We start from the raw sequence: 144,179 nt of genomic DNA, 5'->3' as shown, positions 1-144,179 counted from the left end.
GATATGTTAAACAGAAAAGGGGCCCTTCCCAGCTAACATCCCTCTCAGTCTTGTACACCCCTGGGCTGCGATCAGGATGCTTAGGTTGTGCCACGTTGTTAATTTTCTTTGGCTCTGTGGTTACATTTCTGTCTCAGACCACAGGCAGCACGCTCCACTCTTTCCACACAAATGCTACTGGGTTGGTGGTTAGCAAGAGGCGGCCAGAGGGAGCAGGTTAATTTGGGGGCATCCCAAATGCAAACCTACTCAGAGTAGTATCCATTCGAAGAGTAATCCCTGTCAGTGGCTGGTAAAGAGCTATGGTTCCAACAAGCAGCAGGTGTCGAGAGCTGTGTCCTGGGCAGGGGAGTCAGTGCTACTGCGAAAACAACCTATATTATCATAGTAATAGCTAACATTTACTAATGAAATACTAAGTCAGAGCCCTTTTCAAGCGTTATCTCACTTATAACAACCCTATGAAGTAAGTACTATGAGGACTATCCCCATTTTACAGTTAAGGAAACTGAAACAGGATGCTAATAAGTTGCCCCCAAGGTACCACAGCTCAGAAATGCTGGATACAGGATTGACCCAGCCAGTGTGTGCCCAAAGACACACAATTAATCATTTGGCCACATGGCCTCCTGGCACTGCCCCTTCATCCAGCTCTGTCAGTAACCCAAAGACATTGGTCAAATCACTGTCCTTAAATAGCACGGGAGGTGGGGGTAGGGGACGAGATTGTCTTTGTGGTCCCTTATGGTTCTGACATTCTACAGTCCAATGAACTGCTTTATCTGCAGGGCTGGAACAGACCAATGCTTTGGGTTGGAGGAGAACTCAGTCGTAGTCGTGGCTACGGCCGTGACTGCTAAGGAACAAAATGCACCCTCTCTCTCAACAGAATAAGACCTGGTGAACCCGTGCTTTGGAATGCCAGTTTGGGATGGAGGTGGTGGGAGACAGCATGGAGAAAGCAAGCTTTAAAGGCTGAGATTCCATTCCTGAAGTAGCAAAGGGAGACCCGTCTCCCATACTCCAGCGGCCACAAGACTTTGCTTCCCACCATTCAACACAGACATGTCCTTAAGTGTTGGAAAGTTTGAGAAGTTTCAGGGTTATGGAAGTTATGAGGGTTATGTCACCATTTTGCCAAAGTGGAAATTGAGGCAGCAAGTGATTAACCTGACTAGTCAGACAAGAGTGGCAGAACAGAAAGTGGATGCCAGACCCCTTGGCTCCTCCAACCTGAGTCTTCTTCGACCCAAAGCCCTGCCTTCCATGGGGCCAGATTTTCGTTTAAACAAGGCACCAGGGATCTTTGGAAATTAAAAACAAAACTGTTCTTTTTAGTGAAGGTAAACAGGAAGCAACCTCAATGTTCAATAAAAAGAGATTACTTAATGGGGCGTCTGACTGGCTCAGTCCGTAAAGCATGTGATTCTTGCCCTCAGGGTTGTGAGTTTGAGCCCCGTGTGGGGTGTAGAGATTACTTAAAAATAAAATTTTAAGAGAGAGAGAAAGAGTTTACTTAAGTAAGTGTATCATGTGTCTACACCATATATTATACAAAGTACTACCAAAAAAGATGTCATAGAAAACCATGTAATGACGTGAAGAAATGCTCTCAATATGAAGTTGCTAAAAAAAATTACAGGTTACAAAATAATATGTAGAACCTTGTTTTGAAAAACTAATTTGCAGAATGCTGGAGATATGTTAATAGTAATGATCTCTTGACGATAAGATTATGAGTATTGTGTATCTTTGTAATCTTTCTTTTATATTTTCTACAAAGGAGGACCTACTTTTTGGTCACAATAAAAAGTTATGTGAATTAACTGGTAACAGAATTTTTCCTATCACATCTACAAACATATTTGCTGATAATTCTCATAAATCTTAAATTTCAAATTTTCCTTTTTAACCAATGAAATAAAAATAAAACATCTTAGGTCACATTCAGCCATGGCCTTAGCCCGTGCTTCAAGCGCAGAGTCTGCCCTCAACTCACTCAAGCTGTCTTTGCTGTCCTCCCCTCTGGGCTTCACCACCTCCTAACACCTTCAAGCCACACTGGGTACTCAGCACACCCACAATAAAATCAGAGACAGACTCCCTACCCTTCCCCACCCAAGGGGTCCCTCAATCTGTGAGGTCCTCGCCAAGCTGGTAATAGTCTTGTTCAACTAAAGCCACGTGCTAAAGACACCAGAGGTTGGGAGGGGGTGGGGGACGTGATGGAATAAAGTGAAAATCACTCCTGTCCAAGGAAAGAGTGACTCATTCAAGTTCTCCTGGGCCTAAAACATGGTTCCTTTCAGGTGGGGCCTCCTCTCTTTGTGGCTCTGGGCCTGTGGCCCTGGCTGATATTCAGAGACTGACTTAGTGGAAATATTTGTCTCAAGGTCTGGCAGTTTGGGTAGTAGCAAGCGCAGAGACCCTCATCCCAGGGCCAGTGTCTGCTAACAGGGGTGGTATGGTGAGGGCATGTGTTGACAGCCGGGAGAGCTGAGGGGGACAACAGCAGAGGCTTTTTCTTTGGTCACTAGGCCGTAAATTTCAAGATGGCAGGGAACCAGTCTTGCACTCCACTGTATCCACAGCACGTAACACATGTCTGGTCTACAGTAGGAAGTCAACAAATAATTATTGCTGATGAATAAAAGAAACTAGGGGTTAAAGATGGTGACCTAATCTTAAGCAATATTAGTATAAGCTTTTAGACACTATTCCTTTTCCCCGGTAAAAGTGATTGACTTTGGATGTCTGTCATCAAAAATAAAAAATAAAAAACAAAAATTCCTAACCTGTTAAAATTGAAAGGATGGTTTATATTTCCAATCTTCTTCCTCCTTTATACTTTTAAAATTTTATCTCCTGCAGATCACTTCTGCTTTGAGGCATTTCGTTTGAAACGAGCCAACTTTTATTCAACATTCATACATGTGATCTCCAAGCACTTTTGGCTATTTGCTAGGTTTCCCTTTCCTCCTAAAATATTTTCCCCTAGTTAAATATGAGAAACCAACTTGTAGTGCTGAGAAACTCCTAGGTTTGGAGAAAGTGAGCCCAGACAGATCTATATGTGCACTCTAAAGAGACAGAAAAAGGGCACCTGGGTGGCTCAGTTGCTTAAGCATCCAACTTTGGCTCAGTTCATGATCTCACATTCGTGGGTTTGATCCCTGCATTGGGTTCTGTGCTGGCAGCTCAGAGCCTGGAGCCTGCTTCCCATTCTGTGTCTCCCTCTCTCTCTGCCCCTCCCCCACTCATGCTCTGTCTCTGTCTCTCTCAAAAAATAAACATTAAAAAGAATAGAAAAAAAAGACTTCAAACAAAGTAAAGAGTATAGGCTGATAACTGATACTGCTGATAACAGTTACTGCTTCTGGGCCCAATTTCTATAGAAAGATGTGTGTGTGTGTGTGTGTGTGTGTGTGTGTGTGTGTGTGTGTACACACATATAAAGTAGAAAGGACATAGCAGGGGGTCCAGCCAAGAGAGACTACTTTTTTTTTTTTATTTCATTTAGATAATAGCCTCTTGGGGTTGCCTGCACTTTCAGGTTCTAAAATAAAGTCATCGATCACCCACAGCTCTGCCTGCCTTTATTTGAGGGAATATCTCCAAGATAAGCCTCTTAGTTACTAAAATTTGAACCTGAATGCAGATGATACAGTCTGAATTTTCTCACTCTCTTTAATAAAAATAAATCTGGTTGGTGAATAAAAAGCAACTGCTGATGAATTCCTCTTAAGGATAACCAACTTTAGTGTGGACCACGTCTTTCATAAGCCCACTTGGGGCAGAAGCTGAAATCAGAAAACTGGGTCTGGACCCAGAAGAAGGAAGAGGGAAGTAAGACTGCAAGTAACAGTAAGAGCAACTCAAACTGGCTTAAAAATAAAGATCAGTCATTGGCAGAGTGTCCAGTGAGCTTTAGGTGAGGCTTATCCAACAATTCAGTGATATCACCAAAGAAATGGTCTGAATCATCCTATGTCTGGTCTCCCTCATGGTCACAATATGGCTGCCGGTTGCTTTCAGGCTGCCATACTTTCCTATTGACATCCAACACAAGGGAGAGCCTCTTCAGGTACCATCCACAGAAGAGCTAAGAAGTTTCTTTCCTAGAGTCTGCTGCCAACATCTCTCTCATCTCATTGCCTGGAAGTGGACTATGCCCCATCCTGGAACCAACCAGTGCCACCAGGATACGCTGATTGGCTTAAGTCCACCTTTGGAAGGAGAGGAGTTCTGCTTTCCTCCAGGAAGAGGAGCTGCCAGGGGAGGGGTGGATGCCTGAATAATTGCCATACTCTTAGCAAAAAGGAAGAGAAATGGATGCTAAAAGACCAAAATCAGCAAGAAGCTACTGACTTGTAAAAGGTGGGGAGGGGAGATCTAGAAGAAAAAAAGTGTGAGGGGGTAGGGAGATGGTAGGATGTTGTGCATTATGACTGAGACCCACATCCCATAGTGCTCGCAGACACTGATCTTTAGGAAAGACCGCAGAAATCATGAAGTGCTTGATGTGGTTGAATTTCTTGTAGAAACTGGTGAAGACACTGAGTTTTGCATCGTGGGTTGATGCAGGTGAAACCAAGACAGCTCATGAGAAGCCTAGGGGCAAGACCAAAGGGATTTAGAAACTGTCAAGCCTAGGGGAGTAAGTAGCCACACCAGGAGGACTCTGAACTTTCCCAGGGTGTGAAAATCAGGAATTTAAAGGGCAGAAAGGCAGCCAGCTGACAAAGGGGCTAGAGTCACATAAGTTGAGTGTGTACTTAGCTGTATTATGTCCTTTAATAAAGGGGAGAGATCTTCTGGAGAGGAAGACTTGACTGGAATTGGTACTCTCCAGGGGAGTTATTTAAGAGAATATTGGGATCGCTTTAATCTGGCTGCGCAGTTTGTCCCCCAGCTGTGTGTGCATGTACATTTGTGTGTGTGTTGGGGGGGTGGGGGAGAGTGTATGTGTGTGGTGTTTTGTGGGAGTTAACAGCCAGCACCTACCTTCAGGGAATTGTGGGAGGGTCAGTTCTGAACTTTTGAGCCATGAAAGGCTACAGGCAAGCCTTGGGAGAATGGCCAAGGGGGAACTGAAGGAGCTGGTGAGCAGGCACCACACATCTTGGGGCACAAGGGGCACTGTGGGGACTCGGATTGCCTGCTTTTGGTAGCAACAGGACATGACAGCACCATCTAAAAATGGGCCCTTTGGGGCGCCTGGGTGGCTCAGTCGGTTGAGCGTCCGACTTCAGCTCAGGTCACGATCTCACGGTTCGTGAGTTCGAGCCCCACGTCGGGCTCTGGGCTGATGGCTCAGAGCCTGGAGCCTGCTTCCGATTCTATGTCTCCCTCTCTCTCTGCCCCTCCCCCATTCATGCTCTGTCTCTCTCTGTCTCAAAAATAAATAAACATTAAAAAAAATTTTTTTTTAATAAATAAATAAATAAAATAAAAATGGGCCCTTTACTGACCTTCCAGTGACCAAGACCACAAATGACCTCTTTGGACTAAGAACAAATCTCTCTGTAGAGAGATGTCCCATTTTCCCAGACTGTAGGAAGAGGTACAGCCCATATATGAACACTAAAGGAGATAGAAATAGCAAAAAGTAAAAATGAAAAGAAAAATTAACAAGAAATATACAAGTTTTATTTGAAGTTCAGTGGCTCAGAGCAGAGATTCTGGCTTGACGATGTCTGTGACCGTGGTCAAGAAACTCAAATACCAGGGGTGGTAAAAGAAACATGATGTCAGGTCTGGCTCAGCCTTAATTCTTCCCCAGTGTCCTCTAAGGCTTGGTTCAGGAGTGTTTGAAGATGGACAAATCATCACAGGGTAGTTGGTAGGAGTGATTCATTCCAGAATAACTGTGAAGAGAAATTCCAGAATGATGGATGCCAATAGACCTAGTGAATTGGCCATCCTAGAGGAATGTCTCCAAAGGAAAAAATAAAACTAGGAGGTAAGGTAATGTTAGAACATAATGAAAGCATTACAGTGCTGATGGACAATTTGGGGATAAATTTATGGAAGTTGCTTGGAAAATCAAGTGAACAAATAAAAAGAGAGTGAGAATTATTAACTCTAAGAGAGAGAAAACCATAGTACACCATAGCTCAATTCTAAATAATATATGCATTTTCAAAATAATATTATCACTAAGTATTGATTTCATTAAAAATTATGCTATAACTTTATTGGGAGGATGAGGGGAGGAAAAGGTGAGATGAGGTTTCCAACAAAATCCACATCTTCCAAAGTAAGAAATCAATAGATTATATCTAAAACAAAAAATAATCAAGAAATGGCAATCTATGCAGGGTAATTACAAATTCAGAGGCAAACATCAGAAACAACAGCTAAAACCAAGGTTGTCATTACAGAGTGGAGATGGGGGACAACAAACAATTATTTTTTATATAAATCTTATAGAATTATTTCCCTTTTTAATCTTTCTCAATAGATACAAACATATATACATACATGATTTTGATTGTAAAAAGCATTAAATAAAAAATTTTAAGCATGTTTATTAAAAAAAAAAAAAAAAAAAAAAAAGCATTGATCCTCTACCTCTGAGAGTGGAACAGTTCACAAAAACTAGGAGCATGGTATTTTCTCACCTAAGGAGAGTTGTCATTTTTAAAACATTTAATAAAACTCAATCACAAGTTAAAATAAAAATTTCAAACAAAATTTCTAAACATTTAAACCTGATTTTATGGCTTTTTAACTCACAATAAAAATGTCATGTCAGTACATTCTTTTTGAAGATACTTGACCATTGCTCTCTAGTCAAATTTTTTCTCTTGGAGACATCCACTGAACAGTGTAGCACCTAGAACAGCACCTGCCAGATGGCAGGCACTCCATAATGTTTGTTAAGTGATAAATGAATGCATAAGAAATACTAATTTGTTACACACCTGTGAACATCTAGTATCCTAGCTCGAACTCTGAATGAGTGGGAGAGAGTGTCTTGAGAGCAGAGGCTGTGTCAGATTTACCACTGGGTTCTGATCTGAGACAAATAACATGAGCCACCAAATGCCAAGGACACACTTTATCATAAGCAGGGATTTTATAACAAACATGGCACTTTTTGAGCTATCTAGCATATCACATGCTCACGAAGTCTTGACTTCTGAATGTCTTTCTCCTAACTTATAAGTGAAATGACAGAGAACCTTTACTCATTCATTCATTTAATAAATATGTAATGAATGCCTTCCACGTGTCAGGCACTATTCTAGGCTCAGCTTAAGAAAAAGACCAAGAAGCCAAGATGGCAGAACAGCATGAAAGTTTTTTTGCATCGCACGTTCATGAAATACAGCCAGATCAACACTAAACCATCCTGCACACCTAGAAAATTGATTTGAGGATTAACACGACAATCTTCACAACCTGAACCACAGAACTCAGCAGGTACGTGGCACAGATAGGTGAACTCGAGGAGAGAAGCCGCTGAGGGCAGGGAGCTGTTTTGGCTTGTGGAGAAAGGATGGAGACAAGAGGAGAGTACGGGAAAAGCACCCCCCCAAAAAGCAGTTGGAGAGAAAGTGGAAAAGTAGAAACAGCCACAGGGACTGAACTAAAAAGGGAGAAAGGAGAAAGGAGAGGGTTTAAATTCCATTAAGACTCTATAAACAGGGGAAGCACAGAGTCTGAAACTCCACAGCTTGATACCTGGCGGTGCTCTGGTGGAGAGGGTGAATCCCCAGGAGCAGATTGAGGTCTGGGGGATCCTCAGGCCACCAAAGGAGAGGCTGTTCCCCTGCTGGGAAGACATTTGGTAGAGAGTGTGCAGCCACCCCAGAGCCAGGCAAAGGTCCCAGCAGACCCCAGAGAACAACCACATTCGCTGGTGCTGGTACAAGGATGTTACAGGGGAAGACTGGCACCAGATGTGTGTTGTGGTTTTCCATAATCCCTGAAACACTGCTGCTACACGATTGCGTGAACGTTTTCTGGGGCGGGCTGGCACCCAGCTGCAGTCCCTGGGCATTGGCAGCAGCGCGGTCTCCTGAATGTTCCTGGGTGCGGCCAGCACCCAGCCATTGCTCAGTGAGACCCTCCCCCAGAAGGTCTGAGCGGGTCAAAGCCACAGTCCCTCAGAAGCGAGGGGTTGGGAAACACAGCCGCATCTGAGATAAAACTCTGGCAACCTGATGGCTTGGTCACAGACAGTGTAAAAGCAGGAAGTGGATGGAAGCCAGAGACAAAGGACAGTGTGCTATTGCTGCTTGGGGAGAATAGAGTTCCAATACTAGAGACTGGGTAGCTGGGTGATGCCATTTTCACCCCTGCTGCGCATGTGCATACACACCTACAGGCACCACAACAATCCACCCCAGCAAGCTAAGCAAAGCCATCTAGTGGAGAATGGAGCTGTTACATGAAGCCCCGCCCAGCAGGGCCAACCTCACTCTTCAGGAACACCCTGGGGCATCTCCACCTGCTTAGTTTATGGACTTTAAAGTGTTTCGTAGTTTGACTTCTCGGGGAAAACGATGTAATTTCAATCATATTTCAGTCTGTTCACTGGTCCATCTATTCAATTTTCTTTTCTTTTCATTTCCTTTCTTTTTCTTGAATATAGAAAGAGAAAACATGTATTATCAATTTTTATTAAAAATAATTTTCTTTAATTTTTTCTACTATATTTTTTACTTTTTTGTAAGTTTTTCAAATTCTTCTTTACTTCCATAATTTCATTTTATTCTATTTCATTGTATTCATCTTTTCAAATTTTCAAATGTTTCCCCCTTTTCCCCCCTTTTTTCTCTAATCTATCAAGCTCCTTTCAACAACTAAACCAAAACACACCTAAGATCTAGCATCATTTGATTTTGTGTGTGTGTGTGTGTTATTTTTAATTTTTTAATTTTTTTTACCTTATTAATAATTCCTTTTCTTCCTCAAAATACCAAAATGAAGGAATTCACCCCAAAAGAAAGAGCAGGAAGAACCAACAGCCAGGGACTTAATCAACACAGATACAAGCAAGATGTCTGAACCAGAATTTAGAATCACAGTAATAAGAATACTAGCTGGGGTTGAAAATGAATTAGAACCCCTTTCTGTGGAAATAAAAGAAGTAAAAGCTAGTCAGGATGAGATAAAAAATGTTATAACTGAGCTGAAATCTCAAATGAGTGCCACAGCGGCAAGGATGAATGAGGCAGAGCAGCAAATCAGTCATATAGAGGACAAACTTATGGAGTATAATGAAGCAGAAAAAAAGGGGGAGACTAAGACAAAAGAGCACGATTTAAGAATTAGAGAAATCAGTCACTCATTAAAAAGGAATGACATCAGAATCATAGGGGTCCCAGAAGATGAAGAGAGAGAAAAAGGGGTAGAAGGGTAATGTGAGCAAATCATAGCGAAAACCTTCTTAACCTGGGGAAAGACACAGACATCAAAATCCAGGAAGCACAGAGGACTCCCATTAGATTCAACAAAACCAACCATCGACCAAGCCACAGAAACTTGGCAGGCCAGAAAGGAGTGGCAGGGTATATTCAATGTGCTGAATCAGAAAAATATGCAGCCAAGAATTCTTTATCCAGCAAGGCTGTCATTCAAAATAGAGGGAGAGATTAAAAATTTCCCAGACAAACAAAAATTAAAGGAGTTTGTGACCACTAACCAGCCCTGCAAGAAATTTTAAGGGGGAATCTCTAAGGGGAGAAAAGACAGAAGAAAAAAAAAAAAAGCCAAAAGCAACAAAGACTAGAAAGGACCAGAGAACACCACCAGAAACTCCAACTCTACAAGAAACATAATGGCAATAAATTCATATCTTTCAGTACTCACTCTAAATGTCAACGGACTAAATGCTCCAAACAAAAGACACAGGGTAACAGAATGGATAGAAAACAAGATCTGTCTACATGCTATTTACAAGAGACCCACTTTAGACCTAAAGACACCTTCAGATTGAAAGTAAGGGGATGGAGAACCATATATCATGCTAATGGTCAACAAAAGAAAGTAGCCATACTTATATCAGACAATCTAAATTTTAAAATGAAGACTGTAACAAGAGATGAAGAAGGGCCTTATATCATAATTAAGGGGTCTATACACCAAGAAGACCTAACAATTGTAAACATTTGTGCACCAAATGTGGCAGCAGCCAAATATATAAATCAATTAATCACAAACATAAAGAAACTCATTGAAAATAATACCATAATAGTAGGGGACTTCAACACCCCACTTACATCAAGGGGCAGATCATCTAAACAGAAAATCAGAAAGGACACAATGGCTTTGAATGACACACTGGACCAGATGGACTTAACAGATATATTCAGAACATTTCATCCTAAAGCAGCAGACTATACATTCTTCTCCAGTGCACATGAAACATTCTCCAGAATAGATCACACACTGGGACACAAATCAGCCCTCAACAAGTACAAAAGGATTGAGACCGTACCGTGCATATTTTCAGACCACAATGCTATGAAACTCTAAATCAACCTCAAGAAAAAATTTGGAAAGATAACAAACACTTGGAGACTGAAGAACATCCTACTAAAGAATGAATGGGCTAACCAAGAAGTTAAAGAGGAAATTAAAAAGTTCATGGAAGCCAATGAAAATAATAACACCACAACCCAAAACTTCTGGGATGCAGCAAAGGCAGTCATAAGAGGGAAGTATATAGCAATCCAGGCCTTCCTAAAGAAGGAAGAAAGGTCTCAGATACAGAACCTAACCTTACACCTTAAAGAACTGGAAAAAGAACAGCAAATAAAATCCCAAACCAGCAGAAGACAGGAAATAATAAAGATTAGGGCAGAAATCAATGCTATCAACCCCCCCCCCCCCCGCAAACAAACAAACAAACAAACAGTAGAACATATCAATGAAACCAGAAGCTGGTTCTTTGAACAAATTAACAAAATTGATAAACCACTAGCCAGTTTGATCAAAAAATAAAAAGGAAAGGATGCAAATTTAAAAAAATCAAGAATAAAAAAGGAGACATCACAACCAACACACCAGAAAGAAAAACAATAATAAGAGAATATTAAGAGCAATTATATACCAATAAAATGGGTAATCTGGAAGAAATGGACAAATTCCTAGAAACATATAAACTACCCACATTGAAACAGGAAGAAATAGAAAATTTGAACGGACCCACACCCAGTAAAAAAGTCGAATTAGTAATCAAAAATCTCCCAAAAAACAAGAGTCCAGGGCCAGATAACTTTCCAGGAGAATTCTATCAAACATTTAAGGAAGAGTTAACACCTATTCTCTTGAAGCTTTTCCAAGGGATACGGATGTGTTTTTTTGAAGGGGCACATGCACCCCAATGTTTATAGCAGCACTATCAACAAAAACCAAAGTATGGAAAGAGCCCAAATGTGTCCATCAATGGATGAATGGATAAAGAAGAGGTATATATATATATGTGTGTGTGTGTGTGTGTGTGTGTGTGTGTGTGTATATATGTGTGTGTGTGTGTGTATATATATACACACACACACACACACACACACACACACACAAAATAAGAGTATTACTCGGCAATCAAAAAGAATGAAATCTTGCCATTTGCAACTATGTGGATGGAACTAGAAGGTATTATGCTAAACAAAATTAGTCAAAGAAAGACAAATATCATATGACTTCACTCATATGAGGACTTTAAGATACAAAACAGATGAATATAAGGGAAGGGAAGCAAAAATAATATGAAAACAGGGAGGGGGACAAAACAGAAGAGACTCTTAAATATGGAGAACAAACAGAGGGTTACTGGAGGGATTGTGGGAGGGTGGATGAGCTAAATGGGAAAGGGGCAGTAAGGAATCTACTCCTGAAGTCATTGTTGCACTATATGCTAACTAACTTGTATGTAAATTTTTTAAAAAATAATTAAATTAAATTTTTAAAAAAAAGAAAAAGACCAAAATGTCTACCCTCAAGGAGCTTACTCTCTATGGTAGAGAGACAGACAATATGCAAGATAAATAAGTAAAATAGGTCCATGTAAATGGCGATGAGTGCTAAGAAGAAACATTTGAGCAAGGAAGGGGGATAGAGAGTGACAGGGTTATGGTGAGAAGGAAGGGAATTGTGGCTAAAAGGAAAGGAGCAAGAAGAGTCTGCTGGAGGTGAAGATGTGTTAAGACCTGAAAGCAGTGAGGGAGGCAGAGCCCAGTGAGACTCAACTCCTCTACACAATGCATAGTGGAAAGACAGTGAGCAGGGGTATCAGCTCTGGGGGACCTTCACCCACTGTATGATGGTAGACTAGCCTGACGTGGGGGCTCCATCTCACAAACTATGAGATCATGAACTGAGCAGAAATTAAGAGTCAGCCGCTTAACCAACAGAGCCACCCAAGAACCTCCCAGATGTTAGCTTTTAAAATGACATAGGGGCATCTGGGTGGCTCAGTTGGATGAGCCTCCAGCTTCTGCTCAGGTCATGATCTCATGGTTCATGAGTTTGAGCGCCATATTGGGCTCTCTGCTATCAGCATGGAGCCTGCTTCAGATCCTCTGTCCCTGCGCCCCCCCCCCCCACCGCCCCTCCCTTGCTGGTGCTCTCTCTCTCAAAAATAAAACATCTAAAAAATAAATAAAATGACATAGATAGCTTACAATATTAAAAAAAAACATTTTATAGCATCTAGTTTTCAGAGGTCCTGGGTGGGACAGAGCTAACACCCAGAGCCTGATCTGAGTAATTCTATAAATTCTTCCTCCTCCACACATCTCTGTTTGCATCCACTAATGTACATAGCGACATAGGACTCTTCTAGGGGGTGAGGGGTGGTAGGAAGGCTTTCCCTTCTTTTCAGTTTCATTAATTTAGGCTCTTAATTATTTCCTTTCTTCTGCTTGTTTTGGGTTTCATTGCTTTTCTTTTTCTAGTTTCTTAGAGTAGAAGCTTAGATTATTGATTGGAGACATTGCTTCTTACCCAATGTAAACATTTTAGTGCTATGCACTTTCCTCTCAGCATTACTTTAGTTGAAACCCAGAGATGAGATATAATGAATTGTCATTTTTATTTTGTTGAAAGTATTTTTTTAAAGAGAGGAAGTGCACACACTCGTGAGCAGGGGGGAAGGGTAGAGGGAGAGAGAGAAAGAATCCCAAGCAGGCTCTATCTCAGCTGGATGTGAGGCTTGAACTCATGAACTGTGAGATCATGACCTGAGCCGAATTAAGAGTCAGACACTTAACCAACTGAGCCACCTAGGCACTCCCAAAGTATTTTTAAATTTGTCTTGAGGCTTATTTTCTTTGTCCATGAATGACATAAAAGTATATTGTTTAATTTCTGATTATTTGGGGATTTTCCAGATATCTTACACTTACTTATTTCTAGTTTAATTCCATTGTGCTCCAAGAACATCTTTTTGAGAGTTTCTTTCTGCCTTCTTTCCTCCCTCCCCTCTTCCTTCTTTTCTTCCTTCCTTTTTTTCCTTCCTTCTTTCCTTCCTTCCTCCCTCCCTTCCTTCCTTCCTTCCATCTTCCTGCCTGCCCTTTGCTCCTGGGCCCAGCAGGAGCGCTCCACATGCTCTCTGGCCGACCCCATGACTCTTGCCCACAGGCTGCACCTCCAGGAGCCAAGAAGAGATTTCCATTTTTAAAAGTTTGTTAAGGTTTTCTTTATGGGTCAGTATATGGTCTATCTTGTGCCTGTCCTGTGTGCAACTGAAAAGAATATGTACTGTGCCGTTGTTGAGTACAGTATTCTATAAGTGCCACTGAGGTCACGTTGGTTAATGATATTATTCAGATCCTCTATGTCTTCTTTGCCTCCTTTTTCTATGCATCACTGAAGTCTCCATCTCTAAGTAGATTTGCCTTTTTCTCCTTTGAGTTCTAGCAGTTGTTGCTGTGTGTGTTTTTTTAAGCACTGTTGTTAGCTATGTACACATTTAGGATTATTAAGTCTTTTTGGAGGATTAATTTCTTTATCACTATATAATACCACTATTTATCCTTGAAAATATTCCTTATTTTGAAGTTTACCTTTTCAAATATTAATACAATACAGCTACTCCAGCTTTCTTTAGTGATTGGATGGCGTCTATTTTTTCATCCTTTTACCCATAATGAGGCTATGTTTTCATATTTAAGGTGAGACAATATCAAGTGGTCTAACATATATGCATTTGGAATACCAGAGGGAGAAGAGAGAGAGAATGAGGCAGAAGAAATATGGGAAGAACTAATGGCTGAGAATTTCTCAAAATTCATGACAGACAACAAACCACAAATCCAGGAAGCTCAGAAACATCAAGCAGAAAACACAAAAGCAAACAAAAACATCACGCCTAGGCATATAATTTTTAACCTGCTGAAAATAAAATATAAAAAGGAAGTCTTGAAGGCAGTCAGGGGAAAAAGGCAGATTATATTCCCTAAGGCAGGAGACTCAAGGGTAGTCAGAAACACCATGGTAGTGCCTTTAAGAAGATCTTCAATGCAAAATCTGAAAGAAAGAAAGAAAGAAAGAAAGAAAGAAAGAAAGAAAGAAAGAAAGAAAGAAAGAAAGAAAGAAAGGAAAGAAAGAAGAAAGAAAGAGAAAGAAAGAAAGAAAGAAAGAAAGAAAGAAAGAAAGAAAGAAAGAAAGAAAGGAAGGAAAAGAAAGAAATCTGGAGTTCACTTCTCCAAAGTTATGGCAACCTATTTTGCAGCAACCTTAAAACTTTCAATAGCATGCCCTTTGACCACCAGATATTCCAAAGTACAGAGAAGTGCCTTATTCAAAGCAAACCAGGAAAACAACTCCCTCTACACCAGTACTCACTGACTCCTTCATCAACCCGCCTGCTCTGCCTGCACACCCTGCTAGTGACGTCTGTGCTGTTGTCCCCACAGGCCCTGAAGAGGGTGACTGCAGAAGAGAGTACACTCGTAGGCACACTCGACATTGGGAAAGAAGGAGACTGAACATATTACCAGGTGTGGATGACCCAGCTAAACTTCCTAAAACAGCCTGGGAGTGAGAAGGGGTGAGAAGGGGACTTAACCACATTCTGCTTTCACAGACATTAGGGAGACCACTGATATGGAGATTGGCAGGGATAATACCGGGCTGCTGGCGATGTCCTCTCGGCCAGTTTTGGCACCTGTACCCTGGTTTCCTGCCCCTGAGGGAGAGAAAAAGAAACCCAAAGCAACGACAACAGCAAAAATCAAAAAAGACAGAGAAAATCACAACAAGAGCAAACCAAATAGGGGAAACTATCAAGGACACAGCACGAGAATGAAATGAGTATGTATTTACTCCAGAAAAACTAGAGGTAGGATGGCAGACAGAGGAAAATTGAAAACTAAAATATAAACCATGACACAGAATAATTAAATGATGGGAAACAGATGTGAGTGTGTGTGAGGAGAAGAGGAAATGAAGAGACAGAAAGAAAACCCAAGTTGGCTATGAGAGGGCGAGCGGCTCTCGCGGCACGGGGTTGACTCACGGATGCGGGATGGGACATGTGTCCTAGACAGAGGGTGCTAAGGAAGGAAGGCAGAAGAAAGGGTGCTGGTGCCCAAGGCCACAGGTGAGCAAATGAAGTAGGCTTGTACTGGCAGTCTTCTTCCCCTAAATGCACTGAGAAAAAATTGTTAACGGGCTCACAACGCATCAAGCAGCTGATGATTAAAATGATTTGCAGGGTGCTGATTAGCAACCCCAAGCCTCAAACGTCCTTAGAGGTGAGCAGAAGGGTGTTAAGCCCCCAGTTGCTCCTGTAGCTCTCAGCTGGATCAAGGCTTCCTCACTCTGCTACCTTTATTTTTAAGGACAGAATCTAATTCGTTTTCCAAACAACTACCTCCAAAGCACCAAATTGCACTGGCAGTCACAGCAGGGGGACTCCCTCCCTGCAGTCAATTCTCCATACCATATGCTCACATGCCAAATTTCACACCTTCAACACTATATATTTTGGAGAGACTAAGAAATCATATCCCTAACGTAGTGATTCAAAGGATCTCACTTTGGCAAAAAGGACCATCTGAAATTAGGCTCGTTGGGGTAGGGGTGGGGATGGGTCCAAAAATCTGTCCTAACACAGCAGGTCATGATGCCCCCACCTACCAAGTTAGTGTTGTTGGAGCCTGAACACTCTCCCATGGGGGAGATCACATGTGGGAGATCACATGTGCTATTAGCCTCTTTTCACACTGGACTTAGCAGCTACTGGAAAGATGATGGTTCTCTGGAAATGACAGAATGATTGACTGGAGTCTCTCTTCTCCATGGATCAGTGGAGGGAATGGGATTTTTCTTACTTGCTTGCATGATTTCCTATTACCAAATGGAATATTAAAATCTTATAACAATGATAAGGTGACCACAATCTGAGTCTGAAACTCCCGTGACTGTGCTCCCATAGAAAGAAATAGGCACGGGTATTATTTTGAATCCTCAGATTTCAATTGTGTGTGACAGAACATTAGAGTTTTATTGTCCGAGTAAGGGGATACAGTGTGGGAAGGCAGGGTTTTATGAGACCCAAATTACTACGAACATTTACCACACGTGTTATTAAATTTTTACCTCAAATCCTCCAAATGTCTGCCCTTGTTTTTCTTTCCTGGACCAATTCCCAGCTCCCCATTGAACTCGGGTGTCACGTGGGTTGCACAAATCGACTGCATGCTCTGCATGCAGTTCTGTTCCCACCTGCTGAAGAGAAGGACCCCTCCCTGAGGCTCACCGTGGAGAGGAAAGCACTTCTTCTGCCGGGAACTCAGCTGGCCTCTCAGACCAAGCTTTGGCATCCAACAGAACGGCAAGCTCTCCCATGAAGTCAGCACTTCCTAGGTTCTAGGAGCTTCCTGACCAAAACTCCAGCCTGACAGCCAAGCTTTTGTCTATTGAGGTGTTGATGGGATCCCTCAAAGAGTCATCTCTCAGGTACCAATGAACTGCACCTTCCCTCATCAGGGTTTCCATGGTGTGTGGGTTAAATTATGTCCCTCCCACCAAAAAAGATAGGCTGAAATCCTAACCCCTAGTTCCTCAGAACCTTACCGTACTTGAGATAGGGTCTTTACAGAGGTCATTAGGGTGGGCTCTAATATAGCTGGGGTCCTTATTTTAAAAAGAAATTTGGGGCTTCTGTGTGGCTCAGTTGGTTAAGCATCTGACATTGGCTCAGGTCATGATCTCACAGTTCGTGAGTTTGAGCTGTCTGTGTGGACAGCTCTGAGCCTGGAGCCTGCTTCGGATTCTATGGCTCCCTTTCTCTCTGCCCTCCCCCACTCACACTCTGTCTCTCTGTTTCTCTCTCAAAAATAAACATTAATTTTTTTTTTAAATAAAAAGAAATAAAGAGAAATTTGGACACAGAGACAGACATACATAGAGGGAAAACAAAATGTGAGAGACACAGGAAGAGATGCCATCTACAAACCAAGGAGAGATCCTGGAACAGACCCTTCCCTCACAGTCCTCAGAAAGAAATAACCTGCTGACACCTTGGTTCCGGAAACCTAGCCTCCAGAGCTGGGAGACAATGCATTTCTGCTGCTTAAGCCAATCAATTTGTGGTACATTGTTGCAGCAGTCCCAGGAAACTGACATTCTTGGCTTCCTGTCCTCGGCACCAAGCCGGTCAGGACCAAGGGAGAGCTTGTCTATATCTGAGCCAGTTTAATTTTGGATGGCATTCCACAGTGGAACGAGGGAACTGAGTGCCACAGGGCCAAGGAGTGTTATTAAGAATATTATAAGAGCTTTGCTCCCTTACAAGACATGGAGTCCCTTGACCCAAAATCTAAATGTAACGGACACATAGACCGTGTGTGTGTGTGTGTGTGTGTGTGTGTGTGTGTGTGTCCCATAAGATAGTGGGTATGAAATGGTTATCCAGAAGTAAGGTCCCCAAGGAGGCTCCCCCAGGGCCTTGCCCAGGGTGCTGTACAGGTGGTATCATGACTTTCATATATATATATATATCTAGATATATATATATCTATATCTATATATATATCTAGATATATATATATATGGCTTTCATATTCTGCCCCACCGAACCGCTCCCATTCAGCTTGGATTCCGGTCAGAAAACAAACCTGTCGGCCAAAATAACAACACAGCTTTGTCCATAAAAATAAATTAACATAAAAACATTAAGCTCCTCGAAAGGAAAGGTTCCATAGACCTAAAGGGCAGCAGTTCTAGCTGAAGGAATGCCATGATTAGAAGGATAAATTGTTTCTTTTTAAAATCTATTAAGAAAGGGGATGGCTTGGGGCGGGGGGAGGGGTGCGGGGGGGGGTGGAGTTACAGACAAGGTTGTACTTGCGTTTAACTGAAACACAACGGAGAGACGTCGGATATATTGTTTTCACTGGCTGGAATAGTAGTTGTATCCCCCCCTACTCTAAGGAGAGGCCCTGAAAGCTCACTCGGCCACCTCTGAGGCGTGAACATGGGTAGCCGTCCCCCGCCCCCAGGGTGGCCCGGCACGGGCGGGGGGAGGGAGGGTAGGCCCCGCAGGAGGCGGGGCGCCAGCTCGCAGCCGCTGAGAGGCCAAAAGTGGAAGCGGCGGAGCTTCCTTTGGCTCCAGGGGTCCGAGGAGAAGCAGCTCTGTGCTGGGAGCGGGCACAGGGGACGTGGTCGGTAAAACCGCGGACGCCCGACTCCGCCCTGGGTTCTGGAGGGCCTGGGGCCCGGCCCGCGGCCGAGGAGTGCCGGCGGAGCTGGGCGATGGGGGTGCCTGCAGCAGCGCTCCAGCCACCCCTCTGGGGCCGCGGGCTCCAGGAAGGGGCACCGGATGTCCCCGGCCCTGCCCGCCGGCCTGACCCCCCCCCACGGCCACCTCACGCCCCCTGGCGGCCACAGCTGGCTCGCCTGCTCCCGCGGCCGTCCCAACGCGGGCACTGAGCACCTGCACTTGGGGGAGATGGTGGGGGCAAGGTTTCGGGGACTCTAGTGCCTCCTAGGGGCAGGGAAGAAGAAAGTGGCCGTTTCCACCGAAGGGACCTCTTTCAGTGTCTTCACGACTAGGAAATGACAGCTGAGCGTCCTCCAAAGCATCTACCCACCTGGTCACCCAGTTCTGGTGGCAGAACTGAGCCCGCATTTGCATGTCCCCCAGGGAGGATCCTTATTCCTCCTGAGGGCGCCTTTGCTCGCCTCTTCTGCAGATATTAGGTAGCTTAATGCTTTGCCGACCCCACCGGTTAGATCCCCTTGACTATCTATGTGTGATCCGGATATCCCGTCTTGTCAAATATAAGACTTGCCAAGCCTGCCAGCCTACCCTGGAGATTTGGAACTCGCCAGTCTCCACAATCATGTGAGCCAACTCCTTAAAGTAAATCTAGACAGATACAGATATAGGTTTATTAATCAGGCGATAGCTGTAGGCTTGCGAATAAAGTGTATAGCTATAGGTGCATTCTCTTGGTTGTGTGTCTGGAGAACCCTGACTCCTGCGGGATCCCCAACACAGCTCAGACCCATCCCTCACCCACTTCAGAACCTGGTCCAGCAATACCCCTCTTATGTCTTATCAGTTTTTCCTCTCCAGAGATGACTTCCTTCTGCATAAAACATACTGCTGTTTCATCTTTTTAAAAGTCTTGACTTGGAAATCTTTCTTGGAAGTTCTCTTCCAGCTGCTATTCCATTTCTTTGGTCCTCTTGCAACAACATTCCTCTAAAGAGTTGTCTGTGTTCTTTGTCCCCAGTTTCTCTCCTCCCGGTGCTCTTTGTTTGCCTTTTTATTGTGAAATTGACAAACATAAAAAAGGTGGAGTGGGGGGTAAAAACAAAAGCACAAAGCTTAATGATTTATCCAAAACAAATACCCTTGCTACCACCATCCAGGTCAAGAAATAGCACATTAGCAAGAACAGAAGTCTTCCTCATACCCCCTCCCACTTCCTACCCATTTCCACCCCCAAAGGTAAACATCATCCTGACTTTTATGAAAATGACTTCCTTCACTGATTTGATTGCTTTGCCATCTAAGCATGCATCCGTAAACTTTGTACTTTAGTTTTACCTATTTCTTGAATTTTAAGTAATGGGATAATTAAAAATGTCTTCTGTAGGGCTGGGTGGCCCAGTGGGTTAAGCCTCTGACTTTGGTTCAGGTCATGATCTTACTGCTTGCTCGTGGGTTCAAGCCCCTCATCGGGCTCTGCGCTGACAACTCAGAGCCTGGAGCCTGCTTTGGATTCTGTGTCTCCCTCTCTTTCTGCTCTTCCCCTGCTTGTGCTTTGTCTCTCTCTGAAAAATAAATAACAACAAAAAAAATTTTAATGTCTTCTGTAATTGCCTTCTTTCACTCAATATTGTGTTGGTAAAATTTACCATGTTGACATATATAACTGCATTTCATTTGTTTTCATTAACTTATATTATTCCTTTGCATTAGTTATCTATTGCTGTGTAACAAATTACCCCAGAATTTAGCAGCTGAAAACCAACATTTATCATATCACCCATGTTCTGAGAGTCCAGAATCATTTGTGGTTTAGCTGGGTGTTCTGGTTTATAGTCTCTCAGGTAGTTGTAGTCAAGCTATCAGGCCTTCAGGCCTTCAGCCCTGATGACTTAACTAGGGCTGGAGGATCCACTTCCAAATTCACTCACATGGCTGTTAACAAGAGATTAGGTCCTTGCCATGTGGGCCTCTCCATAGGACTGCTCATGACATAGATTCCCCAGAGGAAATAGTCCAAGAGAAAATATGGGAATGAGAGCTCCCACCATAGAAGCTACAATGTTTTTTATAACCTAATCTCAGAAGTGACACAGCATCGTTGCTGTTGTGTGCTATTGATCACACAGAGACCAAGCTGGTCCATTGTGGGAGGGGACCAGCCACGGATGTGAGCACCAGGAGGCAGGGATCACTGGGGACCATCTTGCAGGCTACCTATCATAACCTTTGTATAAACATAGAAAAATGTATTTATCCATTCCATTATCAGTCGACATTTGGGCTGTTTCTGGTTTGGGACTCTTATGAATAGAGCCTCTATGAACATTCTTTTATTTAAAAAAAAAAAATTTTTTTAACGTTTATTTATTTTTGAGACAGAGAGACAGAGCATGAACGGGGGAGGGTCAGAGAGAGGGAGACACAGAATCTGAAACAGGCTCCAGGCTCTGAGCTGTCCGCACAGAGCCCGACGCGGGGCTCGAACTCATGGGCCGCAAGATCATGACCTGAGCCGAAGTCGGCTGCCCAACCGACTGAGCCACCCAGGCGCCCCTGAACATTCTTAATACATGTCTATCAACACATATGTGCATGCATTTCTATTGGCTAAATACCTGAAAGTTTAATTACTATGTCCCTGCCTATAAATAAGCTCAACTTTAGTAACTAATGGACAACTGTTTCACAAAGTGATCTACAAATTTATATTTTTACCAGGAGCAGATGAGATTTCAACATACTATGTGTCCACCACTTGGTATTGCCAATCTCTTTCACTTCTGCCATTCTGGTGAACATGTAGTGATGATATCTCAATGTTCATCTCCCTGATGGATAAAGAACTTGCACAGCTGTTCACGTATTTGTATTGCTCTTAGGACATAGTGTTTTGTGAAGTGTAGCACACATGGAGACATGGCACTCAGATCCTCCTTCAAGGAATGACATGCTGCCTACTGGCAGGGAGTATGGTCAGGAGACAGCAGCCAACAGTTTCTTCAAGGTTGGCCTTGAACCTTGTCAAGGTCCTGCTCTTCCTGGGGAGCTCATGCTCTGACTGAGCAAGGCAGAGCTATAAAGGCACAGCCATTCCAGCCTGAAACGGGACATACTAATGAGTGACATTTACTCCTGAGCACCTCCCGGTTGGCCCAGGCTTTGCTAGACCCACATCAAAGTTCAGCTCCTTTTTCGCCCCATCCTGCTTCATCCCTGTTTTATTCACAATAAACATCTTGATTTTTTTTTTTTTTTTTTTTTTGAGAGAGAGAGAGACAGCGCATGTGTGCACACACGCACCCATGCAATTAGGAGAAGAGCAGAGGGAGAGGGAGAGAGAGTATCAAGCAGGCTCCAAGCCCAGTGCAGAGCCTGACACAGGGCTCGATCTCACGACCCTGAGATGATGACCTGAGCCAAAATCAAGAGTCGGACTCTACACTGACTGAGCCACCCAGGTGCCCCGACATCTTGTTTCTTAATAAACATCTGGTACCACAAACTCCTCAGTGTCTGTTTCTGAAGGACTCGATCTGTGGCACAAACTGTCTTTTCAAGCCTATTGCTGATTTTCCTATTGAGTTGTCTTTTTTTCTTCTTACTAATTTGTAGGAGTCTTTTGTTTAGTATGGATTCAAGTCCTTTGTCAATGACGTGTGTGGCAAATATCTTTTCCCACTCTAGGGCTTTCGTTTTTCACTTCTTTATTGTGTCTTTGAAGAACAAAAGTCCTTCATTTGGATGTAATTCGATTTCTCAAATTTTTTTCCTTTTTAGACATGCCCTTTGTATCCTACCCTGAGGTCATAAAAATCTCTTATATTCTAAAAGCTTTCATTGTTTTGCCTTTCAAATTTAGATTTACAAGCCACCTGGAATTAATCGTTTCATAAGGGATGAGACAGAGGCCATGTGTCAGTTCCTCCCCTCCCCCCCCCCCCCCCCTGAATGGGTATCCTATTGTCCCAGCTCCACATTTTGAAAACACTTTCCTTTCCTTCACTGTTCTGCAATGCCAACTTGTCACGTATACCAGGTGTGTGAGTCTGTCCACATGTGCAGGGCTGTTTCTGGATTTCCCTTCTGTATCACTGGCCTTTTTGCTTTTGTCCCAATACCACCCTGTCCTCGATCCCATTCCTGTTCAAGCCCCCTTGGAACAGGGTTTTGCCTCCAGCTGTTCCACTGCAATTGCTCTTAGGAAAATCTCAGGTCAATTCTCAGCTGTCATTTTACTTTCTTTCTGAGCAGTAGGTGACACCAATGGCACCCCTTCTCCTGCCACAGTGTCCTCCTGGTCACTGCACTCTTGGTTTTCCTGCTCTCCTTCTCTGCCTCCAGGACCACTGCCTTCCCCCCTCCCCGCCTCCAACCCTGTAATGTCAACCCCCCTCAGGGCCCAGACCTCTACTCATATTTCTTTAGGGATCCCATCCAGCATGTAAATGCCATTTAACCCTAAATTTGTATTTCTAACTGGACTTTGTTCTCAAACCCGACTCCTACATCCAGCCGCCTCCCTAAGATTTTCATATGAAGAATCTCAATCTAACATATCAAAACAGGACTTCTAATTTTTCCTCCCAGATCTGTTCCACCTCTTGCCTTTACCTTCTCAGCTGATGGCAACTCCCTCCTTCCACTTGTTCAGGCACATCCTTAGCAGCATCCTTACTCCCTTCTTTCTCTCATAGCAGCACATCCGACTCATTGGGCGAGCCTGCTGGCTTTACCTTCAAATATGCACAGCCCAAATCCAAACACTGCCCCCTACCTCCACGGCTGCCACACCGTCCACGTCTGCCACACCATCGGAGCCTCCGTATGGGCTGAGGCACAGCTATACTACAGCACCTATTGCCTTGTAATGTATGTAAAAACCTCAGGGAGGTTTCTGCAGTAACCTCACTGGGTCTTCCTGCTTCAAGCCCCCTCTCTTTAGTCTGTTTCTGTTTGTGTGTTTTAAACACAACAGCCAGAGGATCCTTTTAAGACACAAGCAGATCCCGTCCCTCCCTTGCTCAAAAACTTGCAGTGGCTCCCACTTCACCCAGAGTAGAAGCTGATGTCCTTACAAGGGCCTACAGGGCCCAGCCTGCTGTGACTTTGCTCTCTCTCCCCTGATTCACTCTGATCCACTCCCTGGCCTCTTGAGTGCTCTGCATACAGGCCAGGCCGCTAGTGTCTTGGAGCCTGTGTGTTTGCTTTGCCCTCTGTCCAGAACACTCTGCCCCCAAATCTGTATGGCTAACTTCTTCATTCCTTCTTCATTCCTTCAAGCCTTGACCCAGACGTCAGCCTTGAGATGAGGCCCGTCTTGACCATGAAAACTGAAACTGTCCTCCCTGCCTTCTTTTCCTTTCTCTACTCCTTTTTCCATTACACTTAGCAAGTTCAGATATACTATTTACATTACTTATCTGTTATGTTTATTGTTCATTCTTTACCCCCTGGTAGAATGCATGGCAGGGATCTTTTCCTGCTTTTTCTGTTCTGTTCTCTTTGTGTCCCAAGCACCTGGAACAGCAAACAATAGCCTACTATTAGCTTTGTCCTCTGCCCCTCCCTACACCCTCAGGCCCCTGGCCCTGGAGCCCGAGAGGAACCTCCTTTGGGGAGGAGGGTGCTTCCTGTGGTGGCTCTGCTGTGGGAGGCTGTGTGGCACAGGTAGACACATGGGTTGTGGACTGTGTGCAGCAGCCTGTATGGAAAGGTGCCTGCATCCCTGCTCCAGTTTTGTCACCAGCTGTGACAAGTCACTTCTCTTCTCTGGGTCTTCCTTTCTAGGTCTCTCCCTCACATCAACACCTGGCCCTCTGTGGGTAAAACCGGGAGTGCAATTTACTTCAAACTAGAGCTGAAGAGAAGTCATTAACTTCCCACAACAGTGCCACGCCACGGAGGTAGCTCCCAAGACCAAAAGCCAGGGATTTTGGGGGCGCCTGGATGGCTCAGTCAGTTGAGCATCTGACTTCAACTCAGGTCATGATCTCAGGGTTTGTGAATTCAAGCCCTGCTGTCAACCCAGAGCCCGCTTCAGATCCTCTGTCCCCTTGCCCTCTGCCCCTTCCCCATTCGCGTTCTCGGTCTCAAAAATAAACATATAAAAATAAAAAAAATTTTAAAAACCCAAAAACAAAATCCAGGGATTTTGTTTCTAGTCCACATTACAGACAGTTTATGTGGACAGTTAGGGAGGATTATAAATACCTTAGTACCAAATGCAAAGTAAACTTTGCAAATCATACTGAGATGGAGGAAGGCTTCCTTTTTAAAAAAAATTTTTTTTCTCACTCTAAATTTTTTTCTCTTTAACACACATTCAAGAATCTACTCAAAACTCAGTTTTAGTATTACCAAACCCAAACTCCCATCTGAAATGTGCTCTTCCTGAAGTGTCACTTCTGACATTTAGTGAGCTACCCTGTCATGAAGTCAGCAGACTTGAAAGACGTGGGGGTTTTCAGTGTATAAAGAAAGAATGCTGTGAATCATAACACTATAGTTTCATCTCCAATTCTCAAAAGCACTTCGCTGAAAATCGCATTAATCCTTGTAATTTCCATGATAAAAGGCCTGGATCAGGGTTTTGTGAGGAAGGGGCGGGGTAAGTGGGGCCAGAGCTCCTGGGGATTGTGGGAAAGACTAAGTGCAGAGTTCTGACCCAGGAGTTGGTTGTGGGCAGAGCTACAACTTCAGGACACTTGGGAGGGATGCCTTGCTTCCCTTTGGCGGGGGCACCCCTCCTGGTGCTACCTTTCCGCTCTGTTTCAGTGTGTGTGTGCTATCGCGTCAAGGAGACCAACTGTAGGCTTTTGGAGAAACTTGGAAAGAGAAGTTCAGCACAGCCAGTGACTGAAGTCCCAAGGACGTGGCAGAAAATCAAGAAATAAAAAAGCTGGAGAGACACTAAGAGAACACTGGATGTTAATTATACTGGCATTTCTTTTTTAAAGGCTGGAGAAACTTTGGATGCGATTATAAAGTAAGTAGACTAATTTTACAAAGATATAGATGCAGACTAATGCATAGAAATGAGGGAGACTATAGTTATCCTGGTAATATTATTGGATGTCTCAAATGCAGCTCAATGATCATGATTTTTAAAGTCTCTCATTAAATTTTAGTCACATGCCTCATTCTTGATCAAAATGTCTATCAGCAAATTTGATTCCCCTCCCCATTCATCTGCATAATCTCTAACTTTGACTTTTCACAGTCAAAACCAAAAATAAATCTTCCTTCAAAGGACGATCCCAGGTGCCAGCACGACTCTTGAGACTATTTCAGAGCTTCCTCAATTTCAACCAAAGTCCAAAGATTCGCTGTAAACAGAGGTACTTATGTATTTTGAATTCTTTTGACAATTTTCCACGGGAATCTCATGTTTCTGCACACCTTGTGAGAGGAGGCACAGAGCTTTCTCGTTCCAGACTATCTTTTTATGTAGGAAACAACCTTGGAAGAGAGAGTTTTCCCCTCTTGGACAGCCTTGCTTGCATGCCCTTTAAAAGACTAGGCTTCCTGAGCTGGAAATTCCTCAGCTGTGACAGCCTCTACCTGGGCTACTCAGCGTCGCCCCCATGAACTTGGAAGACCAGAGGAGCAGATGAGGAACAGGAAGCTCACGCAGCCAGAGAGCCTTCTAACCTGGGACTCTCCTTCCGGTCTTTGGCCAACGTCCATGACACTGTGGCAGGTTAACTTGTTAGCTTGCACACAGGGTCTGACCCTTCATAGCTGTTGACACCAGTCACCCCCGAAACTTAAATCTCATAGAATAAAAGGATTTCTTTGTCCTACCTGATTTTCCACCTCTCTCAGGCAAACGATCTAATACAATTCCAGTGCAATGAATACGTATGGATTGTCTTCTGGAGTTTGTTGTAAATGCACTTAATATTTCCAGCCAGAAAAATGAGAAGTTAATATAATGTATTAAAAGACATATGTAACAGAGACAATGGTTAGATAGGACTAAAAGAGGTTAAAGGGGAAGAAGGTAATCCTAGAAGGTGGAAATACAATAAATCGCAAAGCACATATTTAATTTTGGTTTAGTCCCACAAGAGAAACCCTTCTTTGCTTAATTGAAAATTGTGGCCCTATCGCCCTCTACCGGAACCAGGCTGGAAACTACAGGGAAATTGTTTGAAGTTGCTCTTCATGGAATCTGCTCACATCTGTTATGCATTGCTACCACTTTTCAGATTTTAAAGTATAAACCTCAGGTGTTCAGAAAGATAAAGGAACACAGCTCCCTTTGCATCTGCAGCCTGACAGGTTAATGCTGAACCACCTCATGCTGAAAAGAGTGGGCAGTCCTTCCCAATACTCACCTTTAATTTGTAGCAGCCAGATTACAGGACCACTAACAGAACCACTAACAGTAGCCTTTGCTGGACATCCCAACAGGTCGTCCCTAGCACTTCTGCCTCCACCTACCTCACTTCTATTCCATGGACATCTGCTTAGAACCCTTCCCTCATCTATTAACCCCATCACCAAATCTATTCAGTTCCATCTCAGAAAGTATCACTTTGCTCCTGGGCCCTACAGGACTAGACGGAATGCCAACTCTTCCAGCAGAGTAACATCACACTGTGAACTCAAACGGTGAGTGCCAAAAGTCCAAAACTTCATTTTAGTTTAAATGTTACCCTATCTAGGGGCGCCTGGGTGGCTCAGTTGGTTGAGCAGCTGACTTCAGCTCATGATCTCACAGCTCGTGAGTTCGAGCCCCGTGTCAGGCTCGGATTCTGTGTCTCCCTCTTGCTCTGCCCCTAACCCACTCACATTCTGTCTCCGTCTCTCTCAAAAATAAACATTAAAAAAACAAAATAAATGTCACCCTAACTGTACCTAAAAGCAGCATGCCTAAATGTTTTGATCATGCACTGAAATCAGAAAAAAATATATAATGCACCAATAAATGTATTATTTATTTACAAATTATATAAGTGTACAATTGTACAATATATTATGTACATTATAAAACACACAAAAATAGAAATTTAAAAGGATGAGAGTAAATACAAATAACCATTTTACCTTTTCCCCACGGACTGATTATCTGCATACCCCAGGGATATATAACACACCCACCTGAAACCACAGCCCTAAAGCATGCCAAGGATTGCTGTATTTGGATTTTTAGCTCAAGTTACAGAAAAATGTGCAAGATCATAGCTTTTACAGTTTTGCAAAATAGCCCTAATATCTAGTTTAAATGTGTGAAGGTGTTTGACACTAACTTAAGACACATTAGGACCAATCACCACACAGCCAATGAAATGGTACTTTATGGTTCAATGTTAGCCGTTTCATCTTAAGGCAAACTTAAATGGGGGTTTCATAGAGTTAAGTAAGAATATTTGGGGACAAAAATGCTTTCAAGAAATACTTAAAGGATGACGATTTGCCTGTTTAAGAAAAGCAAAAAACAAAAAACAGCTAGTACCTAAAAAAGTAATTCCTCTGCCTACAGTGGAAAAGACTTTAAAAGCGGTGGGGGGGGGGGGGGGGGGGCATCCCAAACAATGACCGTTAGCTAATGCAAATGGTTTAGAATGGATTGCCACACATCTGCCTGTCCTAATACCAGTGAGTCCTTAAGAACATGAATTCTTTGATTTCTATAGCCCCAGTATCCAATCATTGCCCTGGAAACATAGAAACGCAGTGAATATATGACATATGATGAACAACCCCTCAAATACATAGACTGCGGAGTTACATTTGAAATAACTGTTGCGAAAGAACACTTCAGCATCTGGCTTTGATTTGTTGAAGCAAAGAACTAGATAGACCTCATGGTCAGCAATACACTCAGAGAGTTTCATTACATTCCTCAACATCCTCCCACATCTTTTCCCCATCAGTCAGTCCTTTGGCATCCCACAACCCACATTGCTTCCACCCAAGGTCTGAGCTTCCCGCCATGCAGCAGAGTAAAACAGCAAGCCAAGCTTGTCCTTCTCCACCCCTCAGTGCAAGCTGGGAGAAATGTAAGGGTATTACCCCACACAAAGTGCTCCTTAATTTTAAAAAGTTATTCATGAAAACTTAAAAACTTTGTAGAAAGGACATGAACATCTGACTTTTGAGATTGGGATATACACATGACAAACACCATGGGGCCTCAATCAAGTTTTATAACACTAAACTTTACAACTGCTAGACTTTCAAGTGTGGTCTCCTCATGGAAGAGTTATCTTCTAATAGGTACTTCGCCGATTTAGAGAAATAAAAATACTACACAACTTAAATAAATTTCATAAATAACGTTTCACTTTGTGTACACGTTTTCATCTGTATGCTCGATTATTCTGTTGACAAAATAGTTTCTTGATGAAAACAAAACTGAAACTACACTAAGAGTTTCCATTAGATTAATGCAAACCAGGGTCAGTTATCAAATCTTGATCAGGAGAAGACAGGATATGGAGTTTAGAGATTTGCTGAAGAGACAAGAACCATAAACCGAAGGCTCAGTTCTTTCACTATTGCAATATGGAGGTTTTTTTTTTTTTTACCTAAAGTACTTATTAGAGGATAATGTACTTACTTGGTTGGGAAGTACATATAGATCACCTAGAGAGCAAAGGAAAACAGACTAGTGGCATTTTCTAAGGTCAAGGTGATGCTGTTTTGTTAAGTACTATGGTGAGTTACTAGGTTGTGAAATCATCCTCTCTAAACACAGAAAGCCTCTGTAAGACAAAATGGCTACTAGAATAGAAATACCTTCTTGAAAATTATCTTTTAAGAAAACCAGGACATGTGTACATTACACACTGGTTCGTTCATACGTTTTCTTGAACAACTCCTTTTGCTTGATGCTACGGGCAGGGCTCACTGCCTTCTACCACACTTAAGTGACCAGCAGCTGTCTCACCCGACAGTCTCACCTTCCCAGCAAAACCTAACTCAAAAATTAAACCCTCTACTTGCGAAGAGAAACAACTCCTCAGTGGCACTTCTGCCTGCCAAGGAAGGGTCTAACACCTTTAAAGAGAAAAACAGGTGATGGAGTTTCCAATGGAGAAATCGCTTTGAACATACTGAGAAAATATTACATCCTAAATTTAGAACCAGGAAAACCATTCATGTTTTTGGTAATTTTCACATTTTATTTCCAACTACTGCAGTAACAAAACACCAGTGGTAATTCTGAATGGAAAGTGGCAACCTTTTAAATCAGTAAGGTCACAAATCAGTATTCCAACCGTACTTTGGCCTATGGAGATTTTGATAGGAGAGGGATTATTACAATCAGTCCTGTAATATCACAGACATACGCTTCCTCAGTAACTAGTAATAAAAATATTCATCTTACCTCAGTGATTCATCATGTATACATTTCTACTCTCTATAAGCACTATCCTTCGGGGTTGCAGTGTGTGAGGGGGAAACTCCTCCCACTCATACGGTTTTCTATGCCATACAGACACAGTGGCCACTCGAGCAGTAATGGACATTATTAAATTTTAGTTGAAAAATAAAAGAATGAATTATCCTATTATATGCTTTCTCTGGGAGTAAAAAGACACACCGTTACAAATGTAAAATGAGCCAAACTTCTATTTTATTGACAGGAGTCCAAAATGAATACAAAAAAATGCCTCCACTGCATGTTATCTATTTTTTTCCTTAAAAGGCTTCTGAGTCAGGTAGATTAAAAGCTAAGAATGTATTTTAGCTTTTATAGTGAACCTTTTAAAAAAGACTTAATAACATGAGTCACCAACATCAGAGAACATATGGTCCCACACTCATTTTTAGACCTATAGTTTATAAAAAGAATTAGATCCTGCACTGATCTGCTAAAATAGAGGCTTAAAAATGTTTTAAGCCATTAAAAGCCATTTTTATAACCTAATAACTCTGGGCAATTAAGAAAAGGAAAATCCCCAAATGTAGCCCTCTGTATTATGTGGAATGTGACAGAATGCCAACTTATGACCAAGATAGATAAAAATAAAAAGTTTAAAGCTATGAATAGAGCTGTTATAAATAGTCTTGTATCACTGCAAAATGTCAATAAAATGAATGATAGAGCTTATCAAAAGATTAAAACTTGAGCAGATGTTACTTAAAACGTATGTGTGGTGTTTATCATCCTCTAATGTTTGCTACAAACTAAAGCTAAACAAAGAAAAGTTGCTCACTTATAGATTGGTTTTCATGTACCTTTACTTTTACTGGGACCATAAAATGATCAGATAATACATAGCCCACACTTCTGGACAGTTATAACAAAGGGTTTATTATCGTTTGCAGATGAAACAAATGCACCATCCCATTCATACGTGAAAGGCTCTAACAAGCCTTAAGCGTTTTGGACTGCACCAAGGCACCACCATTGCCCAGTTGTATTATGCACCCATTTCGAGTAAAGAACTAATACCTCCCTCAACAGCAGTTCTGCACTGTTTCTGGTTTATTATACACTTCCGAAACAGCAAAAATTTGCAAGTATGTGCAAATATTGTGGTCCAGTCATAGTACTGCTTAGTCATCATCTTCCTCCTCTTCTTCCTCTTCCTCAAAGCTATCTTCAAAGCCCTCGCTGTCTTCCTGGTCTTCATCCCCCTCTATTGCTGTATCCCACTGTGGGTGATTTTCCGGTACAGGCTTAGCCTCGTGAACTTCCAACTATAAAGAAGAATTAAATGCAGACATGAGAAATTTGGGAGGAATAGTGAAGAAATATATGATAAAAGATTTTCTTTGACTGCAACAATTATAAAGAAATAGATTTTATGGTTCTAGCTCTAAATTTAACATATTTGCTTATAACAGACATTCATCCCAGAAATAAAAAGGCAATCTACTAACATGCTAATGTCATTAAATTTCTAATACAATTTGACATTTTAATTTTACAGAAACTATACTATTTACTCTGTAGCATGGAAGATTAATAATTGTGACTCTTGAGCAACAACAAGGTATGTCTCAAGAAGTCTGCTGAGGGAAGAAAACCTCAAGTGTGACTTTTGCAGCCTCCAGCTTCCTGAAATAAAATTCTGTAGACAATGGAAAGAAATAGGATATCCTCATGGGAGAAAAACAGGCATGCCTTTACCAGCTCCCTATACTTTGGGACTCCCAGCACACAGAACAGTAATACTTTAATACAGCTTTTACACAAAACAATGCCTTTTATAAAAACCTCAAGGGAAACCTCAAGGGAAACTGGTAAACACTGACAGGAATGTGCTTCAAATGATACTTACACAAAGTATAAACTCTGATAAAAAACAAATTAGTTTTAGAAATTAATAAACACTCCAAAAGAACCTGTGGGAAAATACATGTGCTTTTCTTAAAAAAAAAAAAAAAAAAAAAAAAAAGAACCCAGCTGGTGAGGCCCTATAAAGTTATAGCATATAAAAGCATATTAAGAGTATCTCTTAAGTAATTTATAGTTAACATTCTAAATCCTTCTAATAATTCATTTTCAAGGTTCTAAAGTATTATACTCCTTTAACTCAACAACTTAATTATGGAAAGAGCAGGCCATCAAGAATATCATATATAAAGTATAAGATGACATCTTTTTCCCTCTGTTACTCTACATTTCAAAACTAGAAATGCTTCCCTAGTATATTAAGCACTTATTCAAACAGGAAACTATATTTATTGAAGAGTCACTATTATTACCTTCAGGGGTTTAATCTGATCCAAACCCATATAGGAGTCTGATCTTAGAAACACTGTATACTGATAATTTCCAGGCTTGCCTGGTGCAGGAAACTTCAGTTCTACCTAGAAAAAAAAAAAAACAAACAGCACTTAAAATCCGTATTTGAGAAACGAAAGAAACAACTCATTCTTAAAGTTCCTAGGTAAGAGCATTTAACTGGTAGGTTTATTTACTCAGATGACATAGGGAGCCCTAACAAACATTACAAAAGTTGGAACCCCAACAAATACATATATATATTTATGTCATTTATTATATATACTATGTAAAAAGGAAACCAAATTAGGCAGGACTGATGAGGTTAACTTGTATCTTTGCAATTCAAGAAAACATTTAAAGCAACCAAGTTCTGTATTAACCATCACACCTTGACAACTTGAAGAAATGAAGTAGGGAATAAAGGAAAATAAATGAAATGTAAAAATAACATAGGCTTCACCAAATAGGCAATTCTTGTGAGATTTTCTTATTTCTAAGATAAATGCTATGAGATAATAGAAAATACATGTATTCGTCTCTACCCCCAGTTCCTGGCACAGAGCGAAATCCCTATAATTTCCTACATGATAAGAGCACTAGGAACATCTTTTGTTCTAGTATTTGGTCTGTGACCCTGGTTTCTGACACTGAGCTTGTAACACCTGAAGAATTACCTGGGTAATAGTAATGTGTTTTGTTCAAATGAGGTGACCCTTGATGAGCACCTAGATGAGGTCTGGTCACCAGAAAGACCAAGCCATGATTAGAAGTCTGGAGCCCTCAGCCACGGCCACCCATTCTCCAGAGAGGGCCTAGAAACTGAGTTAATGATCCATCATCCCTATGTTGATGAAGCCTCCATAAAAATCCTCAAAGTAAGGGGGTGTTCAGGGAGCTGCCAAGTTGGTGAGGACATGGAAGTGCTGGGAGAACGGTGTGCTCAAAAGAGCATGGAAACTCCATGCTCCTTACCACATACCATGTCCTATGTTATCTCTTCCATTTGAATAGTCCTCTGTATTCTTTATTACATTATTTTATAATAAACTAGCAAGTATGTTCCCCTGAGTTCTATGAGCCATTCTAGCAAACTGTCAAACCCAAGGAGAGGTTCATGAGAACCCCAATTTAAAGCCAGTTGGTCAGAAGTACAGGTGACAACTTGAGACTTGCAAGTGGCATCTGAAGCACGTACAGGGAGAGGGGCAGTCTTATAGAACTGAGCCCTTACCATGCAATATCTGATCCCAACTCCAGATAAAGAGAGTCAGTGTTGAATTAAATTGCAGGACACTCAGCGGTGTCACAGAAAATTACTTGGTGTGGGGAAAAAACCCCATACCTGGTGTCAAAAGTGCTGTGAGTGTGATAATAGTGTGAGTTACTAAGAAACACACAGGGGAAGTGAGTTTTTCCTTTACAAATGCCCAATGATGAAAATACCATATGCTTTTACTCATATGTGGAATCTAAAAAACAAATTAATAAACAAAAACCAGAATCTAACCTATAAATACAGAGAAGAAACTGATGGTTGCCAGAGGGAACTGACGGGCAAGGGAAGAGGGGATGGGCAAAATGGGTGAAGGGGAGTAGGAGAGGTTTCCAGTTATGGAATGAGTAAGTTACATAAACAGAAGGTACAGCCTAGAAAATATAGTAAATAATACTGTAATAGCACTGTATGGTCTGTAGACAGTAGCTACACACATTGTGAGCATAGTATAACAAACAGAGAAGGTGAATCACTATGTTAAACACCTGAAACTAATATAACATTGTATGTCAACTATACCCAAATTAAAAAAAAATTTTAAACATGCCCAATGCTTTAAAAAGTCAAGAAGATATTTATCTCCTATCAAATCATAAACTTCACATACAAAGAGTTACAAACTTAAGAGTTTCAATTCCAGGGGAAGGAAGATGCCGAGGAAGTAGGAGGACCCTATGCTCTCATCATCCCACAAATATAACTAGATAACTATCAAATCATTCTAAATACCCTAGAAATTGACTTGAAGACTAGCAGAACAAACTCCACAACTAAGGGTAGAAAAGAGGCCACATCAAAGAAGAAAGGAAGTGCGGAGATGTGGTTTGGGCAAGAAATGGATTATGACCACTGTGATGGGGACGGAGCCAGGGTCGTGAAGAAGGGCAAGAGACAGAGACAAATTAGCCACAGAGGAGTGCATGGGGAAAAGGAATCCCCGTAGTAACTGGCTTGGAGAGCACAAGGGCCTGAATTTCTTGAGTTCTTGCAACCAGCAGGGTTTTTAGCCTGGAGTTTTAAAGGTCAGCATACTGGCTCTGGGAGCACTGGGAGGACATCGGGGCTGCTCTTAGAGAAAAGGCAGGGCAAACAGTCCATAGACATACAGTGTGGAAACAGTGACCTGAAGAGTGCATGGGGTACACAGTGGGGAGTGTATTTGCTCATCTCACAGGGCATTGCTGAGAAACAGCATTCATGGAGAAATCCCTGGCCAGTGCCATTTCCCTCCCCTCCTCTTCAGCATAAGCACAGGGCCACCTGCGGGAAGCAGCACCAATACTACCTAACTTGCTTACACTAAGCCCCCACCCTCTGCACTCCAGTACAACTGCCCCTCCCAGTCACACTTGCTTCAGTCCCAGCACAGCGGAGCCCCAAGTTTCGCAGGGCCTTGGCTCCCTTGGCGGTGGCAAAAGGACTCATTTCACAAGCAGACCAGAACACACCTAGTTAAAACTCAGTCACGTTCAGGCTAGGGACCAAACACTGCCTACCAACAAAGAGACCCTCTGCAGACAACTGGCTTGCAAAAAAGCAAAGCACACACAGCACACATTGGAGACACCCCCTGAAGCACCAGACCCTGGGGGAACAAGGGACACTACACTGCAAGGCACTACAGGACCTCTTCTAAATAAAGCCATTACCCTCAAGAACAGGAGACACAGCTGACTTTCCTAACACAGAGAGACAGGCACAGGGACTTAGACAAAATGAGAAGACAGAGGAATCTCTCCCAGATGAAAGAAGAGGACAAGGCCACAGCAGGAGATCTAAGCAAAACAGACAGAAGTAATGCCTGATAGAGAACTTAAAGCAGTGATCATAAGAATACTCACTGGATTTGAGAAAAGAGTAGAGGACCTCAGTGAGACCATTAACACAGAGATAAGGACTAACAGCAGAGATAAAGGGATCAATAAATAAAATAAGAAACACCCTAATGGAATGAACAGCAGGCTGGCAGATGCAGAGGAACGAATTAATGGCCTAGAAGACAGAACAATGGAAAGTGATCAAGCTGAACAAACAAAAGAAAGGAGGATTATACAAAATGAGAATAGACCTAGCGAACTCAGTGACTACATCAAACGGCAGTAACATTCACATTATAGGAGTCTCAGAAGAAGACAGAAAAAAGACAGAATTTATTTGAAGAAATAATAGCTGAAAACTTTCCTAATCTGAGAAGGAAAGAGATAGATCCAGGAGGCACAGAGAACCCTCAACAAAATTAACAAAAGCAGACCCACACCAAGACATATTGTAATTAAAATGGCAAAATATAGTAATAAAGAAAAAGAATGTTAAAACAGCATGAAAAAGAAAAAAAAGACAATTACATACAAAGGAAACCCCATAAGGCTATCAGCAGATTTTTCAGCAGAAACTTTCCAAGCCAGAAAGGAGTGGCATGATATATTCAAAGTGTTGAACGAGGAAAACCTGCAACCAAGAAACACTATCCAGTAAGGCTATCATTCAGAACAGGAGATAAAGAGTCTCCTAGACAAACAAAAAGTAAAAGAGTTCATGACCACTAAACCAGCCCTGCAAAAAATATTAAAGGGGACTCTGAGTGGAAAGATCAAAAATGACACTATGAAGGTAGGATACACAAAGCTGTAAAACTGAATACTCTGTAAAGAAATCAGTCAAGGAACTCACAAAATAAAAGGATATAAAATGTAATAACATATGCCGAAAATGTGGGGAGAAGAGGAACAAAGAATGGGTTCAAACTTAAACAACCATCAACTTAATACAGGCTGCTATATGCAAAAGATGTTATATACAAACCTAATGGTAACCACAAATCAAAAATCATTAATAATATGCAAAGAATAAAGAGAAATCCAAATATATCACTAAAGAAAACCAGCAAACCATGAAAGAAAGGATCAGAGAAAATCTTTAGAAACCACAAAACATGTAATGAAAGAGCAATAAATACACACCTATTAATAATTACTCTGTGCAAGGCTTCTGGGTGGCTCAGTCAGTTGACCGTCTGACCCTTGATTTAGGCTCAGGTCATGATCCCAAAGTTGTGGGAATGAGCTCCACATCTGGCTCCATGCTAAGCATGGAGCCTGCTTAAGATTCTCTCTGCCACTCTCCCCCACCTTCTCTCTCTCTCTCTAAAAAATAGTAATCATCATCATCATCATCACTCTGAATAGACTAAACACTCCAATCAAAAGACACAGGGTAACAGAATGGATAAAAAGACAAGACCTATCTATATGCTGCCTACAAGAGATTCATTTCAGACCAAAAGACACCGGCAGATTGAAAGTGAGGGGATGGAAAAACATCTATCATGCAAATGAATCTCAAAAGAAAGCCAGAGTAAAAATACTGATATCAGACAAAATAGACTTTAAAACAAAGACTGGAACAGGAGACAAAAAAGGACACTATATAATATTATAAATTAAGGGGACAATCCAACAAGAAGATATAATAATTGTTAAATATGTATGCACCCAACATGAAAGCACCCAAATTCATAAACTAGTTAATAACAAACATAAGGAACTGATCAATAATAATACAATAAAAGTAGAGGACTTTAACATCCCACTTACATCAATGGAGAGATCATCTAAACAGAAAATCAACAAGGAAACAAAGTCTTTTTTTATTTTTATTTTTAATGTTTATTTATTTATGAGGGACAGAGCATGAGTAGGGGAGGAGCAGAGACAGAGGGAGACAGAGAATCCGAAGCAGGCTCCAGGCTCTGGGCTGTCAGCACAGAGCCTGTTGCGGGACTCAAACCCACAAACTGCGAGATCATAACCTAAGCCAAAGTCAGACACCCAACCAACTGAGCCACCCAGGTGCCCCAGAAACAAAGGCTTTTGAATGACAGACTGGACCATATAGATTTAACAGGTATATTCATAACATTCCACCCCAATAGCAGAATATACATTCTTTTCAAGTACACATGGAAAATTCTCCAGGACAGGTCACATATTAGGTCACAAAACAAGCCTCAACAAATTCAAAAAGATCAAAGTCATACCATGCATCTTTTCTGACCACAACACTAGTCAACCTACAAAACTACAAGTCAACCACAAGGGGGATCCCAGGTGGCTCAGTTGGTTAAGCGTCTGACTCTTGGTTCCGGCTCAGGTCATGATCTTGCAGTTTCGTGAGTTCGAGCCCTGCAATGGGCTCTGCACTAGATCTTCTCTCTCTCCCTCTCTCTGCCCTTCCCCAGCTCACACTGTCTCTGTCTCTCTCAAAATAAATAAACTTAAAAAAGAAGTTAACCACAAGAAAAAAATCTGTAACCACGATAAATACATGGAGATTGAATAACATTCTACTAAACAATGAATGTTTAGGGAGGAGGGGGGGGGAGAGAGAGAGAGAGAGAGAGAGAGAGAGAGAGAGAGAGAGAGAGAGAAAGAGTGAATCTCAAGCAGGCTCCATGCTCAGTGCAGAGCTCAGGCAGGGCTTGATCCCATGACCCTGGGACCATGACCTGAGCCGAAATCAAGAGTCAGACGCTCAACTGACTAAGCTGCCCAGGCACCCCTACCAACTGTTTAAAGAAGATTTAATACCTATTCTTCTCAAACTATTCCAAAATACAGAAAAGGAAGGGAAACTTCCAAATTCATTCTATGAAGCCAGGATTACCCTGATACCAAAACCAGGTAACGACGTCACAAAACAAGAGAACTACAGACCAATACATCTGATGAAAATAGATGCAAAAATTCTAAAAAACCAAATCCAGCAATACATTACAAAAATCATTCATCATGATCAAGTGGGATTTATTCCTGCGTTGCAAGGGTGGTTCAATATTCACAAATCAATCAACGTGATACATCATATCAAGAAGAGAAAGGATAAGAACAATAGGATCATTCCAACAGATGCAGAAAAAGCATTTGACAAAGTATAACATCCATTCATGATAAAAACCCTCAATAATGTAGGTGTAGAAGGAACACACCTCAACATAATAAAGGTCATATATGAAAAACCCCACAACAATCTCCTCAATGGAATAAAACTGAGAACCTTTCCCTTAAGGTCAGGAACAAGACAAGGATATTGACTCTTATTTTATTCAACATAGTACTGGAAGTCTTAGCCATAGCAATCAGACAACAGAAAAAAAATAAAAGGCATCTAAATTGGTAAGGAAAAAAGAAATCTTTCAGTATTTGCAGATGACATAATACTATATACGGAAAACCTGAAAGATTCCATCAAAAAACTGCTAGAACTGGGGGGCCTGGGTGGCGCAGTCGGTTAAGCGTCCGACTTCAGCCAGGTCACGATCTCGCGGTCCGTGAGTTCGAGCCCCGCGTCAGGCTCTGGGCTGATGGCTCGGAGCCTGGAGCCTATTTCTGATTCTGTGTCTCCCTCTCTCTCTGCCCCTCCCCCGTTCATGCTCTGTCTCTCTCTGTCCCAAAAAAATAAATAAAAAAACGTTGAAAAAAAAAAAATTTTTTTAAAAATAAAAAAAATTAAAAAAAATAAAAAAAAACTGCTAGAACTGATAAACGAACTCAGTAAAGTCACAGGACACAAAATCAATGTACAGAAATCTGTTGCATTTATATACACCAATAATGAAGCAGCAGAAAGAGAAATTAAGAAATCAATCCCATCTACAAGTACACCAAAAACGGTAAGATATCTAAGAATAAACCTAACCAAAGAAGTGATACACCTATACTCTGAAAACTATAAAACACCAATGAAAGAAACTGAAAATGACACAAAAAATGGAAAGACGTTCCATACTCATGGACTGGAAGAGCAAATATTGTAAAAATGTCTATACTACCCAAAGCAATCTACACGTTCAATGCAATCCCTACCAAAATACCTACACCATTTTTCCAGAACTAGAATAATCCTAAAATTTATATGAAACCAGAAAAGACCCTGAGTAGCCAAAGCAACCTTGAAAAAGAAAAGCAAAACTGGAGGCATCACAATTTTAGATTGCAAGTTATATTACAAAGCTATAGTGATCAAGCAGTACGGTAATGGCACAAAAACAGACGTGTAGATTAATGGAACAGAACAGAAACTCCAGAAATAAACACACAATTATGTGATCAACTGATCTTCAACAAAGCAGGAAAGAATATCCAATGGGAAAAAGATGGTCTCTTCAACAAATGGTGTTTGGAAAACTAGACAGCAACTGCAAAACAAAGAAACTGGGGGCACCTGGGTGGCTCAGTAGGTTAAGCACCTGACTCTTGATTTCGGCTCAGGTCATGATCTCACAGTTCGTGAGAGTGAGAGCCCTTTGTCAGGCTCTGGACTGACAGAGCAGACAGAGCCTGCTGGGGATTCTCTCTCTCCCTCTCTCTCTGCCCCTCCCCCACTTGTATGCATGCTCTCTCTCTCGCTCTCTCTCTCAAAATAAACTTGAAATAAATTTTTTAATGAAAAATAAAAATTAAAAAAGAAAGAAAGAAACTGGACCACTTTCTTACACCACACACAAAAATAAATTCAAAACAGGTTATGGACCTAAATGTGAGGCCTGAAACCATAAAAATCCTAGAAAAGAACATAGGTAGTATCTTTTTTGACACTGGCTATAGCAACTTTTTTCTAGGTATGTCTCCTGAAGCAAGGGAAACAAAAGCAAAAATAAACTATTGGGACTCCATCAAAATAAAAAGCTTCTGCAGAGTGAGGAAAACAATCGACAAAACTAAAAGGCAACCTATGGAATGAAAGAAGATATTTGCAAGTAATCTAATAAAGGGTTACTATCCAAATATATAAAGAACTTATAAAACTCAACACCCAAAAAACAATCCAATTAAAAAATGGGCAAGACATGAGCAGACATTTGGCCAAGAAGACCTACAGATGGCCGACACATGAAAAGATGTGCATCATCACTTACCATCAGAGAAATACAAATCAAAACTACAATGGGGTATCACCTCACACCTGTCAGAATTCTGGCTAAAATCAAAAATGTAAGAAACAACTGGTGTTGGTGAGGATGTGGAGAAAACATAACCCTCTTCCACTGTTGGTAGAAATGCAAACTGGTACAGCCACTGTGGAAAACAGTATGGAGGTTCTTCAAAAAGTTAAAAACAGAAGTATCCTACAATCCAGCAATCACACTACTGGGTATTTACCCGCAAAATACAAAAACACTAATTCAAAGGGATATATGCATCCCTATGTTTACAGCAGCATTATTTACAACAGCCAAATTATGGAAGCAGCCCAAATGTCCATCAATTGATGAATGGATAAAGAAGATGTGATATATACATACAATGGAATATTAGCCATAAAAAAGAATGAAATCTTGCCACTTGCAATAACATGGATGGAGCTAGAACGTATAATGCTAAGTGAAGTCAGTCAGAGAAAGACAAATACCATATGATTTCACTCATATAAGGAACAAAATAAATAAGAAAAGGGGAAAAAAAGAGAGAGACAAACCAAGAAACTGACTTTTTAACTACAGAGAACAAACAGATGGTTACCAGAGTGGAGGTGGGTGGGGAATGAGTGAAACAGATGATGGGTATTAAGGGGCATTAACAACTTAAAAAAAAAAAAGTTTCATTTTCATTTAGACAAAGGAAGAATAAATTATTAAGATGTCATTTGGATGTTTTGGCAATCTGCCTCCAATCTCCAAAATCCAGATTTTGTAAGCAAGATTATATATTAAAACAAACTAGAAAAATCATGGGAGAATCCTTTTTTTAAAAATTAATCTCATAATTTGACCTTTCTAAGTCACCACAAAACCAAGAAAACAGAAAAGAAAAAATTACTAAATCACACTGCAAAAAAAACTCCAAGTAAATAAAGTTTATATTTTTGCTTAGTAAAAACAACCATAATAGTAAAACAAAATGGGGAGAAATATCTGCAACAAATATCACCACAGGTTGATTTCATAATATTTAAAACAACAATTGCCCAAACCAAATTAAAAGACCAATAAAAATGAACAATGGTCACAAAGAGAAGTACAATTCAAATACACTGAAAGATGTATTACTCTGAAGAGAAATACAATACTGAAACTACACTGTATAATTAGGAAAAACTGATTCAGTCAAGAATCATCAATTATATTAAAATGAGTGGGTAAAAGACAGAGAACAGGATATTAATATTAACATAGTGCCCAAGCAGCACCCCAAAGATTAGAAGGAAAAATACCTTTTACAGTAGAGAAGCCTTAACTAAATGTTCAACCATGGTATCACCAATGTGGGCAAACTGATATAATGTGCCCCAATTTGATGCACTAAGAAGGTTACATCACTTATGTAGTATTTTTACCAAAAATATTTAAGATGAATACAATTATGAGTAACCAATGAGACAAAACTGAGGGATATTCTACAAAATACTTTGTCTGGACTCTTTAAAAATGTTGATGGCATGAAAAATTTAAAAACAAGGGGCGCCTGGGTGGCTCAGTCGGTTAAGCGTCCGACTTTGGCTCAGGTCATGATCTCGCGGTCTGTGAGTTCAAGCCCCGCGTTGGGCTCTGTGCTGACTGCTCAGAGCCTGGAGCCTGTTTCAGATTCTGTGTCTCCCTCTCTCTCTGACCCTCCCCCGTTCATGCTCTGTCTCTCTCTGTCTCAAAAATAAATAAATGTTAAAAAAAAAATTAAAAACAAACAAACAAACAAAAAGGCCAATGAAGAGTTCTAGAATAAAGATGAATGACAACCAAATTCAATGCATGATCCTTGACTGGATCCTGAATTTTAAAACAAAATAAAAACTAACTTAAAAAAAAAAAAAGGGGATGTCTGGGTGGCTCAGTCAGTTGAGCATCCCACTCAATTTTGGCTCAGGTCACGATCCCAGGGTCGTGGGATTGAGCACTGCATCAGCGCAGAGCCTGCTTAAGGTTCTCTCTTCCCCTCTCTCCTGACCCCTCCCACACGTGTGAACATGCTCTCTCTAAAGAATAAAAAAATAATTTGAAAACAAAACAAAAACTGTAACAGGTACTAGTGAGTATTTAGGGAAATTTGAATATGGACTGCATATTAGATAAATACCATATCAATGTTAAATTTCCTGAACATAGTAATCTTATTGTGCTTATGTAGGAGATCACTCTTGTTCTTACGGTACCCTGGTAAAACTTAAATTTAAAAAATAATAAAACTGCTCTATCAAACAAATAACCTTAAGTTAGCTCTGTCAAATAAACAACAACAAAGTACTTCATACATTTACTACTTGGTAATAAAGGGGGATATGTACTTTTTGTATTAAAAATGAGGGGCACCTGGGTGGCTCAGTCAGTTAAGCGGCTGACTTTGGCTCAGGTCATGATCTCACGGTTCATGGGTTCAAGTCCTGCATCAGGTTTCATGCTATCAGCTCAGAGCTCAGAGTCTGGAGCCTGCTACGGATTCTGTGTCATCTTCTCTCTATCTGCCTCTCCCCCGCCTGCACTCTGTGTCTCTCAGTAAATAAACATTTAAAAAAATATTTTTAAAATATTTTTAAAAAATCAACATCACAGAACTATCTTGAAATTAAAAAAAAACCCTTGCTCTTGTCCACCAAGTCCAGGTAGAAAGAACCTTCTTTCTAGAAAAGTAACATGAAAAAATCAAGAAAAACAAGAAAAATAGAAAGGAGTTGCCAAGGGATAAAACATGTTCATCACGATGGTACATGAGTGATGTCATGAACAATGAATAATGCTACATAATCAAAAATTCCACTCTAAAAATCTAATTAGCAATTCTTACATTCATTTTTAAGACCAAAGGTCTTAGCACTAATCCAGTGAAGATAAAAATTGCAGATTTTTGTAAAATATAATTAAATTCTGGACAGAACAAAAGGCATATGTTCTTAGACACTGACAGTGAAAACTCCCCAAAGTAAGTTGAAAACAAGCTTTTAAGACTAAGAAAGTTGCCTACTTTTAACAATACTATATAAACTTCGAATTAGTTCCCCCCAGGCACCAGAGAACAGTTATAAAAGGTGCCTTAACAAATACAATACAATAAGCCAAATATGATAAACTGAAATCTAAAAAAGATTTTATGAGGCAGCATGAAGGTGAGATGCCTTACATTTGTAAAAACTGAAATAATGTTGTTGGACACTTACCTCTTCTGTATCTTTTAGCGTACACACATGATATGGCATAGATATTAACGTCTGTTCCTTCCTATCTGCAATATAAAGCCACCACCATTCTTGTTTCTCCTGCAAAGAAAAAAAAAAAGAGATGTTATCAGAAAGAACTAGAGAAGTAACTGTCTGCCTTGTCTCATTCTAGAGGTATTGTTCTGGTTTTGTTCACTGCAGTATCCCCGGCACAGACACAGTGCCTGGTACAAAATAGATACTCAATAAATGTTTACTGAATGAATAAACTATTCTTAACCATTTATAGATCTGCTGTCCAAAAGAATTCTGTATGTAATATGGGGGTTTCAAACAGTCCCTTAAAAAACGGTAGTGATGGGCCTCTGTGTTAAAAACCCCTGATTAACCTTAAATGACAAGAGATATAATAAAATAAAATAAAACATCATAAACTATTACAGGATCATCCAGCAAATAATCTTAGTCATTTTACCTAGTAATAAGCAAAAGCCAGAAAGTAAGAGCAGAAGGGACTTGGGCAACCAAATCGGAAATCATGAAAATACACTACTCATAAAAGATCATCTGATTTAAGAGCCTATCTAATACCTTTCACTGCACATGATTTTAATAAGCACAACATTTTTAGCTGTACCTCAGAAAAGATTAGGAATAAAAAAAGAGCTCAGTAAAGAAACTGCCACCAGAATGTACAATGACAGCAGGAAGAACTGACAGGAGACAGAAAAGTATTTAAAAAAAAACAATGAGAAGACACAGCAGTCTGGAGGCACCAAACTTCAGTGTGCTCAGCACTGCTGTACAGAATTCATCAATAACGGTTTAGTCATGTCTTAGTACCCTCTGCTTAAGAACTGGTCAGGGAAGAGATCTTCTTTAAACAAATTAAAGAAAAATGTTTTGGAGCTAAAAGACTCTAGGATAGTCTAAATACTCATTTAACCAAAACAACACTAGACTATTCTAAATTCTCAATTATCCAAAAGAAAGTTAGAAAAATAACTTTTTACTGAAAACATTATCATAGGGAAAATGTCTTTTGAATTCAAAATCACTTGTACTTGCTATTTTATTTTAACCACAAGACACTGAAATTTGATTATTTGATAATGCTACACTGAGGTTAACTAAAAATTCTTGTAAACTACAAAGCACAACATTAGTAAGCAGAATAAATAAATCACAAGTATATGATTAATTCAACTTCTGCTTAACCCAAAGTGGACTACCATAATAGGTGTGTGTGTGTGTGTGTGTGTGTGTGTATGTGTATACATATATATGTATATTTGTCTACATGTGTGTTGCACAAAGTGGATAAAAACATTATAATGGACTCAAAATGCAGTATTAATTTCTGCACCTTATGGGCCAGAGTCTCAGTCACAATTACTTGATTCTGCCACTGTAACATGAAAAGAGTAAGTGTGACTGGGTTCCAATAAAACTTCATTCATAAAACAGGCAGGGAGGCAGACTTGTCTACAGGCAGTTTGTCAATGCCCAATTTAAAGCCACATAGACCGGATTATTTCACTTCTCTAAAACCCTGTTTTTCTTCTCTATTAAATGAGGAGCATCTACCTCAGGCTGTGTTGTGAAGATGGACTGAGATAATACAAGTAAATTATATATTAGAATGTCTAGCACATTGAGTGTGATAATCACAATTATTAATGAAATGATCTCATTACTAGAACACACATGCAATATAAGAAGCACGGGAGATGTTTAAGAATGTGCGTATCTTCTTTACCTCTCCACTAAGAGAATGCCTTTCCTTCCCTCTCCCAGGCTATTTGATTAAAATGTGATTCATTCAAGAATATTTATTAAGAAGCTGGTGAATATGAATCCACGGCACTGTACGTGTGCCTAGACTCTTTGATGCACACGGTGAAAGTGGAAAAGATGTTCTACCATGACTTATTCACACTATCAACACAATAACTTCTCTACTGTGTGAGATTCCCCACCATTCTTAACATATTAAGCATAATGAATGAGTTTCAGTTATATGTAAGTCAATTATAAACATGTAATTTTAAGCAATTTAAATGGGTAGTGTGATAGTTAGGGTAGCTCTACAGGTACACGGGAAGGTAGACAGGTAGACATTAGTAAAATCCTAAATAAATTTTGTCCGGTAAGTGGTACTTTTCAAGATGTTTACCGTGTAGTTGTAGATTAAATTAGAAAAAGGCATTCTCAAGGCTAAAATGTTCTAAGGGAGAGAATGGATGTTTTGCTTATTAACTAAGCATGGTCTAAAATGAACTGTCTGGTACAAGGGTACAAATTATGTGGCTTATAACATCCCATGGCACTTTTAAAACCAATCAATGAGTGAAATTTACTCGCTTGATTTCGGGAGTCTTGGGGTTGGCAGACTACCACTGCAATGGGCAAAATGCCCCTAACAGATGGGCTAACGCTCAAGACACGCCAGAAGATCAGCAAGCACATTAACATGGAATCCTGGGCTGACTTTCCTCCAAGTCAAAACAACAGTCTGCAGAGCCACTCATTTATTATTAGGAAAGCCAAATTACTTGGGAATTTGCCTTCAGCAGCCCCCAGCAACTCTGGATTGACATTCTAAAGCAGAAAGCAGATTTATACATGAAATCACCTGCCAAACATGAGTGCCGAGCATAAGATTCTGTGGCCAAGCTGTGAGGCAGTCGGTGGAACAGCTTCCTTGAACTAAGAGGCAACCAGTTCTCGACCTCTGGCCAGAGACAGAATCATTGCAAAAGCAAAGCATTGTGTAAATTCCAAATTCATTTGAAAGACAAACAACTCAAGGAGACCAAAAGTTGAGCAGGCCACAACCACAAAGTAAACAAGGACAGGAGAACAAATAGCACTGCAACAATCTGTCCTGAGCTTGGGGCTCAGTCATTCTGAACTCTTACTGAACTCAGCTGGTCCCACAGCCCATGGGCTTGCCTATTCCCGGGGACTAGGGCCAGAGCAAGTGCAGTGGCTCCAGGTGGCCAGTACAGAGCCATCAGAGAAAACTCATGGGAAAAATTTAAGAACTTTTTTCATTTTATTTAAAACTTGACAGAAGTGAGAGACTCACAAAAGCTGTGTAATCATAGGCAAAATATGCATTTGTCTGACAGACTGCCTGAACTACTAAAGAGAAATCAGCAGTCAGCACAACCTTCAGTAATATAGGCACAGAAAAGACAGAAGCACAGGAAACCATATAAATACTTAAAAAGTTAACAATCCTCCCATTATAGACCACATTCACTAAATCTAATTCATACTGAAATGTATTTTTCAAACTGTCACCTATCAAGAACAGACCACATCAGCACATTTGAGCCAGTACACACCATGGAGGGATAAAAGGCAACTGAAAAATACCTAAAGACAAAGTAGATGGAATACGGAAAACGCTGAGTCATGAATAACTCACCTCAGGAAAATAAAGACTATAAACAGGATGTGTTATCTTTGATTTGGTTTCCAGTAGAGCTCTCTCCTTTCGCTGTATACTTTGTTGTAATTCTTGCCACTCCTAGGTAAAGTAAAAATCAAACATTTGAAATCGTTTTGAAGTTTCCATCTTCTTCCAGCTATTATTCCTGACAATGCTAACTACTACTGAGTTCAGTCCCACAGACCTGATCATTTCCCTGCTCTAAACTTACAACACATCATTTCATAAATCAAATCTAAGCCCTTCAGCATCAACTACATGGGTCATGATCTGATCTGGGCCAATCTCTTCAGTCTCCTAACACTGCCTTCCTCTTTGCACTTTCTATTCTAGTCATTTCGAACTATCTTGACTTCTCTGAACTCACCAAGCTATTTCACTCCTCCTAAACCCTGTTTGGATTTGTTTTCTCCCTCTGTCTTTAACCTGGCAAATTCCTCCTATTATTCCCTTAGGAACTGCTAAAGCCCAAACCATGAGTTCCCAAATACCAGAAATTTCCCTCAACTTGAGTTGATCACTCCCTCCTCTGTGTTATCACTGTACCTGGCAAAAATGTGCATAATCTCTTTTCTACTTTTGTACTTTAATGTTTACTTACAAGTCTGCCTTACCCACTAGCCTGTCATTCAAGGGCAGAAACTGTTTTACATTTGGCTTGCATTTCTGTCATCTAACACAGGGCTTGCAATGTGGCAAATAATGAATAATTGTATAATTATTTGACAATTGAATGAATGTATTTTGGTATCTAAAGAAACTAGTCTGTCACTTCTACTAACCCTAATACTGTACTCAGAAAAGAATATGTCAACTCTTTCTCAAAATGTGGGTGGGGAAATAATTTCTTTGATAGGCTTTAATTTCCTGGCAATCAATTTAATTCCCGAAGTACAAAAACGGTCAAGGGCCAGCAACTGCTAAAAAGTCACCCTTGTTTTTCCCCACCATTCCCAAGGGCAGGTACATTACAGGCATACCTCATTTAATTGCACTTTGCACATGTGTGCTTTACAAATACTGTGATTTTTACAAACTGAAGGTTTGTGGCAACCCTGTGTTGAGCAAGTCTCTTGTTCTACTGTTGCCATTTCTCCAACAGCGTTTGCTCACTTCGTGTCTGTGTCACATTTTGGTAATTCTTGCAATATTTAAAACTTCTTTCTTATTATATTTGTTACGGTGATCTCTGATCACTGATCTTTGATGTTACTACAGTAATTGTTTTGGGGCCACGAACCATGCTCACCTAAGATGGCAAACTTAATAAATATTGTGTGTATTCTGACTGCTCCACCAATGGGCTGTTCCTCCATTTCTTCCCCTCCTCTTGGCCTATTCCCTGAGACACAACAATACTGAAATTAGGCCAATTAATAACCCTACAGTGATCTCTCAGTGTTCAAGTGAAAGGAAGAGCCACATGTCTCTCACTCTAAATCAAAAGCTAGAAACGATTAAGCTTAGTGAACAAGGCAAGCTGGAAGTTGAGACAGGCTGAAAGCTAGGGCTCTTGTACCAAATAGACAAGTTGTGAATGCACAGGAAAAATTCATGAAGGAAATTAAAAGTGCTACTCCAGTGAAAACACAAATGATAACAAAGTGAAACAGCCTTATTGTTGACACAGAGAAAGTTTTAGCAGTCTGAACAGAAGATCAAACCAGCCGTAATAGTTCTTTAAGCCAAACCTTAATCCAGAGCAAGGACTTGCCTCTTCAATTCTATAAAAGCTGAGAGAAGTGAAGAAGGTGCAGAAGAAAAATCTGAAGCTAGGAGAGGTTGGTGCGTGAGGTTTCAGGAAAGAAGGCATCTCACTAACATCAAAGTGCAAAGGGGAAGCAGCAAGTGCTTGTGGAGAAACTGCAGCAAGCTATCCACAAGGTCTAGCTGGGATAATTAATGAAGATGGCTACACTAAGTAACAGATTTTCCACACTGTTCCAGCCTTACACTGGAAGAAGATGCCATCTAAGACTTTCATAGCTAGAGAGAAGTCCATGCTCGGCTCAAAAGACAGGTTGACTCTTCCATTAGGAGCTAATGCAACTGGTGACATTCGGCTGAAGCCAATACTTGCTTAGCGTTCTGAAAATCCTAGGGCCCTTAAGAACTATGCTAAATCTGCCCTGCGTGTGCTCTCTAAATGGAACAACAAAACCTGAATGATAGCACATGGTTTACTGAATATTTTAAGTCCACTGTTGAGATCGACTACTCAAAAAAAAAAAAAAAAAAAAAATCCTTTCAAAATAGTACTACTGCTCATTCAGAACGCATCTAGTTACCCAAGAGCTCTGATAGAGACATACAGTAAGATTAATGTTGTTTTCATGACTGCTAACACAACATCCATTCTGTAGTCCATGGATCAAGGAGTAATTTTCACTTTCAAGTCTTACTATTTTAGAAATACATTTTTTAAGGCAACAGCTGCCACACATAGTGATTCCTCTGGTGGATCTGGGCAAAGTATACTGAAAATCTTCTCATTCACCCTTTTACAAGCCATTAAGTATATTTATGATTCATAAGAAGAGTCAAAATATCAACATTCACAGGAGTTTGGAGAACTGATTTCCAACCCTGATGGATGACTTTGAGGGGTTCAAGACTTCAATGGAGGAAGGAGTACTGCAGATGGGGTGGAAATAGCAAGAGAATTAGCAGTGGAGCCCAAAGATGGAACTGAATTGCTGCAATCTCATGAGAGAACTTGAGCAGATGAGGAGTTGCTTCTTATGGAGGAGCAAAGAAAGTGGTTTCCAGACATGGAATCTACTCCTGGTGAAGGTACTGTGAAGATTGTTGAAATAACAACAAAGGACTTAAAAGATGACATAAACTCAGTTGACAAAGCAGTGATAGGATTTGACAGGTCTGACTCCAATTTGAAAGAAGTTCTATTGTGGGTAAAATGCTATAAACAGCATTGCACGCTACAGAGAAATCATTTGTGAAAGAATAGTCAATGCAGCAAATTTTACCGTTGTCTTATTTAAAAAACTGCCCCAGCCACTGCAATCTTCAGCAACCACCACCCTGAATAGTCAGTAGCCACCAACACCTAGGCAAGAGCCTCCACCAGCAAAAAGATCACAATTTGCTGAAGGCTCAGACGATGGTTAGGATTTTTTAGTAATAGAGAATGTTTTCATTAAGGCATATATATTGTTTGAGACAATGCTACTGCATACTCTATACACTACACTACAATATAGTGTTAAACATAACTTTCATATCCACTAGGAAACTGAAAAATTCATTTTGTGCTATATTGTGATGTTAGTTTCATTCTGGTGGTCTGGATATAAGCCTGTAGTATCTCCAAACTATGCCTGCATTCCTCATATTTTTATCCTTTGCCTTTTCCTTTTATTCCTCTCTACTTGACCCTCTCAGGCTATTCAGGCAAACTCTTTTTCTCTCCTAAACTACAAGGGTACCTTTTAGGTCAATGGCCTAGTCAGAAAGAACAGAACAACACAAACATAAAGGAATGGCTGATCAGTTTACAGTTCATTTGCAGTAAGCCTCTAAGGACCCATTATTTGTCCAACAAACCCTCTTTTTATAGCCCATCCATAAATCAGGTGCAAACTAACGGTATACCATGAGATTTTTTTCTATTTTCTACCCTCACAATCTTAGTAAGTTCCTTAGAGACACCTCTTTTCCTTAAGGTCTTATATATTTCTTGAAACAAGGTGGAATTTTGTAAATATTAGTTTTTCCCTTAACCAACCTCGAGACATTAGAGTCCACAGTAACGTTTCTTAAATCTAAACATTACCTGCAACTCTGGAAAGACTCAGTTCTAAGTAACTGCTCAGACCATAACCCACCTTTCCTAACTCATTTGCAGACTCAACTCCAACAATGAAAACCATTGTAAGACACCAAACTGGCTTCGATTTAGACCCACATCCTATACTATCTAGCAACTTAAAGATTTCAGAAAATTAAGAAGTCCGGGTGCCTGGGTAGCTTAGTCGGTTAAGTGTCTGACTCTTGATCTCGACTCAGGTCATAATCTCATGGCTCATGGGATGCAGCTCCGCGTAGAGCTTTACATTGACAGCGCAGAACCTCCCTGGGATTCTCTCTCTCTGTTCCTCCCCTGTTTGCATGTGCTCTCTCAAAATAAATAAATAGGCTAATTAATTAATTAAAAAAAAATTAAGGGGTCCAATCCTTGTTAGAAATGATTTTTCTTTATAATTCTGACCATCCCACAAAAATATTCTTACAAAATAATATGACTGTAAAATATACTGATATTATTTAAGACAAGTAAACAAAACAAATTAAAAAACAACAAAACCCAAAACAATCAGAGGTATATAACTCCAATTATTTAAACTTATAATATTATAAGTCTTACTGCTTCATCATCTTTGTTTTGTTTTTCATCTTGCTCTCTATCAGAGTCTCTGTCACTACCATCATCTTTTTCACTCTGGGATTCTCTATTCGTTTCTTCTTCTTCAGAATCACTGCCTTTGTCAGAAACTTCTTCTTCATCTTCCTTTACTGCAGCTTCCTAAAAGGAAAAAGCAACCACAAAAGTTTTGAATACCTCAGTGAATATATCATTCGGAGCCCCTGAAGCTAACTTTTTGTCATTAAAATTAAATTGGCTCAAGATTATAATTTCACTATTCATACAGAATTTTAGAGAATTATAAACACATTTACTTATAAATATGTGGTAGTCAGACTAAAGACTTTAACATTTGGCTTATTTGTCTACTGTTATTTTATTTTTGTTTGTAAAATAAAAAATACTTTTATTTTTATTTACAAAGTATACTACCACAATGGCAAAGATGGCTCATCTTTCAAAACACCAATCATACAATATATTTTATTCGGGATGGGGAAATGGGAAGTTTATAGAAAAGTACTGCTTTGACAGTTTAGTATTATCTTCTATGGCTGATAGAATATAATGTAGTAAGGAAAGCCAATATCCCAGACAAGATACTTACTAATCCATTTCAAGAAGCAAGAAAGAGAACAGCAAATTAAATGCAAAAAAAGTCAAAGTAAATAATACAGACCAGAAATCAATTAAAGAGAAGGCAGATACACAAAAGAGAAACCTAAATAAAACCAAAAGTTGGTTCTTTGAGGGGCACCTCACTGAGGGTGAGCCACTGAGGGTGGCTCAGTCAGTTGGGCGTCTGACTTCGGCTCAGGTCATGATCTCAGAGTTCGTGAGTTAGAGCCCAGTGTCAAGCTCTCTGCTATCAGCACAGAGCCTGCTTCGAATCCTCTGTCTCCCTCTCTCTGCCCCTCCCCAACGTGTGCATGCACACGTGTGCGCTCTCTCTCCCTCAAGAATAAAATAAACATTAAAAAAAAAAGTCGGTTCTTTGAAAAGATTAATACAACTGCAGCAAGACTTCCATTAGGCAAGACTGATGAAAGGAAAAAGAGAATACAAATTACTAATATTAGGAATAAAAGAAATATAACTACAGATCCAAAGGACATCACAAATAAAGGATATTATCAATAACTGTCAATAAATTTGATAACTTACAGGAAATGGACAAGCTTCTTGAAAGCCATAATATACTAAAATTGATATACGGAAAAAAGTAGAATTTGCTAAAGAAATGGATTCTATAACTAAACCCTTTTTAAAACTCCAAACCCAGATGGCTTTTCTAGATAATTCTCCCAAATAACAAATCCAATCTTAGACAAACTCTTCCAGGAAAAAGAAAGAAAGAATACTTCTTGTTTAATGAGGCCAACATAAACCTGATACAAAATCTGGCAAGGGTATTACAAGAAGGGAGAAAGGTAAACCAATATTCTCTCATAAAAATAAATGTAGGAATCCTAAATAAAATATTATCAAGTCCAAATAAATATGAAAAAGGATACTATGTTATGACCAAATGAATTTGTTCCAGGAATGCAAGGATAGCTTAAAATTTTTAAATGCATCAGCATAACTCACCACATTACAAAAAGGAGAAAAATCAGTCACCTCAACAAATGGAGAAATGGCATTTAATAAAATTCAGTATTGCTCATGATAAAAATTCTCAGCAAACTGGGAACAGAAGGGAATACTTTCTTAACCTGATAAAGAATATCTACAAAAACCCTATAGCTAACATCATACTTAACAGTTTGTTTCCTTTCTCCTGGAGATAAGCAAGATGATAAGGGTGACCACTGTCCCCATTCCTAACGAGCATTACACTGAAAGTTCTAGCTAGTAGAGTAAGGCAAAAAGGAAAAGGAAGAGAAGGAGGCATAAAGATTAAAAACAAAAAAGTAAAACTATCTTTATTCCCAGATGGCATGATTGTGTACATAGAAAATCTTTTTAAAAGTACCTACAAATGGTTAGAATTACAAGCATACCTTGGAGATATTGCAAGTTCAGTTCCAGACAGTAGAGTGATTAATGCAATCAAGTCAAATGCCTTTTTTTGTTCCCCATTACATAGAAATACTATACTGCAGAATGTTAAGTGTACAAACAGCATTATGTCTTAAATCATGTGCATGCCTTAATTAAAAATACTGCTAACGAATGCTATCACATGAGCTGCCAGAGAGCTGTAATCACTGATCACAGATCACCATAGTGAATATAATAATAATACAAAGTTTAAAATATTGAGGGCATTACCAAAATATGACAGAAACACAAAGTGAGCAAATGCTGCTGGAAAAATGGCGCTGACAGATTTGCTCAACACAGGGTTGCCACAAACCTTCAATCTGTAAAAAATGCAGTATGTGCTGAGTGCAATAAACAGAAGTGCAATAAAACAAGGTATGCGCATATTGTCAACGTATGCCCCTTGATACAAGGTCAATATTTAGAACGCAACTGTATCTCTACACACCAGCAATAAACACTGAAGAATGGATTTTTTAAAAATGTTATATATGCAACAGCACCAGAAAGTATCAAATGCAGAAGGGTAAGTAAATCTAATGAAAGATGTGCCATACCTCTGCCACTGGAAATTACAAAACACTGCTGAGAAAAAATTAAGGAAGATCCAAATTAATAAAGATAAACCATAATTATGAATAAGAAGACTCAATATTGTTCATGTGAATTCTCCCTACACTGAAGCACAGATTCAATGCAATCCTCATCTAAACTCCAGGAACTTTTTTTGGTGGAAACTGCCAAGGTTATTTTAAAAATGTTGAGGGAAATGCAAAGAACCTAAAATAAGCAAGACAATTTTAAAGAAGAGTTTGAGAACTTACACTAACATATTTCAAAACTTAATATAAACTCATCATAATTAAGACCATGTGGTTTGGAACAAGAATAGACAAATAATCAATGGAATGGTCTAGTGAGTCCATAAACAGATCTGCACAAACATCGTTATGGTCGCTTGTTTTATGACAAACCATCACTGCAATTCTGAGAAAAGGATGATCTTGTCAATAAGTGGTGCTAGAATAAGTGGTCCATAATCCCAATCTCACACTATTCACAATAATTAAGTCAAGATGTATCTAAGCTAAATATAGTAAGTAAAATAATATTTCTAGGAGAAAACAGAAAAATATCTCCAGGTTCTTGTGACAGGCAGAAATGTCTTCAACAAGAAACAAAAACACTAACCATAAAACTGATAAAACAGACTTCCTTAAAATTAAGTACCATCAAAAGCTACCACTAAGAGAGTAAAGAGGACTCATACCCAGAATATATAAAGGGAACCCTACAAATCCATAAGACAACCCAACAAAAAAAGAGGATATCCAAATGGCTAGTAAATATATGAAAAGATGCTCATTATCATTATTTATCAAGTAAATAACAAATAAAAACCACACAGAGATACCGCTACAAATCCACCATTGTGGTTAAAATGAAAAAGAATGGTAGAACTACATATTAGTGAGGATGTGGAACAACTGGACTCAGGTTTTGCTAGTATGAGCATAGAATAGTACAACTTTGGAAAATAGGCTCTGTTCAACAAACTCAACATACGCCTATTTGTGACCCAGCAATTCCAATGCTAGATTCCACATACCCAAGAAAAATGAATGTCCACAAAATGACATGTGCATGAATGAACACAGCACTTTTACTCATAACAGGCAAAAACTAGAAACAACCCAAATGTTCACCAACCAAAGATAGATAAATTGTAGTATATTCAAAAAATGGAATATCACATACACACAAAGAATGAACAGGTGCTATCCACAACACAGATGAATGTCACGGACATAATGCTGAATGAAAGCAAACATTTCCAATTATATCAAGCTTAAGAATAGGCAAAACTGGGGCACCTGGGTGGCTCAGCTGGGTAAGTGCCTGACTTCAGCTCAAGTCATAATCTCACAGTTTGTGAGTTCAAGCCCCACGTCGGGCTCTCTGCTGTCAATGCAGAGCCTGCTTCGGATCCTCTGTCCCCCTCTCTCTGCCCCTACCCCACTTGTGCTTGGGCACGTATGCTCTCTCTCTCTCTCTCTCTCTCTCTCTCTCTAAAATAAACAAACATTAAAAAAAAGATAGACAAAACTAATCTATGGTAATAAGAGCCAGAACAGGAAGGTATGGAGGTAAAGGGAGGGATCTTTGAGAAGGGGCATAAGCAAGTTTTCTAGGGTGTTAAAGTTTTCCATCTTAATCTGGGTATCATGCATACACATATATGTAAAATTTCAGGAGCTATACACATAGGATTTGAACATTTTAGTATAAGTTACATGAAAATAAAGATAATGATAATAACAGTATTAACTTACACTCCCAACAACTCCATTTGCCTGCTTTTGTTTCTGTTGCTTTGATTGTGGTAAGGGCACAGGTGTAGGTTTTTTTTTTAAAGGTTTCTTTTTTTTCGATTTAGCAGCTTTCTTAGGTCCTTTACTCTTCTGTTGCCATCCTCCTTTTGTCCTATTCTTGTTAGTATCACCCTGCTGTAAATCACAACATACATGCACACTCAGAAGTTATAACAATAGTTTCATTTGGGAGTCAATAGTAATTTTTAGATAAAAATGGCTAAACTAAATGTTTTCATAAACTGAATTACTCTCTCACAGCAATATAAATCAATCAGAACTAAACAAAACATTTCCTTCACCAGGAAACATAGGTAAGAAAAATCAAGTTTTTACCCCATCTTCTGCCGGCTGTTCCTCTGCAGCACAGATGGACTGTTCCTTTTCAAATACTTCCTGGAGGTAGAGAGAAGAAAAATATCTCTATCAACTTACATTTATCTTTCAGATAAACAAAGCAGTCTTTCAAAATAGATGACCAATACGTTTTTTAACTGGTGACAATTGGTGGGTGAAGGAAGAACAGGAGATTTTTACCAATTACTAAATGATGTGTACAAATTTAGCAATTACTAATTTACACTTTGGAAGTTACCTTCTAAAATATCTCACATCTGTCTTGAATACATTTGAGAAGTACAGTCTACTTAAGTTTATAAATGCAATGCCTTATAAGATATGTAAACTCATTATAAAGTAAAAAATATTCCACAGTTTAGAGTAACTAAGGAGGGGCGCCTGGCTGGCTGCATCGGTAGAGAGTGCGACTCTTGATCTCAGGGTCATAAGCTCAAGTGCCACACTGGGGATAGAGTCTCCTTAAACAAACAAACAAACAAAAACTTAGAAAAAAAGTTTAAATAATTTAATTAAATGACTAAGAAGTGGAACACCAAAAAAACCCATATAACCTAAAGACATATCCACTGTATAATCCACTTAGGATCAGTACAAAAGCCATAAATTTGGGATTTAAATTCCAGTAAGATTTCAGTGAGAATCTATACTAGAAGACAGTAAGTGATGTTCATTGTATTTATAAACTCCTTGGAATTACTAAAGCTAACAAATAAAAACAATGATAACTTGGGCTCTAAACTATTAGCCTAATTCAGGGGTCCGCAAACTATGGCCCATTGCCTCGTTTTTAAATAAAGTTTTATTAGAACTCAACCATGCCCATTTGTGAATTCAGTAGTTGCTACAGAAACTGTGGCCTATAAAATCTAAAACGTTTATTAATTGGACCTTTATAGAAAAAGTGTGCCAGCCCCTTGTCTAATTCTATCATCTCTGCTTCATCATTTTTTTTTTTCCATTTCTTCATTTTTTAGCTAGATTCTAATACTTAAATTACTCTCAGGTACTGCTCATACAAGAACTGGAAGATAAATGGTTGATTCTTTCCCTTCTTGCAGGGAAATTTTGCTTTTTCTTCTACCAATTATCCCAGAAGTTCAACAGTTCAAGGCCAACTTTTGCTCGTTTTTCAGGCTGGGAATTCCAAAGCATGAGGGTAGTATAAATTTGGATTCTAACCCAATCCTAGCCACTGGCTTAGAATTTCCTCTTCTCCCAGAGGGCATGTCTCATCCAGAGTCCATGACACACATGTTTCCTTACCACCTGCTACCATAAAACCAACATCTTTAATTTGATATATCCTACTACAAAATATGCTTTTCCTAACAGACGTTTTTGTTTGTTTTTTTGAGAGAGAGACAGAGACAGAGACAGAGAGACAGAGTGTGAGCGTGGCAGGGACAGAGAGAGAGAGGGAGACACAGAATCTGAAGCAGGCTCCAGGCTCTGAACTGTCAGCACAGAGCCCAACGGGGGGGCTTCAACCCACAAACCACGAAATCATGACCTGAGCTGAAGTCAGATGCTTCACCAACTGAGCCACCCAGACACCCCATTAGAAATTTTACACACGGTGTTTAAATGCATACTAGGTTTCCTACAGATGTTCACAGACCCCAGAGTAGAACAGGCTGAGATCTGCCATTAGGTGAATAAGTAGAGTTGAAATAGTACAATCAAAAACAAGTTCTAACCTGGGAGGTAACGCAAATTTGTAATAGAAACTGAGAAAAACAAGATACAGGAAACATATACAATGTGACTGGATTTAATGAAAAGGAATGAGAAAGGTACCAGTATGTATATACACATACAACTGTAAAGGTCCAGAGAGTAAATATGAGCATGAAGAAAGACATGAAAAGATATACAGAAGACTAAATTCTGGTCTGGGGCTGACAAGGGCTTTCCTGAGGAAGGTGGGTTAGAGAAGGAATCCATGATAGTAAAAACATCATTTAGCCCCACAGTTATTCATGCATTAGGGTATCTACAGTGATGCGCTTCAAAATCAATAATTTCAGGGTAGTAGGACTTTAGGTCATTTTAATTTCTTCTACTTTTCTACATCGCCTGAACTTTTTTCCCCAGACAGCATGAATTTTTCACATAATTAGAAAAAAAAATATTTTCACTGTAATTTAACATTTTTTAAAATAAAAAAATTGAGAGTAAATTCTCTAAAGAATTGACTAAACAGGGGCACCTGGGTGGCTCAGTCGGTTGAGCAGCCGACTTCAGCTCAGGTCATGATCTCACGGTCCGTGAGTTCGAGCCCCGCGTCGGGCTCTGTGCTGTCAACTCAGAGCCTGGAGCCTGTTTCAGATTCTGTGTCTCCCTCTCTCTGACCCTCCCCCGTTCATGCTCTGTCTCTCTCTGTCTCAAAAATAAATAAATGTTAAAAAAAAAAAAAAAAAAGGAATTGACTAAAGAATAGGTAAAGAAATTCTCAACAGTAATCAATAATTAATCTTTGTATAAAACTTTACAGTTTAAATACTATATGCACATTGCCTTGTTATTATGTTTTACAGGGAATTAACAAATCATCACATGAAGAATTAACCTATTTTCCAAGGGTTTTTTTGTATGTAAAAACTAATGTGAAAAACTGAAAATTTATTTAAAATGTCAAAACAGCTAAAAGGACTTGCAAAATTAGATTTTACGACTACAATAGTTTTGACTTTAAGAATACATGACTTAAAATGAGAAAATAAATAAAAGAACTTTAACATATAACTCTCTCCCCCTTTTTTCACTGCAGTATAGTTGATACACAATGTTACATTAGTTTCAGGCATACTACATAGTGATTCAACAACTCTATGCATTATGCTATGTCACCACATAAGACCATTAACAATGCCTTTAACTATATTCCCTATGCTGTACCTTGAATCCCATGATTTATTCCATAACTGGGGAAGCCTATACCTCCTATACCCCTTCACTACTTAACACATAACTCTTTTTTTAACATGTAATTCTTAAAGAATAAAAGTAAGAAATTACTTACTGCCATTGTTTGCCTTGTCAATTTAACCAACACTGTAACTAGGGATCCTACTGTGATGTTGTTGCTATCTTCATCATCCAATACTAGAAGATGAAAGTAAAAAAATAAAATTCAATTTGGTACTTCAGTATTTCATGTACACATTTTAAACTTACTCAATAAAAAATAATTTGTCTATTCTGTATAAAATGCTCCACTAGATGCTTTCAACAATGTACTTATTTAATCTTTAAAATGGCCCTATGAAGGGGCAGCTGCATGGGTCAATCAGAGGAGCGTCTGACTCTTGATTTCAGCTCAGGTCATGATCCCGGGGTTGTGGGATCAAGCCCCATGTCAGGCTTGACTGTGGAGCCTGCTTTAAGACTGACTGTTTCTCTCTCTCCTCTCCTCTCCTCTCCTCTCCTCTCCTCTCCTCTCCCTCTGCCTCTCCCCGCCCCCACGCTCGCTTTCTCTAAAATAAAATAAAATAAAATAAAATAAAATAAAATAAAATAAAATAAAATAAAATAAAAGTTAAAATTTAAAAAATAAAATAGCCCTATGAAGCATTACTATTATTTCCATTTTAAAGAAGAAACTGAGGGGGCGCCTGGGTGGCTCAGTCAACTGAGTATCCCACTCTTGATTTCGGCTCAGGTCATGATCCCAGGGTAATGGGATTGAGCCCTGCGCTGGGCTCTGTGCTGGAGCGTGGACCCTGCCTCTCTCTCTCTCTCTGCCCTCGCCCCAACTCACACTCACTCTAAAATAAAAAAAGATAATTAAAAAAAAAATAATAAAGAAAAAACTGACGTTCAAAACTAACGTAAAAATAAATGCCTGAGGTCACATAATGGCTATATTTGCACTGCCAAGTTTCAAACCCAGGTGTTTTAAAACAAAGTATAATGTGAGGACTGCTATACCACACCTTTCTTTCATACCGATATGAAAAAGGGTTCTGTTACTCTCTTAAACTATGCAAACCTCGTATTCACAAGACTTTAACTATATCATCAATGCCAGCCTGCCGGTCAGAAATAAGGTAATTAGGACTAGTATTCCAAGTCACATTAAATTTATTTTTTTAAGGCAAAAACTTTCAAGATTTGTTTATATTAAAAAACACCTTTCAAAGTTTTCACAATGTTTTTGCAATTGTTTAATTTTTTAAAACCACATTTGCCAAAAAAAAAAACTCTACACTTGCCACACATATTGCCAAAAGCTAGTAAGATAAGCTTAACATTAAAATTAGTAACATTAAAATAAATGTTAAAATAAATTACTACAACATCAAACAGATCTTATTCAAATATGTAAATAATTCATTTCACCTACAAGTTTTATCTGTAAGAGTTTTCTTCACTATGTATTTCTGCCTATAGATTTTTCTGAGCTTGTTATGTTTATTCTTCATAGATGTAGATTAGCATACTCTGTTGTGGCCTACATTAACACACTACCAGTTGGAAAAGAATGGCCTCTAACAAACTATCACTATCTCTCTTCAATTACTGGCTGTGAGGTGCAACAGCTAGGCATCAAGAAGGATACAACATCCTTTCTTCAATCTGGAAGTCTCCATTATCTTTCCATTATCAAATCTGGGCTACACATTCATCAACACGGCACAGTTGTATGTGCATGAGCACTGCACACGAGTTAATAGCTATAACTGTATCTACCGGCCATTTGATGCTTTACGGTGAAGAAAAAGCCTACAGGTGATTCTATACAGCCTCTAGGCAATGTGGGAGAGAGATCCACCATCTCCAGCACTAGATAATGCAGATGCCCCTTTCCTGCTTCTAAACTGCTTCTCCTCTCCCTCCATTAACTATATTTCTCATATTACACATTGGGATAGCACTGTGAAAATACAGTAAATGGTCTATACAAGAGGCTATGGAATGAAATACATCATGAAGTTTCCCAATGAGGTTGAATATTCTTACTTCTAACGAGAAAATCTGACATTCATTTTTCTAAGCAGCATGTACTTTTTATAGCTCTTGATTATTATCAGAGTTATCTCCTAAGTCCCAAATTGGATTTTACTTGAATAGTTTCTATTTTCTTTTTTTACCTGCATAGTTTCTGACTTAAATTGGTCCTAAATGAAACTTTTACTGTTTTTAAGTGTTTGAAGACTCACAAACCCATAAGGAAATCCGAACTCTTCACCAAAGCACTCCCTACATGTATCCTACACTCCAGCCGATTTGAAACCAGACTGCAGTTTTACCTTACTTTCTCAAACACCCCAATCTTTGAGAGTCATTTATCTCTTTTCAATTCCATTAGAATGCAAACTTAGGAAGGTAGAGGCTTTGTCTAACTCACCACTGCTTCCCCAACACCCAGATAAATGAGTGGCACTCAATAGTTGCTGAATGCATGAATGACACAACGTCCGTGTCATTCATTTCACACTTGCTTTATGATTCCTTGGTTTTAATCCTATGTTTATATCCTCTTTCCTCAACTAGACTATAAACCCCTTACAGACAGAAACCACCCCTAACACATCCTTGTATTTTTGGTCCCACAAAAATGTTCTCACAACAGTAACTTAGTAAATGTCAAAACTCAGAATAATGTTACAATGAAGGAATGGAGCAGATAATCTCTCAATTCTGTCACCATTGTAAAATACTATTATTCAACTATTATAATGGACACTCACTGGCCAACTGTGTAGGTAGAAAAATAATCTCTATATTTTCATCCCAACAGACATAAACATAGAGACAGGATGAGAAAAACACATGAAATGTGGCACAGAACACGGTAATTTCCAAGGTTTATTTAACATAAGTAAATTGGGCTTAAAATGAATTTTAGAACTAAGCAGCTATTTCTTTCATACTAACAATATATGTATTTCAAAGATCTTTCACTGCATCTGAAAATCCTTCATTCTTTAAAAAGGTAAGATATTCCTAAAACTTGAACTACAGAACAGAGAGTCCTCAAGCTTAATCCCATTCTGAGGATCATAAAAGTAAGATTCTAGAGGATTATATCAGTGTTCTCAAAACTATTAAGCATACATCATATTCTATCACAGCAAATGTGACATGTAAACCACAGTTCTGGAAAGTCTAGTTACACATTATGATATCAAATGTTTTGAGAACCTTAAACCAAATAAACAGGAGCCAGTCTATCAAAAGGGAAACAATGTTCAACACGGAAACCTCCCACTTACCCTGTGATTTTATGTCCATAGTCACATATGGGAAACTCCCAAGGACAGCCATAACCTCCTCATATTTTTCATCTTCAAGGAAGTGCAGTAGATTGTGACGATCTGATTCTTTTAAACTCACCAAATCTTGGATAGTCTTAATTTTGTACTGAATTTTAAAAGAGAGAAGAAGAAAGAAAATAAATCCTAAAGTCATAGAATTTTTCACAAAAGGAAAATTAGCATGTTTACTAAAACAAAATCCAACAACTTTTTAAAAAATGTTAAGATTACACAGGGTCCCCAACTTACAATGGTTCTACTTAAAGCTTTTAAACTTTACAATGCTGCCAAAGCAATATGCATTCAGTAGAAACCATACTCTTGAGTTTTGATCTTGTCTAGGACTAGTGATATTTAATACAATATCATCATGATGCTGGGCAGCAGCAGTGAGCAGTAGCTCCCAGTCAGCACGTGCTCACAAGAGTAAACAATCCATACACTTAGAACCACTCTGTTTTTCACGTTCAGTATTCAATAAATTGTATGAGACAGATATTCAACACTTTACTATAAAACAGGCTTTGTGTTAGATGATTTTGCCCAAGCGTAGGTTAATGTAAGTGTTCTGAGCACATTTAAGGTAGGCTAGGCTAAGCTATTGTATTTGGTAGGTTAGATGTATTCAATGCATTTTTGACTTAGGATATTTTCAACTTACAATCGATAGCTTTATGAGGATGTAACCCCACTATAAGCTGAGGAAGATCTACATACACATTTCAAAGCAAACAATACAACTTTATAGCATTTCATGGCCTTTTATCCAAGGAAATTCAAATTAAGAATTTTTCTATTACAAAGTTAAAACAGAGTAATTTTTTAATTTTAGAAAAAATAAAGTTAGGAGGAAAAGACAGTAACATTCATAGACTCTTGACCCAAGCAAGAATGATTGTCATCTTCTATGCTCAGTTTGCTGACCCATATTTTCAATTTTAATGATAAAAACCTTTAAGAGTATGAATTTATCTCCAAGTGCAGCTGCATCCTTATGGTTTTACTATGCAATTTTCTCATTTTTGTTGTTCTCTAAATATAGCTGTTACTGCACTAATATCCATCTGGGCTAAAGGGATACTTAGGAGAGTGTTAATTTCCAGCCATTTGGTGCTAGTTAATTTTTACTTTCGCAGACAGGGATTAGATCGTGAGGTGTGTGGAATGTCCACTTTTCTATTACAAAGTTTTCGATTAGAAACGTGAACAAATCAGGGCACCTGCATGGCTCAGTCGGTTAAGTGTCCGACTTCGGCTCAGGTCATGATCTTGTGGTCCGTGAGCTCGAGCCCCTTGTCGGGCTCTGTGTTGACAGCTCAGAGCCTGAAGCCTGCTTCAGATTCTGTGTCTCCCTCACTCTCTGTCCCTCCCCTGCTCATGCTCTGTCTCTCTCTCTCTCAAAAATAAAGATTAAAAAAAAATTTTTGTTTTAAGTGAACAAATTTATAATTGCAATACAATTACCTGAAAGGACAGAAAACTCAAATGCAAATTTCTAATATACATTAGTTCTACCTTAATATATTATCAAATCCAGGGGCACCTGGGTGGCTCAGTCGGTTGGGCGGCCGACTACAGCTCAGGTCATGATCTCACGGTCTGTGAGTTCGAGCCCCGCATCGGGCTCTGCCTGCTTCCAATTCTGTGCCTCCCTCTCTCTCTGCCCCTTTCTTGCTTGGTCTCTGTCTTTCTCTCTCTCAAAACTAATAAACATTAAAAAAAATACCATCAAATCCAATGTCTGTCTTCTGCCCATTTTGTCTAGTGTATACAAACCAATATTTAAAATCTCCTATCAGAATTATAATTTTAGTTTTTTTCTTGTATTTCCAAGTTTTTTCATTTATACATATTTTTGCTATATCTTAAGATTCATTGTTGGATCTTTACTACAGACTGCATTTTCTAAATAAGAAGCATCTTTATTTGATCTACTTATTTTTTGAAAACTTAATTTTTTTGTTTCTATTCAACCGATAAACCATTGCCCAACCTTTAAGCCAGGTATTAATGACTGGAAAGCATACACTGCACTTCTACTTTGTATATTTATTTCTGGTAACATAATATAAGGAATAAAGTGCTAATTGCTAAAATGTATTGGACCCCAAAGTAGTAAAATAACTTACAGTAGGTAAAAGATTATACAACACCTACCTAATCAAGAAATTGTTAACAGAACCACTTGAGGGATAGTTTTGGAGTGTTTAAGATATTCTAAATCTAAGAAATTCGTAATAAAAACTTTTAGAACACTTTTCTCGTTATTTAAGTACCATAACAAACTGTGTAAAACAGATTTTAAAGTGGCAAAGAATTACCTTTTTATGATTAGAAACCCTTCTAAGATTGTCCTCTTCAATGTGAGGCAGCTGCAGAAGGGGAGACTTAAACTGCTGAAGGCCTTGCACAGCCATCTGGGAAAGCTTCATGCAGTTTTCTAGGGATGCCAAAGTTGGAGCACGAAACTCCCTTTCTTAGAAAGAACAGGAGGAAAAGAAAAAACAAGGCTGGACTTTTTATACGTTCAGGAGTATACAATTCATCACAATAACATGATACATGAGACTATCCTTAACACCTCATATCTTAAGATCACAGTGCTGACTTTCCTTTAAAAGTTATAAGATACCAAAAATACACAAACTTGTTCAAATGCAATAATCATTATCCAGCAAGAAGCACTGATTTAACAGAAAAATTCTTTGCATCACTTCCACAAATAGCAAATTATCAGTATCAAATACTGACACCATGCCAAGAACTGACATCCGCCATAACAACAAACCACAACCATTATCTCCTTTCCTAAGAGTCTCCCTTTCCATTACTGACCACAAACTCCCTCATTCTTTTTCTTCCCCCTCACTTTTTTTCCCTTCATGTGAAAAACACTACATATCAGATAAATCATCGTTACGTCACTTAAAGAATTATTTCAAACTCACTGTTAAAATACAGAATAACCTAACTCTAAAAGTATTCAAAGGAGAGAAGAGGCATATTAAATATTTGCAAACAATACGTGACAACAAACAATAAAACAATAAATAAATTCAAAAACATGAGTTGTGATAAAGACTTTACATAATGGAAAATATAGGAAAGAAGTAAGAAAAACCATGAACAAAAGTGGGAAAGCTGACTCAACCTACGGGCAGAATTACTGTAGATACTCATAAATCTTAGAACTATGAAGTGTAATCTGCATATGCTTGCAAGAAAAAGTACAACATAATTAATTACATTTCCACCTCACCTTCACGGCTTCGGGCCATTATTATTAGTTGGCAGATTACATTAACCATTTCTTGAAGTAGGGCAGGGCATTTTTTCAACATAAACTGCTGATCTGCAAAACAAGACAAAACCTGAAACGAATCATTCTACTTTTACAATTATAACATCTTTATCATCTACAGTCCAAGACTAACACTAAATTTAAGTTCTCCCACAAATATTTCACACACGACCTAATAAGAATTTTGCAGGCTAAAGTTTCTCCTAAGCAGCACTGTCAAAAATCAGTCAGAAAATTCTAGCTCAGATATGATGTTTCAAATTTTTAATATTACAAGTGTTGTGCTTTGTAAGTTAACTCCCTTGTTTGGAGGGAATAGTCTTAAACTTAATTCTAATCTTACTATACTTAAGAACCTTAAAAATTTTCTTCTTGTATACCTAAGTTTCTGTAACTATGAATAAGTCCAAAGACTAAGATTGATAGTGAATGTCAGTTCCATGCAGAAAGAGGAGAGGGGATGATAAAGAGGGGAAGGAAAAGGAACGAGACAGAGTCATTTTTACTGCACCTAATAGTTAACTGTGAAGATCATCCATGGGGTTGGGACTCAACCTAAAAAAATATCTGTTCCCTGTTTCTTAGATAACTGGTAAAAAGGGAGATGGTTTTGTATCTGTACAGAACATTAGGAACATTAGAATTACCGGTAAACTTGCAACTCCAATAACAATGCCTAAATAGAGATCCTTCATTCCATCTTAAGTATCCTATCTTATCATCAACCACTGATCATCAATTGGCCTAGTTTTCAAAGGCATTTGATTATATTATTGGCTTAAAAATGGCAGAGGAGGAGCTTCATTCAGAAAGAACACTTATTCCTGAAGGATAATAACTTTCTTTTAAAACTTCAAATGAAATCATGCAAGTAAAAAAAAAAAAAAAATGACAAATTCATGGTATTCCTGGAAACACCACTGTCCCAATCCACTACTTTTATTTATTTTTATTTTTTTTTATGTTTATTCACTCCCTGAGAGAGAGAGAGCAAGAGAGAGAGAGAGCAAGAGCGGGGAAGGGTCAGAGAGAGAGGGAGACACAGAATCCAAAGTAGGCTCTAGACTCTGAGCTGTCAGCACAGAGCCTGACACGGGGCTTGAACTCATGAACCACAAGATCATGACCTGAGCCAAAGTTGGATGCATAACCGACTGAGCCACCCAGGTGCCCCACTGCTTCTCTTTTAAATAGACAGGTGGCTGCAAATACTTAGGAAGCTTTAAATAAAGATTAAACACTTTATCAGCAACCACAGCTGGAAGTGGTGGTGGTAGTTGTGGAACTGACTGAGGTACTGATTATGAAATCCATTTTTTCTTCCCCCCAAAAGCTTATAAAATCTTTTTAAAAAGTCACTAGGAATTTTTGTATAATCTGCAACTGACTAAACATTTTTCAGAGTATTCTCTCACCTTGAAATACTAAATTTTAACATTTGCCAAAAATATCGGACTTAGACCTTCAAAATATCTGTGAAGTAATTATGTAGCATAAAGATTTCTTTTTAAAAGATCCTTGAGCAATTATTTGATTGAGCAAAAAAGAACAGCAACAAAAACATTGCACCATGAAGTCTAATTAAATCCGTTGCTTTTGTACCATTAAAACCGTGCAGATATTAGAATCATAAATACCTTCTTCAAGGGTCTCAGGAATTTTCATTCTAGCAAGATGAGACAGTAAAAGAACTCTGGCTTTCAGGCTATATGGGCAGGTAAGTGGAGGCTCATTCTTCTTTAAATTAATGCTGCCAATTTCTCTGATTAGCTAGAGTAAATAAAATAATTATTAAAAATATCTATATACTGAAAAGCATTAACTTTAATACCTAAATGCTTATTATATCAAGGAATTTAGGAGACAGGTCTAACCTGAGGTATTAGAATATTATCTGTTGGTCTGCTTGTGGCATCTTTGTTATACTGAGGATCAAATTCAGAGGCTCCAGCCAAAACCATGATAAGACCTAAGAAAACAAAAGAAATATAAAGGTAAACAAATAAACTTGCTCATCTATTAATTTCCTCTCCTAAGATACTTTATTAATGTAGAGTGAGGCAGTTTTCCAATTGCGCAAAAAGCTAAAAATCATCTGAACTCCAATACTAAGTACTCATTTCTCCAACAAAAAAGAAACATTTCACTTTTTTAAAAGTGTACAGTATTACTTATCACAAGTGAATAGAAACATACATTAAGGGCCCCAAAGCAACTGGATGCATTAAAATCACTTCAAATAGCATCCGTTTCTAGATTTAAGCATGTGTTCCACAGAAACTTTCTACAGAGTAATTATTAAGTATCCCATACGATGTTAATAACTATTATGTGAACAAAGGGGGCTCTATGGTTAAACAAGACTGAGAAACAATGAGTTAAAAGAGTTTTAGGTTTCTTCACTTGATGACTTCTCAGAACCTTAAGTAAACTGAAATACTCTATAATTTACAGAAATTTTTATCATGGAACCCTGAAGGGTTTGCGGGACATGTTCTTTGAAATACACATGATTTGCAGCTACATACACTATGAGCATTATTTGTTAGTCTATACAAGCTCCTTATTTTTTTAAATAATTTTTTAAAAATTTACTTATTTTGAGAACAAGCAAGAGAGGAGCAGAGAGAGAGGGAGAGAGAGAGAATCCCAAACAAGCTCCACACTGTCAGCACAGAGCCCAGTGCAGGGCTCGAACTCAGGAACCATGAGATCACGACCTCAGCTGAAATCAAGAGTCAGAGCCTTAACCAACTGTGAATCACCCAGGCGTCCCTATTCAAGCTTTTTAATGACCGGCACTATAGTCACCTATAGTCATCAATCTCACCTTCCAGCAGAAAATACATACAATGTGCTCACTAAAAGCAGGACAATGTAGAGCTTAAGGGCATAGACCCTGGAGTTTTCACTCCCTAACTAAATGATGTAGGACAATATTCTTCACCTTTCTATGGGTCTCAGTTTCTCCCAATGTGCCTGACACACAGTAAGCACAGTAATATGGGTAAGGTACCGCTATCAAATGTTTTCATGAAAACAACTATTCCTGAGACAACTATGTAAACGATACCAACACTAAAGTAACCAAGGATATATAATCAAGCCCACCAGCTAAAAAATGCTTTTCTGATAGTACTGTATAAGGCTAAGTACCACACTCAGGAATAAAACAGAAATCAAGTTCACTGATGCAAAAAACACGTTAAAAGACATTATAAACATGAAACATTTTCATAAGGGGCTAAGTTTCCATATTAATATTTCAATCCAACATAAGGAAGAATGACATGTGTGCATAAGGGAGAGTAACTGACTCATTCCTCAGAAATAAAAGATCTGCTCATTTCTCAGAAATAAAAAATCTGTTCACACAGTCACATGACCCTGAGGAGTCTCTTTCTCATTACCAAAAAAATTAGTTAAATTGGCAAATCCAAAGTACAGACAAGTCCATTTAGGTTTTGGAACAAAAATGTATTCTCCAGTGAGACACAATTTAAAACTTTAAAACGTGTATCATCTCTTTTTTTTTCCCCAAGGAAGAGAAGCAGGGCTTGTCTATGACAGGTCTATGATTTCTGCTGAGCAGAGATTCTGAAAGGCAACAAACACTACATACTCCAAGGATAAAATTTACAGTGTTAGCTTTATGGAATCAAAGAAAGTATCTTAAATGGAACTTTTTTTTTTGCTAAAAAGAAATTCTGAAATAAGACTCTGGGAATGAAATATCCTGACAGTTTTCTTTCAGCACGCCCAAGACCTGACTTATTTTACTGAGATTAATACAGTGTAATGTACCGATTTAAGACTTGGGAACCGGACTGCTTGAGTTCGATCCTGACTCTACCACTTAATATTTCCTTAAGCTCAGTTTCCCCATCTATCAAATGTGCTTAAAAACAGTAAAGATTAAATGAGTTAATATCTACATAATCCATAGTAATGCCAGGCATACAACAAATACTCAAGAAATATTAGCTAGTATTATTACAAAGTTAACCCACATGAAGCTTTACCATAAAATTTGTAGGGTAAAAAACATATATAGCTGAGTAAATGGAAATAATAGAAATACATATGATAAAGGGTACCAGCCACTTTCCTCCAGCTTTAGTTATATGAACTGAGTATAAAACTGTGAAATAAAAGGTTTCCAGTGGAGTATGTATCAACTCCAAATAAATGACTCAGAAAATAATCTACTATCACAGATACTTAAATTTACTCACGTTTCATATCCATATTTCGGGTTTTATAAACAAAGTATGTATAAATCTGTGTTGTGCGTATTAGAATCTGGTCTCCACTATAGCGTATTGAGCGATACCACCAAGAGCCCTAAAACACAAATAAAATTAAACAATAAATAAAGCATCAAAACCACAATAAATATTAAGTCTAATGCAGAATATGTTACGGTCAAATTTCCTAAGCGTTCATAAAACCAATAACAATACCTGAGCTTTAGAACAAATGCCTTTGTTACTTATTTCAAATTATTTAGCAAGTATTTATACTGCCCAACACCTAAACACCAACCCACCTCACTACATATATATGATTAAACCATTTAAGTTTCAGCTAGAAACTGAACACAAAACAGAAACGAAACAACCCATCGCTATAAAAGCAACAAGCTGGTTCCTGACACGCAGTATGGATTCAATAAATATTTGATAAGTGCAGGACAATTTTACAGTTGATATACTACTTTCATTCACATGACTCCATACAGCTGGATCCTCACATAATAAACCTATGAAGAAGGCAAGACAGGTTAATTATTAGTCTCACTATGGGACTCAGGAACTGTAAGATCAGAAAGAAAACCACCAGTCACAAAAGTAACAGTAAAATCATAAACTTTATGGTATTTCCATATTGACATATTATGCAGCTGTTTTTAAAAATGAGGTGTATCTCCAACATAGGAAGCAAAAGAAGTCACAGAATGATAGAAAGACCACATTTTTGTAAAGTGTGTATGTAAACATAATCCATAGAAAAATATCTGAAAGGGAGAACACCAAACTTAGCAGTGATTATCTCTAACAAAGAAATGAAGTTGAGGGAGACGGTAAAGGAAAACATTCCAAACTCTAAATATACCTGTATTATTTCACTTATATGTAACTTTTGTATGGGAGGAGATATACTTTCACATACTTAAATGATATCACCTTTAGAAAACCTTTAAAGTATAGATGAATAGAAGATTCTTAAAATTCAAGGATCGATGGATTATATTCTAATACAAATTATAGGAGGCTCCAAAGCACGCCACCAATTCCCTTTCCAAAAAAAAGTTAATAAAAAGAGCTAGCACTTACCACAACAACTGGAAGGATAACCATGAATGCCAATCCATATACAAGTAAAACCTAGAATTGAAGAGAAAAAAAATTATGGCTTTCACAGGTAAATTATAAAAACATCCATGAACACTTACCTTGAGGCTTGCATGGGGGAGGCACTAACAAAAGCACTCTCCAGGGAGCGGGGTGGCTCAGTCAGTTAAGCATTTGACTCCTGATTTCGGCTGAGGTCATGACTTCAGTTACTGAGTTCGAGCCCCACATCGGGCTCTGTGCTGACAGCATGTAGCCTGTTTGGGATTCTGTCTCCCTCCCTCTCTACCCCTCCCCCATTTGCTAGCTCTTAAAAGAAAAATGAACTCCTAAAAACAAAAAAAAAAGCACTCCTCTTATATTATTTCATTTAATTCTTACTTCATTTTCAAATTTTATGAGAAAGCTACTGTTATTATTTTTCTTTTGCAAATAGAAAACCTGCAGCACACATAGGTTACAGGACTTGTCCTACGTCACACAGCTAGTAAGTGGATTGGAATCCAGGCATTTCAATTCTAAAACTTATGCTCTTATCCAATATAACAAGTCACCTTTTAATTTGCTCTGTAAATAATACCAGCAAAACAGCTTTTATAAATTATATTTTCCTTCCAGTCAGATACTTATAGCTCTACACATTAGTAAGTAGTTAGTGCCTTGGAAATAAATAATAGAATCCTGGTTCCTAATCAAGGAGCAACTTCATAATGTTCTATTTACAAGTAATTTCTGTCTATTGGTCTTAGATTTTTCTCCTGCTGCTTGATTCCAAATCTGGTAGCTAACTATCCTCTTCTCCAGTATTCCCACGGTAATCCTAAGCATGATAGACACACACAGAAAGCATATATCCCTAAGATAACAAATGTTTGTCAGCCATAAAATAACATTAAATAGCCATTTTCAAAACAAATTACAGACTATATGAATTTTTTTATTGCTTCAAAGATAGCTCCTAATCATTTTTAAGATATGTGAAATAGGGAAACATCTATTCCTGAACAGTAAGTTAATTCCTGATGTTTCAGAGTTGTAAAATCTATCACCAAATAAAGTCTGATACCCTACTGCCTCCCTAAGTACCATATGGAATACATATCATTAATTTAACATATATTAACATTAATTTCACCTGGGTAAATGTGAAATGAAGGATAATTTAAATTTTGAGCACTACTTAGGATACATACCATATAAAACCATAGTTCCCCAAACCAAGGAAATGACCCAACCTGAAACTACCTTCAAAAGAAATCACCACAGCTTTAAGGTTTTAAAACAACATTTAGAACACACTGCCCTTCCTCTGAAGAAAAACAAGCAAAAAAAATCCATACCGCCCCAAACAACAACCTAATAATGGGAACCAATTCTTTTCTTTATTATATAAAAAGTTTTCATAATACACAGTTAAATTAAAGACAGCATAACAGTATTTTGATATAGCTCTCTATAGTACTAAGATATATCTAGCACACTATAATGTGTCCTATTTACATGTACTCACCAAAATTGAGTTTTTCTGGTCAACTATCCAAGCTGGCAGGGCAATTCCAAAGCTTGTGGCTAAAATAGGAAGAGTATTTCTGAAGAATCTGCACTTCCAATTTTATTTATTTATATTTCAAAATTCTGCACCCCAACTCTTCCCCCCACCAAAAAAAAAATCTTTCAGAAAGATTATATTATGTGTGTTCCCATTACAGAAAAGTCGATGGATTTTTCCAGAAGTGGGGGCAGGGGAGACTCGACCAAAGTATATGAATTCCTTCTTAGTAAATCTGAATTTTTTTATATGTCATTATGTAAACACTATGAATATATGATAAAATGTTTAAAGTAATAAAGAAAAACATTGTTTTCATCCAACTTTTATCAACTGCTAATTGGAAATGAATGACAATGATCACTCTTCTCATCAGACCAATCTGAGTTCTATCTTTCAAACTGGCTGCTAGAAAGAAAAATAAAAATTAGCTAAAGGAAACTCAATTTACATATCTATTTAACTCCTTGAGGTTATAATTTTCCTATTCACAAACTAAGAATCAAAATATTCCTTTCAATCTATTAATATTTTCACTTAAATACACAAACACACACACATACACTATACCACTAGTAATTTTTAATTATTATTTACCACACCTTGAGGGCCATCTGGATTTCCAAATTCTTCCCAGTTTTTCCGGGACTCTTCATCAGTTAAACTAGCATTAAGAACAAAATTGCAAAATTAGAAAACCACATCTGCAAAGTACTCACATATACAAACTCTATTAATGAACCAACTCACTTCTTACAGATATTAATTTCAGGAAATCAAGAAAAGCCTCTCTGAAATCAGATAAAAAGAAAGAGAAGAAAGCAAGGAATTCTACATTAAAGAAAATGCTAACTATTGAGACTTTAGAGAAATTCCTGGTTGGCCTGTGGGTTCTGAAGTTTTGCCAGTTCAAGTTGGAAGATAAAACTTTAGAAATTTTCTAAGCAAGCAGGGAGGATTACAGGGACTTTTTTCTTATATCTTTATACATTTTCCAAAATTTCTTCAATGAGCTTTGCTTATACTTTAAGAATATATACCTACTTATAAACCCACTACAAATTAATAATAATAATCCCTCCAAAACTGGTACCACATTCTCAAAAGAAAAAAATGAACACCTGGAAAATTCCAATGCTACAGAAAAGGTCATTTTGCATTGTGCTGAGGTCACAATTTTCTCCTAAAACAAATGCCAGAAGGACTAGGGAAAAACCTGCTCAAACAATGCTTTTCTAATCCAGCAATATAAAAGTGACAGAGTGATTTAAAAAAAAATTTTTTTTAATGTTTATTTACTTTTTGAGAGAGAGAGAGAGAGAGAGAGAGAGAGAGAGAGAGCGCGCGCGCGCATAAATTGCGAAGGGGCAAAGAGAGAGGGAGACACAAAATCCAAAGCAGGCTCCAGGCTCTGAGCTGGCGGCACAGAGCCCAACACCAGGCTCAAACTCCCAAACCATGAGATCATGACCTGAGCCAAAGTCAGACATTTAACCAACTGAGTCACCCAGGCGCCCCCAGAGTGATTTTTTTAACACCTAAAAAGAAATATAACCTTTGACCTGGGCAGTGGTCCAAGGCACAAAATGAGAGTGGTCTTATTTCAGATCCCAAAATAGATATTAAAAAAAAAACACTGAAAGAAATTTTCAATTCCTTCAAAAACTTTACGTTGTTAAGGAGACAAGGCAGACACACACAAAAATGACCAGTAAGATCGTAAGAAAGGCATTTTTGAAGTCCATGTGGCAAAAGATTATGTTTATGTCCAAATCTAATTTTAACAGTATTTCTATTTCCCAGAACATATGCACATAGGATACAATGTAGTTTTCTATTCAACAAAGCTCCACAGTAAGAGACAGAATGCAGAAGTACCTTTAAAAAAACAGCAACTATTTTCAAAGAGTTCAATTTTTTTTCACCTAAACCATAATTTCTATCTTTTATTATTATTATTATTATTTTTTTTTTTTTTTTTTTTTTTTTTTTTTTTTTTTTAAGGTAAGCTCTACACCCAATGTATGGGCTTGAACCCATAACCCTGAGATCAAGAGTTGTATGTTCTATCAAATGAGCCAGCCAGGTGCCCCCCTATTTTTGTTTTTTTTAATTGAAGTATAGTTGACACACAATGTTACATTAGTTTCAGGTATACAAGATAGTGATCTGACAAGTTTATACCTTATGCTATGCTCACCACTAACATAGCTACCATCTGTCACTACACAATGCTATTATAATACCATTGACTATATTCTCTATGTTGTACCTTTTATTCCTTCTATAGACTTCTTCTTAGACTATTATCTATAAACTTATTCTTTCTATAACTGTAAGTCTGTATCTCCCACTCCCCTTCACCCATTTTGCCCATTCTTCCATCCCATTCCCCTCTGGCAACCTGTTTGTTCTCTATATTAATGAGTCTGTTTCTGCCTTTTGGTTATTCCTTTGCTTTGTTTTTTAAGTCCCACATATAAGTGAAATCATATGATACCTGCCTTTCTCTTTAGCATAATACCCTCTAGATCCAGGTCCATCCATGTTGTCACAAATGGCAAGATCACATTCTTTTTTATAGCTGAATAATATTCCATTGTATAAATGAATACCACATCTTCATCCATTCATCTATCAATGGATACTGAGTTGCTTCTATACCTCGGCTCTTATAAATAATACTGCAATAAACATAGGAGTGCATGTATCTTTCTGAATGAATGTCTTTGCTTTCTATGGGTAAAAACCCAGTAACGGAATTACTGGATCATATGGTATTTCTACTTTTACTTTTTTGAGGATGCTCCATACCAGTTTCTGTAGTGGCTGTACCAATTAACATTCCCACCAACAGTGCACAAGGATTTCTTTTTCTTTACATCCTCGCCAATACTTGTTATTTCTTGTCTTTTTTATTTTAGCCATTTTGACAGGTCTAAGGCATTACCTCATTGTGGTTCTGATTTGCATCTGCCTGATGACTAGTACTGCTGAGCATATTTTCATGCATCAGTTGCCCATCTATATATATTCCTTGAGAAAGTATCTATTAAGGTCCTTTGCCCATTTTTTAAAAATCATATTGTTAGGTTTTTTGGTGTTGAGTTGCTAAGTTCTTTATATATTTTGGATATTAACCCCTTATTGAAGATATCATTTGCAAATATCTTCTCTCATTCAATAGGGTGCCTTTTTATTGGTTTCCTCTGCTATGCAAAAGCTTTTTATTTTGGTGTAGTCCCAATAGTTCATTTTTGCTTGTCTCCCTTGCCTTATGATTTTAATATTATTTTTTTCTAAGTAAGTTCCATGTCCAATGTGGGGTTTCAGCTCATGACCATGAAAGCAAGAGTTGAATGCTCTGAGCCAGCCAGGTGCCCCTGCCTTATGATCTTCATTCATCTAGGAAGACTGCTATGGTGGATGTCCAAGAAATTAGTGCCTATGTTCTTCTAGGTGTTTTATGGTTTCAGATCTCATAATTACGTCTTTGATCTATTCTGAGTTTATTTCTGTGTATGAAGTAAGAAAGTGGTCCAGTTCCATTCTCTTGCATGTAACTGTCTAGTTTTCCCAGCACCATTTACTGAAATGACTGTCTCTCCCCAGAGTATATTCTTGCCTCCTTTGTCATAGATTAAATGACCATATAAACGCAGGTTTATTTCTGGGCTCTCTATTTTGTTCCATTAATCTATGTTTCTATTTTTGGGCCACTCCTATACAGTTTAATTACTACAGCTCTGTAGTATAGCTTGAAATCTGGAATTGTTATACCTCCAGCTTTGTTCTTCTTTCTCAAGATTGCTTTGGCTATTCAGGGTCTTTTGTGGTTCCATACAAATTTCAGAATTATTTGTTCTAGTTCTGTTGGTATTTTGATAGGGATTGCATGGAATCTGTAGATTGCTTTGGGTAATACAGACATTTTAACAATATTAATTCTTCCAACCCATGAGCATAAAATATCCTTCCATTTGGTTGTGTCATCTTTAATTTCTTTCATCAGTATTTTATAGTTTCCAGAGTATAGATTTTTCACCTCCTTAAATTTATTTCCAAGTATTTTATTCTTTTTGATATAATTGTAAATGGAACCGTTTTCTTAAACTCTGTTTCTGCTACTTCATTATTAGTGTGTAAAAATGCAACTGATTTCTAGGTACTAATTTTGTATCCTGCAACTTTTCTGAAGTCATTTATTACATTTAATAGCTTTTTAGAGATCTTTAGGGTTTTCTTTTTTCTTTTAATTTTTTTAATTTTTTTTAACATTTATTTTTGAGAGAGAGAGAGAGAGAGACAGAGAGAGAGAGAGAGAGAGAGAGACTGCCAGTGGGGGAGGGGCAGAGAGAGACAGACAGACAGACACAGAATCCGAAGCAGGCCCCAGGCTCTGAGCTGTCAGCACAGTGTCCAACACGGAGCATGAACCCACGAGCTGTGAGATCATGACCTGAGCCAAAGTCAGACGTTCAACCCACTAAGCCACCCAGGCGCCCCTTTTTAATGTTTATTTTTGAGAAGGAGAGAGACAGAGTGCAAGCAGGGGAAGGACAGAGAAATAGAGAGGGAGACACAGAATCCCAAGCAGGCTCCAGGCTCTGAGTTGTCAGCACAGAGCCCAACACGGGGCTTGAACTTGGGAACAGCAAGATCATGACCTGAGCCAAAGTCAGACACTTAACCAACTGAGCCACCCTAGGGTTTTCTATGTACAGTATCATGCCATGTACAGATGATGAAAATTTAACTTCTTCCTTACCAACAGGGATGTCTTTTACTTCTTTTTCTTTTCTGATTGCTGTGTCCAGCACTTCTAGTACTATGTTGAATAAACACGGTGACACTGGACATCCTAGTCTTATTCCTGCTCAGTTTTTCACCTTTGACTTTGATGTTAGCTGTGTGTTTTTCATATATAGCTTTTATTATGTTGAGGTACGTTCCCTCTAAATCTACTTTTTTGAGAATTTTATCATAAACATATGAATTTTGTGAAATACTTTTTCTACATCTATTGAAATAAACATCTGATTTTTATTCTTCATTCTGTTAATGTGGTGTATCATACTGACTGATTTTGCAGATACTGAGCCATTCTTGCACCAGAATAAATTCTACTTGATTGTGATGAATGATCTTTTTAATGCACTGTTGAAGGTGATTTGGTAATACCTTGTTGAGAATTTTTATATCTATGTTCAACAGGGATTGCAAATATTTTTAAACTTCTCTGGTCATTTAAAGAAACAAGTACGTTGACATCCTCAGTCCCTTTTTAACCATAACTCCACTTATGCTATTTGACCAAGGCCAGAGTAAAATAAAGAAGCCAACAAAAAGCACTATCAGAGAGACTGCAACTTCAGAAGGAGGGGTGCGTATGGTAGCTCTGTTTTGCTAAGGGAGGGATGTTTCTCAAAAATTTTGCCCTGGTTTCCCTGTACAACTGCCCACTCACTTAGGACTTCAGCTATTCGCCCTTCTAACCAGAATTTTTTCCCAAACATAACTCTATCCCCTCTACTTTTCTGATGACAGCAACATAATAAACTGCTCTGTTTTCCAAACAATGCCCTCAAATTTCACAAAATAAAGCATAGTTCACATCATACAAGCACTTGATTTTTTCAAACTGCACACACTGCTGATTACAATTCCATTAACTCATTCATTAAGCTGACTTGTACAACTGGTGTGAGACACGCACCATGTTCAATATTCAAATTAAAGGAATCATCAACTTTTAGAAAAGTTGTTAGAAAGCAACTAATTTTTGGATAGTTATTAGTGCTTCGGTAAAATACCACTTCTAAGACTTAAAGTACTTAAAAGTTATGTAATTTTAGTATAATTCATATATAATGAGCTTAAACAAGACCAATGATATTAACATAACTTTCAAAAATTCAATGAGTATAAGGTTTCCAAAACATGATTATATATCTTAATTTTGGAGGTAGGAGGCTGTGTCATAGATTCTATTACAAATCTGATAAGATCTATAATCCTTCTGCTCTAGAAAAATGCACAGTTACAAATACACATATACTCTGTATACAGTTTCGGGGGCCCCAGATCATACAACCTAATCTAGAGAATGCTTTCATTAAATTATAGGTGAATGACCCTGAGTTGACTACGTAAAGCAAAATTACATATTCATATATAGTAACACATGAAAACACATGTTTTTAAAAATTAAAATAGCTTTAAAATAACATATAGGGGTGCGTGGGTGGCTCAGTCAGCGGAGCATCCAACTTCAGCTCAGCTCATGATCTCACGGTTCATGGGTTCGAGCCCCAGTCAGGCTCTGTGCTGGTAGGTCACAGCCTGGAGCCTACTTCTGATTCTGTGTCTCCCTCTCTCTCTGCCCCTCCCCTGCTCATGCTCTGTCTCTCTCTCTCTCAAAAATAAATAAACTTAAAAAAAATGTTCCGGGGCGCCTGGGTGGCGCAGTCGGTTAAGCGTCCGACTTCAGCCAGGTCACGATCTCGCGGTCCGTGAGTTCGAGCCCCGCGTCAGGCTCTGGGCTGATGGCTCGGAGCCTGGAGCCTGTTTCCGATTCTGTGTCTCCCTCTCTCTCTGCCCCTCCCCCGTTCATGCTCTGTCTCTCTCTGTCCCAAAAATAAATAAAAAAAAAAAAAAAAAAAAAAAAAAAATGTTCCTTTAAAATAAAGTAACCTCTATGTTGTCCACTCACTATACAGTAGGTTAAAAACAGGTTTTATACCCAAAAACCAAATCTCAACTATATGGTTATAGAAAAAACAGAAACTATGAACCAGAAAATTCAATAGTTGGTCTAACTCCTCAAAAATAACCAGAACTCCTTTTCTTTAAGTTAGAAACTGGTGTGAAGAAATAGGAATCACCCAAGCCTATTATTGTAATGGGCACATAAGGGAAAAGAAAATCTCCTGAATAACCAAAGCAAATTCTAAAAAGCTTTGCAGATCAGAGCCTTTAAATGCTGCTTGAGTTATACTTGGGCTGCTAGAGTAATGCATAAAAAACAGGAACTTCAATCACTCAGAACTTGTAATTAGTAAAATGTACCTTTATCTAATTCATTTATACTTATACAAGCTACAAGATCTCAAAGTTCTGGGTCCCATAATCATTTTACTCCTTCATTTGTCTGATGGACCATCAACTATTTAAGACATTTTAAACACAAAACATTCTGTATCTTGATCAGGTAATTGAGTTAAAACCAAAAGCCATATATTATTCTTCTGTACTTTTTAGAAAAGTGACCATACATCATAAAGAGTCAGATTTCCATTAACTTGAGGACAAATTCATGAACTTAAAAATGTTACAATACCTGGGGCGCCTGGGGTGGCTGAATCAGTTAATCATCTGACTCAATTTTGGCTCAGGTCATGATCTCATGGTTGTGAGTTCGAGCCCCACATGGGGCTCTGCGCTGACAGTTCAGAGCCTGCTTGGGATTTTCTCTCTCTCTCTCTCTCTCTCTCTCTCTTTCTGTGTGCCCCTCCCCAGCTCGCTTGCTCTCTCTCGCTCTCAAAATAAATAAATAAACTTAAAGTAAAGTTACAATACCTGAAAACTAAATTTAAACTAAAATTAAAATTACTAAATAATCTTAGCTATCTGACTTCCTCTGGGTATCTTTAATTCTTCTGAAATTACCTGAAGACAGCAACTAAGGCACTGAAACACTTGTGCAATGAGAGTAAATGGCCGGAGGAGACACAATGAAAAAAGGGGGAGACACCAACTGAAAGACTGTAATCTGGAGGACATCTGCTATGCAGAAAATGTAGTATGCCCTTCAGAAGCTCCTAATGGCACTGCTTTATTGCAGAATCATATTCACATGTGTAACAAGCAACTCACAAAAAAGAGGGGACAGGAAACACAGTCAATAGACTTTTATTAAGCATAAAATGATTATTTCCCAAACTTCTGTAATTCACATGCCACTTTCACAGTTTGCTATTATATCTGAGTATCCTATGACTTACTTCTATTTTTAAAATCAGCTTACAAAATGATACATCACGGAGTCCTCTAAAAACAGACAATATCTTGTCCGTATTTTACTCCTTAATTCAATGCAAGAGCTATACGGGGATATGCCTATGAGCCCTGAAGAATCCAGGTGACTTTTACCTCTTGTAATATTAACACTCAAGGAAGAGCTACCTCTAATTTTATACACTCTATCCTGTTTCCCAAAAATTAAACTAGTCTTTACATAGTTTAATGAGACAGCTACATTTCCAAAACAAGAGAAATAGATCTAGCTTAATAAAAGCCTAGAAATGAAAACAAGGTGTAAGCATATCTTCTTCTAATCAGGATACTTCGAAAATAGCTCAATTAACTCACTACTTAATTTAACTAACATCACAGGGCAAAAGCACTACTTTAACTAATTTACTTAAAATTCAAGCTTAGTTAAATTAGCACTTTTGGGTTGTCATGCAGTTCCATAAAGAATAGATTCAACATATGAGGTTTTTAGCATTTCAAAGTGCCCGACAACAATTTACTATTTCATTCAAATAAAGAACTTTCTTTACCACTTCTAAAAACGTGCAATGGGTCCTATGATACTTACGCTGCATAAGCTTTTGCTATCCTCATGAACATAACTTCATCACCTCCTTTATCTGGATGATATTTAAGTGACAGCAAACGATACTGTTTCTTAATTTCTGCTACCGTTGCCCCCTGAAAGGAAAGCTTTGTTTTAGTAAAACTAAGCACAATGCTGTAAAAACATAATTCATCCCATTTTGAACTTAAAATATAAACTATTCAATATTTTCAGAGGGGCTCCTGGGTGACTCGGTTGGTTAAGTGTCCAACTTCGGCTCAGGTCATGATCTCGTAGTTTGTGGGTTCAAGCGCCACATCTGGCTCTGTGCTGACAGCTCAGAGCCTGGAGACTGCTTCGAATTCTGTGTCTCCCTCTCTCTCTGCCCCTCCCCAACTTGTTCTCTCTCTCTCTCTCTCTCTCTCTCTCTCTCTCTCAAAAATAAATACTAAAAAAATTTTTTAAAATATTTTCAGAAAGAGAAAGTGCTTTCATCCTACATACTTGTCCCTTAAATTTCATCCCATGTATTTTTAATAAAAATACACTTATTTTGTCCAATATATTTATTTTATTGAGCACCTACGTGTTGTGCAGTACACTAGGCACCAATGATTTAAGAGTAAAACTACATAATGTCACATTGAAATACAAGGACAGTAACATTTAAATATCAAAGAATGATCACAGTAAATTAAGTCTCTCTGAAGAAACCCTCAAATCAAAGATTAACTTCCCTTCTAAGAAATAATCTGAAGAATATCTGGTTTCATCTGCTTATCAATATTTTAATATTAAATAAATACTTAAGAAGGTTACCTTAGCTGTTTCCTAATTAGACTCAATTTCTATTAATAAACTTTTCATATTAATTTTTATGGCATTAAGTTGCCCACAAATCTTTTATTAGTCTTAAAGCAAATTTTGCTTCTCCAAAACAGAAAACTAGGTATGTTTCATATTTATATTATATTATATTATATTATATTATATTATATGAACCTCTGGATCAAGCCATCTACTGAGCAAATACTAGAAGTAAAAAAAAGTGGTTTGGGGGAAAAATAGAAAGAGCAATAGATTCAGCTTGGCTGCTAAGAAGTTATGGCACTCCAGGCAAGACACAATTTTTCAGGCCTTGTTTTCTCCATTGGAAAAAAAGGCTAGAGGATCTCTAGCATTCATTTCAGTTCTAACTTTCCACTGATATATCTAAAAGACTAATTTTCTATTGGGATCCATCAATCAAGTTCAATCAGGAAATCACCTGAAGAGTATATCCAAGGTTACAATGAAACCAGTTCTTTGTAAGACACAAAGACTTAAACACACTGCCTTAGTGTCACCTAACAAAGGGTCATAATTTTTATCATTTTTTGATAAAATGAATTTTTATCATTCAACCAACATAAATGAACTCCTGGTTTTAACTTTGCATTAAACCAATCCTACACAAGTCTTTAAAAAATATACTAATTTCTCATCTCACTTCAAATATTCTTACATTTTAGCAATTACAAACCAAGACTTACTAGAATGGCAATCAACATTTGTAGTTTAAAAAACATATATACATTAGAATAATAGATTAAATATCCAAAGTCTCATTTCTTTAGGCACAACCCAATTTCTTTTAGAATTTAGACTTACAGTATTTTCATGGGATCAATAAACTAATGTGCATTATATAAAAATACTACTTACAGGATCCAAATTTAATACTTCATAAGGATTGTATTCTTGATATTCTCGGTCTGTTTTGGAAACTTTGTATACAAGGAATAAGAACAATGCCCATCCTGCAAGCAGAACTATTTTCCTGTTTAGGAAAAAGATAAGTAAAGTATAAATAAATACACCTATATGGTTTTCCTTTAAGAGTCTATAAAGACATTATGGTAGATCAAGGCAATAAAACAATCTACAGTGTCTACACCACTGTGCTATTGAGTCAATTCTACAATCTCTAGGTTGTAAACTCCTGTTACAGCCAGAACAGTGTCTTTTTTACCTATGAATTCTCTAGAATCTAATATAGTCTTGCATCTAGAGTCTTGCATGTGATATTCCCTCAATTACTATTTGCAGAATTTTATGTGTAGAACTTAATTCAACTTACTAACTTATTGGTCTCATTATACTAGATCAAAATATATCAATACTAAGTATTCAGTAAACCATGTAATGTAAAAAAAGAGCTGCTCTTACCCTTGCAATTACACTTTTACTAAGATAAACTACAAAAAATGGGTCAATTATGCAATGATGAAGGAATAGCCTTGTTTATAACAGTAAAACTTCAGAAACTAAATGTCCATTTATATAGAACTAATTAAATAAACCATTTATAGGAGACTAATTAAATAAACCAAGACACAACCAAACAATTAGCCAACACAGATATAGAAAGATGTACATATAGGTTAAAAAAGGATATAAACGAACATATGGTTTGGAAAAAACCTAATTTCTCCTCTCCAATATGTTTTATTTAGTAAAAATATTTAAAAGACTGATATTAGCAGTGTTGGAGAGGCTAAAGGAAAAAGGAAGACTCATACACTCTAAACTCTGAAAGAGTATCTGGCAATATGGTCAAAAACCCTAAAGTACACACCCTTTTAACAATCTACCTCAAGAAATTTAGAATGAAATAAACTAGAATTAAGTATACAAAGGATAAAAAACTGGTCACAGATATAAATAACAGCAGAAAACAAACACAGAGATGCCCATCAATAGAGTAGTAGACAAATAAATTAACAGTATATTCATAAAGTGAAATATCATCTAGCCAATAAAGACAGTATTTGCTGTGGAAGATTATCTATTGTTAACTTTTTAAAAGAGGGACTCCTGGGTGGCTCAGTCAGTTAAGCGCAGGCTCTTGGTTTTGGCTCAGGTCAGTCTCGCAGTTTTGTGGGTTCAAGCCCCATGTTGGGCTTTGTGCTGACAGTGTGGAGTTTGCTTGGGATTCTCTCTTTCCCTCTTTCTCTGCCCCTCCCCCACTTGCACTGTCTCTGTCTCTCTCAAAATAAATAAATAAACTTAAAGAAATTTTTTTTAATTAAAAAAAAGAAAAACAGCTTTCAAAAATATATGTATTATATAATGCTATTTTTACAGATAAAAGTTTATTATAAATAAAAATATAGATGGTAAATCATCTTAATAGTGGCTATCTTTAAGTGATGAAAGTGAACAATTTTTATTTTTTTTATGCCCTTTATATCAATTTGTTATGCTGAGTAGGAACTGTTAAACGCATAAAATGAATCATAGGAAACCTAACCAAACAAAATTGGAGTGACCCGTTTTCAAAGACAGAAAACATTCCATGTGTTTAAGCTCACTTGGTAGAAATCTAGCTTAAATATGTTTATTTGGAATGAGACTCTATGATCAAGTTCCAACCTACCTAATGACCTTTATCACCCTTATTTAAAACAAACACAAAAAACCCATCTCCCCAAGCTCCCTAAGCTTTTCCCACCATCATGCTTTTGCTCTTGAATCTTTCTACTTAGAACTCCCATTCCCCATCTCTGCCTATCCAAACGCTATTCATCCGTCCAGACTCATACCTCAAAGCAATCCTTACCTTTGCCAAGGTCATCAATGGAGAAACAGCCAAAAAGCAGCAAAAGAAGTAAAACCATGTCTCTCCCCCTCAAACTCACTACAAGCTCCTTGAGCTGTGGACAGTATCTCACTCAGTTTTGACTAACCCCAGAGTAGCTTAAACACAGTTGGCATTCAGATGCAAATTTCTTTCTATCTGGCCAAAATAATGTTCTAATTCTTATTAAGGGCAAAATACAGTACTGCAAACGGCTTTCCATACTACCTAAACACCCAAAGACAAAGAGGATGCCCTAACTGGAACACTCTTACCTAGCTCTATAGGCAGAGGTAATTAAGAACATAGGCTCTGAAATAAAACTACCTGAGGTCAAATCCCAGCTTCACTACTTATTAACTTAGAGATCTTGGAAAGTCGCTTTCTCCTTTACAACTCGGTTTCCAATTTTTAGGGTAGATTTAATAATTAAATGACATTAGGTATGTAAAGCACCTAGAAGGTGCCTCACTGATAGCAAACAATCGATTCCTGTTAGCTGTTCTTAGCATCTCTGACCCAAATCTCAGCTCTGACCTCACTCAGAGAAGCCTTCTCTGTCTCAAGCCAGAGTTGAGAGCCCTTCCTCTGCTCTTTCATGGCATCCACCTCACAGACCTTATTATTATCATTACCTGTTTACTTGTATTTCTCACAACTGTTAAGTTGTTGAACCACATCTATTTGTTAATCACAATATATCAGCTCTTGGTACAACACCTGATACATACATAATAGGCATACAATAACTACTTATTGAATGGATAATGAAAATAATTTAAACAGTAATTTTCTAAAAATAAATGTTTATTCATTTTTGATATAGAGTGTGCGCGAGGGAGGGGCAGAGAGGGGGACAGAGGATCTGAAGTGGGCTCTGTGCTGACAGCAGCAAGCCCAATGCGGGCTCAAACTCATGAACCATGAGATCATGACCTGAGCTGAAGTTGGACACTACCAACTGAGGCAACCAAGTGCCCCTAAATAGTAATTTTTAATTCAAACCCAAAGTTCGCTATACCTTCAATTGGCTAAAAAACACTTGAAAACCTACTTTATTCCCACACAAGTTAATAATTCCACATTTCGTTCCGCCAACTCCCCCAAAAGGCTAAGAAAGCTCAGAAAACAAGGATAAAAGTAAAATTGAAAACCACTAAAAACAAACAAACAAATAAACAAGATTTAAAAGCAAACAAAGGTAGAAGGAAAATGAAAACACCTAGGATATGCTACACCCCATGATAGCTTTACATGTAGCACCTGGCTCTCTGAGACAAAATATAAAGGGAAGAGAAGACAACCTCATAACAGAATCCCTCAGAGGCTGATAAAAACTATAATCACCAATAAAGCCAGGTTTTCATTTCCTAAAAACCAAGCAAAGGTGGAAACATAATGGATTTCATCATGATCCCCACCCAATTTTTTAAAAACATTATTTAGGTCCTGTGAAAAGATAAGCATTTTTCCCTACATATAGGGTCAGTGATCAACTTGTGAAGTCTCGTGTTTTTCTTTAAGCATATTTTAAAGGTCATTTTGGAACCAACTTCCACAAATTAGAGCATTACACAATGACTGCTTAATTCTGAAAGAATGCTTTAAAGTTATGGAGCAAAAAGGTTTTGATGGTTTCTGACCTTATCTAAAATTGTTACCAGTTATCTATTTAATTCTTCCTTACTTATAAACATCCCTTAATCTGTACTTTCATTTAAGTAAATCAGTTTACTAATCACTGAAGAGAACTTTACACAATTGGGCTTTTTCCTTGAAAACTGAAGTTCAGATACTAACAAAGTGTTGACCAAAGCCCAGAAAAGAAGAGATTGGGAGGGCAAAAATATTTGCCTTGCGGCCTCATAAAACTGTGAGAAGCAAAAGCAGAGTCAACAGTGAACATAAAACTACTTTTGTAAACACTAACTTTGAGTTTTAGTTTTGCATCGTTGAAGAACTCTTAACACCAAAGCTAAGATTTCCCTTCCTCTGTAAAGGAACTAAACTAGGCAAAGTCAAACCTTACAAAGAAAAACTATTTAAAACCCTTGAAGTTAGAGATGTTGAAAATTATCATCATCATTTAAACCAAGACCAAAAAATATATGGTTCTACTTTAACTAATTTCCTCTGCTAGTTCTTGCCCTCCTATCTACTGGATAGACAGATATAAGTAATGCACAAGATACAGTCCTCCTATAATGGCAACTCTTTCATCACCTATCAGATTCACCTACTACTTCAAAACTGACAACTCAGGGTGAAGGTCCAAAGCCTAGTCTCTAAACCAGCAGACCCCAGGCCCCCTTGCCTCACAAAATCAAACACGCCTGCTCTAATTAAAAATTCTAATGGCTTGTTTAATCAGATTGGCGTGCAAAAATAAAGGGTGACTAGGTCCCCGTTCCACCGCTTCTAGCTCCAGGACCCTGGTAAAGTTATCTCTTCTTAGTCTCAGGTTCTTCATCTCAGAAAACAGCAAAAACATCTACTTTGAAGTTAATGATAAAATTAGGAGATAACACATAAAGCCTTAGCACATCTGGCATACAGTGTGTGCTCAATAAACCTTAATTATCACTATGAAATGCAAACTTGATCATGTCACCTCCCTGTTTTTGACAATCTTTTAAAGATTCCCCCATAGTCTTTAAGGCAAAATTCAAATCCTGGCAAGATGCACAAGGTCTTCCTTCAAGATTTGACTTCCCTTTCTCCCACCCTCCCTCAAGTCAGAAGTACATTGTCTCAGGGTGCCTTGGGTGGCTCAGTTGGTTAAGCGTCCGACTTCGGCTCAGGTCATGATCTCATGGTTCATGGGTTTGAGCCCGTCAGGCTTTGTGCTGATGGCTCGGGCCTGGAGCCTGCTTCTGATTCTGTGTCTGCCTCTCTCTCTGCCCCTCCCCTGCTCATGCTCTGTCTCTCGAAAGTAAATAAACATTAAAAAAAAAAAAGTACATTCTCTCTCTTAAATCATTCTGTTCAGACAGCTCTCAAACTCACATCTTACCCCTACTAAGGCTACAATTTCTTTAAACATATGTCTTATTCATCATTACACCCATATTTTATATGATACCTAGCAAAGAATAAGAAGTATTTTTTTATTTGAAACCAATTACTTACTTTACAGTAGGAATAATATTTGGCTGGGGTTTTAATAACCGTAAACGATACCACATACATCTTCCATATACTTTTCTGATATTCTTTAATCGAATTTGTTCTGTCAAAACAATAAATAAATAAGATGGTAAGTTGAAGCATTTTTCACTGTGAAGACAAAACCAGTTAATAACATACTAACCTTCATTACCATGCTAAATTTTGTTGGAACATCAAAGTACTACCTTCTCAAATAACCTTTAAGAAAAATTCACAATATAGGTTAATTTTTCTGCCACTCCAAACAAATGATCTATCTGGAAAATTTTGTTCAACTACCAGGCAACCATTTGCATATGAGACTTAAATAACTTCTAATCAAAAAACGCAAAAAAATGACTTGAATCCAAAATACTTAGTCACATAATCAGTAATTTCTGAGAAATGCTTTCTTCCTTTCCCTTCTGCTATAGGAGGTACAGAAAGTATAAAACAGTTGAAACATGCAGCTTATTAAGGAAGCTAAGCGGAAATGGTATTATTCAATCATGAAAATGTTAAATTAGAAAAGTCACCCAAACCCATAAGAAGTTAAAATAGGTTCATATTAAGAGTTATGAAAGGCATTATTTTAGTCCTCAGAAAAAAATCCGCAATTCAACTAAAAAGGAATTTAAACCAAGCCAAAATATCATGTATTGTTTTACTAATAAACTCACTACCAATCACTTGAATAAATCTCCCAAGTTAAAAAAAAAATTAAGTTATAAAATAAAAATGTACCAAAAAAAATAAATTAAATAAAATTTAATTTAATTTAAAAAAAATGTACCTCTTAGCAAAGATGGCATGCAGAAAGCAAAGGAAAAAAAACCCTGCCCCTCCCAAAGCCAAAGCCAAAACAAAGGCTTGGAAGGCCAAGAAGGCAGTGCTGAAAGGCAACCACAGCCACAAAAAAAAAAAAAAAAAAAAAAAAAGATCTGCATGTTACCCACCTTCTGGTGGCCCAAGACACTCCAAAGGCAGCCCAAATATTTTCTCTGGAAGAGCAACAAGCTTGACCACTATGCCATCATCAAGTTCCCCCTGAGCAATGAGTCAGCCATGAAGAAGATAGAAGACAACAATACTTGTGTTCATTATGGATGTCAAGGCCAACAAGCACCAGATCAGACAGATTATGAAGAAGCTCTATGATATTGACAAGGGCCATGGTCAACTCCCTGATCAGGCGTGATTAAGAAGGCATATGGTCCACTGGCTCCTGACTATAATGCTTTGGATGTTGCCAACAAAAATGAGATCATCTAAATGGAGTCTAGCTGGCTAATACTAAATATAAATTTTTTCACAATACTAAAAAAACTACAAAGTCACAGTCCTTAAATGAGATGTTAGATAAGTAAAAGAACTTTGCTTATAACAGAATGCTCCAAAGCCACCATGTAAGAAATCCAACTACCCTGTTACCACCATGCTTTGAGGAAAGCATCCACATGGAGAGCTAGGTGACAGGAGGTAGCAGAACCAACCAGGTGTGGTGAAGAGGGATCCATAGAGGGAAAGGGGTGGTGACAGAAAAGGAGACTGGTAACATACAGGGGGATTGATCAAATAAGTTAACACACAAAGGATAACTGGACTCAGAAGGGAGTTATATATATATGAGAAAATAATAAGAATGAATCCTGTGGTACTGAATTGGAATTGAAGATATTGCTATAAACTAATATATTTTAATAAAGGATTACAGACATAGACTTATATACATACACATATAGGCACTGTCTATTAAGTGAGCCTAGGAACAGTGCGTGAGACCAATAGCAGTAAGCACACTAGTACCCAGATCTAGTTTCTAAATACCATTCTTCACTAATAAGAACAAGGGATTCAAGTGCCTTCCCACAAATTACAAAAGGGAAAAAATAATTCTACAGTGGCAAAGTATGGTAGGCTGAATAATTGCCACCCAAGAAGTTCAGATCCTAATAGCCAGGACCAGTGACTACATTATCCTACATGGCAAAAAAGACTCTACAGATCCAATTAAATTAAAGATCTTGAGAGAGAAGAGTATTCTATGTTATCTGGATGGATACAATATAGTCACAAGGGTCCTTATAAGGAGGAGGCAGGAGGGTCAAAGACAAAGAAGGTGATATGACAACAGGAGCAGATGGTGGAGTGATATCCTCTGAACATGGAAGGAGGAATCATAAGCCAAGGAGCCCAGGCTATCTCTAGAAGCTGGAAAAGGCAAGGAAATAGACTCTAACCAAGAGCCTCCAGGAAGAACCAGCTCTGCGAACACCATGACTAGCCTAGTGAAATTGATTTTGGACTTCCAGCCTCCTGAACTGTAAGAGAATAAATTCACGTTGCAATAATGTAATAAGCCATTAAGACTGTGGGAATTTGTTACAGCACCAATAAGAAACTAATACAGAAAGCCTGGCAGACATTATCTTAATCAGGTGCTCAGTAAACATTACCAGCAATGGGACAAAATGCAATCATACGCCATCTGATAGAACATAATAAGAGGAACACAGAATCACTTTTGTGAAATTCCTGCCTAAGGTATAAATCTGAATATAATCATGATTAAACACCAGCCAAATCCAGAACCATCCTACAAAATAAATGACCTGTAATTTTGGAAGTCAAAAAGCTGAAGAACTGTACCAGACTAAAGGAGATTAAAGAAACATGCCAACTAAACGTCATGTGTGATTCTGAGCTGGATCTTTTGCTATAAAGAACTTCACTGACACAAGTGACAAAACTTAAATGGGGTCTGAGAATGAAATGGTAGTAATATTAATTTTCTGATTTTCATGGTTAAGTTATTTTCAAGACACTTGAAAATACCACTGGTGATTTTTTAATCTGTATTTCATTAAATTAGGCCTCCACAGTCTCCCATTTTCTATAAAACCAAGGAAATGTTTGATAAGGTTATAAGAACAATGCAGAAGTCTCTTTATTAGCCAGCTTGATCTATTAAAAGGAATGACATTCTCCCAATGTCTCTGGCCAAAAAAAAGTACACACAATTTTCAGTTACGTAGTTTTGCACAACGTATATGTACCTTGTACGCCTCACTCTTCCAATCCAAAAATTAAATCTTAACCTTTTAGGAGAATACAGAAGTCAATCAATAAGTACTACAAGCTATGGTTTACACAGGAAGACACTGGCATTTAGATTTCCAGCGCAATTAAACATTCATAGCACACATTCCAAATCTCTGTATGAATGATCTCAAGTGAAAGTAACAACCACAAGTGAGGTCTTTCCAGGTAGTTTTTTAAAAGACACTTAGAATTTGTTTTTAAGTTCATTTATAAATTACTAGTGTTATAGCTAGTAAAAATTATGTTAGTCATACCATTTACTTATGATATAGTTTTTAAAGAAATCAATACACATTTACAGAAAAGGGAAATTACAAAGTCATAAAACAATTCTGTGACTTAAACTATATAACAACATATTATGACTGCTCTCGGCAGGTGAACATAAAGTTTTTATGTCCGTGGGAATAGTACAGGTTTGGGAGAAGGTTAATATGGCTGCGCTTCATAAGCTATATAATGCCTTTTGCTAAAATAGTCACATCCATCTGCCCATGCCAGTATGATCTGCCAAGGTGTAGTATAACTGAGTGAACTCTTAGCACCATATTCCTGGAACCCAAAGAGCTGAAAGAACTATTAGCCAGATCTTAAATCTTCAAACCTGTTTGCTTCATTACCGCAAAAGAATTTTTAAAACTCTTGTACCTACTTGTAGGTTTCTCATTTGGCATCTCAAATTTTTCACCAGAAGTCTGAAGAGGTACAAAAGATGTCATTTCTGATATGAGTTGACATTTTAAAATAAAATAGTTCCATCACTTTTAAACACACCAATTAAACCTAAAAACCACAGCAATTTCATACATTTACCATTTACAAAATTTCCCTTTACAAAACTTCATGAACAAGCCAGCCCTTCATTTTATTTCCCCCACATAATTTCATCCTAATGTAATATATTTTCATCCTAAGTCATTTCTTATAATACTGACACATACCTCTAAAAATTAATTTTTTTATTCCCTGTGACTGTTTTTCCCAACTTTTTGAAAAATTTCAAACCTTCAAAAAAGTTGAAAGATATCACAATGAAAACATCCTTCATCTAAATTCACCAAATGTTAACATTTTGCAACTCTTGGCTTTACCTCTAGTTCCCTCTTTCCCCTCCCACTTTTTTTTCTAAGTTTATTATTTATTGGGGGTGGGGGGAGAGAAAACATGTGCATGTACGAGTTGGGGGAGGGGCGGAGAAAGAGGAAGAGAGGGAATCCCAAGCAGACTCCCACTGTCAGCAGAGAGCCAGGTTTGGGGGCTTGATTTCAGGAACAGTGAGTTCATGACCTCAGCTGAAATCAAGAGTAAGATGCTTAACGGACTGAGCCACGCAGCCCCCTCCCCATTCTTTTTTATCTGAACTATCTTCCAGTAAACTGCAGATATCAAGATGCTTCACCTATAAATCCTTTAGCACATACTGCCAAAAAAATCAGTATGTTTATCATACTCAGGTTTAACATCTATAAGCTTTTATACGTTAAAATTCGATGCTATGTTTTTTGGTATGAAGACAACATAAATACTATAAATTGATAAATCACTAAAATTTGAGTAAAGTATCTGCTATGCTTTCACTTATAAGTTTGTAAATATCCCCTATGTTCAAAAAAAGTTAAAACTCTAAATACTAAAACTTATTTTTAAAATAAAGGCACACTGTTGCCAATATGACACAATTTTAGACAAAAGAGCTTTAGACAAAAGAGGATTGACTAAACACTACTCACCATCATCAGATTATCTAAATTGGAAGATTTCAGAAACTTGGGTTCATCTGCCACCTATACCCCCTGCATACTCTGGTAACGAAGAAGGAAACCCGTTTAATTTATTAAATACTGTACTGAAAGTTAAAAACAGAACGGATGTATGCTACAGAACGGTTTTAAGTGCATCAGTTGTTTACCCTCATGATCACATGGCTGACTGGGAGCTGTGGTTCACGGCTGCTGCCCAGTACCATTAACAGCACTGTACTCCATGCCACTAGCCCAGAAAAAGATCAAAATTAAAAATGTGAAGCACAGTTTCCACCGAATGCGTATCAACTTCATACTTTATATTCGAAAATCCTAAGTCGAACCATTATAACCAGGGACCACCTGCAGAATATTTTTTAGGACGTGATTTTTTAATTTTTTTAATGTCTATCTATTTATTTTGAGGGGGGAGAGAAGAGGGAGAGAGCACAATCAGGGGAGGGGCAGAGAGAGAGAGAAAGAGAGGAAGAGAGAGGAAATTCCAAGCAGGCTCTGCGCTGCAGGGCTTGCTTAGGGGCTCTATTTCATGAACCATGAGATCGTGACCTTAGCCAATATCAAGAGTCAGACACTTAACTGACTGAGTCACCCCACTGCCCCCAGTATGTGATTTCTTAAATATGTAACTAAAAATTTTTTTTAATTTTTTTTTTAACGTTTATTTATTTTTGAGACAGAGAGAGACAGAGCATGAACAGGGGAGGGGCAGAGAGAGAGGGAGACACAGAATCTGAAACAGGCTCCAGGCTCTGAGCTGTCAGCACAGAGCCTGACACGGGGCTTGAACTCACGGACTGTGAGATCATGACCTGAGCCGAAGTCGGACGCTTAACCGACCGAGCCACCCGGGTACCCCTGTAACTAAAATTTTTTAAATAAACATTTTAAGTAGAAAAGACATTACCCATAAAAGGATATATAAAGTGGCCAAAAACTATTCTCCTCTCATTAAGAAATAAAATAGTCAAGATCTTGTCACTTCTCTGCTTAAAAACCTTCAATAACCTTCCCATCCAAACTTAAAATCCAAACTTCTTTCCCTGGCTTACAGACATGCTCTGCACCCCAGCTCCCTCTCTGAATTATCCCAGATTATTCTCCTCACCTGACATACCCTTGCCACTCTGCTCTTCTCTGTTGGTGGAATATGCCCAACTTTTTTTTGCCTTAAAGGCTCTTGTACACACACAACTGTTCATTCAGCCTATAACAGGCTTTTCCTACCCAATTCAAACCTCTGAATAACTGGCTGCCTTTTGTCACAGCATGAAGGAATGTTCTCAGGAAGACTCTCTGAATACTCTACTTCTCTACACAGTACATATCACTATCTGATATTTTATTGTTTATATGTAGTATGTCACTCATCTCCCCCACACTAGGATGTAAGCTTCAAGAGAATAGGGATCCCGCCTACATTGTTTGCCCCACATTCCACTGCCTAACACAATGCCTGGCAAATAGTAGGTGCTTAATACATAATTGTTGAATGCATGAATTTTCTCATTTAGACCTCCCAATAACCCTGAGGGCATGTATGTATGTATTATACTTTAAAAATTCTGAGGGCTGCCTGGGTGGCTCAGTAGGTTAAATGTCCAACTCTTGATTTCAGCTCAGGTCATGATCTCACGGTTTGTGAGACTGAGCCCCACATAGAGCTCTGCACTGATGCAAACCTGCTTGAGAGTCTCTTTCCCTCTCACGCTGCCCCTCCCTCTCTTTTTCCCTCCCTCTCTCTGTCAAAATAAATAAATAAAATTGACGCCCAGAAAGGTTAACTTGTCTAAAGGCACAAATGATACAAAGGAATAGCATATTAATCACTAAAGTATAGATACAGAACAAAGAAAATGAAAGCAAAAATAAACTATTAGGGCTACACCAAAATAAAAAGCTTTTTGCACAACAAAGGTAATCAACAAAAAGGAAAGGCAACCTACTGAATGGGAGAAGATATCTGTAAATGATATATCCAACAAGGGGTTAATATCCAAATATAAATAATTTACACAACTTGGGGTGCCTGGGTGGCTCAGTTGGTTAAGCATCTGACTTCAGCTCAGGTGATGATCTCCCAGTTCATGAGTTCAAGTCCCATGTCAGGCTCTGTGCTGACAGTTCAGAGTCTGGAGCCTGCTTCGGATTCTATGTCTCCCAATCTCTGCCCTTCCCCTGCTCATGCTCTGTCTCTCTCTCTCAAAACTTAAAAAAAAAAAAAAATTTTTTTACACAACACCAAAACCATAATCCTCTTATAAGAAAATGCAGGGATAAAATTTCATGACTGTGGATTTGCCAATGGATTCTTAGACAATAAAAACACAAGCAATGAAAGATAAAATAAATTGGACTTCATCAAACTTAAAAACTTTCATGCATCAAAAGACACAAGAAAGTGAAAAGACAATCTATAGAATGGAAGAAAATCTTTTCAAACCATGTATCTAGCAGGGATTCATATCCAGAATGTATAAAGAACTCCTACAAGTTAACAAAAAAAAAAAGATAAACAACACATCGAGCTCTGCACAAAAGATTTGAATGGACATTTTTCCAAAGAAGATATACATATGGCCAACAAACAAATGAAATGATGCTCAAAATCATTAGCCACTAGGGAAATGCATATCCAAACCATAATGAAATACCACTTCACATCTATTACAATGGCTATAATTTTTAAAGAATGAAAAATAAGCGAAGAGAATATGCAGAAATTAGAACCCATCTACACTGCTGGTAGAAATGCAAAATGGTGCAGCTCTGTGGCAGTCTGGCAGTTCCTCAAGAAGCTAAACATAGTATTACCCTATGACCCAGCAATTCCACTCCTAGTAATATATACCCCCAAAAAACTGAAAATAAGGACTTAAAGAGATACTTATATGACAATGCTCACTACAGCATTATTCACAATTCAATAGGGGCACCTGGGTGGCTCAGCTGGTTGAAGTGTCCCACTCTGAATCCTGGCTCAGGTCATGCATAATCCCAGGGTCATGGGATCAATCCCCACACCAGGCTCCATGCTGAGTGCAGAACCTGCTTAATTTTTTTCTTCTCTCTCTCTCTCTGCCCCTCTCCCCTGTTCATGCCTGCGCTCTAATTAAAAATAAAACAAAAAGCATTCAACAGATAAATAAAAATGTGGTATATCCATACAATGGAATATTATTCAACCATGAAAAGAATGAAGTTCAGATACATGCTACAACATGGATGAATGTGAAAACGTTATGGTAAACGAAATAAGCTAGACACAAAAGGACAAATATTGTAGGAGTCCACTTACATGTAATAACTCGAATAGGCAAATTTATAGAGACAAAAAGTAAATTAGAGTTTTTCAGGGGCTGGAGGAAAAAGAGAATGGGGAGTTATTGTCAATAGGTATATAATTTGTCTGGGGTGATGAAAAATATTGTAAACAGTGGTGATGGCTGCACAACATTGTAAATGTAATTAATGCTACTGAATTGTTCATTTAAAATGGCTAAAACTAGAAATTTTACATTATATATACTTTACCAAAGTATATATAATTATATAATATGATATAAACTTATACAATATAAAATTTAAAAAGAAAAGATTCCACCTCAGCAGTATCTGAAGAATGTCCTCTTTCTTCCTATTGCCACCACCATTGTTCAGGCCCACATTATCCCTCTGCTTCTTAATCTCTGTTCTTTCTCATTCTATGAAACGTTATCACATTAATTTGCATACAACTGTAAAAATATGTTCTAAAATGTCCAAAAATGACATACTGTCAACCAAAAAATATATGAACTTTTCAGCTAGGCATACAAGATTCTCCTTTTGACTTAAATCAACTTTTCAGATCTTTTCTCACACTTAATCAATGAATGATTTCTGCTTCAACTGATCTGTATTTTTAACATGTTCCATGCTTTCCAGCCTCTGTACTTTTTGCTCATATGATTTCGTTTTTTAATTATTATTAAAGATTTTATTTTTAAGTAATCTCTACACCTAGTGTGGGGCTCAAACTCATGACCTCAAGATCAAGAGTCACAGGGTCCACCGACTGAGCCAGCCAGGAGCCCCCCCCTTGTGTGATTTCTTCTTTGGACCCCCACCCCCACCATTCAACCCATTAAATCTTTCTCATCCTTTAATAGTTTGGTCAAAATTGACCTACTCTCAAGAGCCTTTCCTGAACTCTAGATCCCCACTATCGTTACCAACCAAATGCAAATACTTTATCCACCTAACTTCCAAAGCACTTGTTTTCACTGCTCTTACATTTACTTTGTTGTGCTATGGATATAATTCACAGACTTGTCTAAACCTAATCCTTCCACCCCACCCAGATTACAAACTCTATCAGAACAATGGCATTCATACTCCTATCTTCTGCCCTCCTGGTACAGGCAAACAGCTAAAGCTCAAACAATAACTACTAGATTTAACCAAACAAGCAAAAAACCTACTTTCCAGATGAAAATCCCTTCATCCATAGGGACACAAACACAATCTCAAAATGTAAAAGGAATGCCTTTTTAAGAGAATGAGCCAACATCTTTCAAAGAAACAATGTGATGGTAAGAATGTGTAACATTTCTTATTGATAAAGTCTGGTAACAGAAAACCTTTTTTAAAAGAAAGTCCAAGTACAGTATGGACACATTTGTTGTGACTTCCCTTATGTCTGAATAAAAAGTATGACTAAGGGAACAAATATCCGAGAAAATGAAAATAGGACTATCTTTGTTTTTCAGGTTCTTCCAAGATGAAGCAAGTATGCAGTATGACCTTTAAATAAAAACAACTGCAACAATGCATTTACTAATCCAATGTTTGTCACCACATCTACAAAGCCTAAATGCTGCACTATAATTCATTATGCCAAGGTCCCAGCTGGTTTCCTCTGCTGTGTAGGACTTAAGCGTACATGTCTGATTCCCCTTTCTGTCAGGATAGATCAGAGGGAAATGACTTTATTTTAAAATGACTCAAACTTCTCAGATGTCTAATATCCCTTCAAGATCTAAAGTCTTAAAAAGACTGTATGTTCTAAATTAAATATGAATGCTCATAAAATATACTCCTGTGAACACAAAGCTATATGAGCCAGTTTTTTCTGCTAAATTCCATTCAACAGACTGAAATAATCAACTCCACTATAATTAGAAACCTAGATAAATCAATAGATAATTTTCAATTGAAATATTTCATTTGAAATAAAAATGATCATCCCCACCCTTTTCCCTGCACTCAATCCCAAAACTGAACTGATAAAAGTAGATTATTGGGCCAATCACCAGGGTTTGTTTTTTGTTTTTTTTTTTAATGTTTATTTTTGAAGAAGAGAAAGAGCATGAGACAGGGAGGGGCAGAGAGACAGGGAGACAGAGAATCCCAAGCAAGCTCCAGACTCTGAGCTGTCAGAACAGAGCTCGACACGGGGCTTGAACTTACCAGCCAGAAGATCATGACCTGAGCCAAAGTTGGAGGCTTAACCAACTGAACCACCCAGGTGCCCCACCAAACAGCTTTTAAGAGAGGGAGAAACAGGGGTGCCTGGGTGGTTTAGTCAGTTAAGCATCTGATTCTTGGTTTCGGCTCAGGTCATGCATGATCTCACAGTTCCTGGGTTTGAGCCCTGCGTCAGGCTCTGTGTTGACAGTGCAGAGCCTGCTTGGAATTCTCTCTCTCCCTCTCTCTGCCCCTCCCCCTCGTTGCTGTCTCTGTCTCTCTCAAAATAAATAAATAAAATTTTTTTAAAAAGAGAGAGGGAGGGAGAAATAAGTGAAAATTCAAAATCTGCACTCCACTTTAATTCTCTCCAAGGTACTTTTACATTCTATAAGTAGTCCAAGCTATCTTAGAGTTCTCTTTCTAATCTACCCATTCCCCTACATCCTGACATTTCAGTGGACTAATCAGCCTCTGAAATGGTCTCCTTCTCTATCTAGTTCTTCCCCACCCATTAACCTCCCATCCTCTTCTGCCAAATCATTCTCCACACAATGCTCCACAAGAGCAAAACTGACCAAGGCATTACCCTACTCTAAAAACTCCACTGTTTATCCAATAACTTACAGGATAAAGTATAAGCTTCCTAAAATGGCAAACTGACCATGTCATGAACTATTTAAAAACTTCCACTGTTTACCCAAAAAATTACAAAATAAAGTATAAGAGTCCTAAGATGGCTGATTTACTTTTAAGAACACAGCACATCTCTACCATTTATTAAACACCTCCATGCTTTTGCATATACTTTCTCCTACCTAAGGCATACATTTCCCCCACTGACCCTTTATGACCCATCTCAAATAACCTCCTCTGCATGAAATACCCAAATCCAGAAACAGAATTATTCATTTCTTCCTCTGTGCTCTCACAGCACTTTCCACTTACCATTTCAATACTTACTATCGTGTGTTATATTACAGGAGGCAGTACAAGAGTAATGGCTAACAAGAGAAGCTCTAGCATTAAGACGGTTTTGGATCCAACACCCAATCTTCCAGCTAGAAGCTATACGCCTTTAGATAAACTTTCCTCCTCTAGGACTTAGTTTTCCTGTTAGTACAATTGGGATAATACCTGAGTCTGGCTCAAAGTGCTATTATGAGTGCATTCAGCACTACTTGCCTTGGGCTAACAAACATTCAAATGAACAGCAGCAGAGCTGAGATGAGAATCACAATTATCTGTCTCAGGCTGGAGGGGGGTGTAGGGCCTTCCGCAACAAGAGGAAGGACCAAGTCTACAGTCATCCCCAGAAGAGGAAGAAAAGGGGGAGGTGCACACACCAAAATGTTTAATTACCTCTGGGTGATGCGATTACAAGCAATTTTTGTTCTGCTTTCTTTGTGTGTGTGCTTTTCTGTACTGGGTATATACAACCTAGTACGAAAAAAGTTCTATGTACTTAAAAATCTGATCCATCACCTAGAAGCAGTATCTAGCACATAGTTAATCCTCTATAAATACCTACCAAATGAAGGAATGTCTACACTGTGTTTAGTTTTGTGGGCATGTTTATGTGCATTTTATTTCTTTGCTTCTGAGAATCACTTCTTATAGGGCATATTATTATTATGCCTAGAAAATGAGGTTGAGTTCAGAAATAACAAAATAGGAACAAAGCTGGAACTTAAAACCAGAACTTCTAACTTTCCAAATTCAGAGTTTTCTTACTATACAACGGAGCACTAAAAATGGACTCCTATTCACATTCCCAAGTCAGAGAGTTGAATCACTTGCATGCTGTCTGAGGGGGAGAAAGCAAAGAAAAATAAAGAAACATAACTTTTTTTTTAAGTTTCACTCATCCTTTCAAAACCATGGGGAAAAAAACCCTGAGTACAGTATATCTATCTGTTTACTCCTGAATTAATTCTGTAAAATAAATAACTACTGTCTCTATTTTACAGATGAGTGAACTAAAATATATAGAAGTTAAATAACTTGCCCAAGATCACACTGTTAGTAAAGCAGCAGATCCAGGTTTCAAAACCAGACAGTTTTCAAACAGTAAGATCAGGGAGTAAGGTCAAATAAGTTTTAAAAAAATAAGGTCAAGAAATTAAAGAAACAATAACCTGGAAAAGATAATGATATATTTTATCTCAATTCAAAGGATCAATAAGCCTTCATCTATGGAACAGATAAAAGCATGTTCTTGATTATTTGAAATTCTAATATTTACAAGCAGTTATTTTTTCTTGTTAAATACCACTGTAAACCTGTATTATTAACATTGTTTTATTTATTTTAATGTTTGTTTATTTTTGATAGAGAGACAGAGTGAGCAGGAGAGGGGCAGAGAGAGAGGGAGACACAGAATCTGAAGCAGGCTCCAGGCTCCGAGCTGTCAGCACAGAGCCTGACGTGGGGTTCCAACTCAAAAGCTGTGAGATCATGACCTGAGCTGAAGTCGGAGACTGAACCGACTGAGCCACCCAGGTGCCCCAACACTGTTTTAACAAATATATTCGGCTTTCAACTACAAGAACTTTACAGCACTGTTCTACAGGAAGTGCTTCTTAGCTATGTAAAACAAAAAGGCTAAAACATTAGTGGTTGTTTTTTAGCAAAGAGCATATATCAAAAGAAATACACCATCTCCCCAAAATGACAACTCCAGCAAAAGACAAGTACTAAGGAAGTTCTCTTTGCTAGCTACCATTTACATCACATAGGGACCTTTAAAAATAACCAATACACAGCACCCACTCCAGACCAATTACATCAGATATCTGGGGATGGGTATAAGTTTTTTGTTTTTTTGTTTTTAAAGCTCCCCAAGTGATTCTAATGTGTAGCCAGGGTTGAGAACCACTGTTCTAAGGAAATATAAACCCTCTGTTATTACTTCATGCAGAGCTTTTGTCCATAATGGTCTGAAAAAGTATTCAGTCAACTTACTCAACACATTTGCAAACAACCAGGAGAGTAAAATAAATAGGACCCCCCAACTACTAAAAGGGGTATTAACTGTGAGTGCACTTAGCCCAATAGATTAGACAACAATCAAGGCTAAAGGATTCCATTAGTGTTCTGGATAACAGAGGAACTTCAATTAACATATCAAATATGCCAATGACCAAGCTACTTCTATCTCTCAAACCGTAGATTTTACCATCTGTGAAATGGTGCCATAATTTCTAATGGACCCAAGAGCCCAATAATTCAAGAAGAGCAACACTGAAACAAGCATAAACCTTGAAACTAAAAGACCCACATGTATCATCATCTTGAAAAACAAAACGAAAATTAACCTGAACTTTAATGTAGAAATGCTGACAAAGAAAACATTTTCATGCTTTCCTGCAGAGAGTATCCCTGAAAAGTCAAGAATGCCATAAGAACTCTGAAATTCAAACTCATATGCCTACATCTTTACATCTGGCTATTTGCAGTTTCACAGGAAAATGAAATACAGTAAGCTTCAAAATCAAATATTAAAATATCCTGTTGTGTTAATCAAAACTACTACTACAGGTCCATATCCTTTATTCAAAACCCTTGAGGAAATACATATTTCAGAATTTTTCAGCTTTTAGAAACACAGTACAGTGTCTCTATCTTTACAAGCCCTTGAGGATCTACAACAGCACCAATCATCAAACAAATTAGTATCCCAAATTAATATACTATATTAATACTATTTTCTAAGTGAGAAGAATAAAGATTGTAAGTAGCCACCTGTTGATACAAGTCACCAAATTATTTTGCTGCAAACATCTGATGAAAAACTTTCAGAGCTTTGAACCTATAATTCCAAGATTTCTCTTTGATACCCAAGACACTGCAAACTGAACTTCAGGAAAAAAGTCCCTATAATAAAAACATCCCTTTAATACCACTGTAGTTCTAAAGAAACAACTCAAATTACGGTAGAAACACAAAAATAAAAAATAGCCCAAGTGATGTCCACCAATTTTCATGATGATGAGAACAGCATTTTAAGCATCCACCTTAATTTTCACAGTGCAATTTTGAGCAAGACCAAACAAATACGTTATTAACATGTACACATTACTGACTAAGGCAAGCCTGAGGCAGAGAGCCAGATGTAAAGAAAGGACAAATCAACACCTTTCTCTCTAGCAATTTGGAGACAACAGAAGACTTTGAAGCTAAGCAGACCAGGTTCTGCCACAAAGGAGAAAGTTACTTAAGCTTTCTAAACTGCAGTTTCTTCACATAAGGATAGAGATGATAATAACAGTACCTACTTCATTGTGTTTTCAACAGGATTAAATAAAGTGACATTTGAAATCCATCACTTATATAGTCACTATTAATTCCCTACCACCTTTCCAAAGACCAACTAACTATATGCTGAAGCAGCTCAAGTATAACTTGCCTGTAAGTTATCAGGCAAATTTTATAATATAAAACCGACCATGAAAATAGGACTTTCAAATTTCAAAAGTCCAGTGTAGATTAAAATGACTAAATTCTGAAATCAGCAGCTTCTCGAAACACATTCTATCCAAACCTACCTCTCTCCCAATACCCTTCTGTCTTCCACACAACCAGTTGCACACATAGGGATAGTAAGTGAAAATAAACCACTGTACTCAGAAGTTCACTTTTCACTCAAAATAAAATTAGATTGGCCTAGGTTTGGCAGATAAGGGAAACCATTACAGTATTAAGACTTCATCATTCATATACAACCACTGTCCAAAGAACCCAGATAATTTAAATACACAGGAAACTAAGGCACAACAGTCCAAAATCCAACTTTCATAAACTATCCACAAAGTAAGAAAACCGGTAACTTTGGGCAGATTTTGCACCCAATGGATATTTAAACTTACCATCAAATGTACAAAAAGATGGAATCCTTTGCTATTTATCCTAAATTCAATTTAATTCCATGATGTAATTCAAGAATTTTACAGAACATGGAGTCTTAAAGCATAAAAAGTTCTGAGCTGATTAAATGCTTCACTGTTAACAACTGCCCCCAAATACAGTATACAACGTGGACAACCTACACTTCCACCACACTGAACTTGAAGGAAAACGTTTAATCAAGTTAGCATAGCTCCTATGAAATTGAAAGCTTTCCCTAAATGTTATTACTCAAAAACTACTAGTTAAATAACCTATAAGGGCCTGGCAGTTCCATCAGCTTCAAGAATATCACTTGCCATATATCCTAGTACAACGCAACATAAAATGCCTCGAAAAGAATCTCTATTATTCTATGTTCTAATCCCATGTGTTTAATGAGAAAAGATTTAGAACTAAAAGCAAATGGACCAGGTACCTCACAACCACCAACGAGATGCACTACCTACACACTTAATCCTTCATTCTTGCACTTTTCCTCCATAAACAGAAAACTCCAAAGAGAAGGAAATAGAGAACAGCCTATTTTTGCTAAGGGGAATAACAGCATTGCTTCCAACCCCACAGCGTTGAGTGAACAAATGAAAAAGCAACAGGGGAAGGCACGGGGGGAGGGGCGGTCGGTGAGCTCAGTTAGGAGTCCTAAACATGCCATCCAGCTCAGACAGTGCCCAAAACATCAGTAACGACAGCTGCAGCAGAGAAACGGGGGTGTGAGGGTAGAGGGCCGTGGCTTGGGGGCTCGGAGTTGTGCCTGCACGTTCGGCTTCCTCCTTTGCCAACTCTTCTCTCACCTCCCAATTCCCATCCTCCCCAACCCATCCTGCTCCCTCCATATAGAAAAATAACCAATAAAATCAGAGGCAGAGAAGACAAAGAAGCAGGAGGAGGCTGCAAGGAGCGTCCAGAACAATGGGGGAGAGGGTGCGAAGCGAAACTCCTGAAAAGGACAATGAAACAAGGGTGGAGAGGAGCCCGGAGAGGAACCAGGGAAACACCGCCGAGCCCGGGCCCCGCCAGAGGCGGACGCCTGGACTCGAGGCTCGGCTGGGCGCGCTGTATCACCCGGACGCTGGGGGCTGGGCTAGGCTGGAGCGGACGGGGGCGGCGCGGCCCACAGGGGCCGGCGGGGCCTGCGCGGGTCCGCGGGCAGCTGCCGGCAGGACTCACCGGCGTTCTGGTCGCGGGGCCAGAGGTAGTATGTGGCCGGGATCACGATGAGCCCCACGAATGAGGTGAGGAAATAGAAGAAGGTGTTCCCGCTGTCATCGTACTGGAACTGCTGTCCCGCCATGGCACCCCCCCCTCCGCCGCTCTGTCCTCACCGCCGCCGCCACGACCCCGCTCTGATCTCCAGCACCCAACACCCCGGCCCTGTGTGGCGTAGCTCGGACGCCGCCGCCGCCGCCTCTCTTCCCCGCCCCCACGCTACTCTCACGGACACGCCGCCGCCACCGCCGCTGCCGTCGCCAGATCTCGCGAGAAGAAATAGTTCCCGCCCCACTCGGTTTTTCCCTCCCTCTGCCTCTCCCCAACATACTCGCTAAGGGAGACGTGGCGCGCGCAGCCGTGGAACTCGGCGAGGTCCCGCCCTTGATCCCGCCCCCAAGCCAGAGGCCCGCCCCTCGAGCTCCTGTAGGTTCTTCTCTAGCCTTGAGTCCCCGGTGGTGCCTTTTCTCCTGCGCCTTCTTTCTGCGCGTCCCACTAGCTGTCTTGAGGTCATTTTAGGGGGTCCCAGCAAAGACCCGCGGAGCTGTGAGTGCATGCGGTTCATCACCTGGCTGCTCCTGGAGTCGCAGCTATTCGGAGCAGATCTGAGGTTTCCTTGCCTCTCCCTTCTCCCATCCTTACCTCACCTTGTCTGCCCTCTCTCTTATTTAATTTCCCTGGTTAATAATAACGCTTCTTTAAGTTCCAGATCCGTCCCTCCAGCCCTCACATTTTGAAAACACGGGTCATTCAGAATTGGGCGGCGCAGGGGGGATGGTGGGGGTTTTGTTGTGGTTTGTTTGCAAAGTAATGTTTGCTATTAAAAGATTGCGATCTAAGCTGCGCCCATTTTGCAGATGGAGATTCCCCAAGCCAATAGAGATTGTGGCCTGTACATCCCAGAGGCAATATTTTGCCAGTATTTTCTTCGTCCCAGGCTGTAGGCTAAGACTTTTATTGCTTTATACCATTTAATCGTCGGTAAACCCCTTGGGAAAAATCAAAGCATGCCCTCTCCAGATGAGGAAATTGAGGCTCAGAGAGATTGCCTAAAGTCATGCATAGTAAGAAAAGGTCCAGGAATTCAAACTCAAATCACTGGACACCACAAAGCCAGTGCCCTTGGCCACCACCTTGTCGTGGACCTTAACATTTCCCTGAGAGCGGCTGGCACTCCTTGCAAGGTGTGGGCAGGAATCTGTTTCGATGAGGGATGCCTAGGGAAGCAGTCGCTCTCGGGAGACTCTCTCTTGGCTGGCTGTGAGGTCCCAGAGGCTGGAGTCAGCTGAGTTGGGAGTGGAGAGGACTGGTTTCCTGATCTGGGAATGACCTGCGGGGTCCCACTGCAGCCCTGGCTGAGACCTATTCCAGTGTCTCCATCTCCCCTCTATGGATCAAAAGGAAAGACCCACCTAACCTACCTCACAGAGTGGTTGTGAAGAGTAAAGGGAATTATAGTGAACATGCTCTACAAAGGAAAAACTATGAAATAAGCAAATACCACATTACACTTTCTTACACTATTTTTTTATTATATGAAATTTATTGTCAAATTAGTTTCCATACAACACCCAGTGCTCATCCCAAAAGATGCCCTCTTCAATGCCCATCACCTACCCTCCCCTCCCTCCCACCCCCCATCAACCCTCAGTTCTCAGTTTTTAAGAGTCTCTTATGCTTTGGCTCTCTCTCCCACTCTAACCTCTTTTTTTTTCTTTTTATTCCTTCCCCTCCCCCATGGGTTTCTGTTAAGTTTCTCAGGATCCACATAAGTGTGAAAACATATGGTATCTGTCTTTCTCTGTATGACTTATTTCACTTAGCATAACACTCTCCAGTTCTATCCACGTTGCTACAAAGGGCCATATTTCATTCTTTCTCATTGCCACGTAGTACTCCATTGTGTATATAAACCACAATTTCTTTATCCATTCATCAGCTGATGGACATTTAGGCTTCTTCCACAATTTGGCTATTGTTGAGAGTGCTGCTATAAACATTGGGGTACAAGTGCCCCTATGCATCAGTACTCCTGTATCCCTTGGGTAAATTCCTAGCAGTGCTACTGCTGGGTCATAGGGTAGGTCTATTCTTACACTATTTTTTAAAACTAATTTTAAAGGGTGCCTGGGTGTCTCAGTTGGTAAAGCCTCCCACTCTCGATCTAGGTCTGCTCAGGTCATGATCTCCTGGTTGGTGAGTTCGAGCCCCACATCAGGCTCTTCGCTGATGGTGAGGAGCCTGCTTGGGATTCTGTCTCTCCTTCTGTCTGTCCCACCCCCCTCTGACTCAAAATAAATAAACATTTAAAGCAAAAATTTTTAGTACATTCTATTTACTGACTTCTTTTCAATATGTCTTCCATTGTTAGAAGAGGAATCTGGTCACATGTCTTTTATTTTATGTCCTTAAAACTAGCATTTATCATAATCAGTAATGCTTTTCTTCATAATGGATTATGTTCACATGTATTGTCTCTTCCCTTTCAAATGACCTACCATTTTGAAAGGAAATTTTTTAAAATAGTCTTCTTGGGGCACCTGGATGGCTCAGTCAGTTGAGCTGCTGACTTTGGCTCAGGTAATGAACTTGGGGTTCATGAGTTCAACCCCCGCATGGGCTTGTTGGTGTCAGCTTGTTTGTGCAGAATCTGCTTCAGATCCTCTGTTCCCTTTCTCTCTCTGCCCCTCCCTGGCTTATGCTTGCTCTCTCTCTCAAAAAAATAAGTAAAACATTAAAAAAAATCATCTTCTCTACATTTCCCTCCTCACATTTTTCTATATAAAGGTTTTCAAAGACTACACAGGAGGGGGAAAAAATAAAAAAGAAGTGAGGGGAAGGGGATTGAACTATGAAGTGAGCACAGCATTTTGATTACCCCAAAGCAGATATGCCCAGAACAATTTGCCTTGCCTCAGAAACAAATTAGCCATAAAATTGGCTCAACTGAAGTGGGTAGGTTCCTGAAGTTTCTTTTGTTTATGTTGAATTTGTTATTAAGTCTTTCCAGGTTCTAATAATGCTGAGCTGGTTATTTTTTATTACTCTGATTATATACTTTACTCAGCATTTGTGTAAAGATAATACATCAGTTTTATAACCTTGTAACAATATAAATTATTGATGATAAATATTCCCCTTCTGACTTTTTTTCTGCAGGAGTAATCTTTTCACTGCAGCTTTGGGGTCATGCATAAGAATGGCTTGAACAGAACTGAACCACGAAATAATATTTTGAACAAATCACATTTATTTGCTAACCTCCAGACCAATCTAAAACATGAATTTTTTTCCTTATCAAAGCAGATTAAAGAATGTGAAGGGAGGTATTGAAAAGACATTAGGGCTTGATTATGCTCAACTTCAAAATCATGAAAACAATTTTCAAAGAGGAATTGATGGCCGTGGTTTGTGCTTTAGCATTGGGAGCAGGTCTGTGTTTTGGTTCCTCTCTTTTCATGGTATCTTCTCTTTCTAAAGGTATCCTAGAACTTAATGTTACTGAACATGGATAAACTTGGATCACCCAGATATTCCCCAGAGCAAATCTTAATTATAGCCTTAATTAATCACAATTTCTGATTCATTGATGTTTTTATTTATTTATTTTTAACATGTATTCATTTTGGGGGGAGTGACAGAGACAGAGCGTGAGTGGAGGAGGGGCAGAGAGAGAGGGAGACAGAATCTGAAGCAGGGTCCAGGCTCGGAGCTGTCAGTACAGAGCCGGGTGCAGGGCTGGAACTCACAAACCGCGAGATCATGACCTGAGCCGAAGTCGGCCACCTGACCATCCAGGCACCCCTCGTTGATGTTTTTAAACTAACCCAACAGTTTCTTTCAAGAGACCATTTTAATAAAATACTTAGTAATACTAAATGAATATGGCAGAACCAGATCTACAAATACATTTTGCTCTTAATCTAATAGCACTTTCTAAAAGGCCGTTTTGTATTCTCACTATGTATCTATAAATGAATATTTTAATCAATTTCATTTCAATTGCTAGGAAGATAATTCCTCTCAAGTGTAGAAAGCCTGACTATTTTTAGGTTCTTCTTAATAATTTACTTTTTCCTTAGAGCAAATCTTTGTTTCATTCCATATCCTTCTTGTACTGATGGTGTTGACTTACATTTCTACATACTAACATACATTTGTGTGACCATAATCAATATTATTTAATTTTCTGTTTAATGGAATTAGCCTTAACGAGACTGGAAAGAACCAAGTTATTAGGTAGGTTCATGCAATTATTTCCAGTCTTTTATTCCTCCCCCCACCCTACAATAATCTTCACTGCCAAAGCCTAGCAATTCATCTTTAATATTAAACCCCTTATTACTTTGTTTCAGAGTTAGGATTTTCTTTCATTAAGAGCTAATTGTTGGGCGCCTGGGTGTCTTAGTTGGTTAACAGTCCAACTTCGGGTCAGGTCGTGATCTTCGGGTTTGTGAGTTTGAAACCCCGCATTGGACTCTGTGCTGACAGCTCAAAACCTGGAGTCTGCTTAGGATTCTGTGTCTCCCTCTCTCTGCCCCTCCCCTGCTCACGCTCTGTCTCTCTCTGTCTCAAAAATAAGTAAAACATTAAAAAATAATAACAAAAAATAAAAGAACTAAATCTCTTCTAATACAAATTAACCAATTCCTTTTTATTTGTCCTTAAGAGATGAAGAGTTACCCCCATAGTGATGACAAGAGTAACATCAACAAATTGCTTAACTAAAAAAATATTGATTGACATTGCCCAATAAGCCATAAAAGAGCACTTACTGAAATTTCCCACCCAGATTGAAATACGACTTGGAGGAATGGCCATAAATAAACAGAAGAATGCACTATGGGTAATTTCAAAGCTATATTTTTAAGTAAGAAGAAAAAAAAATCTCAATAGAGATTAGAACTTCAGGAAAACCATAAAAAATATAAACTTGTTGAAAAACAAATATTTGTGGGTACTTAAGCATATAAAATTGGGGGACTTTAGGAAAAAGAATATAAAATTATAAAACAAAAGTTAACATTTGCTATGGACTTTGGGTGATAATGATGTGTCAATGTAGGCTCATCAGCTGTAAGGAAGGTACCACTCTTTGCGGGGATGTTGATAATGGAGGAGGCTGTACATGAGTGGAGGCAGAAATTATATAAGAAATCTCTGTACTTTCCATTCCATTGTACTGTGAACCTAAATCTGCTCTAAAAAAATAATAAAGTCTACTAAAAACAGTTAACATTTATAAAAATTATAATTGCTATAGGTTTGTGTTACAGATGGAAGAAATCTGATAGATTCTATTTTGCATGATTTCTATTGGGAGTTTTTTAAACTGTGGTACATTTAAAATTGTATGCATTGCATATTGAGTATCTTCCTACTAAGAGACATTTTCCTTTTTGACAAGCCTCAATGAGAACCCAATCCCCTGCTTACAATTTTAATACCTACTGAGTGGAAGAATTTTCCACAAAGTAGTTTCTGACTTTGTACATTTCAAACTATGTTTCTCCTCCACTACCTCTATACTTCAGGTGCCAGGCCTCCCGGGATAAATACATATCCTGAATTAGGATGTATCACTCTTCCATTTTACAATACTGGGTGACTCTGCCCAGAGGGTGAGGTAATAAGAATATTCCTGGAGATGGTAACAACTACACACAGAAGTAACTCTACACTATATAAAAATACCTCCCTAACTCCAAAATGAATGTACCCCCTAACCTCCAAACACACAGATTAAAAAAGAAATTTCGTCATTCCACATTAACATCCATAGAGTTCACACACTATTAGCCAGTGTGGGGAGTACAAAAATGTTAAAGACAGTCTCTGACCTCTGGAAACTCACCTACAATCTAACAAAGAGGACATACTATCTCAATAAGTAGCAAAAACCTAAGGAAGGAATTGATAAATGCTATAAGAAGTGTACTGTGGCGCCTGGGTGGCTCAGTCGGTTAAGCGTCCGACTTCAGCTCAGGTCACGATGTCGCGGTCCGTGAGTTCGAGCCCCGCGTCGGGCTCTGGGCTGATGGCTCAGAGCCTGGAGCCTGCTTCCGATTCTGTGTCTCCCTCTCTCTCTGCCCCTCCCCCGTTCATGCTCTGTCTCTCTCTGTCTCAAAAATAAATAAACGTTAAAAAAAAAAATTAAAAAAAAAAAAGAAGTGTACTGATAAAAATATTTGCAAGTTCATAGGAAAGAGGCATTTGTTTTGTTAGAGAAAATCGGAGGGCTTCAAGGAAGAGGTGGCCATTGATCTAGGCCTGGAAACTTAAATAGAAATTGAATTTAAAAATCCAGGTGGAATCAGCTCAAAATACATTTGGAGAATAGCATAAAGTCCAGTCTGTTTGTGAATAGGACTAACAGAGTTGAAAAAAGACTTCTAAGTCCAGCTTCCAGGTTACAGGCTACATGTCAGCAATATTGCTTTTAAAATGAACTTTGTTAGAGGTGTGTATGAGTGGGAGACATTGCAATCCCCTTGGGAGGCCTTAAAGAAAGAAAAAGAAATGGTTTGAACTAGTATGGTTTAAGTATAGTCCTGCAGGAAACAAGAGGGTGAACTAGGTCACCATTTCTATTATTTTCCTCTTTCTTCTTTACCCAGGATATAGTTTCAACTCTTTGATATCAATCAAATCTTCCTAAGATGTAATACAAAAGTTATGTCCCCAAAAAGACTTGTTTGACATACCTTGCATCACTTTGCTGGTGCCTATATTTCACATCCTGTTCCGCTCTCTACTTCCTATCTTGCTACCCACCTCTGTCCTGCCTCACATCTGTTCTCTACACAGCGGCCAGTGATCCCTTTTTTTTTTTTTTTATCTTCTTTTAACTTTCGATTTTGAAATAATTATAGATACACAAGAAGTTGCAAAAAGTAGAGAGAGGCCCATATACCCTTCACTCAACGTCCTCCAATGGTAACGTCTTATATAACTAAAATACAATATCAAAAGCAGAGAATTGACATTGGGGGGGGATGTCTGGGTGGCTCAGTCAGTTAAGCATCTGACTTCAACTCAGGTCATGATCTCAGGGTTCAGGCGTTCCAGTCCCGCTTCCAGTGAGCTTATGCCCTGCTTGGGGTGAGCTCAAGATCCGCTAAGGGTTAGGGTGAGCACCACTTTTCTCTCTCTCTCTCTCTCTCTCTCTCTCTCTCTCTCTCTCTCCCCCTCATAGGATTTTCTCTTTCTCTGCCGCTCGCTCACTTGCACCTGCCCCCCCCCGGAAGGAAGGAAGGAAGGAAGGAAGGAAGGAAGGAAGGGAGGAAGGAAGGAGGGAAGGAAGGAAGGAGGGAAGGAAGGAAGGAAGGAAAGAAGGAGGGAAGGAAGGAAGGAAGGAAGGAAGGAAGGAAGGAAGGAAGGAAGGAAGGAAGAAAACTAACATTGGAAGGGTCCTGGGTGACTCGGTCGGTTAAGTGTCCAACTCTTGATTTCTGCTCAGGTCACGGTCCTGAGATTGAGCCCTCCTTCTAGTTCCTTGCTGAGTGTGGAGCCTACTTAAGATTCTCTCTCTCGTTCTCTCCCTCTGGTCCTCTCCCCAGCTCATGCTCGCTCTCTCTCACTCTCACTTTCTAAGATAAAATAAAATAAGAAAATTGACATTAGTACAATCTATAGATCTTATTCATATTGACCAGTTGTACATACACACACAATTGAGTGTGTACATCTGTGTGTAAGATGCTTCAAAGCCTCTAAGATCATTTAACTTTCCTCAAAACCCTCTGTAGTCTTCCTGTCTCACTCAGCATGAAAGCCAAGGGTTTGGGTCTACAAGGTCCTAAGTCATGTGCCCTACCCCCACGTCTCTGAGTTCATTGCTACCACCACCCCGTCGTTAACTTACTTCAGCCACACTGGTCTCCTTGTTGTTCTTGGGGCCTTCACCCATAGTGAGTTTTTTTCTGCCTAGAATATTCTTCCCTCAGTTATCCCGGTGGTCCCCTTCAAAGCCCTCATCATTCAGTTCTCTGCTCAAATATGAGTCCTTCAGGGAAACCTTTCCTGATCTCCTTATAAAGTAGCACCCTCCTTAATTTTCTGTCTTCTTATTTGCTTTTCTTTTTCTCCAGAGCATTCGTCACCAAGTGATATATTCTATATTGATTTATTTATTGAATTTCTTTCCCCACTACTCCACAAAGTTAGAATCTTATTTTGTTTGCTGTATTGCCAGTGCCTAGAATAGTGTCTCGCATGTGGAATATGCACATTAAGGTATTTGTTGAATGAATATTCAGTTTATGCTATCCTATTAAAATGTTTGATGTATCATTTTATAACTTTTTGTTTTCATTTTTATTTTAGATTTTATTTTTAAGTAATATCTCCACCCAATGTGGGGCATGAGCCCACAACCCCGAGATCAAGAGTCACATGCTCTACTGACTGAGCCAGCCAGACACCCCATAATTGTTTTTAAACTTGTCTCATTCTGTATATTCTATCCTCTTACCTGCTATGTAAATTAATGCTAATTATTACAATCTCAGAAACTGTACCTTCTGCTTAAACTTAAGCACAAGCCTGGTCAAAATCTTCCACTTAAAATAAGTTTCACTGCCTCTTTTTTCCCTTTTCTTCCTTTCCTGTTTCTCCCACTTTACCTGGTTCACACTATAGAGTAGCTGAACAGGTAGATAATGGGAAATTATCTCCCATTGTGGGATTTTTGCATTTGTATAGTGGGGAAGTTTAAGTCATATAGTTATGCCCAATCCGTGGATCTGGGTCACAGCCATGCCGTAGCTGCAGGGGAGACTGGGAAAGTGAGTATTTGGTGAGATGAGAAAGTGAGTATCTTCTATGGTGAGATGAAGGTTCTGCCTCACAAGATGGGACATTCCCAAACTTTGGAAGGGGTGCAGATGCCACTAAGAATATCGGTGGTCCACGGAAACTGGGCAGTTAAATGCTGAGATCCTCTAGCCATTACTTCCTGGGCTACAGTTAGCATCTGGCTAAGACCTAGAATTGAAAGAAGGTAGTAGAAATTTGACCTCTATGGGTTGCTAAGGTTGCAGCAATCCCACCCACTGTGGAGACTTGTGCTGAGTCACTTCAGAAGCAAGTGGAAGCGTCCATGGCAGCCTAGACTAGGGCAAGTAGCTGGGTTGGGAGCCTGCTTTGTCTCGGGGCTGAAGAGGGATGAGTGCTTATGGTCACCATCGGGTCCCCAGCTCTCATGCATGGTTCACTCAGATTAGCACAGACAGAGTAGCCACTCTTGAGCTGACTGATAATGAGCCAAGATGTTTCAGCATCAGTGGGCACTTCCAGTCCACCAAAAGCACATTTGTATGGGTCATCCCTGCCAACACGAACAGCTCAGATAGAGGGAGGGAAGCTTTGACCTATAGGCTAACCAGATTCAACCCTCATTTCAATCTCTGATTCACTGGACAAGTTGGCAAGAGATCCTAAGTGTTAAATAAATTAATAAACTTACCCTAAAGATGAGGTTTTTGCCTTGCTTTAGTAGGTAATGACACAGGCTAGACCTATATGACCATAGAACTCTAACACATAACCCTTACAGCAATCAATCCAGGAAGCCAAAACACAATCCCTTCAGCAATCAGCCCAGAACGTCTGGACTAGGTCAACTGCCAGCTTCTCAGCTTTTTGCCCCCATTTTCAAACCAGGTTCAACCAAATATGCTGCTAAACCAATCACACAGGATGGCCTGCTCTGAGTTAGTCTGTCTCCAGCTTCTCCATGCCAACAACCTATAATCAGAGCATACCTGAAGCCTTCCCTTTTTGCACTACAAACCTTTCCCATTCCTCTGCCTGGCTTTGGGTCTGTGCCAAACACAGGTGATGGTGGCAGAATCCCTTGCCATACCAAGCTCTGAAGAAATATCCTCTGTTTATTCTCATTTGGATGATCTTCATCCATTTCCACATTAGGTAAATGTTAAATGAATTACTTTTAACAGTTGTTAGGTATAGTATTCACACATACTAGTAGTCCATTTGTACATGTCTTAATTATCTGCATAGTGCCTGTCTCTCCTCTCACCAAAACTCAGACACTCTGGGAAAAACAACCGGCCAACCTGAGAACCCAGACCACTGCTTGAAATCTGAGGCAGGACCACAGAAATAAAAAGCCTTTTTAGAACATAAGGAATGTTCTTGCTTAGCAGGGATTACTGACTTGATCCTTATAATGAGCCCTTCTGCAGATGTATTTATATGACATTCTCTGTTCACAGGATGAGAAGCTACCAAATCTTATATCATATACAGCTCTGCTTTTCAAACTGTTTTTGACCATTATTCATAGCAAGAAATATACTTTACATTAAGGCTCAGCAGATTACTGAAAAACGTCAAAAAGAGAACTTAACTCTCACTGTGTGCAATGTGCTGTGATATTTTCCTTACACTATATACTAATTTATGTTAAATATAAGCAAAGCATACTTATTTATACATTAAAGCCTTTCTTAAAGAAATACTCAGCTATAATCTGGAAGCTTTCTGAAGATGCATAGTGATATTTGATCATAGAATACAGATAAGGTCCCCTTTGACAATAAGTGTATTCTTGGACATAATTTTTCTTATTTGTGGTGTGGAATGTTTCATTTAAAGAACTCCTCTGGTGCAGGAGTTCTCAAACTTTAGCTGAAAGACAATCACTTGGAAAGCTTGTTAAAACACAGGCTGCTGGGCCTCATCCCCAAAGTTTCTCATTCAGGCTGTATAGGGTGGCCGGGAAATTTGCATTTCTCATAAGTTCCCAGGTGATGCTGATTCTGCTAGTCTGGGAACCACACTGCTCTAATGAATCGTATCTGTAAATCAAATCAACTTTTCATGCAATGAATAACCGCTTCCTAATTTATCTATTTGTCGTATGTCAAGTTTACCGAAGCAAATTATATAGAGTATGTTGTACTGGTTGGATGTATGTGTAATTTGCATACAAGCAGGAGATCAAAAGTCAGGAATTAAGAGAGATAGTCTGCTTGCTGGTTCCTTCTTCCAGCCACTGTGGTGCTCCTTTTCAGAGTTATTTAACCACTCATTAATTAATTTAACAAGTATTTGAGACCCTTTGCCAAGAGCTGTGCTAAGCTCTAGATTACAGCCAGCCTGAGCATTTTATAAGAAAACATTTCCCTTTAGAAAGCTGTAGAATGATGCCAAGACCATTTTTCTGTGCTTTTAAACCCAATTAGTTCCTGATGAGTGAAGTTCAGGTGTCTTTCCAGAAACAAGATAATAAAAGTAGATGACTGATGCAGGTTTTAGAGCTTCTAATCCACTAGTCTTTGGAAGCAGTATCTTCCAAAACTCCTCTACGAGAGGGAGCACAGTACTTAGGTGCTAGTTAAAATTACAGCTCCCAGGCCCTTGGTGATTCTGACTCAGTGAGTTGGGGATAAGGCCTGATTGCTGTATTTTTAGCAATTCCTCCAGGTAAGTCCTAAAATCAAGTACAGTAAAACCTTGGATTGCAAGTAACTTGTTCCATGAATGTTCTACAAGATGAGCAAATATTTCTAATAAATTCTAACTTGATAAACAGGCAATGTCTTGCAATACGAGTAGTATGTGATGCTGAATGTCACATGATCACAACTGAGCCAATGGTTCTTGAAATTCACTTTGATATACAAGTACTTTGGATTACAAGCATGTTTCCAGAACAAATTATGCTTGCAAACCAGTTTTTACTGTATGGGAAACCCTGTAGTAAGCTATCTTTGAATTCAACATAGGCCCCAGAATTATATTAACTGAAAGGAGGTATTCACAGTAGTTCAGTGTCTTCAAATTTTACTGCATATAAGAACCACTTGGGGGTGGGGCACACCTGGGTATCAGTTAAGTATCTGACTTTAGCTTGGGTCATGATCTCACAGTTACCCAAATAATTCTGAAAAGGAGCACATCAAGCCCCCCATCAGGCTCAGCACTGACAGTGTGGAGAATGCTTGGGATTCTCTCTCTCTTCCCCTCTGCCACTCCTCCCCCTCTCTAAACAAACAAACAAACAAACAAACTTTAAAAAACGAGAGAATCACTTGGGGAACTGAAGAAATTTCCAATGTAGGGATATCTGGGTGGCTCAGTCGATTAAGCATCCAGCTCTTGGTTTCAACTCAGGTCACAACCTCACAGTTCAGGAGTTTGAGTCCCACATCAGCTCCGCAACTGGCAGCATGAAGCCTGCTTGGGATTCTTTCTCTCTCCCTCTTTCTCTGCCCCTCTCCCACTCGAGCTGTCTCTCTGTCTCTCTCAAAATAAATAAACTTAAAAAAAAATATGCCTAGGCCAATGCCTAGGCCATTCTCTATACTAGTTATATCAGAATTTTTCTCCCCACCTTCCATCATGATTCCAATTGGCCACCAAATTTTAGAACGACCACAATCATTTATAAAGGTTAAACCCCTCTTCATGTTGAAGCACCTTTCACAGTCTTTTACAATTGTAGCTGCCTGAAATCACCATGAAAACTTAAAGTGTTGGGGGCTTAAGTGTTGAGGTAGCTGATACCCCATCAAGTAATCTTGAGGGCTCTTGATCTGCTGAGGCCAGCAGTCTCTTAGCTTGAGAAAGCTCTGTACTGGGTTAGGAACTACCTCAGCATTTGGTGGCTTCAGAGATTCTGCTCAAAGCTATAGACTACTGTCTCTCAGAATCTAGTGTCCATATGAATCCCCTGGGGGCCTTATTAAAATGAAGGTTCTAACTCAGTAAGTTTGGGGTGGGATCTGTGGTTCCTCATTTATAATAAACTACAGGTGATGCTTATGATAAGCATTTCTAATAAACTACAGGTGAGGCTGGACCATGAACTACACTTTGAGTAGCAAAGCTGTACATCTTCCCCCAAATCTACTGTCTGTAGATAAAAGCTACAAAAGTATACAGCAATGGCTGAGATAGAAGGGCCTGGGGACTGTAACTCTCCTGAAGGCAGGACGCTGTATGCCTGCTGAACATCATAAAGGGCAGTACTTTAGGAAATGACAGTAAAAAGAACTGTAGATGGAACTGATGAGATAGATTTGAGACAAAGTTAATCCAAAGTGTGCAATATTGGAAGATATGGCTGGAAGTGTAGATAAAGAAAAGCAGACTAGCATAGAAGAGAAGAGTTTGGACTTCCAAATCAGCTTACAATTCAAAACCCGGCTCTACTACTTACTGTCTGTGTGACCTTTGACAAATGTCTTAACTTCATCTGTAAAATGGGAATAACTTTTCCGTGTATGCTTAGTAATGAAAGATACCCCACCCAGGGCCTGGCAACAGAAGATCCTCAATAAATAATTGCTACTAGTGTATAAATGTAACCTAAGTGTCTAGAGCTTCCCCAGATCTAGGTTCGTTCACCCAATTTTGATGGTTCTCCATCTCTGCTTGGCAGGCTGCAGGTAATCCAGCCTCATGCAGAAGTTGCACAAATGACCACGGGAGCTCTCTTGCCCATTTTGGACTTGCAAATTGCTCTCTGTCATGGCTAATGAGGTTACAGCCTGTAGGCTCAGACTACAATGGAACCCAGAGAGGCCATTGCCCAGCCTTCATCACCACTGTTGCCACTGCTTACATGCAGGAGCCTTTGCACTGATTGTTGGACGTCTACACCATTGCTCTTGCAAAAAGACTATACCCTAATATTATATTACAATGTTGCTTGGTGATGGCAGTAGTGTGTTCTCTGAAGTTGGAGGTGGGGGAGGGATAGAGGAGCCAATCGAGAAGTCCACAGAAAGGATTTTTGAATGCCAAAGAATCACAGAACCTACAGTTCATACCCAAAGGCATTTTCTCCCCAGAGCACACAAATGAAGTGCAGTTCCAGGGTCAACTGCTCTCTGTCCAGAACTGCTCACTACAAGCTCCATGATACTAAAGTCTTATGGCTGATAACAGGAAAATTTGCTGAATACATACCTTAGTTCATTTCATTCCCAACAACACTATGAATTAGGTACCAGAACTGCACCCATTTTCAACATGAGGAAGAGGAGGCTTAGAGAGATAAAGAAATGTTTTCAGGGACATACAGGTGGTAAGCAGTGGAGATGAGTTTGGAATCCAGGCAGTCTGAGTTAGGACAGAGATGTTCCTCTTTGCATCTGCTCCCTACCCTGCTCCCTGCACCAGGTTACTCTTCTTACCAATGTGCTCTCCCAGCTTCTACCTGGGACCCCAGTCAAGCAGACTTGTCAGTATATGTCTTCACCCTAATTGTAGACAGGGCTCAAGTGTTTTACCCAGTGGGTTCCTCAGTTCTGATGCATGTGAGTAAATGCAAACAGCTACAAAGTAAAGAGGGTCACCAGGATCTGAATCTTAGGTCTGTTCCAGCAAAGTCATCCAGTTATGGGATTAAGACGACAATGGGGGAGTCAGTTTGTAAAGGGCTTTGAAGATCAGAATAAGGAATCTAGGCTTTAATCTATAGTCAAGTTCTAAGACTAAATCATTAATATAATGTCAGTGGGTAAGGAGGACTTTTAAAAAGTGCAGAAGGAAGAAAAAAATTAATCTCAGTTTCATTTGTTCAGGCTGTCACTGACTCAGATTTGGGTTCCAAAACTAGTGATAAGGGAAGCCCCAGTGCTTCAGATAGAGCGTTCTATGTCCAATAAATGACTAGAAGAACAAGTGAAGAGCTGTTGGACTGTCTTCTCAACAGTCACACATATAGTGTTATAGCTGCTGTGACCCACCACGCCTCACTTGCAGGTGTCAGGTGAAGGTGTCCTAAACTGGAATCAGGAAGGAAGAGAGAAGGAGAAGAGAAGGAATTGAAACACACCCCCAAATCCTTGATATGTTAATAGGAATGTAAATCTCTAAGACAAAGTAGAAGATGTGAGGTTTCCCAAATTATTTGACCATTTCCCCCTTTTAAAAAATGAGCATGACCAGGGTCTGCAGAAACACACTTTGGGAAATGCTGGCCTAGTATTTATACCAAGATGGCTGCCACGCACTGATGGATGAGTTTACGAAGAGCAGTTTCAGTGGAATAATCTGGGTGGGGGAAGCCAGTGTGTAGGGATTAGGAGGGAAAAGAAAGACAGAGACAAGTGAAGGTGCTCAGCATCTGGACCACTCTATCAGGAAGAAAAGGAACAGGAAATGAGAGCTGGAAGAAGAGGCAGAAGATGGAGGTGTGTGCAACATCAAGAATCAATGGTTGTGGGTTTTTTTTTTTCTTTTTAAATATAGATGACTTTACCATGTTTATATAACATGCTCTCAGCCCCTCTCTTTTCTTTTCCTCATAGGATGCTACTAGCTGCTTTTCCAGGTGAAACATAATAGAAATTACTCCTGTTGCCCTCCACTGGGGCTGGGTCCCTCTTGATCAGCCATGAGGGTCCTATGCTCCCTATGAAGGGGCCTGAGTCCTTCTCAGTTTTAGATACAGCCATATCTCCAATCTCCACAGAAGGTTTAAACAATAATGTATTTAAACATTTAGGAAAGTGATCAAGAACCAAGCTTTACAGAGAATAGGAGTTGGGGAGGCGATTGGTTAGAGTAAGTATCCTGAGGCCTCTAGCCAACCACTTTGCTCCAAGGCACTATTTACAAACCAACTCCCCCGTGTGGGTTTTCTGAAATCTTAGTCTCAAAGCCTCTGGTTTTGGCTCAATGGTCAGCAAAGGGCCGATTTCTGGTCCAGTGGATGAAGGGAAGATGAATGCTACTATCTGTTCTTAATAGATGTTGCATTTCAGAATGTTGCCAATTCCCTGTGATCTAGAGCACCTATTTTCTTTTTAAGTTTTATTTATTTAAGCAATCTCTACACCCAACATGGGGCTCGAACACACAACCCTGAGATCCAAAGTCACACGTTCTTCCAACTGAGCCATCCAGACGCCCCTTAGAGCATCTAAAATCAATTACATTTAATCATTTTGAAGGGTGATTTTCAAACCCCAGGTAGTCACCTTAAGAAATCCATATTTCTGTTAGTAACTGCACTCTATGTCTTGAGAGCGAATGATTTGGTCTCATTCAGTTAAGAGGATAAGTGCCTCTTCCCGGTGCTAATTAAGAGGCATGGGAAGCCTGGATGGCTTCTCCCTAATTCCTGGAGTATGTATGTGAAGGTGTCTGTGTCTGGAAAAGTTAGTGAATGAGAAAAGACATGGAGGAGAAGGAAGGAGTCTGTGGAGTGAGTGGAATCCAAGATACAGAAGAAGGGAGAAGGGATCATCCAAAGATTTATTCAGGAATGCTAAACTGTTTTTAACTCTAATAATTAATGCAGTTATAAATATGCTTGGCAAGAAAAATACTTAGAATTTATCATCCCAAGAGATGCAAATACAAAACTTTAAAAACATGGTACTGGTTCTGAATATACCATTAACTTTGATACCATTAACTGGTTCTGACTACACCATTAAGTAACTCTGTGACCTTGGGCAACTTACTTTACTTTGCACTTCACAGGTGTGTGTGTTTGTTTTTGTCTAAGAATGGTATAATATTGCACACCTTATCTCCCTCACAGTGATGCCGTGGAGGTCAAACCAGATTACATTAAAAGAGTTATAATTACTTACATTTGCATAGTATTTTCTCATCCATGAAGCATTTCTGCATATATTACTCCATTTGCGTGAAAGAGCTTTGAAAAGTTATAAAGTGCCCTAAAAGGACAAACCTGAGTTTGAACACCAGCTCCATTTCTCTCTACTTCAACTTTCTCATCAGTAAAATTAAGATAATGGTATACCTCAGAGGTCGTTGAGAGGATTACGTAGGATGCACATCTTGGAGCTCCTGGGTGGCTCAGTCGATTAAGTGCCTGACTTCAGCTCAGGTCACGATCTCGCAGTCTGTGAATTCAAGCCCTGCATCGGGCCCTGTGCTAACAGCTCAGAGCCTGGAGCCTGCTTCGGATTCTGTGTCTCCCTCTCTTTCTGCCCCTCCCCTGCTCATGCTCTGTCTTTCTCACTCTCAAAAATGAATAAATGTTAAAAAAATTTTTTAAAAAGTAGGATGCACATCTTAAACTCAGTGCTTGCAGGGGAAATACTGACAAAATTCACTTTGTTCAGGTCTCTGTGCATATGTCACCCCCTAAAGGCCTTCCCAGTCCTCTCATCTAAAACAGTTCCTCTACCATCCTTTTCTCACCCTTGCCCTTCTTTCTTTTTCTAAGACTTAGCACTATCTGATATCACAGCGACTTATTTGCTTACTGGCTGTCTCCCCATTAGAATAGGATCTCCCTAAAGAGAGAGATTTTGTCTGTTTCTCTGTATCCCCAGCATCTAGACTGCAGTAGGTGCTCAACAACTATTTATTAAGTGAATAAAGTTAGGGGTTATAATTGTTATTGTTGTCATTACCTAAGGTCCCTCCCTCACTCTGCCCGTTCTGATACAGCTCTGTGTATAGGACCTCTGTGTATAGGACAACTCTGCTTCAGGAATGGTTCCTCCCTCTCCCTTTTTGAACAACAACTTTGTTGAGATGTAATTCACACATCATAAAATTCATCCTATTAAAGTGTACAATTCAGTGATTTTCACTGTATGAAAATATAGTGTTGTGCAACCATTATCATGACCTAATTTGAGAACATTTCATCACCCCCAAAAGAAATCCTGTACCCATCAGCAGCCACTGACTGGCATTCTCTCTCATCTCCCCCTCGCCTGTCCAACCACTAACCTACTTTCTGTCTCAGTGAATTTGCCTATTCTGGATATTTCATATAAATACGATTATGTAATGCAGTCCTTTGTGACTGGCTTCTTTCAATGTGTACAGTGTTTACAAGGTTCATCCATTATGTAGCACGCATAGGTACTTCATTCCCTTTTATGGCTGAATAATGTTCCAGAATATGGCCATTTCACATTCTGTTTATCCAATCATTGGTTGACAGACATTTGGGTTGTTTCTACTGTTGAACTAAATAATGCTGCTCCGATGGGGCTCCTGGGTGGCTTGGTCGGTTGGGCGTCCGTCTTCGGCTCAGGTCATGATCTCACGGCCTTTGATTTCGAGCCCTGTGTCGGGCTCTGTGCTGACCGCTCAGAGCCTGCAGCCTGTTTCAGATTCTGTGTCTCCCTCTCTCTCTGCCCCTCCCCTGTTCATGCTCTGTCTCTCTCTGTCTCAAAAATAAATAAACGTTGAAAAAAAATTAAAAAAAAAAATAATGCTGCTCCGAGCACTCGTGGACGGGTTTTTTGTGTGGATGTATGCTTTCAGTTCTCTCAAGTATGTACCTAGGAGTTGAACTGTTAGGTCATCTAGTAACTAGGTTTAACATTTTGAGGAATGGCCAAACTGTTTTCTAACGTGGCTGCACCATTTACACTCCCACCAGCAATGTACGAGGGTCACCATGTCTTCACATCCTCATCAACGTTTGTTGTTGTCTGTCTTTCGTATTTTAATTTTAGCCATTCTAGGGGGCTTCAGGTGGTATTGAAGTGTAATTTTGACTTGCAGGTCCCTAATGACTAATGGTGTCGACCATCTTGTCATGTTTATTGGCCATTTGTATGTCCTCTTTAGAGATATGTCTATCCAAAACCTTTGCCCTTTTCTTTTGGGATGAGCACTGGGTGTTGTATGGAAACCAATTTGAAAATAAATTTCATATATTAAAAAAATAATAATAAATAAATAAACATTTAAAAAATAAATAAATAAATAAATAAATAAATAAATAAATCATTCAAAAAAAAAAAGCCTTTGCCCTTTTAAAAATTGGGTTGTCTTTTTATTGTTGAGTTGTGAAAGTTCTTTATATACTCTGGTGAAAGTCCCATATCAGATATGGGAGTTAAAAGTATTTTCTTCCATTCTGTGGGCTGTCACTTCACTTTTTGATGGTGTCCTTTGAAGCACAAACGTTTATAACTCTGATGAAGCCCAGTTTATCTAATTTAAATTCACTTTTGAAGTTTCTTCTTTTTAGTACCAGAGATTATTAGTCTTTGTCCTATTGCCCCAAGAGCTGGCAAGGATTTGTTCTTTCTGAGCATCATAGCACCAGCTCTGGAACTTTCACTCAGCCTCTTTCTCATGTTCTATGTCATGGAACGGCCTGTTTCCTTCTTGGAATTCTGCCTCTGCCCCCTGCTTCTCTGCCTAGCCAGGTCTTTATTGCCCTTTGAGACTTAGCTCAGACATTTCTCTTCTTCCTCTTTGGGGGTCTCCATTCCTCACCACAGATGGTGTGCGGCTCTGTCTTCCCTTGTGGAAAACACTGGAGGCAGAAATTTCTTTTTAATTGTCCTTGTTATTGGAGAATGGAGTCTAAACTGGTATGTGTTTGAGTTTCAGCCCCATGTTTAGCTGTACAAACATAGGCAATACAGTATTTCTGATCCCTGGTCAGTGTTTTTAAGTTTATTTATTTTTGAGAGCAAGAGAAAGAGAGAGCAAGGAAGGGGCAGGGAGAAAGGGGGACAGAGGATCTGAAGCAGACTTACTGACAGCAGAGAGTCCCATGTGGGGCTTAAACTCACAAACTTCAAGATCATGACCTGAGCTGAAGTTGGACACTCAATCAGCTGAGCCACCTAGGTGCCCTCCTGGTCAGTTTCATAAAATGTAAAATAAATTGTAAGCATGGGGTCATTGTAAGTTTAGAAATAGAGTAACAAAGATAAACTATTTAACTTGGTGGATTCTCAATACACCCCAGCTCTTGTTTTTAGCATTATGGTTTGTTTTTGTTTTGTTTTGTTTGCTTGTTTGTTTGTTTTTTAATGAGAGCTGTCTAAGAGTATCAAGCACATGTTCTCAAGGAATGCTAGTTCCTTATTATTTTCTAATTTCTAATTTCAACTTATTTTCTAATTTCAACTCAACTAAACTCAACTCTTTATTTTTTATTTTTGTTTTTTTATTTTAGAGAGAGAGTGAGAGTGTGCTAGCTAGGGAGAGGGGACGAGAGGGACAGAGAGAGAATCTTAGGCAGGCTCCACACTCAGCACAGAGTCCAATGCGAGGCTCAATCCCATGGTCCTGGGATCATGACATGAGCCAAAATCAAAAGTCGGACGCTCAAGTGACTGAGCCACCCAGGCACCCCTCACCTAGACTCCTTTCAGTTTCCAGGGAGCTGCATTTCTTGAGCCACAGCCATTTTTGAGCACCTGATGAAAGCAGTGAACCATCTCCCCAGAAAATACACATTACCCAACAGCTTGCATATGATTTTGGCAGGATTCCTGAACACATGAAGCCCACCATGGGCCCAGAGCATTCTTGTCACAGATGTTCATAGCCAGTTCTGCCCCCTTGGTCCTTTTGAAAATGAGCAACTTTTACCATACCATCCAGCAAATGCACTCCTTGGTATTTACGCAAATAAGTTGAAAACATAGGTGCACACAAAAATCTGTACAAGAATGCCTAAAGCAGCTTTATTCACAAGTGTCAAAGCTTGGAAGCAATCAAGATGTCTTTCAGTAGGTGAATAGATAAATTGTGCTACATCCACACAACGGGATATTATTTAATGCTGAAAGGAAATGAGCTATGAAGTCATGAAAAGATAAGGAAGAAACTTAGATGCATATTACTAAGTGCAAGAAGCCAATCTGGAAAGGCTATGTATGTACTATATTCTTCCAAATACATGACATTCTGGAAAAGGCAAAACTATGAAGACCGATAAAAGATCAGTGGTTGCCAGGGGTTAGGGAGGGATGAACAGGCAGAGCACAGAGGATTTTTAGAGCCATGAAACTATTCTGTGGGATACTATAATAGTGGAGACATATCATTATCCACTTGTCAAAAATCCATAGGATATTCAACGCCAAAGTTCACCAAGAGTGAAACTTAGTGCAAACTGTGGACTTTAGGTGATAATGACATGTCAGTGTAGGTTCATCAGTTGTAACAAATGTACCACTGTGGTGCCAGATGTTTATAGTGGGAGAGGCTGTGCACGTGTGGATTCAGGGGATATATGGGAAATCTCTGTCCTCTCCATTCAATTTACTGTGAACCCCAAAACTAAAGTGTATGGGTTTTTTTTAATGTTTATTTATTTATGTATTTATTTATTTAGAGGGAGAGCGAGGAGGGGGAGGGGGCAGAGAGAGGGAGAAAGAGAATCCCAAGCAGGCTCTGCACTGTCAATGATGCGGGGTTCAAACTCACAAACTATGATATCATGACCTGAGCAGAAATCAAGAGTCCTATATACGCAGCTGACTGAGCTCCCCAGGCCCCCCAAGCACGTTTCAAAAAATAATAATAATAATGAGCAACTGGCCCTGCAGCATGCCTAGTAAGCTGTGCAACCATCTTCCCAGGAAACAACTACACAAGGTCTGTTTCTGAGAGACATGTTTTCCAGAACTTTGGCATGACTCTCTGGTGTCATCAGGGTCATCATGGGACGTTAAAAATGTTCTCTCTGAGGTGGCAAGAACTGCTCAAAGGAAGCAACAACCAGGTTGTGGCGATCTTTCTGAGAATTTTTATTTTCTAGTACGGAGGACCACCAGCAGATGGCAATCAAGGAATACAAAACCTAAGCCTAAGCCTGTCCTCCACATCAGATTCTGATTTAAGATTACTAAAATGGTAAATTTAAGGTAAGCAGACCACTGTCGTCCTCCTCTTGGGTAAGCAATTCTCTGCAGAGGCACAATTTCTTATGCTCCAGATAAACGAGTCATCTTCCACCAGTGACTGAAATAAATGTCTAGCCTCAAAAAAAGCTACCAGAGACAAATTCTTAGATTCTTTAGTTTATCAAAGGAGAACTTTGGTTACTCTTTGTGGAAATGAATTAGAAGAGTTTTTGGTTTTGTTTAGACAGTATATTTCCTTTAAATTTTCTGCTTACATCGTGAGCAAGGATAAATGTTCCTTGGTATGTAAAAATGGGTATTTGTGTCAATTATTTTCAAATGATAAAAGAGAGACAGCTGTAGTACAACAGAGCTACAAAATCACCGGAGGGAAGGAATTTGCGTGAAACAATCCAATGTATGCTGGGGGTGTAGGGGGTGGGGTGTGGCTGGGAGTGGGAGTGGGGGGGCGGGTGGAGGGCTGGGGAGGTGATATTACCAAACAAGATTTTAGAACTGGCTGTACAACAGGAATTTCTTCTTTTCTCCTTTTTGCTGTTTGCTTCTGGAGATGTACTAGTGAGTAGATTCTCAATTAAACCAAACATTCTCAATAATGTAACTATTAAGCTTGGAAGACTTTGCCCTTGTTGGTAAATTCTGATATTTATGCTTTGCATTTGCTAAAATCACTAAGTCTACAGAAAGAGTTGCAGTGTGGTAGAGCTTGCAAAATATAAATATTGCTAATTTGTCTGTTAAGTTGAGGCAAAGAAAATTTCAGCTTATAGTTTACAGTTCAGGAATATTTGCAGGTATAACAAAACCCCTTTATACATGGCTATACACAGTAGAAAATGATTAACCTGTTTTGTTTTGTTTATTGACAATACCTTTATGAAAAAAGTCTCGTAAAGCATATAAAAAATACACATTAGACCTAGAGAGTTTGAGGGAATACTCAATGTTTAAGAGAAGCTATGAACCATAAAGAATACTTTTTGGATTCTTACTACGTATTAAGCAATATTATCTCAAAACAGATAAATTAGCCCCATATTTATAGGTAGGGGAACTAAGTTTCAGAGAGATTCATAACTTGCCAGGTTACACATTCAGTAAGTAGCTGAGCTGGGATTCGAACCCAGGCCTATTTGGGGAAATGTAAGCACTTCCTACACTGTAATTGCTAGCCTTATTCTAAAAAATGATATCAAACATTTGAAACCTCCTAGCAAATTCAGAAATTTAACCAAATCACCCAGGAAAGTGGTTAAAGATTCAGTGATCAGGTCATACCCCTAGAGATTGTAATTCAGAAGACTGGGGGTGGGGGCCCCAGAATCTGACTTTCCAACAACCACCCCGCTGTGGTTCTGCTGCAGGTAATCTTTTGACCTCAAACACAGGAACTACAGGCCCAACCCAGGAGACCTTCACTTCCATAAGCAAAGAACGCTTTGAGGTCCTGATGAAAGCTCTGGACCACTTTTTCAGAAAAATACACACTTTACACCCCAAATGTCGCATACGACTTTGAGGGGCTCGTGGACACTCTGAAGCTATGGACACTCGATTTCCTACATGTCCCAGTAAAAAGCAGCCTAATTAGAAGTCCCTTCCATCTCTCCACCGAGAGATGTCACTCTTCAGCCTCAAACATCCTCCCCAGAGCCTCCAGGTTTTCCCTTTTTCCTTTCTCCTCAACTACAAAGGAAAGAGTTTCCCAGGAAAATGAGTTTACTGTTTGAAAGGAGCTTCCCCTTGTAAATAGAGCAGACTCTGGCATGAGCTCCAAAAAATTAAGCTGAAATGGAATGATAGTGTTGTCTACAATCATGACGAAAGCCGGTCTGGAAATAAAGGTGTGATTAAAACCTAACAGTAGGGACCACAGATTAATACAGGCACAACCCACCTTGCGAAGGGACATGAAATTTATTTTCACAAAAGCCCCTTCTGCAACTACTTTTCAATCCCTAGGTTTTCTCAGAGGTCTCCATGTTGAAGCTAGGCTTTGGATCTTTAACTCAAAACTTATGGAGAACATCATTTGAAACGTGTACATAAATAATATTGACACAGGGTCCTCACATATTTACCTTTAATAGGTTCCGGAGTCTGGAAAATAGGAAAGGCATGAGGAGAACATGTAGTTCTCTCTGCAGGCCTGAGGTCTACATAAACCTATGGCTAGAAGTAAGGCATGTCTGTGAACACTCTGATATTGTATATAAGTTATATATTTTAAAAAAAAAATTAGTGTTTATTCGTTTTTGAGAGAGACAGAGACAGAGCACGAATGGGGGAGGGGCAGAGAGAGGGAGACACAGAATCTGAAGCAGGCTCCAGGCTCTGAGCTGTCAGCACAGACCCAGATGCGGGGCTTGAACCCATGAACTGGGAGATCATGACCTGAGCTGAAGTTGGAAGCTTAACCAACTGAGCCACCCAGGTGCCCCGTCAGTGTGTGTTCTAATTGTGGTGTAGATTTGGGGCACCCTGCCAGAAAGTCCACTCATTCAGAAATATGTCTTCCTTGGTATGAAAACAGGAGCATGTGTTTTGGATCAGGAAGACCTGAATCTGTGACCAGGCAGATTAAACCCACCTCTCTGACTCCTAATGTACTTGTAAGTCAGGAATAATCATCCCTAATTTGTCAGGGTGTTCGGAGGGAGGCATGAAATAATATATATAAAGTTCCCAGCACAGTGTTTGGCACTGGGCAGGCACTCAGAAAAGTTTGTTTTTGTCTCTCTTTCTCACTACCACACTAAGATTCCCCCCACGGTGGGGGTGTTGGGCACCAACTATCTCCTGCTTAGCTGGGGTTGCACCCGTCAGACTGACTAGAGTCTAGTCTGGCAAACCTGAGGAGAAACTGGTTTCCTTTAGGAATTCCCACTTTCCAGTCTCCCCCCTCCCCATCATATCTGTTGCAAAGGTAATCGAGGACTTCACACACCGAAACTGCCTGAGGATCACAGGGAGTTACAAGGGAAAAAAAGACATTGTTCCTGTCCTTCGAGTTGCTGAACCCTAATAGGGAAGACAGTACCAAAAATAAGTTAGCAGAAGCCATAAGGCATACATATAAGCACAAATATTCTACATACCTGAAAACAGGTTATGCTAGAAAGGGCAAAGCCACATGGAGTTGATTTAGGAAACAGTCATGAAGGAAAAGATTATTGAGCCATATTTTTTAAGTGCAGGAAAGGATATGAGATGCAGAATGAAAGAGAGAAAGCTCAGAAAGGAGGAGAGAGTGCCATAGAGCTAGCTTAGGGAGGAGGTGGGCCCATAGCAGATTTGCAGGGCAGCAGGGGAAGCCATGTGGAGGGCCTGTGAAAAGATGACAGCAGCTAGGTGTGGGGGAAGGGAGGCAGCTAATTGGTAGAGACCCTTGAGACCCATGATTAGGAGTTTTAATTTAATTCAAGAGGCAATTGGAGCTATTGTAGGCTTCTAAGAAGGGGAGTGATATGATCAAAATGATGCTTGAGGACGATGGTTCTTGCTGCTGTGAGCAGGGTGGATTAAACGAAGGAGACCCTTGGGCAGGGGGGCTGATCTGAGGCTAGGTCAGGAATCCAGGGTTACAGGGGCATGGCCTAGAACGGGGACACAAGGAGCAGAACTACAGTACGTTATAGAGGATAAATATTCACTTATTTTAGAACCAAACCCTGGGTTAGGTGCTAGGATACCATGGAGACCAGGCACAGAGGTTGGGATGGGGAGAGAAAATTAAGCAATTATTATAATATAATATAATATAATATAATATAATACAATATAATATAATATTATAATAATATGGTGAGATAAGTGAGATAAGTGCTGTGATTATGGAAGCAAAGAAATATGAGAGCACATGGCAGGAGCAGCACCTGAGTTATGGGAGGGCCTTGAGGAAGTGGCACTTAAGCTGGGAATTTAATGAAGAATCAGGCATGAACTGAATGAAACATCATTGGGAGAAATATTCCAGACAGGATGCCCCAGGATGAAAGAATAGGAGTGAAGCCAGGAGGGAAAGGCAAGAATGGTTTCCCCAAAGGCTCAAGAGAGCAAGCAGGGAAGGACCAGACCAAGAGGGGCCTTGAGTCTGCAATATGAACTGTGAACTTTATCCTAAGGGCACTGAAAGGCCAGAAAACAGGCATGGTTTATTTTTCATTTTAGAAAAATCTCTCTGGCTATGTTGTGGGAGAAAAGGATTGGGTGTGGTGGTAGTTGGGATGAGAGGTTTGCCATAGTCTGGGGGAGAGATGATTAGGAAGTGGAGATGGAGACAGGTAGACATTTAGGATGTAGAGCTTATGGGATGAGAAAGAGATGGAGAGGAAGAGAGTCTTAGAGATGTCATTAGTCCAGAGAGGGTAGAGGTATTCTCTAGGGTCATACAGCCAGCCTGTGGAAGCATCAATCCTAGAATCCAAGTCTCTGATTCTCTCTAAAATATGTATCTTTCATGTCTCTCCTCATCATGCTCATGTTTTCCTCTATATCCTCAAATATACTTATACAATTCTAATTCTTTGTCCACTAACTCTATTACCTCTGTCATTTCTGGATCTGTCTCTATTGGTTGATTTTTCTCCTGGGTGTGGGTCATATTTTCCTGGTTCTTTGTATACATAGTAATTTTTATTAGATGCCAGACATTGTGAATTTTACATTGTTAGACACTGGGCTTTGTTATATTCTTAAAGAGTTTGAACTTCATCCTGACATGCAACTAAGTTATTTGAGTTTGATTCTTTCGGTGCTTTCTTTTAAGTTTTTTAAGGCAGATCTAGAGGAGCCTTTAGGACTTCTGCTTTCAACCATCACGGAGTAACAATGATTGCATTTACCATCCTACCTGATGCAAGAACAATGAATCAGATTAAATGTATGAAACAATGGTCATCAGGCAATGAAGGACAGTAATCCCTGAAAGATAGGAAACAAATGAAACAATTCCCATGATTTCCCCAGCTTTCTGCCTTGAAAGTTTCCAGGGCACAGAAAAGAAGAGTAGAACTCAGGTGGATCTTTTTGGACTCCTTGAATTGAGGACATGGAGCTAAGAGCCCAGGGAGACCAAGCGATTAAAGTTCATAGTGCAAAGTGCCAGAAAAGAGAGAGCTGTGCAGAGAGAACTCCAGAGATTTGCAGAAAATCACCTTCAAATATTCAAGAGTATTTATCAGCACAAGCATGTGAAATTATGACCCGAGGCTCGAGAAAGAACTATGTGAAATATCACAGAGAATAATACCTGATGCTTGCATAGGGCTAACAGCGGTGTTCCCACCAGCCAGTCTAGAAAACCTCATCATTCACGCAGCATTTGCAGAATCCTCAGAAGAGTATAGCCTCAACAATGGGGAATGATTATTACCCTTGAACTAAATGCTATTCTAGTTTATTCTATAACCTCTTAAATGCAAGCCCCAAAAGGATCAAATGATTTCCAAGTAACTTAAGTGCATTTCAGAACAATGTTGAAGAATATTTACAAAAATTCAAAAATATCCATCACTCAACAAGGTAAAGTTCACAATGTCTGCCATCCAGTCAAGATTACTAGGTAAACAAAGAAAGCAAGAAAATATGCACCATTTTGCAGAGACAACAATTAATTGAAGCCAATCCAGACCTGGTATACACGTTGGAATTAGCAGACAGTATTAAAATGATATTTTGTGTATTGCTGGAAGCCGAGCTATCCCAGCCTGATGTCAAGGACAGATGCTGTGAATGGACTGGGACTGCAAGGTGGCCCACTGACAATGAAGCTTCTTGTCCTCCTGCTTTTATGTAATTTGGCCTTAATAAAAGTACCTGGGGAATTGTCTGTTGGGGAACTGTCCTCAACAGGCCCCCTGGGAAACAAACCATTAGAAAAGAAAATAGGTTCCGCAAGGAAATTGTGCGGCCCTATATTTGACCCTTGCCATCCCCTATGGAGACTCCTCTATTTGAAGGAAGGATAGCCTCATACATTTGCAAGCCCAGGAGGGACACATGCATTTGAAAGCCCCACTCTGGCAACTAAGGAGTGTATCTATGGGCACAAGTTACTCCAACCCCTAGGCCCACTTGGCCCCCAGGAGGCATTCCAGATGATGGTTGAACCTAGTCGGTTAAAGTACAGAATGGTTCATTAGTTCCTAGGTGCATCGTCTCTCTGAGAATGTACAAGGCGTGGGTTCCTAAGGCCCTCTTGGCCCCCTCCTGGCACCTCGGACCAAGGCGAACACTTTTGTTCCTCAAACCACAAATGGTTCGGGGAAACAACTAAGAGGTCATGTCCCTGTAACTGTTCCATTTGAGGTGTTGAGAGATAGATGACCTTTCATGAAAACAGCAAAGCAAACGCTCTATAGATTATAGATAAATGTAGATACATAATGAAAATAATGTAAGAAATTAATCAATAAGCAAAGGGCAGGAGGGAACATTATGAGAAAATAACCATGTTATTCCTTAAAGGGTGATTCCACATAGGAACATTTTTAAAATTAGGTAATGCTAGAAAACATAGATGACGTATGCTACAAGGAAATTGCTAGCAAATATAATGGCACGTTTACCACAATAAAGCAGCCAGTTCAACACTGCTGTTGTCTGTGTCCATTTTTATTTTTGTTTTTTATTTTAGTTTTGTTTTATTTTCACTCTTTTGCCGATGCTGTTCATCCTTCGGGAACCCCTAGACCTGCTGGAGCTGGACTCCGGCAGCGTATGTTCAAAAAGTCAAGTAGAGACATGGAAGATATTTTTAAATTTTTTTTTCACCAGCTGCTGCAAAAAGCTTTGTTGTTTCCATTTGGTCCACAGCCACAGCTTAGGAGAGGGCTCCAGGATGGTTAAAAAGCTGCCCAGTGTTGTAGGGAGAGGCTCAGGCATAAGCCTGGAGCCAGAGGGATGCCAAAGGGGCCCCTCAAAGGCTGCTGGGCTCCAGAGACTCCTCGTTGTGGCTGAGGGTGAGCCTTTCGAAGAGATACTCACCCAGCCCAGCCTGGGAGCCAGCCAGCCTGCGGAGGTTAGTCAGAAGGTTGCGCATATTCTCAATGAGTTGCACCTCCTCATCTAGGAAGTGGTTCTCCAGGAAGTCACAGAGATGCATGTCTGCATGGGCAGAACCCAAGGCATGCAGATTCAAAAGGGCCTGGTTCAGGTTCTTCTCCAGAAATAGGGCAGCTTCCAGGGCATCCTGAGTTTTACCCCACTCATCTTGGGATGGCTTCTGCATATCCTGGAAGAGAGCGTGGCCACCACACTGGTTTTGCATCTTCAAGAGATGCTCAGCACCCTTGCGCTTCTCCTCAGCCAACTTGTAGAAGAAGTGGCTCACACCCTCCAGAGCCACATCCTCATGGTTGAAATAGAAGCCCAGAGAGAGGAAGGTGTAGGAGGCCCGCAGGTGCATGTTGACCAGGCAATTGGTGGCGGTCTCCAACTTAGTGGAATAATTCTGATTAATCTGGCAGCTCATTGTTGATCTGTAATAATGAGCTAAGCTCAAAATAGGGTGTTAGCTGATCTCAGAGGCAGAGGGTGGCTGAGAAGATGGCTCTGAAAGTTGGGACTAGAAAACATGTTGGAGGGTGGTCAGAGGCTGGTAGAAGAGGTGTCCCTGGATCTGTTCCATCCAAATACTGTTGAAGCAAGAGGCAGATCCTTGGGACTGCCAGGTGTACTGACAGAAGATATTTTTAAAAGTCCAAATGTAGAGATTAAAGCTACAGTGTCTGAGGTAAAATATATGCCGGATGAGGTTAATAGCAGATTAGACATTGCAAATTAGTGAGATTGAAGAAAATATTCAAAACGAAATACAGAGAGAAAAAAGAAATATAAAGTTGAACAGTACATCAGTGATCTGTGGGACAACTTAAAGCAGCTTTATATACAGATTATATTAATATGTAATAATTAATATACACATATTTATATAATATGAATATATTATATATTTGCATTATATATTAATTATGTAATGATTAATATATAATAATTTGAGCCTCCACAGAATGAGAAGGGGAAAACATTTTGAGAAATATTTAGAAAAGTAAGAGCTGAACCTTTTTCAAAATTTGACGAAAACTGTAAACTGAGGTCTAAGGAACTTAAAAATCCCCAAGCACTAGAAACATGAAGAAAACTACTTCAAGGCACATCATAATCAAATTGCTGAAACTCAGTGATAAAGAGAATATCTTAGAAGCAGGAAAGGAAAAAAATACACATTATATAGAGAGGAAGAATTAAAATGAGAACAGATTTTTCATTGGCAGTAATACAGTGCAACATCACTTTAAAGTACTGGAAAACAAAGACAAAAACCTGTCAGCCTAGATTTCTATACTTAGCAAAAATATCTTTCACAAAACAAAACAAAATAAAATGTTTTCAGACAGAAAAGCTGAAAGAATTCATCACTGGAAGAACTGCACTACAGAGGCCCATTATTCTAGAGCTAAGTTAGTCCCACTACAAAAGCAGGCACTTTATCTAACAGGAGGCCTCTGTTCTGGCTGGTGGAAACACAAACCACCCCTAGCCTTGCATGAACTTTGAACGTTTGATTATCTTACTGTTTTTAGAGTGGTTTATTCCCAGGCCTTAGGGAGTTTCCTCTTGTATATGCTCAGATCAGTACTCAGCCAAAGACTCAAAGGGACTCCTGGGTAGCTCTCTGGAGTTCACCTCCCTTTACTCTGGTACTCTACACCTCAGATTCCCCCAAACTCTGATCTCTGTCTTTCACCTCAGCAAGATCATCAGGCTCTGTTTAGTTTCCTTCTTCTTGCCCTACAGCCTAGAAATTGCCTCCAGACAATGAGCTATAGTGCTGATAAATCTTTCCTTCTTTCTTTACCTTCTCTCAGGGATTACAATCTTGCACAACCTGTTGTCCAATGTCTAGACACTGTTGTTTCAAATAGGTTATCTGGTTTTCTAGTAGTTTATGATAGAAGGGAAATTCCTATAACATTTAATCCTTCATAGACTGTAGCAAAATTTTTTCAGGTTAATTTTAACTCTCCCAATTGTCACTGTGCTCATCACCTTTGGGATCCAATCCTTGCCAAGTAAAATGCAACTCCAGTCTATATTATGTGGGAAATTTGAGAGAAAAGATGTTTACTCTTCCTGGAGTAGGACCTGAATGAATGAGGGGTGGGAGGAAAGCAGAGAGAGAAGTCAGGATGTTACCCAGGTTTCTGACTTGGGTGTTGAAGAGATGGTGGTGCCATTAAAACAACATGAGTAGAATTTGGGCAGGTTGACTTTGAAGAAGTTAATAGACAATACCTCAATCTTGGGAGAGAAATACGGGCTGGGCTGGAAAACCACATTTCACTGTTATTGTACAGGTAACAGTTCAAGCTTGGGGATAAGTGCAGTTGGGAAAAGAGATTATACAAAGGAAAAGATAAGCAGGCCAAGGGCAGAATCCTGAGTAATGGCAACACCTGGAAAGATAAGATAAAAAGAAAGGCTTACAAGAAAGAGACTGACAAAGAGTTTTAGGAGAATTGGAAGAAAATCTGGAAGAGAGAGAAAAAGAATGATCAACTCTGTGAATGAAACAAAGATAGTACTGAAAATTGACCATTTGCTTTGGCAGTTATGAGTTTAGTGATCTTTGCAAGAGAAGTGTCAGTAGATGATGCCAGGCTGGAGTGGGTTTAGGAGTGAAAACATAGCCACCTGGGTGGCTGAGTCAGTTAAGCATCTGACTCTTGATTTTGGCTCAGGTCATGATCTCACAGTTCCTGAGATCAAGCCCTGTGTTGCGTTCCTCACTGACAACATGGGGCCTACTTGGGATTCTCTCTCTCCCTCTCTCTCTGCCCCACCCCTGCTCGCTCTCTCTCTCTCTCTCTCTCCCTCTCAAAATAAGTAAATAAACTTTTTTTTTAAAGAAGAAGTGAAAAGTTAGAGAAATTGAAGATAATGAATGTAGCCTCTGAAAATTGGAAGAGAAGGGAAGGAGAAAGATGTAATCACAGCTGCGAGAGATCAAGGATCTCAGGATAAATATATTTTTTTCATCTTTCTTTTTAATTAAAGAAAATTGGAGTTGTTCATAGCATAAGGGAGAAGGAATTGGAAAGAGAGAAGATTCATGATGAAGGAAGTCCCAGAGGAGACCAAAAGAGGAAGAAATCAAGCCCTCAAGGAGCCTGTGATGACTGCTTTCCTTACGGTGGAACAACATTTCGTAAGGAAAGTAATCATGGATATTCTCTTGTCCCTCCCCTTCCTACAACTCCTTGCCTACTCTCCAAAAAAATATGTATTATTTATACACTCTGTAAGTTTGGATTGTCACACATCAGGTTTCCTTAAGGCAGAATGGCTTCTATATCAAAGTGCAGAACCCAGCGCTCCCATTGTGTCCCTTTGAGGTCATTGCCAAGGGCATGGGATAAAAATCCAATTATCTGTTGTGAGTCAAAAAGTGTTTTGAGACCTGCTCAAATATAATGTATTCTGCCAAGGAAAGTCTCAAGAGCTCAGTCATTTAGTGATTCTTCATTGGGCATTGGACATTGCCATTCAGAAGGGAAGTCTCTGCCCTTGAGAAGTCCACTACCCAGTTATGGAGGGGACAGACACGGGCTAGACACTAAAATGTTGACACTAACCATGTGCACTAACCATGTGCACAATACGGTTGCTCTGGATAGAAGGGGATCTCCAAAAGTGTGGGTGGGTTAGGAAAGGCTTCTCAGAGAGGCAGGGCTTGAGCTGGTCCTGGAAAGGGCTTTACAGACTGGGACTTCATGTGAACAAATGCATAGAGTTTGCATTATGTTATGTGTTAAATGTGGTGCATGTAAAAGGCAGTCATGCATCCTGTCTGACCATGGCTGAGGGTTCAGAAGTGGAAAGGAGTAATACAGGAACTGTGGTTGGGCCATTTCTCAAGATGACAGCAGAAGGCAAGGCCGACAACAGTTACTAAAAGCACCTATACTCCTGACACCAATAAGTAAAAACAACGTATTGGGTAAGTGTTGTCCAGCACCTATTGGAAAGAAACCACTAAGTGATGTTTTTATAGGTATCTCAATTTGCCCATGGAGGCAAGAACTGGGCTTTAAGGAAAGTGAAATCCTTTAAAAATGGACATTTTAGAGCCTATTACTTTTTGTGTCAGATGGCTGCTGGGATGAAAAAATTGGGGGGCGGGAATTATGGAAATGCTCTATGTCTTGATTGTGGTGTTTACATGGGGGCAAACATTTGTCAAAACCCATTGATTACACTATATGTTAACTAACTAGAATTTAAATAAAAATTTGGAAAAAAAAAACATTGAATCTCACACTTAAGTGGGTGTGTTTTATTGTGTGCAAAGTATGCCGCAAAAAAGTTTATTTTTAAAAAACAATTTACACAATAAAAAATACCAGAGTGAATCTATAAATTAATGAATACATACATATAATACATACATCCCTGCCCCTGGGCTTCCTTCCTTCCAGCTAAGCAATACCATTTTGGAAATAGTGTAGGACTTTTAGGGAGCAGGCAAGAAAAGAAAAAGATTCTGAGTTACTAAAGTGACTGGAAACAAAATTTTCCAATTAACTATTCTGATTATTAACCAGAAGTGTGGATTTACATAATTAATGATCCCAGAGGTTTTTATGACTTTCATTTTTCTTTTGCCCTTAAACATGTTCTTCAGTAAGCCAATCATGGGAATGCACTGTGGGTGGTGAGTGGCATAAATTACTGGGTGTAATTACCTCCCTAGACATCGTATTAGGGCACAGATACACTTAAGCTGGCATTTTAGACTCTCTCTTTTCCAGCCTATAAGTACATGGGTTTGCCATGTTATTTAAGAATATCCAATTCTGCTATAAAAGAAAGAAAAACAGCTAAGATAGATAAAATGCACAAAAATCGTTCAGCATAGGTGGAAAGTAAATGAGTAGCTTATGAGAGATAAAACTCCTAGGACCTATCAAGTGCAGATGAGTGAGCAAATAGACTATGAAACAGCTAGAATTCATATGACGTGCTAGGTATTAGGTAGTAAGTGAACTGATAGCCTGTAAGATATGCTGTATGTTTAAAAGGACAGAACAACAAGAGTGCTACTTATAGACAAAAAGGGATGACAAGACCTGTCATAGAGTATGGCTCATGCTACATCTAGGCTGATAATTACAAAATCATCCATCTTCCGGTGATCTCAGTTTTATTCTTTATGACCCCATGTACGCTCCGCCACTCTGCCCCAGAAATGCAAATAAAACCCACAGCAAACTAGTCGAAGGGGTATGTGGTAGTTCCAGGCATTCTCTTTCTGCTGACCTACCCTAACTTGTCCAACCTCAACATGATCCACCTAACTACAACATAAGCAGAGAAAGGTAGTTTTCCTTCCATGCTGCTCGCCCCCTAACAAAAGGGTTTTAACTCACCCCATCCATGTCCCCCTGCTTCTCATCCTGTGTATGTTTTTAAGTTTTATTTATTTTTTTGATGTTTATTTATTTATTTTGAAAAAGAGAGAGGGTGTGCACAAGTAGGGAAGGCAGAGAGAGAGGGAGAGAGAGAATCCCAAGTAAGTTTCATACTGCCAACACAGAGCCTGATACAGGGCTCAAACTCACGAACTATAAGATCATGACCCGAGGTGAAATCAAGAGTCAGATGCTTAACCGACCTCAACCACTCAGGCGCCCTATGGGGGGGTGAGGGGTGGAAAGAGCACGAGTGGGGGGCGGGAGGGGTGGGAAGAGCACGAGTGGGGGAGGGGGAGAGAGAGAGAGAGAGAGAGAGGATCCCAAGCAGGCTCCGCGCTGTCAGCACAGAGCCCGATTTCAGGGCTACAACTCACGAACTGTGAGATCATGACCCGAGCTGAAATCAAGAGTCAGATGCTTAACCAGCTGAGCTACACAGGTGTCCCCCTATCCTGTGTTTTAAATAGATTCAATAAATATTTTGATCTGAGTAGCTTAACTTGTTCCATGAGCCTTTCTGTTCCACGACCTGTGAGAAATCTTTCCTGGGAGTGAACTTGAAGGCTGCCATTCCTTGCAAACCACCTTATTCAGGGGACAGTGAAAGCAGTCCTAAGTCCATTTGATATTTTAAAACATATTTAAGGTGCAAATAAAATTTTATTCCTGAGTTTCCAAACCAAATCAGTGTTTATCCATCAAGTCACTTCATCACATGCCCTGCCAGGTAACATGAGTGCTTATGAGGTTACAGAGAGAGGGTGGATGAACCAAAACTTTTTGTACAAGGGCAGGTAAGGGGGAAGACAGATTTGGAGAAAGAGGCACATCTCTCCATGATTCCCATTCATTCACTGAGTTAATAAACACTTAATGAAAGCCCACCAATGAAAGCCTATCACCTTACTGTGGTAGGGTTAGAGTGATAAATATGACAGTGTCCCACTCTCTGGGAGCACGCTTTCTCCAGAAGCCCCAGATGCAGGGGATCTGAATAAGTAAGCCTAATACAAAAGAGGGAAAGAGAGCTGCTCAGGGGAGAGAGAGAAAGAGAGAGAGAGAGAGAGAGAGAGAGAGAGAGAGAGAGAATATGAAAAAGAAACCAGACTACACAGAGGATGTGTCATTTTAGAGTTATTGAAGGACGAATAGGAGTTTGCGCGGTGGACAGATGACCACACTTTGGCCGTCCAGTAGAAGAGATTAGCGTGAACAAAGACTCAGGCATGTGAAAGAATGTGAGGGTGAAACATGGAGGAGCTGGGTGTGAATGGAACACAGAATATAGAAAGAGAGAGGCACGTGATGACACGGCGAGGTGGGCCAAATGGAGTCCTAGGATGAAAAACCCAAAGTCTTTGTCCTAAGCCATGCTTCCAGTTTCTCTAAATAAATAATAATATTTTAAAATTGGCAGTCACCTTTCATTCCTCTCCCCTCCCCCTCTCCTTCCAGCCATACCACCTGCAAGTCCTCCTGTTGGCTCTACCTTCAAAAACATCCAGTGTAGCCACTTCTCACCACCTGCATGATCCACCCTGGTCCAAGTACCTGCCATCTCTCTGTTGGATTGCTGCAATAAGCCTCTGAACAGGTCTCCCTACTTCCATCTTTATCCAGCCCTCCCCAGTCCTCTACTCAACACAGCAGCCAGGGGGATCTTTTAAAAACTGAAGTTTAGGGGCACCTGGGTGGCTCAATCGGTTCAGTGTCCGACTTTGGCTCACGTCAGGATCTCACAGTTTGTGGGTTCGAGCCCAGCTTTGGCCCTGTGCTGAGAGCTCAGAGTCTGGAGCCTGCTTCGGATTCTGTGTCTCCCTCTCTCTCTGCCCCTCCCCCGCTCATGCTCTGTCTGTCTCTCTTTCAAAAATAAACATTAAAAAAAAACCCTGAAGTTAAATCAAAACTCTCCTTGGCTGAAAATCCTTCAAAGCTCTCCTCACTCAGAGTAAAATCCAAAGTTTTCCTAATGTCCACAAAGTCCAACATTATCTACCCCTATCTCCTACTTCACCCTCGTTCTGTTCAACCACACCGGCCTGCCCCTTCATACCCCAAGACCTCCTTCACTGTTGTCCCCTCTGCCTAGGGACCTCTTCCTTCAGGTTTTCCACTTGGCTTGTTCCCTCGCTTGGCCACCACCTGCTCAGTCACCTTTGTGCAGAAGCCTTTCCTGACTGACCCAGGATAGCACCTTCCCTTCCCTCATTCCTGACCCCATCTCTTGTTTTCTTTTTCCTGTAGCCCTTATCACCATCTGACATATTATATTCTCATTTATTATTGCTTATCTCCCCACTGGAGTGTCGGCTCCACGTGTACAGGATTTTGGAGAGTTTTGTTCCCTGCCGAATCCCCAGCTCCCAACACAGTGGATGGCACCCAGTGCAGTCTCTGTAAATATTTGGGGAAGGAATGATGGAACGAAGAACAGTGGAAGGATTTTAAGCAGAGGAGTGACTGTATTTATGTCTTAGAAAGATCCATTTCAAGGAGGCTAGGACTGAAGCAGGGAGACGGGCCAGAGGTATTTAACATCTTGCCACAGAGGACTGGATTCTAGAGACAGTGATAAAAAGAATAGCGATCAAAAGAGTGCTTACGGACGAAGAACAAGCAATAAAGAATAAATTCCATCTGACCCAGCAAATAGTAAGAATTCACTATAGGCAAAGGATCACGGGAGGGAGGATGAGGGCAGAGATGAGACAGACTGTGTGCCAAGAGGGTGATAGTGAGTCAAGGGCACAAGAGAAGATGGTGCACGTGCTGGGAGAGCAGAAGAGGAACATATTTGGTTTCCATCAGTGAAAGAAATTAAAGATGTCATGGAGGAGGGACTATTTAAGCTGGGTCTGGAAAAATGGTTAGAATTTCAAAGGCAAAGACTGGAAAGGGCAGTGAAATGATAGAATTTGAGTTTCTCCATTTCTAACCACCCCTTACCTTTTGATGGATTTGCTAACGATTTGAGAAATAGTACTTTCTCTACCCCCTAAGATAAAATTTTAAACAAGAGGCTAAGGGACACAGAAAAGCAGAAAAGAAGAGTCAGAATAATTCACTACCCGGATAATTTAGTCCAGAACAAGTGAACCACGCCATTAAGATCTTAAGAAAATATGGACAAAATCACTTCCCTGTTCAGAGGCATCACAAAGGGAAGAACAACAACAAATCACCCAAGCGAATAACTCTGCTGACTCCTGGACTCGGACCTGAGAGAACAATTTTCTGCCAGCGTGATATTGTTTTACAGGCAAGTTAAGATCCTTTGTAAGCAGGATTCCTATGTAAGGGCTGACAGTCATGCTGGCTTGTAGAGCTTGCCTATGTGTTTAATAAAACTGTCAGATTAAGCCAGGCCTCGCTGCAGTATATTATTAATACAAATTCTTAACTGTCAATTAGTTAACTGGCTAGCAAAAAGAAGCTGGTTTATACGATTGTTGTTAATGAATATAATGCTTTGTTCTCCAGCAAAACATCCGTGGTGGATATGTAATTAGAAGAAGGGCCCCCTTCTCCCCTCCCCATGGGAGAACATGTACAGCTGAATAAAGGAGCTGATTATACCTGTGAGGGGTCAAAGTCTGTGGGTCTGTGGCTTATGGTATTATGACAGATTACAAAACCACTCCATTATGCTAGTCAATCTGTTTCCAAGCACCTAGCAGGGAGCTGGCTGGGCACTAGTTGCTCTGAAACAAGATTCTCATTGGTTTTCTTCCCAAGGTCTTATGACAGGTCAGCTGTTGTTGACGCCACCCGACTGCTCACGTGTCAGAGGCTTTCCATCCGACTTCTGCCTCTGTCACTGCCTGGCTCTCCTCTGAGAGTCAGCCTGTGCCTCAGGCCACAACCGGCTCCCGAGAAGAGCTTAAGTGGATTTGAAACCCATGGGCAGCCCCATTATTTGTGCTAATGAAATAGAAAAGGAAGCAGAACACTTAAACCCCAGTGTGGCCCTTGTTTCTGACTCTCCCTCTCTCCTATCCTCGGCCCATTGCCCCTCATTTTCTCTTCCACTATTTCCCTTGTTCTTCATCCCATCCTTTCTCCCATTGGCGTATGCCTTCTTAGAAGACGTGTTTAGAGAGGAGAGCAACTAGAGACCTGTCTCCTCTAAAAGCCTTTGTTTTGAAGTTCGTTGTCACATGTATCTACAAAACTATTTCAAACTCAAGAGGGTGAAAGATAATTTGATACTTGCCTGACACTCCAGAGTGGTTTTAAAGGAAAATCAATTTTACTCCCTCAGCAGAATAATAATTACTCTGGGGTCATTTGCATAGCTCATTTGGTGAAGCATCCACCTCTTGATTTCAGCTCAGGTCATGATCACACGGTTCACGAGTTTGAGCCCCACATTGGGCTCTGCGCTGACAGTGCAGAACCTGCTTGGGATTCTCTCCTCCTTCTCTCTCTGACCCTCCCCCACACACTCCCTCTCTCTCTCAAAATAAATAAACTTAAAAAAAAAAGGTTAATAATTATTCTTAAAAGTTTTTCTCCCTTATGCTTGCACTTTTCCAGTAGTGCCCTGCCATTGGCTACACGTTATGTGGGGGAAGAAAGGGGGTCTTTATTCCCACCAACTCCAGCCTTCCTGCCTGTTTCTGCACCCGTCCAAACAGCCCAGAGTTTGCAAAGGGAAACTCACTGGGGGATGTGATGTGTCAAATCGTAATATTTACAAGACTTAATGAGCAGGAATAAAATCACAATTTTCCAAGTAGGAATATCTGAAAGAAAAAAATTATGAAAATCACATAGACAGGGGCTGGGAGGAATGGAACTGCTTCTCTGAGATGGAGGAAGAGTTTGGCTTCCCTGGGAAGCCAGCATTCACTGCTGCCCATTCACTGGGGAAGTCACACCCCTTGGAAGATATAGCTGCTTTTCATCAATGAATACTTTTTGGGTGACTGTTAAGGGCTGGAAACAGCTATGCGAAGGCAAGAGATGAGAGGAATCTGGACAGACCTAGGGGATAAATGGTATCACCCAGAAAGCCTCTGCAGTTATCAAAAGGGAAGCAGAAGCTGAGTCCCATTAAGAGTCTCATGTCAGTTACATCTGCAATTTATTGTTTAGTGTTACTTTTACCCCATGTCTTCTAGGTATCCTTAGAGCTCCTACCACATTCTTTAATGATTCTATCAGTACAATGCTGTTGGTCTGCACCCTTTTTGTAAAAAGACTGCCTGGGTCTATATGGTTTTTACCTGGCATGCATAAGATGTTCTTTGACATGAGCAGAGAAGGGAAATTGGGAAGAGATCCATTATAGGTGAAAAATGGAAGAACTGAATCCTGCAATATTTGAAACAACGGCCTGTAGTGTAGTGCAAGGAACATGGGTTCTGACATTAGAAAAACCTGGATTTGGACAGTGTGGAGCCTGCTTGGCATTGTCTCTCTCCCTCTCTCTCACTGCCCTTACCTCGCTCATGCATTCA

At 39.4% G+C, this 144,179-nt stretch overlaps 2 protein-coding genes across 2 annotated transcripts; both read right to left on the bottom strand.

Moving 5' to 3' along the window:
- Window positions 1-27,600: 27,600 nt before the first annotated feature.
- Window positions 27,601-104,868, bottom strand: SEC63 (SEC63 homolog, protein translocation regulator). The gene is made up of 21 exons (XM_019443023.2): window positions 104,607-104,868; window positions 88,204-88,303; window positions 83,160-83,274; window positions 81,477-81,589; window positions 73,477-73,538; window positions 72,836-72,894; window positions 71,308-71,358; window positions 70,207-70,315; window positions 67,846-67,940; window positions 67,609-67,741; window positions 65,930-66,022; window positions 64,992-65,146; window positions 62,629-62,776; window positions 59,433-59,515; window positions 56,387-56,446; window positions 56,012-56,185; window positions 51,633-51,791; window positions 47,225-47,326; window positions 43,789-43,887; window positions 32,351-32,455; window positions 27,601-31,339 (listed from the first exon to the last, which is right to left on the bottom strand). Exons 1-21 carry the CDS (start codon window positions 104,728-104,730, stop codon window positions 31,196-31,198), a joined length of 2,283 nt encoding a protein of 760 aa, XP_019298568.1. The 5' UTR covers window positions 104,731-104,868; the 3' UTR covers window positions 27,601-31,195.
- Window positions 104,869-131,870: 27,002 nt separating this feature from the next.
- On the bottom strand, window positions 131,871-133,947 carry LOC109263296 (ferritin light chain-like). Its single transcript, XM_053905395.1, has one exon. It carries the CDS (start codon window positions 133,713-133,715, stop codon window positions 133,161-133,163), a length of 555 nt encoding a protein of 184 aa, XP_053761370.1. The 5' UTR covers window positions 133,716-133,947; the 3' UTR covers window positions 131,871-133,160.
- Between the last annotated feature and the right edge of the window lie 10,232 nt (window positions 133,948-144,179).

The sequence above is a fragment of the Panthera pardus genome, unplaced genomic scaffold (assembly GCF_024362965.1).
Source record: "Panthera pardus isolate Hobbes unplaced genomic scaffold, ASM2436296v1 HiC_scaffold_17, whole genome shotgun sequence".
Lineage (NCBI taxonomy): Eukaryota > Metazoa > Chordata > Mammalia > Carnivora > Felidae > Panthera > Panthera pardus.
Note: the sequence above shows the minus strand (reverse complement) of the source record. Positions and strands in the feature narration are given on the sequence as shown.

What these genes read in the sequence shown, in the direction of transcription:
- SEC63 (XM_019443023.2), bottom strand. Translation starts at nt 104,730, where the DNA reads ATGGCGGGACAGCAGTTCCAGTACGATGACAGCGGGAACACCTTCTTC. An exon ending in TCCTGAGACCCTTGAAGAAG is followed by an intron (nt 66,023 to 67,608) that starts GTATTTATGATT and finishes CTTGTTTTGCAG; the next exon opens with ATCAGCAGTTTATGTTGAAA. An exon ending in AAAACAAAGATGATGAAGCA is followed by an intron (nt 47,327 to 51,632) that starts GTAAGACTTATA and finishes TACTTTACCTAG; the next exon opens with GAGTGGCAAGAATTACAACA.
- LOC109263296 (XM_053905395.1), bottom strand. Translation starts at nt 133,715, where the DNA reads ATGAGCTGCCAGATTAATCAGAATTATTCCACTAAGTTGGAGACCGCC.